Here is a 144,179-nt window from a genome sequence, read left to right as displayed (position 1 = left end):
GACTGCATATTTTCACAAAACTAATAGTTTTTAAACATACAGTGCCCATTCAAAATCTAACACATTTTTTATTTGTACAGTTTTTCCAAAACAGATTCAGAATCAGACTTTGTTTTGCTTATTAAATATGCATTTTTGAAAGCAGTTAAAGGAAACTAGATTAATATTTTGTGAAAAGAAAGATCTATATTTTTTTCCCTCTGACTTTAGACAAAGAGCATTTTCGTATCCAAAGTTTGTTTACTTTGGTCCAAAGCAGTCAATGAGTTTGTTAACTTGTACCTTTTTCCGCTAGTTTGGTTTCTTTTCACACAGAGAAAAAACTCTAAGCAAACCGAAACTACAAGTCAGAGCATTCAGTTTGTTTCTTGGTCGGATTTGTCTGGGGCGGTAGAACCAAGTGTAAAAACAGGAAGTAGATGCTGTGATCCGAGCTAGTAGAAAACACAGATAATGGAATCCTCTTATTGTATTTTTCTGGGTACGATTTTAAGAAATATTTTTTGAGAACAATACCGAATTGATTCAAGACCAAGTGGTGAGCTACAATGTATCCACAACTGCCCTGGGGCACACTGACACAAGTGCTATACAAAGGCGCCACCGAGCCCTCTGACCACCATCAGCAGGCAAGTCAGGTGAAGTGTCTTGCCCGAGGACACAACGACTGAGTTGGACAGAGCGGGGGTTCGAACCGGTAACCCACCGGTTACAGAACGAACTCCCACCTGAGCAACACCCGCCCCAAGCATGAAACCTAAACTTTCCTATTCAAACAGGTGACTCCAACTCCCCATTGATTGCATAAAAGCAACAGAGTGCATGTTCAAGGCAACAGAATAAGCTATATTTTTTTTCTGGTGCTTGTGCAACTCCCTTTTTATGCTGCCCTGGGCAACTGCCCACATGGCCTATATTAAAAACTGCCACTCAAATCAAAGATAATGATTTTATTGTGGTAATCTTTGCCGTTTATGTTAAAAATCCATCTTTTGGGGTGCTTATGATTCCTATGCTAAAGATACTGACCAGATTGTAATTTGTGATGCTTCATCAAACATCAGTACGACAAGCATGTTCTTATTGATTCGCAGCTAAGCTTCTGGATGAGTTGTTTTACCTCAGTTTGACATGAATCTTCACTAATCTACTAGTGAGTTAATATTTTCAAAACACACTTAGATCCATGTAAATAAATTGCAATCCCTAAAACATCCAGTTTTAGTAGTTTGCACTGATTTATTTATAAAGATACTTGAAAGTTCAGTTTTGTCATTGGGTGACGTGTTTATTCGCCTCACTTCAACTCTTTCATGTTTGCTTTTGGAGCTGTCCTCGGGTCTCTGTTTACACAGCCGTCTCTGACAGAACGCACAATGTACTGTAGGTGGGGAAAACGCAGACATAATGAGAAGTCGGTGACTGATCCTCATTCGTGCTGCTTGAAACACAAAACATTCGTGAAAAAACACAAAGGGCAAATTACTCTGCAGTTGCTAATCACGCTGACCTGTGACAAGTCATTTCCTCACTATCCATGAATGTGACGTGACATTCACCAAGATGAGGGAGAACAGAACCAGAACTTGTTTTGGATCTGTGTCTAGAAATGTAGAGGATTTGATATCTGAGATGTTGCCCCAAAGGTTTCTAAACATTTATTCATTCATTCATCAGATCAAACCTGCGTTAAAATCTCTCCATTGGCTCCCTGTTATGTATCGTATTCAGTTTAAAATTTTAGTGCTAACATTTCGAGCCCTACATGGACAGGCTCCTGCCTACATTTGTGACCTAATTAAGCCTTACAGCTCGACTCGTAGTCTGAGGTCATCTGGACAGAACCTGTTAATGGTTCCACGAACCTTCTTTAAAACAAGGGGTGACCGTTCTTTTAAAGCTACTGCTCCTCGACTCTGGAATAAACTTTCTCTTAAGGTGTGCTCTCTGGACTCAGCAGATGTGTTCAAAAAGCTCCTTAAAACATTTTTGTTTAGACGAACATTCCAATTTTAACTGACCCAATGTTGCCACTTTGTATTGTATGTTTAGATTACTGTGAAGCACTTTGTGACTCTGTGTCTGTGAAAAGCGTTATAGAAATAAAGTTTACTTACTTACTCATGTTCGATACCGCTTATTCCATAGTGGGTCACAGGGAAGCTGGTGCCTATCTCCAGCAGTCTACGGGCGAGAGGCGGGGTACACCCTGGACAGGTCGCCAGTCCATTTCAGGGACACAGAGACTTACAGGAAAAACAACCATGCACACACTCATTCACACTTAAGGGCAATTAAAGAGACCAATTAACCTAACGGGGAGAACATGCAAACTCCATGCAGAAAGACCCCCAACCGGGAGTTAAACCCAGGACCTTCTTGCTGCAAGGCAACAGTGCTACCAACTGCTCCACCTGGTTTCTAAACATTTCTGAATTAATTTAGCTCACCAAATTAGATGAGTCATGATTAGGACTGCTTTTAAACTCTAAAGTTTTAATATAGTAGAGCCATAAAATATATTACATTTCAAATCTAACGTTTGAGTGCATAGATAATTTTGTCCAGATTGATAGCATGCATTTTCTTATGTTTATTTCCAGAATGATCAAGCAGATCTTTATTTAAATTTAAATGCATTTGTGTGCAAGCCTTATCAGTCTCTAGTGCAGATGAGTCCCTTTCCAAAAGTCAATAATGATCAAACCTATATGATTTCTGACTTGACCTAATACTTAATACATGAGGTGCTTTTCTGCATATTCATCTATTGTTTCATGCAGAAAAGCTCAATATTTCATCTGACCAAAGCCGTTAAAGCACTATACCAGTTATCAAACTCCATATGTGTACATGTTTTTTTTGTTTTTAAAGTTTTTTGATTAATGCTTTGACTTTAAATTTTGTCACTTTTTGCCGATGAGCTACTTTTTTTAGATATTTTCAGACTTTTGAAGTTCAACACAGCTTTTATACTTGAATAATTTTTTTTTTTTTTTTTTGCTTTTCCCATTTTTGAAGAGAGGCTAATAGAAATGGGCCTCTATTTCATACCTTAATCAGTCATGGATTAGGAGCCCTGTAATTAACGTAAAAAGGTGAATTGTAATATGTTAAATTGTTACAATTACACATAATTGATACACGTAATTTGTGAGGGGTGCAGATAAAATCAAGTTTTATACTTAAACCTCCTGCTCTCTCCCTTTTCTCCAGCAGAGGACGACATTCGCCAGGCCCCCTTTCTGCCGCTTCCCTCCTACCCCTCCCGTCGAACCTCTCCTAATCCCTCCGAGTCTTGTTGCTGTGGAGACGGCTCAGACGAGCAGGTGATGCATTGACAGGGAGCAGATGGTTCCCTGTGGAGGTAAGCACAGCTAAACAATGCTTCCATATTCATCATAAAGTCTCGCTGACTCCCTTCAACTGTGTGTACATGCAGAACTTCAAAGCTGAATCACACACACACACACACACACACACACACACAGATGTTTGTTGAGTTGATGGTTCTGTGAATACAGCAGAGTTTGTGCAGCCTGAGTGAGGATGTGGGAGATCATTGGACTCAACCTGATGAATAGAACCCCGTCCATTCAGTAGTGATAGTTTAAAGTATTTTGGTTGGAGACAAACAGAGTTCCTCCCCTCAGCCTCTACGTGCTTGTCTTCTGCAGGTGTTCTTGAGCTTTTCGCTGCGGTAACTCACTCCTCTAAAGAAGCTCCGTCTTTAGCTGCTGTCTCCCTTGGAGATAAAGTACAGACACCCCTCTCTCCCTGCCTCTTTTATTCAGCTAACTCCTGAATAATCCAGCAACAATGCACGGCTCTGAGGCAGTGTTCAGCGATTCCACCAAAAGCCTCGTGACTTGTTTCGGGGGGTGAGAATGGGCATCATGGAGATCAGCTAATGCATGTAAAACACAGTCTTTTTTTTTTTCTTTGAGTAAGTGGTGAAGGAAAAAGTGCATGGCACAATAGAAGCTGTGAAGCGCTATGCTTAACCCACCACACCTGGAGCACACAACCGGGGGTGAAAGTGGCAAGCCACCTCTCCTCCCCCCCAGCTTCACCCATCATCACTAGCACCTATCAAAACTGGCTGTAGGAAGCTTGGTTGGGCTGCAGGAGGAGGGGGGCCTGCCGCATTCATGGCCTGACTATGATAAAGACGCACAGTGAGGAGCCATTCAAGAGCTCTGTGCCCATAATGGAGTCACTAATAGGTGCCTATTCAGCGAGGAAAGTGTTTGCTGGAGGAGAGAAAAAAAGTTTCAGGGAAGCAACAATCACTTTGTCTGGGGCCTTGTGTATGTAAAATTTATGCATCGCTCCGCCCTTCCCCGACTCTTTCTGCTGTCCTTTCATTTAAAGAGCGTCACCACTGAATAGGCGACATACATAGTTTGGAGTCTTTCTTTAGTTCTTACTTGAAAATAAACTGAATGGTCTGCTCTCAAGTGAGTCCAGAGCTTGTTCTCAGAAAACTTATGCTGTACATCTGCAAACATGGTCTTTACACAAAAATGTCTTTACTGCTGGTAAAACTGGTGACTGGGTTCTTGGTTTTAAAATAAAATCTCTCAGAAGCAAGACAAGTTGCAGAAACACTTGAGTCTAAACAGTTTATATTCTAAAAGGCAATTTTAGAAACAGATTTTATGTTATTGTAAAAACGTCTTTCCACATTCTTTATTATTTCTTGTCACTTTTATATTTCTTGTCACTATCCACAGATGTTGGGTTTTGGTTTTTATTTGTCTTTCTGTTTAGATCACTTCTGAATTGTTTACTATTGCTCTTTAGGGTCTTGTTTTATTCTATATATTTCTCTGTTTTTATTAAGTGTCAGTTAGTTCTTGCTGTATTAGTTCATTTCTTTGTATTTTGTTTCTTAGTTTATTCCTGTGTTCTGTTCCCTGTGTATTCTAGGTTATTCCTCTCAGGTTAGTACACTGCTCAAAAAAATAAAGAAAACACTTAAACAACACAATATAACTCTAAGTAAATCAAACGTCTGTGAAATCAAACTGTCCACTTAGGAAGCAACACTGATTGACAATCAATTTCTCATGTTGTTCAAATGAAATAGACAACAGGGGGAAATCTTTGGTGATTAGCAAGACACTCGATAAAGGAGTGGTTCTGCAGGTGGGGACCACAGACCACTTCTCAGTACCTATGCTTTCTGGCTGATGTTTTGGTCACTTTTGAATGTTGGTGGTGCTTTCACACTCGTGGTAGCATGAGACGGACTCTACAACCCACACAAGTGGTTCAGGTAGTGCAGCTCATCCAGGATGGCACATCAATGCGAGCTGTGGCAAGAAGGTTTGCTGTGTCTGTCAGCGTAGTGTCCAGAGCCTGGAGGCGCTACCAGGAGACAGGCCAGTATACCAGGAGACGTGGAGGAGGCCGTAGGAGGGAGACAACCAAGCAGTAGGACCGCTACCTCCGCCTTTGTGCAAGGAGGAACAGGAGGAGCACTGCCAGATCCCTGCAAAATGACCTCCAGCAGGTCATAAATGTGCATGTGTCTGCACAAACGGTTAGAAACCGAGTCCATGAGGATGGTATGAGGGCCCGACGTCCACAAATGGAGGTTGTGCTCACAGCCCAACACCGTGCAGGACGCTTGGCATTTGCCAGAGAACACCAGGATTGGCAAATTCGCCACTGGTGCCCTGTGCTCTTCACAGATGAAAGCAGGTTCACAGTGAGCACATGTGACAGACGTGACAGAGTCTGGAGACACCGTGGAGAGCGATCTGCTGCCTGCAACATCCTTCAGCAAGACCAGTTTGGCAGTGGGTCAGTAATGGTGTGGGGTGACATTTCTGGAGGGCCAGTTCCTGCAAGATGAAAACATTGAAGCTATGGACTGGCCCGCCCGTTCCCCAGACCTGAATCCGATTGAGCACATCTGGGACATCATGTCTCGCTCCATCCACCAACGTCACGTTGCACCACAGACTGTCCAGGAGTTGGTGGATGCTTTAGTCCAGGTCTGGTAGGAGATCCCTCAGGAGACCATCCACCGTCTCATCAGGAGCCCAGGCGTTGTAGGGAGGTCATACAGACACGTGGAGGCCACACACAATACTGAGCCTCATTTTGACTTGTTTTAAGGACATTACATCAAAGTTGGATCAGCCTGTAGTGTGTTTTTCCACTTTAATTTTGTGTGTGACTCCAAATCCCGGCCCCCATTGGTTAATAAATTTGATTTCCATTGATGATTTTTGTGTGATTTTGTTGTCAGCACATTCAACTTTGTACAGAACAAAGTATTCAATGAGAATATTTCATTCATTCAGATCTAGGATGTGTTATTTGAGTGTTCCCTTTATTGTTTTGAGCAGCGTATATGTATTCCTCCCTGTTTAAGTGTTTCCTTACTTAGGTTCTCTGTGTTAATTAGTCTCCCTTTCACAGTCTCCCTGCTTACCTTCTGCCTCAGCTGCTCCACATATCCTCTTGATTGACACATCTGTATCCAATGTCATTCTCCACACCTCCCTCAGTACATACGCTCTGGTTCTCATTGCTCTCTGCTTGATTCTTCCATTCTACTTCCATGTACCCCATTACGATGCCTGTTTCTCCCATGTTGTTCTATCAATGCTCCATGTCCTGATCTGTACATGCTGTGCTGTACCTTTTTTTTTTTTTTTTAAGTTTTATCAAATTCTTGAACCTACTGTGCTGCTCCCACGTCCCTGCCTCTGCTTAGGTCCTACTCCTAAACCACAGAACCTGACAGCTTTTATTTGTATTGTGGCTGCATTTTTACACACTTTAGTCTAACACTTGTACTTAAGCATCACAGCATTTGTTTAAAAATGAAGAAAGGTGTCAAAAGAAGTAGTGGCCTTAAAAATCTTCTCCAGTTAATAATATCAGAAATAGGTCTTAATATGAAACAGCAAATACCTTACATAGGACCTGAGAGCTGCAGCATTCTCTAGTTAAAAAGCTCCTGTATGCTAGGTTTTCACCTTACACCTTTTTCGGGCATTACCTCTTTGATGCTAAAATCAGATTTTATATAATTAAAACAAAAGAAAATGTAGTTTGCATTAGTATTGCACCTTCTAAATCAATTCTACGTAGATTTAGCTACAATTACAGCAGCATGTCTCAAACAGAAGTTGATTGATATTGTTGACATGCTGACAAATTGGCCGATATTTGCCTGTTTGTACACTAACAAAAAGAAGAAGAAGTTTCTCCTTCAATCAGCTCACTTCAGCCTAATATGACACAGGTTTCATGTGAAAGAAAATGACAGAAATCTGATTACAGGTTAATAAAAAACATCTTATAAGCTAAATAGAATAAATAGTATTGACCTAAAATTTCTTAAATTTTCCACCCTGAATTTTAATGATCACTATCAGCAAAATAAAAACTGTATTGGTTGACGCCTTATCTTTACAATGTCTCTACAAGCTTCACACATCTAGAGACTAATTGTTTCCCTATTCTTCTTTGCAAAAAAGCTCTAACTCAGAGAGTATAAATGAACATGAGTTTTGGCACAGTTTCTGTGTTGTATTTAGATCTGGACTTTGACTTGGCCATTCTAACACATCAAAATGCTTTGATCTAAATCATTCTGGCTGGATGATTAGAGGTGTTTTCCTGCTGGGAGGTGAACCTCCACCCAAGTTTTAAGTCTTTTGTAGTCTCTATAGTTTTTTTTCCAGGATTCCTTTTTATTTAGCTACACCGATCTTCCTATCAACCCAACTTCAATGTCCCTCCTGAAGAAAAGCAGACCCACAGCATGATGCTGCCACCACTATGATTAATGGTGGTGGTGGTGGGTACAGGTAATGTGGTGAGTTGGTTTTCCCTCACATACAGCATTTTTCTTGCAGATCAGAAAGTTTTGGTAATACATTTGGTAATAATTTGTTCTCATCTGACCAGGGAACCTTCTTCCTCAGTTTGCTGTGCCCTCTCCATGGCTGTCACAAACTCTAAACTGGATTTTTTTTATGCCTTTCTTTTTCTACTCTTCAATAAATCCTGGTTTGGTGAAGTGTGTAACTAATATTTGTTGTGCCAACAAATTTTCCCACTTGAGCTGTGCATCTCTGCGGCTCCTCCAGAGTTACCCAGGGGCCTCTTGGCTGCTTCTCTGATGAATGCCGTTCCTGTTAGTGTAGGTACATGACTGTGTCTTGGTAGGTTTGTAGTTCTGCCATATTTTTTTCCATTTTCAGATGATGTATTTAAGTGATATACTTAAAGCTTGCAATATTCTTTTATGACCCAACTACGCTTTAAACCTCTCCACAACCTTCTCCCTGACCTGTCTGAATATGCAGACTTTTTCTTCAGTTGAATCTCTGATGGTCAAGGTGGGCTCCACAGACTCTTTCCATTGTGTGCTGGTCTATCGCCCTCCTGGCCATGCAGCTGTCTTTTAAAAGGATTTTAGTGACTTTTTATCCACAATAATTAAGTTGGGTAATGTTGTATTAATTGGTGCTTTTAATGTTCATGTTGATAATAGTACTTGTAGTGAAGCCTTGGAATTTTTAACATTGACTAAAACCTTTAATTTTGTGCAACATGTTTCTGGTCCCACCCACCAAAAAGGCCATATCCTTGATTTAGTTTTTTCACTTGGCCTAAATATCTCTCTGTGGAGGATGTCCTCATGAGTGATCATTGTTGTGTTTTATTTGATGTACTTTTTTCTCCGGATCCTAAGCCCGCTGAAATTAGGTCTCAGAGGCATACTATATCTCTGACAATATAGCTACTAGGTTTTCTTCTATATTTGATTCAACATTGTTTGTGGAATGTCATGATGTGGACAGTCTTCTTCTTAGCTTTAACAGTCATTGTGAGGCCATTTTGGACCAAGTTGCTCCTGTTAGATCTAATTTGGTGACTAGGAAGACCACACACCCTTGGATCAATGACACTATTTGTGAGCTAAATCATTTATGCCGTAGAACTGAGCGATCCACCAAACTTTGAGATTGCACCTTAAGGATCTCATGTCTTCTTTAAATGAAACTATTAAAAATCCCAGATCTGATTATTTTCGCCAGCTGATAATTCTGATTAAGAGGAGACCACAGGCCCTGTTTGATACCATCAGCTCTATTTTGTGTCCCACTGTTCCTGTTAGCCCTGTTTTTTGTAAAGCAGACAGCAATTAACTTTTAAAGTCTTTTGTCTGCACAAGTCAGGATATTAAGTTTTTACCTCCAATGCAATCTATGCTTAGCACTGCTGTTGTTGAGCCTGCTTGTCATAACTGGTCCTCTTTTAAGCCTGTATCTCAGGCTGATATCTTAGCCTTGGTAACCAAGATGAAGCCTTTTTCGTGACATCCAGATGCTCTCCCCTTCTGACTATTTTTAAAAGTATTTGATGTCATTGGCCCTTGGGTTACCAAGTTAATAAATTTGTCACTGTCTTCTGGTGTATTTCCCAGCTCTTTTAAGCATGCCTTTGAGGAACCTCTTCTCAAAAAATCTAATTTGGACCCTACTGTGTTAAGTAATTTTTGGCCTATTTCAAAACTTTCCAAAGTTTTAGAGAAATGGTTTCCGAACAATTAATAGTGTTCTTAGAAAATTCTGACATTTTTGACCATTTTCAATCTGGTTTCCATAAGGATCATTCCACGGAAACTGCCACGAGTCAAGTGTCAAGTGACATTATGATGTCTGCGCATGTTGGGAAATGCACTATCTTGTTATTGCTGCACCTCTCTTCGCCATTTGTCGCTCATTAAATCCTGTTGAGGAGATTGCGTGATCTGGTTGGTCTGACAGGATCTGTACTAGCATAGTTCTCGTCATATTTGTCCGGTGGGAGTTTTAGTGTCTCGGCTAACCAGTTTATTTCCGACTTTGCAGATTTGTTGTGTGGAGTGCCCCAGGGTTCTGTGTTGGGACCTATTGTATTTTTGTTATATGTTCTTCCCCTGGGTAATATTATTCAGGAGTTTGCTGATGTCTCCTATCAACTTTTTGCAGATGATATCCAGCTGTATAGCTCCTTTAAGTCTACTGAGATTCATAAATTGGACTCTTTATAGAACTGCCTTGTGAAAATTAAACAATGGCTTGGTGCTAACGCTCTGCAGTTAAACTCCGATAGGACTGAGGTGCTGGTGGTTGCTCCTGACAATGTCATTGCTGGAATCAACCAGTATTTGGGTGACTTGAGCTCGTCTGCTAAATCAAGCAAGAAATCTGGGCGTGATTTTTGATAGGTAAGGTAAGGTAAGGTAAGGTAAGTTTATTTATATCGCGTTTTTCAGTAACGAGACACTCAAAGCGCCGTACATACAATTACAATACAATCACCAAGCAAATAAACACAGATACAGACACAGAAAAACAAATCAAATGATAAAATGAAACAACAGAGGTAATTTAAATAAAATAAAATAAAATGAAATAAAATAAAGAGAATAGAATGATGGACAAGAAAATGAAAGGAAAACTGGACTGAAAATGCAACTAATCATGCCTAAATGGCACAGTCAAAGGCCACTCTAAACAAATAAGTTTTTAATCTTGATTTAAAGCAACTTAGGGTTTCGGTGCTTTTACAGTTTTCTGGCAATTTATTCCAGATTAGTGGAGCATAAGAACTAAAAGCTGCTTCTCCGTGTCTGGTTCTGGTTCTGGGTATGTAGAGTAGATTTGAGCCAGAAGACCTGAGAGGTCTGGGTGGTTGATACACTGACAACAAGTCTGTAATGTATTTTGGTGCTAAGCCATTCAGTGATTTATAGACTAACAGAAGTATTTTAAAGTCTATTCTCTGCGCTACAGGGAGCCAGTGTAGGGACTTTAGAACCGGGGTGATGTGCTCCACTTTCTTAGTTCTAGTGAGGACGCGGGCAGCAGCGTTCTGGATCAACTGCAGCTGTCTGAGCGATTTTTTAGGCAGACCTATGAAAACACTGTTGCAGTAATCAATTCTACTAAAGATACATGAATTAGTTTTTCAAGGTCCTGCTGAGACATTAGTCCTTTATTCCTGGAGATGTTCTTCAGGTGATAGAAGGCCGACCTTGTTACTACCTTTATGTGCCTCTGAAGTTTCAGGTCTGAGTCCATCACTACACCCAGGTTTCGAGCCTGACTGGTGGTTTCTAGCTGTATTAACTGAAGCTGTGTGCTAAATTTGAAACGCTCTTCCTTTGGTCCAAAGATTATTACTTCAGTTTTGTTTTGATTCAGCTGAAGAAAATGTAGGCCCATCCATGCATTGATTTCTTCTAAGCATTTACCCAGCGCTTGAATGGGTTCATGGTCACCTGGTGACATCGTAACGTATAGCTGTGTGTCGTCTGCATAGTTATGATAACTTACGCTGTTGTTTATTAAAATCTGAGTTAGGGGGAGCACGTAGATATTGAATAGGAGGGGCCCTAAGATGGACCCTTGGGGAACGCCACATGTGATTTTTGTGCTCTCTGATGTAAAGTTACCTACTGACACAAAAAAGTCCCTGTCCTTCAAGTAGGATTTAAACCAGTTGAGTGCTTTACCAGAAAGGCTGACCCAGTTTTCCAGGCGTTCTAATAAAATGGAGTGATCAACAGTGACGAATGCTGCACTAAGGTCCAATAATACCAGCACTGTGGTTCTTCCACAGTCTGCATTTATACGGATGTCATTGAACACCTTGACAAGAGCAGTCTCTGTACTGTGGTGAGCAGGAAGCCTGACTGGAAGACATCGAAGCGGTTGGTCGTTGTTAGGAAGTTGTTTAACTGCTGAAACACAGCTTTTTCAATAATCTTACTGATGAAGGGGAGGTTTGATATAGGCCTGTAGTTCTGTAGTAGCAGCTTGTCCAAGTTGCTCTTTTTCAATAGAGGTTTGATAATTGCTGTTTTTAGGGCCTGGGAGAAAACACCTGACAAAAGGGACGTGTTTATTATTTGAGTTAAATCAGATGTTATTACGAGCAAAGCTTTCTTAAGGAAAGCTGTGGGTAAAACATTGAGACAGCAGGAAGAAGAGCTTAGTTGCTGTACGATTTCTTCTAAGATTTTGCAGTTTATTTGGTGAAATTGGGAAATTTTGTCAAAATCGGTTCTAGTTGGCGACAACATTGGTACTGGAGTTGATGTGGATGTGCTGACTGCCTCTCTGATATTTTGGGTTTTTTCAGTGAAGAATTTAGTAAATTCATTGCAGGCCCTGGTAGAGTGGAGTTCAGCTGCTACAGTTACAGGAGGGTTTGTTAACCTGTCGACCGTGGCAAATAATGCACGAGCATTGTTAATGTTTTTGCTGATAATCTCAGACAAGAAAGATTCTCTTGCATTTTTCAGTTGTAGGTTATATCTGTATAGTCTCTCTTTATAGATAATATAGTGAACCTAGAGTCCAGTCTTTCTCCACCTGCGTTCAGCTTTTCAACACTCCTTTTTTTCACTTCTGACTGGTGTAGCACTTCTCCTTGGAGACATTTTCTTCCCAGAAACGACTTTCACTTTAATTGGAGCTATTGAATCAATGATGTCCGAGATTTTAGAATGAAAGTTATCTACCAGCTCATCTACAGTGTTACAGGTCAAAGTGGAGGTAGAAGAGTAAATCTGGTTAAAGGTTTCAGCAGCACTGTCCTTAAAGATGCGTTTTCTTATAATGTCTCTTTGGCAAACTGAGTCATTGCAGATGATGCTTTCAAAAATAACAGAAAAGTGGTCAGATAGGGCAACATCAGTTACAGACACCTTGGAAATGTTTAGACCCTTAGTGATGATCAAGTCCAAAATATGTCCCTGTTTGTGCGTTTGCTGTTTAACATGTTGAGTCAAACCAAAATTTCTAAGAGTGTCACATAGATCTATTGCACTTCTGTCTTCAGGATTGTCCATGTGAATGTTGAAGTCTCTTACAATAATTAAACAGTCATAATAAACACATATCACAGATAAAAGCTCATTAAAATCACTGAAAAAGTTTGTTTTGGACTTAGGAGGCCTGTAAATATTCAAGAACATGGTTCGGACCGGGCTCTTTACCCGGAGAGCCATTTATTCAAAAGAGTCAAATTTGCCCAAAAATACTTTTTTACACTTTAATAAATCTTTAAACAAAGTGGCCCCCCCTCCACCTTTTCTTTGCTGTCTGCTCTCAAAAAGAAAATTGTAGTTCAGAGGTGTCGACTCTATCAGAATGGGAGCTTCATTAAATTCATGTAACCATGTTTCTGTTAAAAACAGAACATCAAGATCGTGGTCAGTAATGAAGTAATTGATTAAAAATGATTTTCCTGACAGAGATCTAATGTTCAGTAAAGCCAGTTTATATGACTTAGTTGCTGATATTAACTCTGTGAGTGGTTGTACCTGACAGTTTATGGCTTTTGGTGATTGTTTATTACTGTCTCTTATCCTTTTGGCTTTGCTCTTTCTGTCACATATAAGCACAGAGATTTTACAACTATCTCCTATTAGGGGCCCAAGTTTTTCCTGGACATGCTCATTTCTGATAGAGTTACCACTGGGGCCCAGACTGTATAACAGAGAAGTGATTTGAAGGTCCTGATTAGGAGGAGATAGATTAGGAGGTGGTGGAGGTTTGCGGCATTTGAAAGATGTTGGTTTAGTAGCAGGGCCTCGGCCACGGGGGGTGTTGAATGGAAAAGATGTCAGAGCCATTTGGGTCCCGATTTTAAGAGCTCCTTTCATGTTATCAGAATCCAGTAAAGCAAAAAGCGAGCTCAGTGGGGAGATGGGAGAGTTCTGTGCGGTCTGGGTCGGGGTCTGGGGTGAGGCGGATTTACCGGGGGTGTCGGTCTGGGTCTGGGTTTGGGGGGAAGGGGGTATAATGGGGGGGGGGTCCACTTCTCTTGTGGATTTCGACGGGGAGACCTTTTGTGATGACCTCTCTTTCTCAGCCAACTGGCCGGTTGTCTCTGCTGGAGCTGTTGGAGGCAGCGTTATCATTGTTGTTGATACTCCATGTTCTCTGCTGAAGGTCAAAGCTGCTTGTGGATTATTTACTGAATAGAAGAGATTAGATGTGAGACGTCTGGCTCCTGGCTTGTTCAAACAGAAACCATCTTGCTTGAAGAGTTGTCTTTTTTCCTAAAAAATATTAAAGTTGTCGATGACGTTCACAGGTGTGGTGGCACATGTTTTTTTCAACCACTTATTAATCATCAGAAGTCTGGAAAAAACCTCATCTCCACAGAAAATCGTTGCAAAGGATCCGCTGAGAAACACCTTGATATTGAGACCTCCAACAATATTCAGAAGACGAGTGAAATCCTCCTTCAATCTTTCTGATTTTTTAGCCACGTCATCCATGGCTCCACAGTGTATAATAAGGTTTTCTAGAGACAGGCGCTTTCTGTGATTGCAAGAGTATTCTCTGAGATATCGGAGACCACGTTACTGGTACCAATCATAACTTCTGTGTTTTTCTTGTTGCAGAAGTTTTTAATCCCATCCACAGCTGTGTTGCCCCCTATTAGGGTTCTAGGTCCGGTGGGGTACTTTTTCTCTGGCAGCTTAAGAGAAGACTGTTTAGAATGAAGGTTGTTCTCAAATCTTTTATTGTTCTCAGAAGATGGATCATTTTCCTGGTTTTCATTCTGTATTGGGACAAATCTGTTTTGGAGGAGAACTCCATTATTTCCAGCTGTCTCACTCCTATCAGTTGTTGTGACAGCAGCTTGCTGTCGAAGTCTCCTTTTTCCAGGAGAAACGGGGGCATTTTTTTGTAATTTTGGCCATTCTAATTTATTTAATTGCTGAGATCTTCCAGTGAGTCGTCCACCTTGATTTGTTGGGTATGCCCCTAAAACATGCCAGTGGGGTCTGCCGGTAGGTTTATTCTCAGTGTTCTGATTGCCGACTGAGTCGTTGAGCTAGCTGTCACTGTTTGGGATCACAGGCAGAGTTGAATCATTGTTGTACCCCATATTCACCTCCACATTCACTTCTAGTCGGTGGATTTTCATCTCCAAAACAGCCAATTTCTGTAAAAGTTTGTCGAAGTCCTCTGTGGTGAAGGGAGGCATTTTGTGCTGATTAGCTGGCTTCAACTTGTCCTGCTTTCGAGTTCGATTATAAAAACTTCAAACTCCTATAAAAAAAAAAATAAAAACATAAAATAATAATAATAATCCTTGGGAGTCGCTGGTAAGAAGATGTTTTAGTCCAATATTTCCGTAATTTTGGCTAAGAGATAAAAACTTAGGAGTAAAAGAATACAAGCAGGCAGGGAGCTTAGGAGAAAAGTGTTTGAGCAGGCAGAGAGGCGGAAGGGTATAGAGAGATGTCACTTGAGCATCATTCAAAGCAGCTCACTAGGAACTGTTTTTTCCTGCTCAGGAATATTTCGAAACTTGGAAGATTTGTTTCCAAAGATGATCTAGAGTTGGTCATTCATGCTTTTGTGTCTTCTCGTTTAGACTATTGTAACAGTCTTTTTTCTTGTCTTAACAAAAAGGAGCTGTCTCATCTACAGCAGGTCCAAAATGCGGGGGCTAGGGTGCTGACCTGCACCAACAGAAGGGCTCATATTACCCCAATTTTAAAATCTCCCCTTGGCTCCCAGTTTTTTTTCGCTTTAATTTAAAAACCCTGGTTCAGACTTTTAAAGCTCTATTACATTTTATTTTTTTCCTTTGATGTTTCTAGTGTTTTATCTTATTGTATAATTGTGCACTTTTGTAAAGCACTTTGTGACCTTCAATGTCTGTGAAAGGTGCAATTTAAATAAACTTTTACTTACTTACTTACTGTCTGCCATGTTCCTCGGTCTCCACAATGCTGTTGTTTACTAATGTTTTCTAACAAAGAGAGATTAAATTACATGCATGTGGACCCAGGTAATGAATTAAGTGACTTCTAAAGGAAATTGATTGCACTAATTTTTTGGATATAAAAGAGTAGAGGGGCTGAGGACAAATGCATGCCATTTTCCAGATTAGTATGTGTAAAATATCATGAAAATCATTCAACCAAATATCCTTCTTCTGCTTCTTTGGTATGCACTACAGTAGGTTGGTCTGTGACATAAAATCCCAAAAAGATAGGTTGAAGTTAGTTTTTTTAACATAGCAGAGTGGGGAAAAAGGTCAAAAAGTATGTAAACGTTTAAGGTGCACAGAAAAATACTTAAGATGCATAAAATATTAAGGTGCTTGGTAGCAATGATAAGAAGACAATCCAGTGTGTAAGTATTTTATTTTATTCTTGTTTCTAGTTATTTTAAAGAACAAAAGTTGAATTATGGGGAGAAACTTGTGCCATCAGAAACTGAATTTGAATTGCTCTGACTGAATTTGTATTTTTTAAATTTGAAATTAAATGCATGGTTTGAAAATAAATTTCACTAAACTAAAAATGAATTTTATGGTTTAAACTGAATTCCTTTGCTTTTAAAATGTATTTCGTTGTATTGAAAATTCAATTTCAGTTCCAAAATTCAGTTTTTTGTGTCACACATCCGGGTCCTTGAGGATAGCCACAGATTAATCAAACACAGATTCATTGATTTACGTTTCACATCAGGTTAAACTTCCTTTATGGCATGTTGAGCTGGAGCAGTGCAGCTACAGACCTTCTCAAAATATTAGCATATTGTGATAAAGTTCATTATTTTCCATAATGTCATGATGAAAATTTAACATTCATATATTTTAGATTCATTGCACACTAACTGAAATATTTCAGGTCTTTTATTGTCTTAATACGGATGATTTTGGCATACAGCTCATGAAAACCCAAAATTCCTATCTCACAAAATTAGCATATTTCATCCGACCAATAAAAGAAAAGTGTTTTTAATACAAAAAACGTCAACCTTCAAATAATCATGTACAGTTATGCACTCAATACTTGGTCGGGAATCCTTTTGCAGAAATTACTGCTTCAATGCGGCGTGGCATGGAGGTAATCAGCCTGTGGCACTGCTGAGGTCTTATGGAGGCCCAGGATGCTTCAATAGCGGCCTTTAGCTCATCCAGAGTGTTGGGTCTTGAGTCTCTCAACGTTCTCTTCACAATATCCCACAGATTCTCTATGGGGTTCAGGTCAGGAGAGTTGGCAGGCCAATTGAGCACAGTGATACCATGGTCAGTAAACCATTTACCAGTGGTTTTGGCACTGTGAGGAGGTGCCAGGTCGTGCTGAAAAATGAAATCTTCATCTCCATAAAGCTTTTCAGCAGATGGAAGCATGAAGTGCTCCAAAATCTCCTGATAGCTAGCTGCATTGACCCTGTCCTTGATAAAACACAGTGGACCAACACCAGCAGCTGACACGGTACCCCAGACCATCACTGACTGTGGGTACTTGACACTGGACTTCTGGCATTTTGGCATTTCCTTCTCCCCAGTCTTCCTCCAGACTCTGGCACCTTGATTTCTGAATGACATGCAGAATTTGCTTTCATCCGAAAAAAGTACTTTGGACCACTGAGCAACAGTCCAGTGCTGCTTCTCTGTAGCCCAGGTCTGGGGAATGCGGCACCTGTAGCCCATTTCCTGCACACACCTGTGCACGGTGGCTCTGGATGTTTCTACTCCACACTCAGTCCACTGCTTCCGCAGGTCCCCCAAGGTCTGGAATCGGCCCTTCTCCACAATCTTCCTCAGGGTCCGGTCACCTCTTCTCGTTGTGCAGCGTTTTCTGCCACACTTTTTCCTTCCCGCAGACTTCCCACTGAGGTGCCTTGATACAGCACTCTGGGAACAGCCTATTCGTTCAGAAATTTCTTTCTGTGTCTTACCCTCTTGCTTGAGGGTGTCAATAGTGGCCTTCTGGACAGCAGTCAGGTCGGCAGTCTTACCCATGATTGGGGTTTTGAGTGATGAACCAGGCTGGGAGTTTTAAAGGCCTCAGGAATCTTTTGCAGGTGTTTAGAGTTAACTCGTTGATTCAGATGATTAGGTTCATAGCTCGTTTAGAGACCCTTTTAATGATATGCTAATTTTGTGAGATAGGAATTTTGGGTTTTCATGAGCTGTATGCCAAAATCATCCGTATTAAGACAATAAAAGACCTGAAATATTTCAGTTAGTGTGCAATGTATCTAAAATATATGAATGTTAAATTTTCATCATGACATTATGGAAAATAATTAACTTTATCACAATATGCTAATATTTTGAGAAGGACCAGTATATAAATGTTAAATTTTCATCATGACATTATGGAAAGTAATGAACTTTATCACAATATGCTAATATTTTGAGAAGGACCTGTACATGAGCTTGGCGGATGTCAATCACCAAGTCAAATGAACGTCTATAAGAAGTCATGTAAACAAATGATGGTCAAACAGTAACACTTATTCTACCTGTAGCTATTAGCTAAACATGCCAGATTAGCATAGTGTGCCACCTGTGTTTCTCAGCGTAACTTCTGTTGCCTAGCAACCGTGTTGTGAAGCGCAGAGTTGTGAAGCCGAACAAATGGAGCCTGAAGGTTAATAACGCTGTCTCTACTGTAAATAACTACACGGTTTTTATTTACCCTTTTACATATTGCTGATGGCTTATAATGCTGTTTTGTTTTAAAATATTGTTTTATGATCTTGTTCATTATTCAGCCATTTAAAATGTTGAAAATATTTTTTGTGTTCATAGATATAAAAATCTAACACTAGATAAAACACATTGATGACAAATACCATTTGTTTAATTTATTTGTAAAGCTTTCAACAACTTAAACACTAACATTAACTTTAGGAACAAAGTTTAAATTAGTTTATTTGCAGAGTATAATAATAATAATGATTATTATTATAAATAAACCAAACATTAATATTAGATTTCATCTGACTGAATTATATCTGTTTAACTTCCACCCATTGGGGAAACCCAGCGAGATTTTGAAAACAATGTGCCGGGAGTCAGCTGTTCTCTCTGGGTTTAGCGCACCTCAACCACCCGGTCAGCTGACAGCTGGCGAGGCGAGCGGCTGCTGGGGCAGCGGAGGAACACATCGGCGCATTTGTGTAATTAAGCGATATCATAATAAACTGATAAAATATTTTAGGTTTACACAACTACATTCTCGTCTAAAAACATTGTAAAAGTTTAGTTGTTTCACAAAATGCGCAATATATCCAATTTTATTCACAGCTTTTCTCTCCTCCAGCCTTTGCTACTTCCGTTTGAACAATCTACTTCGATCCGCAATGAATCATGGGATAGGGTGGGACACGGAACCCATCCTTCAAATCTGGGGATAAGAAGGACGCATTTGTTGGAATCTTGGAGACTGGACAGCATTCGTCGTCTCATCCAGGACGTTATCGGCCTTCAAATGCGTCCTTCAAAGGATGCAGTCCTGAATTTGGACACAGCAACAGTGAATGACATCCGTGAATCAGTAAATCTGTGTTCGATTAATCTGTGGCTTCAAGGACCTGGAAATGGGACACAAAAAACTGAATTTTGGAACTGAAATTGAATTTCTGACCTGAAAGTGAAAATAATCAAACTGAATTTCCAATACAAAGCAAAGCAATTTTCAAAGCAAACAAATTCAGTTTTAAACCATTATATTCAGTTTTAGTTTAGTGACATTCACTTTCAAACCAGTGCATTTGATTTCAAATTACACAAATACAGATTCAGTCTGAGCAATTCAAATTTAGTTTCTGATGGCACAAGTTTCTTCCCATATCAAATAATTACTACTGAGTGCAGTGTTTTTTTTTTTTTTTACACAGATTTATATTAAAATGGCATGTTTATATTTGATTTTTACCCGTTGATTTTAACTTTTTACACATCAGTATTTAGGTTTTGACTAACTGAATGTACATATACTCATTCAAAAATATGAAAGGCTCATTTCACTACTTGTTACAACTCTACCTGTGGTTCTCAAATTGGGTCTAAAATACCAAACAAAGCACTAAAACCGGTTTTATGTGGAATCTTCTAAACAAAATAAGGCTACGAAAGTTCAAAAACTTGTTTAAAGAGTTTCCATTTAGTCTGGGAGACTTAATTCCTCATTAGATTTTGAAACGGAGCTGATCTAAGCTAACCTTGATGCCACAAAAGCAGCGAAATGGCCCCTAACCACAGTCAAAAAAACAGGAACAAAATTTCTGTCCTTTTATTTGTTTAACCAAGTAATATAATAATAGTTTCCAGGATATGAAAGAGGCTTCAGAAAAATATCTGGAAATGTAAGTTTGAAATAGTATTTAATTTTATACATTTTATCATGAAAATGTGTAGAAACCCTGGATACAAACCAAAAATAAATGGATAGAGGGTATAAAAAACAAGAAATTATTCAGAATTAAATTAAATGTAAGACTTAAGTGCTTTTATTAATTTTGGTCATTAATCAAAATAGTGAACTACTGGAAGAATAAACCTGTATGCGGTAACTAAATGTTTGCAAACTGGTTTGTCAACTGATTCGAAATTAAAGTAGGAAGAGATGAAACGCCGATAATTAGGTACGAAATGGGGGTACGGATTGGTGTTGTTGGTCTCCATGAGCCTGGCTCTGGATCATCTCTGCAAGGGTCGATGCTGAGATAGTACCAGTTCATCTGTTTCAGAGTTGGTGCTTTTTGTAGAAAACAACCACAAACACCAGATTAGCACTGGGGCCAGTGCGATGGTACCCACCCCCTCACACCCTAATGTTGCAGTATCTTAAAGTCCCCTGCAACTACTCATCACTGTGGGTCTCGAGGCACCAGGGGACCTGCCCTCGTGGGTGAGCTGACTAATCTAGAAATGCTGAAACCTTAATGAAAGCGAGGGCACGGATTGAATAAAATACGGCAGCCATATTGTGCTTTGTGTCAAACAGCTTCCTTGACAGATTGATGAGATGGGAACATAACGGGACTAACCAGGGGGCGAGAGAAGGGAGTGTAGTGGAGGCTCACAGCATGGCATGGTAACCGGGGTTTGCTGCCCACAGCAGCCGGTGCAGGTCACAGCTCTTTGATTGTCGGTCCTGCTTGTGACAAAAGGCAGCGTGTGGTTGGCAGAGCTGCTGTCCGTAAAACAGCATGGTAGCCCTTGTAATTGTATTTTTATGTCTCTTGTGGAAAGCTGTGTCAGCTTTTGCGTGCTGATGTATGTGTTTGTTGGCGTTAGTATGTCTATACTGCCCAGAGCCTGTGTTCAAAATCATCGGTTTGATTTATTTACAGTGCCTTGCGAAAGTTTTCGGCCCCCTTGAATTTTTCAACCTCTTGCCACATTTCAGGCTTCAAACATAAAATTATAAAATTCAAATTTTTTGTGAAGAATCAACAACAAGTGGGACACAATCGTGAAGTGGAATGAAATTTATTGGATGTGTCAAACTTGTTTAACAAATAAAAAACTGAAAAGTGGGGCGTGCAATATTATTCGGCCCCCTTGCGTTAATACTTTGTAGCGCCACCCTTTGCTGCAATTACAGCTACAAGTCTCTTGGGGTTTGTCTCTATCAGTTTTCACATCGAGAGACTGAAATTCTTGCCCATTCTTCCTTGAAAAACAGCTGGAGCTCAGTGAGGTTGGATGGAGAGCGTTCATGAACAGCAGTCTTCAGCTCTTTCCACAGATTCTCGATTGGATTCAGGTCTGGACTTTGACTTGGCCATTCCAACACCTGGATACGTTTATTTGTGAACCATTCCATTGTAGATTTGGCTTTATGTTTTGGATCATTGTCTTGTTGGAAGATAAATCTCCATCCCAGTCTCAGGTCTCTTGCAGACTCCAACAGGTTTTCTTCCAGAATGGTCCTGTATTTGGACCCATCCATCTTCCCATCAATTTTGACCATCTTCCCTATCCCTGCTGACAAAAAGCAGGCCCAAACCATGATGCTGCCGCCACCATGTTTGACAGTGGGGATGGTGTGTTCAGGGTGATGAGCTGTGTTGCTTTTATGCCAAACATATCGTTTTGCATTGTGGCCAAACAGTTCGATTTTGGTTTCATCTGACCAGAGCACCTTCTTCCACATGTTTGCTGTGTCTCCCAGGTGGCTTGTGGCAAACTTTAAACAATATTTTTTATGGATATCTTTGAGAAATGGCTTTCTTCTTGCCACTCTTCCATAAAGGCCAGATTTGTGCAGTGTATGACTGATTGTTGTCCTATGGACAGACTCTCCCACCTCAGCTGTGTCACGGAGTGATATTTTTGGACTTTGTTTGTGACTTTGTGTTTGTTTACCTTTTGCTTAGATGTTTCTATTTTGGTTTTTGTATCATGTTTTTCTTTTCTCCCTCTTCCACCTCCTAGTGTTTATGACTTAAGTTATTTTATGGTTGTTTTCTTATTACTTTGTATGGTTTATTATTATTATTATTATTGCAATTATTATAGTTCATGGTCTTCCCTGGATTCTCTAGTTTTATTTCTCTTTAGTATCTTTCTGTTTTATTATTTGTTCCTTTGCACTCTTCTTGTTTACTAGTTTATTTTCTGTTTCTTTTCCAGTTAATTCAGTCAGTGTCATTAGGTTTGTTTACTTTTGTATTCAGGTTTTCTTTATGGGTTCTTTGTTTGTTCTCAGGTTGTTATTGTTGTTCCTATGTTCCCTCTAGTTTTTTTGTTTACTTTAGTCATGATTATTCTAGTTTTCTTATTCCCCATTTGATTATTTATCATTGTCTATAGGTTTGCTTGGTCTGTATTTCTGTTTATTAGTTACTTTGCCCATCCTCAGCCTTTGTATTTGTTTCACCTGTTATTATAATTATTGGTTTGATAAAAATCTATTTTTGATGTGTTTTGAGCTGGTTGGTGAAAGTGCTCATCCTTATCATGTATGGAAAATTACATCACAGGGAGACAAATCTGTGTTAGCCTGAGGTGTGTCAAGGGTTTGTTATTGTATATTCTTTTATTGTGAACATACACCAGGCATCTGCTACTCCACTCCTCGAGCGCCACTGTCATGCAACTATTGAATGGATCCCTGCTCCAACACACCTGGATCAAATGAATAGTTAATGGCCGGGTCTTTTCAAAACTGGCTGACATGCCATGGAGGTAATTCAGCCTTTTGATTTAGGTGTGTTGCAGGAGAGATGCATCCAGACCCCTGGCATACAAGAAAACTGTTTTGTTGTTTTTTTCTCGTTCTTCTGCTTGCTGGTTAGTATTTTCTTAGAAATATCCCAAAATGTTGTGCTGTCAAGTTTCGTTGGAACACTAAAGGACAGTGGGTGTGCACATGAAGTAGTTAAGCTGTTATATTCATATTTTATTAGTAAAGAATTTATTTATTCTTTGTATTTATTTTAATAGCTTTGTCTTATGACTCGACTGGCACCACTGTTTTTAGTTTTACTATTTAGGAGCTTATATCCAGAGCAAATAAAACCCTGCTAATTTATATTGTTAAAGGGACCTGCTGCATCCCTGCAGTTATTTTCCCTTGAATTACCTCAAATATCATAAGGTTTAATGCAGAGTTGTCCTGAGCAGGATTTTGGTTCCTGATGCCAGTTTTGGTCACTGGATTATATGCAGATTGGACAGTAGATAACAAAAGTACATCAGTTATTTTTAGCAGTACACACACTCACTGGCCACTATATTAGGTACAACGGCTCGTTAACGCAAATTTCTAATCAGCCAATCCCATGGCAGCAACTCAATGCATTTAGGCTTTCAGACATGGTCAAGATGATCTGCTGCAGTTCAAACCGAGCATCAGAATGGGGAAGAAAGGTGATTTAAGTGACTTTGAACATGGCATGGTTGTTGGTGCCAGACAGGCTGGTCTGAGTATTTCAGAAACTGCTGACCTACTGGGATTTTCATGCACTACCATCTCTAGGGTTTACAGAGAATGGTCAAAAAAGGGAAAATATCTAGTGAGCGGCAGTTCTGTGGGCGCAAAAGCCTTGTTGATGCCAGAGGTCAGAGGAGAATGGCCAGACTGGTTCGAGCTGATAGAAAGGCAACAGTAACTCAAATAACCACTCGTTACAACCACGGCATGCAGAAGAACTCACAACACGTCGAACCTTGAGGCGGATGGGCTACAGCAGCAGAAGACTACACCGGGTGCCACTCCTGTCAGCTAAGAACAGGAAACTGAGGCTACAATTCGCACAGGCTCACCAAAATTGGACAATAGAAGATTGGAAAAACGTTGCCTGGTCTGACGAGTCTCGACTTCTGCTGCAACATTCGGATGGTAGGGTCAGAATATGGCGTCAACAACATGAAAGCATGGATCCATCCTGCCTCGTATCAACAGTTCAAGCTGGTGGTGGTGGTGTAATGGTGTGGGGGATATTTTCTTGGCACACTTTGGGCCCCTTAGTACCAATTGAGCATTGTGTCAACGCCACAGCCTACCTGAGTATTGTTGCTGACCATGTCCATCCCTTTATGACCACAGTGTACCCATCTTCTGATGGTTACTTCCAGCAGGATAATGCGCCATGTCATAAAGCACGAATCATCTCAGACTGGTTTCTTGAACATGACAATGAGTTCACTGAACTCAAATGGCCTCCACAGTCACCAGATCTCAATCCAATAGACCACCTTTGGGATGTGGTGGAACGGGAGATTCGCATCATGGATGTACAGCTGACAAATCTGCAGCATTTGTGTGATGGTATCATGTCAATATGGACCAAACCCTCTGAGGATTGTTTCTAGCACCTTGTTGAATCTATGCCACAAAGGATTAAGGCAGTTCTGAAGGCAAAAGGGGGGTCCAACCCGGTACTAGCAAGGTGTACCTAATAAAGTGGTCAGTGAGTGTATTATGACTGCCTCAGCCTCTGCCAATGGGCCTTGTTGTGCTTGAGGTGTCTGCTTTTCAGCCGTTCTCCTCACGTTTTGCATTTGAAAAGTGTATCTCAAGCAACGATTTTCTATTATGTATCATGTGGTGCAGAATAGTTTTCCACCACATTCATGCAAAACCTTGGGAAACTGCTATTAGAGACTACACATTCTTATGATTTCACTTGTACCCAGGTCAGGGACTTACATGTTACTTTTTGCCACCTACAGGTTAATCTGCTGGATCCTACATTTTTTTGGGCTGTGTCATGTGTTGACTTATATCAGGGGACTTTCTGAAACTTGCAGGATACTTTATTGGAACCCACTTTCTAGAACTTACATAGAACTCTCCTATAAGATACAAGGTGCTGTTGTGAGCAGGGTTGTATCATGAGGTGAGTTTTAACAGAATACTTTATGGATCTTGCATGTACTTCTCTGAACTTACATGGTACTTTTTGTAACTTACAGGGTATTCTTCTATAACCTACAGGGTACTTTTGTGGGACAGGCTGTATTATAATTGACATGTAAAAAGATACTTTTTGGAACTTATTGTCATGAAGCGACATCTTTGGTCTTTGTTGTGGTCTTGTGTTTTCGACCTTTCATTTACTTTGGGTTTTGTCTAAGTTCCTTTAGTGGTTTCATTTCTATTACTTGTTATGGTTTTCTTATGACTATTATTATATTCGTTGTTATTCTAGCTCCTTTGTCTTCCTTGTAGTTTCTAGTTTAGTTTCCCATTTAGTATATCTGTGTTTATTTATGTTTTGTATTTGTTCACCTGCGCTCTTTGTTTACTAGTTTATTTTCTCTGTTCCTCCTCGTCCTGGTTCCCTTTCTGTGGTTTAGGTTTTGTTTATTTACGGTCTGGGTTTCTTTATGGGTTCTTTGTTAATTATTAGGTTTTGGTGTTTCTTCTATTCCCTCTAGTTTCTCAGTTTACTTTAGTTAAAGATTATTCTAGGTTCTTATGTCTCTTTTGGTTTATTATCTTCGTCTATAGTTTTGCTTAGTTCTGTTTTGTTATTTATAGTTTTGTTTTTGTAGTCAGGTTCCTTTGGTTATGTTATTGCCTAGCTTCCCTCATGTTCCCTTTGTATTCTAGTTCGGTCGCCTTAGCAACCATCCATATTCCCTCAGTTCGCTATAGCCTGGTCCACATCCGATTTCCATTCTCATCTGATTACCTGCCTCAGTATCTCATTGGTCCATACTCCACTTCCCTCTGTTCATAAGCTCTCTGTTTTTGTATGTTCTTCGCTGGTTCCTTGGTTCGTTCACCTATCCTCGTCTAAAGCTTTGACTACTATGTTCCTGCAGAGTAAATTCTGTAGGTTTTGGAGTTTCAACTTGTGTTTTTGTACCTGCAGTGATTTTTGCTACGTTCTTGCTACGTTTGGAAAACCTTTTGAACTTATCTTTGAATAAAAGAAGAAGACTCCTTTAAACATGCAGCTGCCGAGCTCTTCTCTGTGCTTTGGTCACCCTAAACCACAGAACGCGACACTTATGGTGTTTTTATGCATCTTGCAATGTACGTAACCGGTCCCTTTGACGGTATTTCTTGGACTGTCTAGAACTGTACTTTCTAGAACTTATAAGGTGGTTTCTGCAACTTAAAGGTTACCCTCTTGGGACATCAATGGTACTATATATTATTAAGTGGCTTGTAATTGGATATGTTCCAGAACATAAAGGGTGCTTTATGCAACTTATAGGGTATTCTCCTAGAAACTAAAGTTTACTTTCGTGGACCAGGCTGTAGCATGAAGTTATCTGTAACTTTATAAGTTCCAGAACTTGCAGAGTACTTTATAAAGCATACATTGTATTCCCCTGGAACTTAGAGGGTACTTTAGAGGAGCAGACTGTATTATAAAGTAACTTGTAGCGGGGTTGTTTCCTGAACCTGCTGGCTGTTTTCTATACCTCAGGGTACTCACCAGGAACCTACAGGGTACTTTCGAGAACTTACATAAAAGTTCATCCATAACTAGTACATAAGAAGATGGTGGATAAAAAGTGCATTACAGTTGTATGCCAAGGCATTCTTCACTATGTGACATGATGGGATTTGAAAGTGTACCAAAAAATAAACAGATTGTTACATTGCTTAAAAAATATTTTCCAGAATCTGTCCCTGCCAGATATTATGCATGTGCATTGATTGCAAATAATAAATAATGTTTTTAAAAATTAAAAAACGACAATGATATCATGTTAGTAAAAAATAACTAATCATTTGCATGTTTAGATTTGAAGATAGATAATAAAAACTTTCCAGCTTTCTTGTTGCATACGTTTTTTGCGGTCTCTTAGCAACTGGTCTTCTGGCATCTGGATTATCCTGACCTGCTCTGCAGAGCCCCCACTGGGTTGAACAGAGAGAGATCTCAGGCGGAGACAGCTTTATGGAGGGAGATGTTAAAGAGAGGTCTTGATCTAACATTGTCCAAAAAAGGTTGTGCATAATTACTTATTTTCTTTAGAAAGAAATACATAAAGCTTTTATTTTGATAGTTAGTGTGTGACTACCCATGATCTTTTCAGCATAAGTACATTTTTATTTAAGTGTAAGTGTCTTGTCGGTTACCATAGAAAGCCTGCTTGGTCCACATTCTTCTTGTTAATATTAAACCAAGAACGTACTTACTAGAATTTTCCTGCACTGCAAACGTGAAGGAGCAGAGCGTCCCACCCGAGACACACTCTACATAATGAGCTCAGATTGCAGATTCAGATATAGACCTTTTCAGGGAACACCCACAGACAGACTTTGGTTGCCTCTGATTTGTGGAATTGATAGGGTCCATTGTTATCACAAAGCTTGCCACTATGCGCCTCTAATGTAATTAAGGCGAGGAGATTTATGCTGTTGTATGGCAGCCCAGAACCTGATCCGTGTTGCGTCTGGAGTCAGGTTGAAAAGCTCTCTTTCTCTCCAGCTGGTCCTGATTTCTGCTCTGGACTCTGTCACTCTGGGCTACAGTGCTGTTCAATGTTTAATTGAAAATGCTGTTTGGTTGTAAACCTTGATTCTTGTGTAAATGTGAAGGAAACACAGGGCTGAAGTTTGTCTTCCTGAATATTTGTGCTAAAATACTAAAGTTAGAGGCTCAACTTCTGTTATTTAGTGTTCAGGGAAACATGCTTGAGATAGTCGCACTAGTTTGGCTGGATGGTAATTATTAACAGCATAAGTTATTTCAAAAAGGTCTGCATTTTTGGCCTCCCACAGAGAGAGCTTACTCTTCTCCTCCTGTGAGTGCATATTTGTTGAAAAATTCCAGTCGATTCACAACTAAAATGTTCATATTGAGAAGGATAAAAATTTAAACTTAAGGACTACAACTCCTTGGACATGTCTTCTTTTGAAAGAAGAGGAGCTCTGGATTTTCTCTTGGAAAACAGGCGGTCTAGAAATCAGGATTTCAAGCATCCGAGGAGGCTTCTGTCTTTACCCGGGCGTCCTATCAGGACGAGCACCTGGCGCCCTGACTGCTCAGACTCTGGACACTACAGGCGGCACAGGGTGAGTTCCTCCATGCCCACCCAGGTCTTCCTAAATCCACAGCTGAGTGCCTTGATGTCGCCACCGACCACAATTCCAGTGTCCTGAATAAAAGACACGTCAAATGCTGCTGAATGAGCCCCATGTCGAGAACATGAGAGAGAAGGTCCGTAAGGCTGAGAGCATCTGTCCACCTCTCTGACGCTAATGAATGTTAAGTAGGTTAGTAGCTGGTGTGCCAGTGTCTCACAGGTCATTGTGGCAGCAGAGCTGTGCTTTTGTCAGGGTGCGCCAGCCCCCTGTGAGACATCTTAAATGGCTGGACTGCTTTCTCCTGCACACAATACCACCACCAATAGTCACCATATTGATCCTCTTGCTTGCAGATTAAAGCATAAAAGGAGCTCTGTCCTATCAGCAGGGTTCCCCACTGACTCCCTGAGCTCATTTCAGGGTCACAGAGTCCTTGCAGCCCCCTGACCCGCACCCCAACGTGTACACACAGAACCGCCAGTGTGAGGAAGGGCAGAAAACTTTCCAGGGATGAACCCCATTAAAAAGGATTGGTAGGATGCACACATTCAAGGCTCATTATAGTTGACCCCAGGCTTTCTCTCTCTCAATTTTGTCCTTTTCTACTTTGTCTCTGGCTGCAACCTGGACTAAGCCATGCTGAGGTGTTCTCCCAGGCCTTTTCTTCGCATTGACAAGTCAGCAGTTCCATCAGTTGACTCTAAATGGGATCACCCCATAAGTTCTGTTGCGATGCTTTGTTACTGTGCTTTGTTTTGTCCATCCTGTGGAGAGTGTGTCATCTCTTTGGGCCCGATTTCTGTATTGTGACCTCATGCAGTCCAAGTTATTCGCTCATGCTTTCTGATAGATGAGTCTTCTGTGTGCAAACATGAAATAAATTCTGTCTGAGCTGTGTAGAAATAATGAAATAAAACAAATTCTTACTAACAATATTGGAAATGTCAAGATACTGGTACTGATACAAAGGTCTTTTTAATTTTAGGTCTCTAGTGATGTATCTGAGCAACTACAGTGACTTTTAGAAACAAAAAATAGATGCACTAGTTAGTGTTAAATAATTTTCTGTATACACACAGGTTCGAAATGATAAATGCAAGATCACCTACACTTATACATCCTTTAATTAATTGCATAAACACCTGATTTTTCTTGTAGTAGCTCTGCAAATTCTCCCAAAAACAAATCATCCAGGAGGAATTTTCAGAAGCTTGTTGAAAGCTACAAAAAACAGGTAGTCAAGGGGCAACTTGCTAAGGAACATTTGTATAAGTGTAAATGTGTGTACATATTTGAGCCTGCATACCAAAGAGCTTGTGTGGATTAAAGAAAATCCACAATAATTTACAACTTCTGCACCCAATTCTTGTCTATAAAACAAATTAAAGTTGTATGTTGTATCATCCTTCCACAGTGAAAAAAGAAATGTTAATCTAAATTGCTAATGATGCATTGATAATACGAAGAAGGTCCTGGGTTCGAATCTCGGCCAGGGATCTTTCTGCATGGAGTTTGTGTGTTTTCCCCGTTCGTTTGTGGGTTCTCAGGGTACTCCGGCTTCCTCCCACAATCCAGAAACATGTTATGTTAATTCTTTATAGAGTGTATCCAGCCTCTCCCCCAATGACCTCTGGAGATAGGCACCAGCCCCGCCATGACTCTGCATTACTAAACTTATAAAAACTAATAGAAAAAGTTGTTCTCCTGCTTGAGTGCTTCCCTTTGAATGGCAGCATTTTAATAACTAATATGCTATGCTGCTCTTGTTGTCTTCTTCATGCGGACTATGTGCTGCTTGGAGGAGTCCTGCAGCTGAGCACACAGGAACACAACAGATTCTTGGATTTTTGCGAAAACCCAAATTTAATGAAATAATGTACATGACCTATAACACAGTTTTTCAACCTGTGCAAACAAAAATACACAGTGATTTTTAAGAAACTGGCCATGCAACAAACACGGACGGACCTGTGACTGAGGGAAGTGCTTGACTGTTTTCAGTGTAAGTGAGGTGTTTAAAGGGGAAGTCAGGCTAAGCATAAAGATAACAGAAGCTTTTTAAAAATAAATGGAATTTTCTTTATCTTGAGACTTCTGGTAATTTATTTGGACTGTGAGAGAGACTAAGACTGTGAATAGATAACAGGAAGGTTGTATGGGGCACAACAGTGTTGCTCTTTTATCCTCTTCTATCTCTGTCAAAGAATATGCTGGATTTGGAAACATTAAGTTACTGTAAGGATTTAAAATTTATAGGGAAACACACATGGAAATATAAATAAATGAATCTAGAATGTTGCACAGTATGATATATAAAGGCTCAAATTTTTAGGATGGATATCAGTACAACAATATACCATAAAAGCAGAAAGATGCTAATGAAGTTTGCACTTGTTTCACCTTAATGACTGAGGCATATCACCTGGAATCATGTACATATTATGTGTCCTTACAGCTGACCTCACCAGGATGCAGCTCAGTATTCCATCTTGGTCATCCATGCTTGCTACCTTAATTAAACATTGATTAAATGCCTATTAATGTGCGCCGACTCACAGACAGGGTGTAATCAGGTGAAACGGACTTAATAAAACATCCAGTGTGGTGCTCAGGGGGAAAAGGAAGGTCTCCCTTGAGGAAGACAGACAGATGGCGGCAGCAATCACCACAGAGGACAAAGCAGAGTGGATAAAGCAGAACCCATTCACCACTTTGGTGATTACTTCTAAATTGGTAATTTGATCTGCCCCTTTTCCACCTACTCATTATTGATAAGGCACCATATTTCCCCTCCGCTGCCAGCTTAACCTGACAACGCTGAACTTCCTGTCAAGCCTGCCCACACCGCACTGTGTTCCATAGATCAGACAGGAAGTGTACTACAAGGTGAAGTCTTGGTGGGAAAAGCGGGGATGCATACTGCCGACACATGCACAGAGGAAATCCCATCTGCCAGAAATCTCCTTAATCTCATCATCTGAATTAAGCAGGAAAAAGAGGAGCGGCAATCACTTTAGGCGAACCCTCTGTGGGATTATGTCTTCTATTTGTGATGAAGGGTCAATTGAGTACCTCAAAGGAAGCGCAAGACCATTGATTGATGCATTTTTGGTAAAGCTGATGAGATGGATTTGTTTTTACACTAACAAAATGTAGACTTTTTTAAAAACAAAAAAGTGGATGCATGAATGTTATACAGTCAGTCGTTTGAAAATCCTCAGGCCACTGAAGGCTGATTTCCAGTGATCTGACTCAGTGTACTTAGAGCGAGAACAGAGGAGCATCATTTGATGAACCACATTACGGTGATCCCAGTGTGTTTTCGCTTTAAATCTGACAGCAAGCTGGTGTGAATGACCTGTCATAACTACATTATACCCTCAACCTGCAAAACCAAGAGCTTGCCTCTCTTGGCGGCTCAAAGGCATAACAGTGGCGGGTTGACTTCAACCCGCTTGCAGCCTCGACCCTTTCAGAAACTGCACAGAGACGAGTGGACGGCGTCTACGTCAATGCTTGCACTGTTTTCTGAAAGGGCTGGAGTTAACAAAAAGAAAAACTCCTTTTTAAACACTGTGAAGGTAGATTAAAATTTAAGATAACGGTACCATAAAAAATTCTGAAAAAAAGATTTTCTGTCTTTCTGTCCTTGTCCTGACTTTTACAATATGAACATGCATTAGCAATATCTGAAACTATGTCTTAAAAGAATCTAGACCCAAATATTTTCTGTATGCCAGGTTTTAATCCATCTTGCTGAAGCTAAAATCCATCAATCGAGGTGTGTTATCATTGGGATATTTTAATAGCTTTAACTGAAAAAATGGGGCCAGATTGTGACAGGCCACTGATAATAAAATGCCTAAAGATACATCTATTTATTTATCTATTTAGCCATTTTCTTTGATGATTCTCTTCTAAAAATGAGTGGAAAAAGCAGCCAAAAAACTTCAAAAAGCCTGGAGAATGACAGATCAATACCACATTAAAAGACAAGAAAGTTGTCAAAATATGGCAAAAAAAATGTATACAATCAATGGATGTTTAGCTTTAGCATTTAAAAAACAAAGTTTTACCTCGCATCCAATTTTTGACAAGAACATTGTTAAAAATGTAATTCTATACATTGTTTACACAATATATTTCTTTTCCTCAGCTCTTTGAGGAAAGGTTGACCCTTACATTCACCATATAAAGAGCGATTGAAGGTCACTGCTGTTGTGTGTTATCATTATTCACCTTCAATTAAGGCGGCTTTTAGGGCAGAAAAACTTTGAGTAATACATGAAATAGGCTACTACAAGAATGGTCTAATTAAAGCCTGGACACAATGACAAAGACAAAGATGGTCACACCTGACGCTGCCCTCCAGTCTTTATTTGTGGAGCTTGCAGGGTTTGGCCTGTGCTAACCTGACAGAGATTCACACCAGCACACTTCGGAGTAAACGCCAACAAAGTCCATTGTCCTCAACCTCATGAGCTCCTCTTGCCCCCTGTCACCATCTCTGTTCCGGGGTTACAGCCCATGAATGAAGGGTGAGTTATGGGAGGATCTGTTTGGTAGCTCCCTGCAGTGGTTGAGCTGACTCTATGTTTCTATGAGCTGCAAAGAGAGACGGATGAGTTTTTGGGCACCGGTTTGGGATGTGTCCATCTTGATGGATGAGTTAACACATTGCATCCAGCCCCACAGGTTGCATCGGTCATAACACCACCATACTGTCCTGAGGAAGCGCCACGTTAAATAAAGAGGGGGAACAGACATTCAGCAGATGTTAGAAAGGACTGTGTGGGAGAGCGCACTTCATCCTTGCGTCCTCCATGTCTAATGTACAATCTAAAGACACTACAGGTGCTTACATATTAGGCTGTTTAATATTTGTTCTAGCATTAAGTCTACAGAAAAAAGCCCAACCTCTTGAAATTATTGTCTCCTTTTGATCCATTTTTATTTGGCCTAATTTCTTCCTTCTTTTTCCAGAGACCGATGTATGTCTCTTTTGTCACCAAGGCCATTCTGTGGGATAGAGGAGGCAGCCACCACACTGTAAGTGCACCAATACAGTGACACCAACACAACAAAATATATAAGCTTAGTCGCAAGAAGAAATCAAATAAACCAGCTTATAGCATGAAGTTTAACCTTTAATATTAATATGAACTCTGATGAAGATCCCTGTTCTATTGTTTTTTCCTTTTAACCTGAGCTGAATTATGAGCGACAAGTAAAAATTAGTTTCTTTAGAAATTATTTTATTTAATATGGGGTGTTTTTTTCTGTTCATTAAATATTGCTTGTTTGTATGTTTAATTGGATGTTTTTATCTTTATTTATGTCTTTTTATTTTTTTTAAAATGTCTTGTTTGTATTTATTTGTTTTTTATATTTAATTCATTAAAATGTAGCAGCATTACAGCAATCAAACCCTTGGTATATTTGCTAACCAACTTTTTGCATGTTTCCACTGGTATTTTGACAAATTGTTTTTGGTTATGAGCTCTACAGGGGTTGGACAATGAAACTGAAACACCTGGTTTTAGACCACAATAATTTATTAGTATGGTGTAGGGCCTCCTTTTGCAGCCAATACAGCATCAATTCATCTTGGGAATGACATATACAAGTCCTGCACAGTGGTCAGAGGGATTTTAAGCCATTCTTCTTGCAGGATAGTGGCCAGGTCACTACGTGATACTGGTGGAGGAAAACGTTTCCTGACTCACTCCTCCAAAACACCACAAAGTGGGTCAATAATATTTAGATCTGGTGACTGTGCAGGCCATGGGAGATGTTCAACTTCACTTTCATGTTCATCAAACCAATCTTTCACCAGTCTTCTATGTATTGGTGCACCGCCTTCAGGATACAATGTTTGAACCATTGGATGCACATGGTCCTCAAGAATGGTTTGGTAGTCCTTGGCAGAAACGCGCCCATCTAGCACAAGTATTGGGCCAAGGGAATGCCATGATATGGCAGCCCAAACCATCACTGATCCACCCCCATGCTTCACTCTGGGCATGCAACAGTCTGGGCGGTACGCTTCTTTGGGGCTTCTCCACACCGTAACTCTCCCGGATGTGGGGAAAACAGTAAAGGTGGACTCATCAGAGAACAATACATGTTTCACATTGTCCACAGCCCACGATTTGTGCTCCTTGCACCATTGAAACCGACGTTTGGCATTGGCATGAGTGACCAAAGGTTTGGCTATAGCAGCCCGGCCGTGTATATTGACCCTGTGGAGCTCCTGATGGACAGTTCTGGTGGAAACAGGAGAGTTGAGGTGCACATTTAATTCTGCCGTGATTTGGGCAGCTGTGGTTTTATGTTTTTTGGATACAATCCGGGTTAGCACCCGAACATCCCTTTCAGACAGCTTCCTCTGGCGTCCACAGTTAATCCTGTTGGATGTGGTTCGTCCTTCTTGGTGGTATGCTGACATTACCCTGGATACCGTGGCTCTTGATACATCACAAAGACTTGCTGTCTTGGTCACAGATGCGCCAGCAAGACGTGCACCAACAAATTGTCTTCTTTTGAACTCTGGTATGTCATCCATAATGTTGTGTGCATTTCAATATTTTGAGCAAAACTGTGCTCTTACCCTGCTAATTGAACCTTCACACTCTGCTCTTACTGGTGCAATGTGCAATCAATGAAGACTAGCTACCAGGCTGGTCCAATTTAGCCATGAAACCTCCCACACTAAAATGACAGGTGTTTCAGTTTCATTGTCCAACCCCTGTAAGTCTTTGAGATTGGAAGACCTCATTTCCATCACCCTAATCTTTAGCTCCTTCTAAAGATTCTCTATCAGATCCAAGTTGCCTGGGCCACTTCAAAATTTGAATATTATTGGCAGTCAGAAAAAAACCATGTTGGTAAACTTAGAAGATTACTCTATACATAAATTAGCCAGGGGTCTGAATACTTTTTGCCTTAACTGAACATCCTTATCAGTAGTTTGCATGTGTATCAAACTGTGTCCATTGTTCTGGGTGCTTAACTTGGTGTGCATTTTGTTTTCTTTTTTTCGCTTTTAAGGGGACGGAAAAGCAAGGGGTCAAACATAGATCCTTGAGGTACACCATTACTATGCAAAAAACACATTGTTTTTGTGTTCAAATACAAGAAATGTATCTATACGATTTCACAAGCTTACAAGGTAAACCTTCTTTAATTTGGAAATTAATTTCCTGTAGTTGGTTGCATGAAATATATTTTGTGCCTAAAACCTGGTACACTGTTCTTCACATTGGAGAATTGCACTTATTATATATAAATAAATGTAACAAACGTTTAAAAAAGTGCTCCAGTTGATGGACGTAGTGGTTTTAAATTTAGGGAAAATTAACAGGATTCTAAGATTGACCCCATTTGTGCTTCAAAACATGTGACCCTATCCTTGATATCACTTTATTAAACTCAGAACAAAATGGATGAAAAAACATCCAGCTGCATGTGACAGACTGAAAAACTAAATTTTTAGTTTTAACGCATTTAAGTAAGCAAATATTTAGTATTTTATATTCTAATCCATTGTTAGATCACCTCTTTATATGGAAATTAAGAAGAAAATATCTTGTATAAAGGCTTGTTTGTTTGTTCTGGTTAAATAACTTACATGTCAAATATTTTAAAACTTTTTATTATTACAGCCACTAACAACAAATAGTGATGCTAATAATCCCTTATTTTTTTCTTTCCTGTGCTCGTATTGACGACACAAAAGACGCACACACACAAACAGGCTCAAATCCCAGTCTCCACCTCTCCCATTTGCTAAAAGGAGGCTGGGAGTGGATGCACCATCATTAACAGTGAGGTTTCCATGGGGACATCAGAGCCGCGTGGGCCGCCTTCCTGTCTTGGCCTCTGGTTAAGCAAACAAAGTTGGCAGACAAAGCGTCCCGCTTGCTCTTACAGCCTCATTTACATCCTGAACTGCTTTCTGCATCCAGAAACTCCCGTTGGCCCTGATATTGCGTCTGTCTTTCTACTGCTTTGCTCTGCTCCAGCTATATCTCCTAAATCAGGATGAGCATTGTGATGGTAAAACCATTCCTGTCATTTTGTCACACAAATTTTACTATAAGGGTGTCGATGTCAAAATAGGCAGGAGGCCAACAAGAGGCTGTTGATCCAGCAGACTGTTTTATACTGGCAGCTGAACACCTGTAGGGTCACCTGGGACTTGAGCAGCAATGCAACAATGCAGGTCAGAATATGCAGGTATCCAAACAATGCAAGAGTTAACAGGTTTTAACCAACAACGTGACATGGCAACACATGTTTCTCTGCCCAGATCAAGCTTTCATAGCTAAGCATGACTCAAAACCCAACCTAAAATCTGGGTTTTCAGCATATCTTCTAGTGATCAGGTGCCAAACCAGAAGCCTCACAGCTAAAGGACATCAAACTCAGGATAGAAGACACAAACGAGGGCTGCAGCTCACTGATTACCTTTTATTGTGCAGACATAGAGGCACACTAAAACTTTTACAATGATCTTTTGCAGCAGTATCTTTAGTATTTGTCTGCTGCATGACTGCATGACTTCTCACTCTGAGAGAATTGACTCAATAATTTTTTTTACAGCATAGCTTTATTTCATCGAGGTTTGGCACATCTCTCTTAAGGTCCCCTCACAGCATTTAAATCAAAACGAGGTCCCATGATTCTCTTCCTTTTTAGCCATTCTGTTGTAGATTTACTGTTGTATTCAACAAATGTGTGACTCTGCATTATAATCAAACATCTCTACATCTCTGCTGGCCAATCTGTCCAAAGGACCCCATTCTAGAAGTCAGGTGGTTCATTTGAAGGCAGCTTTTCAGAAGTTGTATTCTTTTTAGAAAGAAATGTCTCTTTCCACATGAATGACATCACAGGGCAGGAAGGCTAGAAAGAAATATTTTGAAAATCATTTGGAAATCGTCCACAAATTTCAGATGGTTGCATCTCCATGTATGTCTGTGGTGTTTTCTTGTTGTTATTAAAGATTTCCAGGAGCTTCTGGGCCCCCTGTGGATAAGATTGCTTGTAAAGCAAGGACATTGTCTTACAATTGAAAGTAGAAAGTTGCTCTGAATGCTAAGCTGCATCTGAGCCTGGCTTCTGACACGAGCTGATAATCAGATTTACTCCCCTGAATCCGCCGGAGTCCACAATGCGCCCCACTGTGGTCGGCCCCCACATTGCCTCTCACCAGCACTCCCCTCCATCCCTGCAGCAAAGCCAATTACACCCCACTGAAACACAAATCTCCGTGTTTTAAAAAGTCACTCTTTTTCAGGGGTTTAACCTTGTTAGGCCGTAAGCCTGGCTTTCTTGTGCATCAGCTCTGTGAGGAATTCTCTGTTCCTGCAGACTCTGGGACATAGACACACTTCTGTCTTTGCTCTAGTCGTCCGCCTGTCAGACGGTTCACTCGGAGGCAGCGTAATTAAGTGTGTGCATGCGCGTGTGTGTGTCCCTGCTTATCGATGCTTATGTGTTCGGAGGTGGGTGGATGGGTGAGGGGGGTGAGGGCTGCACACGCAAGGCTGTCCTCTGCAGGCCATCTGGGACTCTGACTAACTAATAGACTTCCTACATTCATCGAGCAGCACCACTTGTACATCTCAATCAGGGAGCTGTTGAGCACAAACAGGCCCATAATGACATTAGCCAGTTCTGGCTGTGTGAGAACAGCGTGTGGGTTGCCTGACGCCAGGAGGTCAGCCCGTTTCCTGGGGGCCTGCAAGCACCCAGAGGAGCCCACACGACTGTAACGGGTGTCTGCAGAAAATGTGGTCCAATATACTGTCACTGCTGGAAATGCCTTTCTCTGGAAGAGCTCACGTCAAACTTTCTTTCATTTTGCTGCTGACTGACAGGTGTTGCCTCCACTACTGCTGCAAGTTGTAGAGCCAAAAGTAGGTTCTGTTACTCATGAAGTAACAGAACTTTAAGAAATAGGAGGCTTTACATTTCTTATACCTTTTTAGTCAATGGTGACAGAGCTGAATCGTCTAACATTGTTTTCTTTGCCGTATGGATTGATTCTGGAAAAGTTTGTAATTTAATATAGAAAATATTGCAAGTTATTGGTAAGCATTTAAGCATCTATGGTTTCTTATCCATCTGATTATCCATCCATTCGTTTCTTCATTCATCTCCCTGCTATCATCCATCTGTCCATCCTATTATTTGTTTATCCTTCTATCAATCCATACATCCATCTGTCCCTTTTTCCATTCGTCCTTCCGTCCATCTCTTCATCCTTCCACGTACATGGACTAAATTGCAATTCTTATAACACAATATATGTTGAAACAGTTTATGTCAGCCAAAGCACTTCAATATTTTAATATTACGTTTTTCTTTTTTCTGTGGTTCTTTTTATTACTGTTCAAATACAACATTTTGTAAGAACGCAGCCAATCAATTATTCATCATGCATAATGATAAATGATTGTCTAAAAAATAGCTCAGTTCTGTTTCACCTTTTTTTTCAATTTTTGATTAAACTTTGAAAAACCTTTACACATGTGTACATTTGGTATAAAATAATGCTCAGACCTGCTGTGCACAAGGCCAGTGAAACTGGCCACATCTATCCTCACAAAACCTTCTTCTTTACTTCTCCCTCTTTACATCACAAGTATGCAAATCTTGAAAGCCTCCACATCTGAAAAAAGGATGGTGGAGAGATTTAAAAGCTGATCCCCTCTGTGTAAGTCAGACGGTCACCCCACCTTCCCCTGTTCTTCCCTTCATTTGAAAGATTTAGACGCATTTTGGATGTTTGTGTTTTCAGCTTTTTTTACTGTGCGATAAAAGGGAGAGGAGCTGAACTTTGTTTTAGATGAAGCTTAAATCCAAGACAAATAATAGCCCTGCGTCTGTGTGCCATTTATTACAACTGTTTGCTCTCTGAGGGCCTCAGATGCTGAATGAGTCACTGGCACCAAAGCTGTGGGACAGAGTGGTTTTCACTGCTTGGGGTGCTTCAGGCAGCTGTCCACATTTCAATATTTACCAGCTTTTATTTCCCTTGTGTCCCTCGCAGTTGTCTCTGAAGTTTTATCACCTTGAAGATAATTTTCTGTATCTTTGTTTTACTCAGAGGAGGCAAGTTTTCATTGAGAAAGGCATTTTTTGATTGTAATAACTTATATTAACACAAGGGGGCAGTGGTGGTAGTGTGCATTATTTAAAATTTTGTGCACAGGCAAGACTCATGATTTTTCTAGTGGTGTCAACTTCTTGAGGACTAATTGCAATAAGTGATTTAGTGATTTAGCTTTGCATATTAGTTAGCATGACTTTCATCTGGTAAGAAATGGTTTAATTGCTTGTTTTATTTTTACATTAATTGCTTTAAAAAGAGCTTCAATCTATTCTTTTCAGTTTTTCTATATTTATTTAATTATTGCTTTGAATTCCTTTTAGCATTTACTTAAGCAAAAAACTTTCATTTAGGAATTTCTATTTATTTTCTGTAGCTCTGTCTCTCTTTAATGCTCTTTAAATATGTACCCAAATAGTTACTTTTTTCCTATTCATTTTTATAGTATTTTGGATTTTTTTAATCAATTGAAATAAAATCTTTAATAAAATCTTTAATTCTTTTGATTATTGAATTTTGCTTTTAACTTGTGTGCTGTTTGTGTTCTCTTCATTTAATTACAGTAGTTTTATTTTAAGTCAGTTCCTTCTTTGTGGTGCGGGCTAAGTCCACATGTCCTTGTTATGGGGGACCCAGGACGATTCCCGGTTGGGTCAGTAAGAGCATCTGGCGTAAAAACTCTGCCAAGTTTTTGCTGTGTCAATAAGGGAGCAGCTGAAAGACTCCTTCTACAGTTTTGTTTTAAGTCCCTTTTTTTTCACAATCATATTTTTTCTATTGAGTTTACATTTTTTATTTAAATTGTAATGAATAAAAAAAACAAACCAATTGTGCAATCAAAATATAGAAAAACAAATTGGATTATGAATAAAAGTTATGATGTGTATTAGTATTTTATAAATGTATTCATACAGTTATTCTTTGTTTTATAATTTTTCAATCTTTTCAATTCTTACAAATTAAATAAGCGAGATTAAGAAGGAAAAGCTCACAAAGTTTCAATTTTACAATTTTATTCATTATAAAATATGTTTATTTATGCCACAGGTCCATGATCATCTGGTTCCTCACCCACCATCTGTGTGTCCACGGTTTTTGTCCCACATGAAAGCTCATCCTGAGGACTTCCACTCTTTTTGTTACCTTAACAATAAGTACCAACAGCAGCTTCCATCTCAGGGGAAGATGCAGAGTTTTAACCTTCCTCCAGCCACAGAGACCCAATTTCTTGAGGGTAAGTTAATAAAACCATCTGGTGCTTTGACACCACCAGAGCTTCAGCAAATCCAAAGATCCTCTCATTTTACCGTAATTTCTTTGCCCTTTGTTCTCTTCTGAGCAGTCAACACATAGGCCACCTAGCTTGTCATTGGATCTTAATCCCTAGTTTGGTGAAGTTTAAATCTTGCTCATGCATTCCAGGGAGGAAGCGCTCACAGCGCCGCCCTCCTGGTGGTCTACTGATGGAGCTCTCTATTGAAATCTTTGTGCAGGGAGACCTGCCGCTCCTTTCAAATGCCTCCGTCAGATGTGAAGGCATTTTTATGCGTTTACACCTCAGCTCCACAGTAGGACACTGCTTTCACTCAGCTGTCCTGTGTGAAAATGTGTGTGCGTGTGTGTGTGTGTGTGTGTGTGTGTGTGTGTGTGAGTGTGTGAGTGTGTGTATGTGGAGCAGATGAGGGGAGCATTTCTCAGCTCTGAGGTCTAATACTAATTATTCTGCCATATGGTAGTCGGCTCCCTCACAATCATCCTTAAACCCTCCTCCCCAAAGAAACGTGCTGCGCCCAACGCCAAGGCTTTGCACTCTGACACATGTCATTCATATGCGCATTAGTACACACACCAGTTCACATTCAGTTGTGTGTGTGAGTATAACAGATGGGAATGGCAGGGTATTGTAAAAGTGAGTACAGAAATGTGGCATTCCCCACATTGACTCCTCTGAGTGACAGACCGCCAGGACACAAGAGAAGATTGTTTGATACCTTTAACCCTCCAGCACACGCTCAGAGTTGTCAACAAAAGGTTAGGAAACTTGAGAGGAAATGGGTGTAGCTGCTTGGATGGAAAGTCGGTAGAATAGATCAAGAGTATGATGACAGGAGTGGGTAGGACTGTGCTTATGGCAAATAAGGAATAGGTCATCATTTATGTTTGTTGAAAACATAAATAAAAACATAAATTCAAATTGTCAGATGTTATCTGACATAGCATTTTCAATGTCGCAAGTAGGTAAATTACTTGTATTATTTTCCAGGATAGGCAAGAACATCCATCCATCCATCCATCCAGTGGTTTTTTAATGTTTCATCGAAAATTGAATAAAAAATCTCAAAACAATAGAAAAGAATATAATTTTGACATAAATATGTAGGAACTCTGAAGCAAACATTGACAACTCTGTAACCTTTTCAGTTAAACTCTGTGTGTATTACATAGAGATCATTTTATTTCTAGTTGTATTTGGTCTGTATAGTCAATTGTATCTCTTTTTTTTTTTTTTACCAAAAAAAGCCTATTGGATTTAATGCACTTTAGCTAATACTTACACTATGATTTTACTCATAATTTGTCTAAATATAAATTAGAAGTATGAAAATTCCAGCCTTGGGAAGATTGGAAGTTTGGAAATGTAATGTTTCCCAAACCTGTGTTGCCACACACGTTTTTTCTGGTAGGTAAAGTTTTAATATCAGCACGGTCTGGTGCCCTTCAGGTCTGATTACTCTTGAGAATATGTAGTTGAGAAAATGGCAGCTGGTTCAGTGAGGCGATTTTTCACTGCTTTTGTTAGGAGGCCGACCCACTCAGCAGGGAAACAATGTGTGTTTTGTACGACTGGGGAAAAGTGTGAATGAATATGTCCACAGTGCACTGCTGTATATCACAACCAGTCACTCTGCATGCCTTCTTTGAACAGTTTTCTTATATACTTATATATATTTATTGATTGTGATTAAATAACATATTTCTCCTTAAAAACATTTTGTCTTTAAGGGCATCCCAACACTGGCGGAGGACTGGGTGGTGCTCAAAGTGTTGATTTAATCAAGAAAAGACACTATGCTGCTGTTCTTCCCCGTCTCCAGATCCCTGCTACACCACCTCTATCTCCATCCAGCTTTGATCCAAATCCTCTCCAACACAACACACCTCATCTTGACCCCAAAGGACAAGAAAGCAATTTACGCATTATTCCAGCTACTGAAATACATCCTCCTCCTGGTCCTCCCGTTTCTCCACATGCTTCCCCACAACCTGAAGAAAATGTGGTTTCTGAAAGGGAAACTGTGTTTCAACCTGTTTCAAAGGAGCCAGACTGGGATCTTAACCTCAGGTCTTCCGGATCATCACATTCAGCATCACCTACATCCCTCTCTATGGGATCTCATTCACGTTTAAGTCGTCCATCTTCCAGTTTGTTCAGTCGGAGCACTGACCTCTTCAGTGGCAGAAGCAGCATCCTGAGTGATCTAACTGCTGGTAAACCTTGATAGTCGATCAGTGTGTTAATGCTAATGCTCATTTTGGGCTCTGGGGCTCTAATCCATGATTGGCTGTTTTGAATGACAGTGTCTTCATGTTTTATGTAGTTTTTGTAAAGCAGATCAGCTGCAGTTATTTTCTGTCAAGTATAAATAGTAGGAAACGTCAGGTCTCTAATAGATGCCATCACTGGATCAATTTTCTTCTTTATAGCATATCTTCTACATCCTGCTCAAATGGCAGAATGTTAACATGGCTGGCACAGTTACGGTGCTTTTTAACTGTACATAGTAGGTTTGTCAAAATATTTAATATTTCGATATAATTGATACAAAAAAATGTATTATTCAAAGGTACTCTGTCAAAATCGATACAAACGGACCCATTCTTATGTTCCCAAACTGTTGTGGCAGCAGCACTGCGATATCCAATAGGTATCTCTTGTCTTGAAACACAATTTATTTTAGTAAAGGATAATCCTTCATTTGTCTCTCAGTAGTAAAATACATTTGTATCAACAACAAATTGGAAAATGGAAGCAAACAGTGGCACACTGAAAATAAGCAATTACAAAAAAACAATTATACGACTGAATTTAAAGGTACTTCCATATCAAATATTAATAGTTATACTAAATGTTATCTAACCTTAAAATTATAGTTTTTCTTCAATGAGGACTGACTTGTCCCCTGCTTATTGATTTTGCCGTAATTAAGGAATATTATTGTCAGCTTCCCAAGTTGAAACCTAATATGTCTGCTGTTTGTGGAAAATGTATCAAAAGATGAAGCCTTTTATTTGCATTTCTGATGGTTTGTGTCTAATTGGATAAGTGATGCACAGTACTAAGCAAAATCTGATAACATATTCCTTAGGTTTTTGAATGTGTAAGCAGGTAGAAACACAGTGGTATTGGTATGTCTTGCTAACAGTTAGCCTGGTCGCTCAGCTAATCATCATTGTTTTGACTTCTTGCTGAAAACGTCTAAGTTGAGCGTGTCATCATTCCCATATTTTTGAAAATAAGGCCGAAATTAGGTCCCTATATTTAATATCCGGAAAATTCGGGAAGCAAAAGCCATTTTGCTTTGAAATTGCTATTATTTAGTATTGTAATTTGGTGTTCTCATTAGCCACTGAATAATTGAGATAAGTTAACCGTGTACTAAACCAGGGAGAATATCTGATGCATAAGTAAAGCAGAATGAAAATAAATAAGACTAGAGCTGACTTTTGTCTCCAATTTTGTTGGTCCTTTAACTGGAGACGTACAGGTCCTTCTCAAAATATTAGCATATTGTGATAAAGTTCATTATTTTCCATAATGTCATGATAAAAATTTAACATTCATATATTTTAGATTCATTGCACACTAACTGAAATATTTCAGGTCTTTTATTGTCTTAATACGGATGATTTTGGCATACAGCTCATGAAAACCCAAAATTCCTATCTCACAAAATTAGCATATCATTAAAAGGGTCTCTAAACGAGCTATGAACCTAATCATCTGAATCAACGAGTTAACTCTAAACACCTGCAAAAGATTCCTGAGGCCTTTAAAACTCCCAGCCTGGTTCATCACTCAAAACCCCAATCATGGGTAAGACTGCCGACCTGACTGGTGTCCAGAAGGCCACTATTGACACCCTCAAGCAAGAGGGTAAGACACAGAAAGACATTTCTGAACAAATAGGCTGTTCCCAGAGTGCTGTATCAAGGCACCTCAGTGGGAAGTCTGTGGGAAGGAAAAAGTGTGGCAGAAAACGCTGCACAACGAGAAGAGGTGACCGGACCCTGAGAAAGATTGTGGAGAAGGGCCGATTCCAGACCTTGGGGGACCTGCGGAAGCAGTGGACTGAGTCTGGAGTAGAAACATCCAGAGCCACCGTGCACAGGCGTGTGCAGGAAATGGGCTACAGGTGCCGCATTCCCCAGGTCAAGCCACTTTTGAACCAGAAACAGCAGCAGAAGCGCCTGACCTGGGCTACAGAGAAGCAGCACTGGACTGTTGCTCAGTGGTCCAAAGTACTTTTTTCAGATGAAAGCAAATTCTGCATGTCATTCGGAAATCAAGATGCCAGAGTCTGGAGGAAGACTGGGGAGAAGGAAATGCCAAAATGCCAGAAGTCCAGTGTCAAGTACCCACAGTCAGTGATGGTCTGGGGTGCCGTGTCAGCTGCTGGTGTTGGTCAACTGTGTTTTATCAAGGGCAGGGTCAACGCAGCTAGCTATCAGGAGATTTTGGAGCACTTCATGCTTCCATTTGCTGAAAAGCTTTATGGAGATGAAGATTTCATTTTTCAGCACGACCTGGCACCTGCTCACAGTGCCAAAACCACTGGTAAATGGTTTACTGACCATGGTATCACTGTGCTCAATTGGCCTGCCAACTCTCCTGACCTGAACCCCATAGAGAATCTGTGGGATATTGTGAAGAAAACGTTGAGAGACTCAAGACCCAACACTCTGGATGAGCTAAAGGCCGCTATCGACGCATCCTGGGCCTCCATAAGACCTCAGCAGTGCCACAGGCTGATTGCCTCCATGCCACGCCGCATTGAAGCAGTCATTTCTGCAAAAGGATTCCCGACCAAGTATTGAGTGCATAACTGTACATGATTATTTGAAGGTTGACGATTTTGTATTAAAAACACTTTTCTTTTATTGGTCCGATAAAATATGCTAATTTTGTGAGATAGGAATTTTGGGTTTTCATGAGCTGTATGCCAAAATCATCTGTATTAAGACAATAAAAGACCTGAAATATTTCAGTTAGTGTGCAATGAATCTAAAATACATGAATGTTAAATTTTATCACAATATGCTAATATTTTGAGAAGGACCTGTATTTTATTCTGCATCTAAACAGACGTACCTTAGCCCACTGCTATGAAAGAGTGGTTAGAACTGTTTTAAATAAATTCATGAAGACATACGTTGTGTATCTTTACTTTTTGTTCTGCCTCATATTTTTGAAGTTCCTTATGATTTTCTTAAATGTTCTTCTTTATTTGCAGCAGATACTCTGGACTCCTATCCTGAGAAGAACGTTGGTGCCTCCCCATCAGAGCTTTCTCCAGTGATGCAGTCACCAGTCACCTCTTTCACTCCAACAGAATTAACCCTGCAACAACCTTTGAAGAACAGCACCTGTAAATCTGTATCTTCACTCCCTGAGCAACTCTCTGATGAATTTCGCCAAGCATGCTCACCTGTTTCTGCACCAGGTGCTAAATCTACATCAGATAAACCTCAAAGCAGGAAACGAATGACAAAAACTACAGGAAGCATCAACCTAGACACGTCTACAGAGTGTGTCAACAATTTGAGCCTTTCTGCTGATGAAGAGACGAATAAACGTGTGTATCCATGTAGAAGTCCACTCGGGACCATTCCAGGTCTACAATCGGGAGCAAAGCTGACCCCATCTCCTCCACCATTTCGGCTGGATTCGCATCGCTGGCCTGTGCTGCCTCCCATCTCCCCCAACAGAGGTGAGAAATGAGCTTGATTATCTTGAACGTCAGTTTGGGACAAAGCTTGAATCCATAAAGAGGCGTTTAGGAACTCCTGCCCCCATCAACACATTTTCCTCCCACCTCTGTAAAAATAGCACTGCTTTTCTTTTTCCTCCATGTCAGGGATAGAAAAGATGAAAAGCTGCTACCATTTGATTTTTTGTTTAAAGGCATGAGCCCCCAACGGTTGAAGTCAGGGGTGTCTCCCGCTCAGCTTCGGTTCCCCAATGCTCCATTCTCTAATCCCTGAGAGGGAGACGTGTTGCCGATGGTCATAAATCCACACTGACCGCTGCACATCACTGAGGCAAACCGCCACAATAGAATACCTCGGTGGCTTTCCTGCGGCTGCTAATTTACCGCTCCCAATGGGGATAAAGGACAAGGCCAGTGACATCTGACTTCTCTGGGAACTTTATGAAAGAAAGCAAACAATGTGGAAATTGTGTGGGGATTTTCTCCTTTCTGTCAGAGACGTCTACTGTTCTCTGTGTGGTGCTGTACTGCAGGGGGGCCCACGCTGTATCGCTGCATGCTGTTCTCTTCACAGCAGACACAGGGTGAGTGTCACCAGTTCATTTATTTCACTGCAGATGGAGGCAAATGAAGTTCAGCGAGCTCTCGTCGTCTAAAGCTTAAAAGATCATTTCAGTTTATGTAGAGTTCGGTTGCTATAAACATTAGTTTCAACAGCTATTAAGCATAAAGACTTCACCACTTTGTCTATTTCTGAGCTGTTCTTACAGCTGCACAATACATCGGATCAATATCATTTTTGCAGTGTCAATGTTTGCAATATCATAATTGCAATGAACTGCTTAGATGCAATATTTGGGAGCACATTTTATTTTAGAAATACCATTCCTTCACACTCTGCAGTCCAATAATCTGTCTGTCCATCCATCCATCCTATCAGTTGAATGGTTTCTACTGCCGGTATGAAAAGCAGCAGATCACACCTCAACCCAACTCCTCCACATCCCATTCAGACAAAAATTCTTGCCATACACGAACTATCCCCCTGCCTGCACTTAGGATCTCCGAGGAAGATGTAAAAAGGATCTTTCAGCACCTGAAAACCAAGAAGGCCTCAGGACCTGATAATGTCTCCCTATCATCCCTGAAAAGCCTGCACTGACCAACTGGCGCCCATCTTCACTGAGCTCTTCAACAAGTCACTGGAGCTGTGTGAGGTTCCCTTCTGCTTCAAATGCTCCACCATCATCCCAGTACCCAAAAAACCCACCATCACAGAATTAAATGACTACAGGCCTGTAGCCCTGACGTCTGTGGTCATGAAATCCTTTGTGCTATTGGTGTTGAAGCACCTGAAGGACATCACAGGCCCCCTGCTGGACCCTCTGCAGTGTGCCTACCGGGCAAACAGGTTGGCAGATGATGCAGTCAACATGGAACTACACTTCATCCTGCAACACCTCGACCAACCAGGGACGTACGCCAGGATCCTGTCTGTAGACTTCAACTCAGCCTTCAGCACTATCAACCCAAACATCCTCCACCAGAAGCTCATCCAGCTCAAAGTCCCGGCCTCCACCTGTAAGTGGATCACCAGCTTCCTGAAAGACCAGCAACAGCAGGTGAGGCTGGAGGGCATCTTCTCCCACACAAGAACCATCAGCACCGGCGTCCCTCAGGGGTGTTTTCTCTCCCCACTCCTCTTCGCCCTCTACACAAATGACTGCACTTCAGCAGACCAGTCTGTGAAACTCCTGAAGCTTGCAGATGACACCACTGTTATTGGACTGATCCAGGACAGTGATCAGTCTGCATTCAGACAGGAGGTGGATCGGCTGGTACGCTGGTGTGGTCAGAACCACCTGGAACTTAACCCACTCAAGACTATGGAGATGATGGTGGATTTTTGGAGAACACCCCTCCCACACATCCCCCCTCACCATCCTCAACAACATCTTCAACAACACTGTGTCTGCTGTGGACCATTTCCGGTTCCTAGGAACCACCATTTCTCGAAACCTGAGATGGTCCTCACAAACAGACGATGTTCGGAAGAAGGCCCAGCAGAGACTGTACTTCCTGAGGCAACTCAAGAAGTACAACCATTCACAGAAGCTGCTGGTCATCTTCTACACTGCCATCATTCAGTCTGTCCTGTCTTTGTCCATCTCAGTGTGGTTTGGCTCATCCACAAAACAGGACCGGTCCAGACTGCAATGAACAATCAGGGCTGCAGAGAGAATCATCAGGGCTGACCTTCCCTCTATCCAGGACTTATACAGGTCTAGGGTCAGGAAAAGGGCAGCTAAAATCTCTGCAGACCCCACACACCCTGCAAACAAACTTTTACCTTCAGGTCAGCGCTACAGAGCATTGTTCACTAAAACCAGCCGCCACAGGGACAGTTTCTTCCCCCAGTCTGTTTCTCTGATGAACACTTGACAGTCAGAGTCCCAGAACAACACTTGGACTGATTTCACATTATATTCTATTGTAAGTCAATTGTGTATATATGTACGATCAAAAAGATATTCTTTATTTTTGAGAGCAAAGTGTACCGGAGCCAAATTTCTTGTTTGTCTGTACAAACTTGGCAATAAAGCTGATGCTGATTCTCATCCATCCATCCATACATCCATTTTGCATTTTTTAATAATAAAATATTAAAATGTTGATTGTGGGTTATTTTATAGGTTAGGTGAACAAAGTAATTGGAATTCTGTTTAGACAGTCTTTGAGGAAAAAAAACACGTATTCTGTGTGGTTTTCTCGGATTTCTCAGACCGTCTTATCCCGACCCCAAACTGACCTGTTTTGAACACCAGCCTCCAGAGTTTGACTTTCTCTAACAATGAACCCGGGTACTGTCCTGGCATGGCCCGGCCTCTCCGCCCGGCCTTTGAGCCTGGCAAAGAGAGGTCTACAGGCATACAGAGGAAGCGTTGTCCTTCAAACCAACCCCCTTAACCTCGCCGAAAAACTCACCCTGACTCATTTCAACCCTCGTTGCCTGAGAGTGACAGCCCAGTTGACAACTGCAATATGCTTTGAAGTGCCAAGTCAAGTCCTTCCATTGTCTATCTGAGTGGAGCGCCAAGTCGCTCGAGAGCACAGCAGTGCATGGGTGCGTGTGCAACGCCGTTCGCTTGCTCCACTAGGTAAAGCAGGCTTCATGTGCACGTTGTAGTTGTCCATGCGGGCAGACCCAAAGGAGCAGGGTTTGTCTTTCCTTTCAGAAACTCTGTATATATTATCCTTTTGTCCAGAGCAAGCTGTGCTGCATATCTAATGTGTGAAAAGCCCCAACAAGTCCCTTTCAGTGCAACACAACACACACCTCCCAGTGATACTGTTTCGCAAACTAATCCTCTGATTTCAAAACCAGACAGGGAGAGAATAGCTTGAAAAGTTTTTAATTTTCCATTGAGTCAGATGTAAAGTTATGAGGCCTGAAAGGCTGATTTTCTCACATAGCCTTAACCATGAGGCTATTTTGTTTTTAAGGCAAGATTATACTTCCGACTTCACACATTTACATCTCGCCAGAGGGAAATTAGGATTGTGTTAAGTAGTTGTGAACAGTCAGTGTTTTCCATTCATGCCTCCATTTTTCCCATTTTTGCTTAATTCCTTCCTGTCTCTGATTTTAGTTGGGAACCGATATCAAATGTTGATCAGTTCTCTCTAAAATATCCTTTTACAGTAACAATATCACGCACTCTGTCTTCGCAGGTTTCTCAGCAGCATCCGGCTGCTCTGAGATCAGCTGCAGTCAGTCTCAGATGTTTGATGAGCTGGAAGTCATCGCTCCTCTTTCAGCCTCCTCTTTGTCTCTGGATCGGCCATCAGACTCATCAGACTCGCCCCGTTCATCTCTCACAGGTAACGCATGGATTAGGAGCAGCACCGAACAGTTTTTAATTCGTTTTATATGTAAGGTCATACCAGGGCATGCTAATGAAGCATTTTGGTTTTGTTGAAGTGCTACCGACATAAGTAAACTACCTCGAAATTAATCTGTTTTTTTATTGCAGTGGCACAATCTCACCTTAAATGATATAGATAAGTCCACATTTTAATTTGAGTGCTTTTCTTTTGTAGATAAAGGTTTAGAACTAATAGTTTTTGCCCAAATTAGCAAAGCCACACTTATCGGTTCCCCTTACAAAAATATAATGGAAGCACTTAAGCTACGTTTAAGCTTAGAAATAGTAATAAAAGACACAGGACCCACATTTATCTCATTTAGTCTTCATAATGGGAAAGAGAGCTGTGTGTTGATCTGCATAAATCAGTAAATGACTAAAAGAAAATAAGTCATCATGCAACAAAGACTTGAGGCGTGGGGATCACAAAGTCTCATTATCTTTGACAAAATATGATTAATAAACGAGAACTAGTTCGTTTTGGAGCTGTGGACCTAGTTAAAAATGTTGATGAAATATGAACATGAATGAATCGATGACTGAACTAGTTCTTGTTAAGGTTGAACTGGCACAACACTTGATTGTGTCATACGTAGAGTTTAAAACCAGACAGGAAAACTGGTGAACTTTTTTATCCCCAGAACTAGATTCAAAACTAATTCGTCTGTGTTCAACAACAGCTCTGTTTTCCCTTAAATACAGATTGCATTATAACATGTTCACAAGTTATCAGTGTTTTTACTGCAAATTCTGGTGAATTTTGTTGTCTCTCTTTTTTTCATTATTATGTAACACAAGTTTGAGTGTAAAGTATGTCAGCCTTTTTTCAGTTTTATGTGGGTCCTACTAACGTCTACATTCTCTAATCTCTCCTTCCTCTGTGATCTGCACCTCTTTGCAGGCAGAGATGCGTTTATCTGATCTCTTACTCTGTTGGCTCATTGTATCTACCCAACAAAGGTAGCGTCAATGTAATGTGTAAGTGTTTCTGTCTGCATTAGATAGCCTGCGTGTGTGTGTCCTGGAGGTGCTGGATTCAGCTGCAGGGAAAGATATTAGCCAATGAAAACTTCCTCCACCTTCTTCAGAGCCTGCTAATCCTTGACAAGGTGTTTAACCTGCTCGCTTGACCTGAACCTCTGCATAACCCTGAAGACCTTTGGCCCCGAGGAGGTGGAAGGATCAGGGAGGCCACACCAACCAAAGAGATAAAAATCTGCTCTAGGTTGTGGCCAAAAGCTCTTCTAAATGCGAGTTAATGCTCAGATTTTTATCACATTGATGTGAAGCTCAATTTAAATTGCTATAGCATTTGGTGGTTTTGCAGCTTTAGTGAGCGAGTGGCTGTTGTATTATTAGGCTAAATCTTCAGTGCTGAAATTTTGAAAAGAATTTAGTCTGGTGGTCCAGTTGGTGAGGTAAAGAAACGGGAATAAGCTCTCTTTGGTAAAGGCCATTGGAAACAAGCGTGTGTGAGTTTTAGCCTTTCTACATTAATAATTTTACGTCAAAGTTTGTGTTTTGTAAAGGTATTGATGCTTCTTGAACTTTCCACATTTAACCTCATTACAACCACAAAATCTGCATATTTTAGTGAGATTTTATTTGATAAACCATCAAAAAGTGTTACATTTTTGTAAAATTGTAGGGAAATGGCACATGCTTTTTCTTTTTTTCTTATTAAAGTGTTGTGTGCATACTCTTCTCCCTTTACCCCCTATGCCATGATACCCCAAAATAAAATCCACTTATGCCAACTACCTTCAGAAGTCACCTAGTTAGTGAACAGAGTTCACTTGTGCATGTGTCTTTTCTAAGTATAGATCCAGCTGTTCTGTGTAGACTTTAGAACTTTTTTCATAAATATTAGTGAACACCAGCATCATCATGATGAAGGAACGCCACAAACAGGCCAGGGAGACGGTTGTGGAAAAATAAGCAGTTGCAGTGCATCCATGAATGGATTCCTGGGCGAACTCCTTCTTCTGCCACCACGCAACTAATCACAATGCAGGAAATCATCAAAAGTTTTTGGGGAGGATAAACTGCAGTATAGCCCTAGGTAAAACATGTAAATTGTCCAATTATTCTAAAATCAAGCATGGGATGCCAGTTTTCCATTCTATGCATTGGATGGTTCCCCATCCACTGCCCAATGCAGCCCCGGGCAACTGCCCATCTAGACTGTATCAAAAACTACTGAAAGAGAGGTTGGGTTATAAAACTATGTGTTAAGGGAAACATTTCCAATCACCTTGAGCATGGCATCTCCACTGTGAAACATGGTGGTGGCATCATTATGCAGTGGGGATCATTTTTTTTCAGCATGGACAGAAAAGCTGGTTTGAGTTGATGGGAAGATGGATGGGTCTAAATACAACCAGAGCTGCGATGTAATGGTTTAGATTAAACTATAATCTAATAATAATAATTATGTTAGAACAGCCTAGTCAAAGTCTAGACCTAAATACAATTGAGATTTTGGGGCAAGCTTTGGCGAATGATGTTCACGGATGCTCTCCAATGGAGCTAAATTGGGGCCATAAGGTTTGTTCAAAAGAAAACAATTTGAACCTGAAAAATGTTTTTGAACCTCCCCCAAAAAAATTAGAAATGTGGAAAAACGTTTTGCAACTGAAAAAACAGATGTGAAACTTGAAAAAGAAAAAGTTCAAAACTACTTTTCAGATTCAAGTATTTTTTTCACACTTGGTTTTGAAAGATAACATGCTTCACCAATAGAAGCAGCTTACGTGAATACACAACGCAAATCTCAGAGGCGAAAATATGATCTTGACAGATTTGCACAGAATTTTAAGTCCATGTTGGAGATTTCCCATGCTCTCAACGTAAAGCAGATCCAGACTGAGCAGCGGCAGCATTCGACCTGAGCTCTAGTCGCTATGGCCTTGTGTTCATCTGCGGGCGCTAGCAGTGATCAGGTAATAATAAAAAGGCTGGTTGTCATTTTATTGCACAGGGAAACACATACATATATAAACATATACACTGCTCCAAAAAATAAAGGGAACACTCAAATAACACATCCTATATCTGGATGAATGAAATATACTCATTGAATACTTTGTTCTGTACAAAGTTGAATGTGCTGACAACAAAATCACACAAAAATCATCAATGGAAATCAAATTTATTAACCAATGGAGGCCTGGATTTGGAGTCACACACAAAATTAAAGTGGAAAAACACACTACAGGCTGATCCATCTTTGATGTAATGTCCTTAAAACAAGTCAGAATGAGGCTCAGTATTGTGTGTGACCTCCACGTGCCTGTATGACCTCCCTACAACGCCCGGGCATGCTCCTGATGAGACGATGGATGGTCTCCTGAGGGATCTCCTCCCAGACCTGGACTAAAGCATCCGCCAACTCCTGGACAGTCTGTGGTGCAACGTGACGTTGGTGGATGGAGCGAGACTTGATGTCCCAGATGTACTCAATCGGATTCAGGTCTGGGGAACGGGCGGGCCAGTCCATAGCTTCAATGTCTTCATCTTGCAGGAACTGCTGACACACTCCAGCCACATTGTCCTGCATTAGGAGGAACCCACGGCCAACCGCACCAGCATATGGTCTCACAAGGGGTCTGAGGATCTCATCTCGGTACCTAATGGCAGTCAGGCTACCTCTGGCGAGCACAAGAAATGCCACACCATTACTGACCCACTGCCAAACCGGTCATGCTGAAGGATGTTGCAGGCAGCAGATCGCTCTCCATGGTGTCTCCAAACTCTGTCACGTCTGTCACATGTGCTCAGTGTGAACCTGCTTTCATCTGTGAAGAACACAGGGCGCCAGTGGCGAATTTGCCAATCCTGGTGTTCTCTGGCAAATACCACAAATACCAAACATCCTGCACGGTGTTGGGCTGTGAGAGGGAGGGAGGGAGGGAGGGAGGGAGGGAGGGAGAGAGAGAGAGAGAGAAAAACAAAATTACATACAACAGAGCCATATCATTCTATTAAACTACTAAACTACTATAAACTATACTATACTATACTATAAACTACTACACTACCATAAAATCAGGAATTACTTGGTTTAAATGCATCTGTAAATATTTCTATGGGCGTCGAACCATCTAAAACATGAAGTTAAATTTAAACATCCATAGTTTTTATTCAGAAAATCCAACATATCGCAGTGACACGGTCCATGTCATGCTGTTTCTGTAAACAGCTCAGGTATCAACAGTAAATGTGTCTGTTTTCTCTCTCTCTCTCTCTTTCTCTCTCTCTCTCTCTATATATATATATATGTGTAAGATAGTGACATAAATGTTCCAACAGATGGTGCTGTTGTTCTGTGGGTGTTCTCTGGAAATGCAGCAGTTCTGGGATGTTTGTCCTAGTAGGGACAGCGTAGCTCTGAGGTTTTGCCGCGAAAGCTGCCATATCCCGCATAGTTTACTTTTACTGCCTGTAAGGTGTAAGAAGAGCAACTGGATTGAATAAATGCTCCAAGGTCTCGCCACAATGCAGAATCCTGTGTGTGGTGCCTCTGTTTCCACATGGAACACACCTCACCTACATCCAAAACACAACGCAGAGTTCACGGTGTGTCCTCCACAAGCCACGGACGCACAAAGGGATAGACTGGGTTACATCTTGGTGCCGTGACCCGGATTGTGGTTCAAAGAGGCCAACAAATCGAAGGGGCTTCTGGTTATCCAGTAGAGTGACATTATGGCTGTACACTGGAACTTCATTCTAAATGTGGATGCAACATGCTCATGTTTTCCATCTTATCCTTTGAAGATCTCAGTGAAATGTCATGTTGATGCTGTGTTTTGTGACTCTAAGGCCTCAGGTGTAAATATTGTTTTGGGCTTACTATTTAAAGAAACTATAGTGATCGAGTATTGAGACATACTTTTAGCTGTAGCTGGTGGACCTTAATCTTTTGTCTTTGAGATGTGCACCAAGCAGTGAGTTTAATTTAATTTATTTTTGGTTTTGTTCACACTATAGGGAACATTCTGTTCATTCTATTAAACTCATTAAACTCATAATTCCATCAAAGAGCGAATGAGAAAAAGAAACATGTGGCATAATTACCCAGCTGATCCACTGAACCCAGAACATCTAACGGGGACCCAACTGAGTGACCATGTTGCCACCTCAGGTGACACACCACACCAGACATGGACCCACGAAGGACAAGGTACCCCTTCACCCCCTCTTCTGTCTGTCTATACTGACCAATTCCCTATCCCAACGTCATCAGCCTGCACTGCCCCGGAAAGCCACTCCAATGTTACTCACAATGGAACACAATATGCACAACAGGCAAGCACACTCCTTCCTGCTCCTATTAACCAAACTGGCCAGCTGCTGGGACCAAGCCCCCAGACCTACCCAGGCCACCCATATTCCACTCCTCTGTCCCAACTTCTTCAGGGAGGTTTCATAATTCCATCTGCAACCAATTATTTATCCTCTTTGCCTCACTCCAGGGCAAGAAATTTCAAATCAGCCCAGAGCCATGCACCGGTTCTCAAATTCCACCATGGTTAAAAATGAGTAACTCTGTTCCTGCTGGGCAGACCATGGCAGGCTTAGAGCACAAACCCACCTTTCCGTGTTCCCAGCCTACTACACAGAACTATCAGAGCCCCGCTCAGGGGGAGACGCCATCACAAAACATAACTGCTGTCCCCACATGGGCCCCAAACCTGACTGTCCCGTTTTCTCAGGTTGCCTCACATGCAGCCCCCGACCAGATTGGTAGTGGATTGCAGCATCTGAAACCACCCCTACCTGCTGCTATGGTCTCGCGTCTATACCTCCCTGACCCTCTGTTAGATGTCTGTGGAAAAGCCATCCACAGCCAATGCCCCACACACGCAGCATATGATGGTTTGATGTGGACTCATCAGGTGAAGAATGTGCAAGTGTTCAGTGGTAATTCAGACAGTAAGATTCTGGTGGAGGACTGGATTTGTGATATGCAGTACCTTCTAGACCCTATAGATCTCCCTGCCCATCTTCTTTTTTCCACAGTAGTACGACACCTCAGTGGTGAAGCCAGGAAGCTAATCCTGAACCTTCCACCTGGTGAACAATCCCCAGAGAGGGCATTTGAGGAACTGAGGGCCGAGTATGGTGATGCACAGGGCTCTTTAGACCCGCTAGCTGATTTTTATGAGCGAAGTCAGAGGCCATGTGAGTCTGCCTGCTCCTATGCCATAGCACTAGAGGCAACTTTACGAGCAGTGGAAGAAAGCCAGGAAGGGGGTAGGCCATTTCCAAATCGAGACAGTAAATTGACTCGACAGTTCCTAAGAGGGCTGGTGGATGGAGATGTATATACACAAATCGCACCCATGAAGCCCCTATTGCAAAGCTTTAGAGAGCTTCAGTCTGAGCTTCAAAGCATTGCTAGGGAAACAAAGAAGTTTCAGCCCGAACAAAAAGTAAAGAAGATGTTTGCTCAGGTGCATGTGACATCAGAGAACATAAACACAAGGGCTGAGGGGAGAAAATGCACTTCAGAACTCACTGAACTGACTGAGATGGTCAAGAAATTGGCCCTCAGCCAAGAGGCACAAATGGCGAGACTGTCCATACTGGAATCAAGCATAAAATCCCCCAGTGTCTCGCCAAATGCAGCCCCGCCAACAGCACGAATAACAAATCAGAATCTGTTGTCGTATGTCATCAATGTGGAAAACAAGGGCACATTGCCAGATTTTGACGAGCAGTCCTTCCTGATTTCAACTTGACCAGGACTCACCACTCTCAGCCACCAACCTCGGCAGAAGGAAGCAGCATGCCCCCATCCCAGTCTTTAAATGCCTGAAGCCCATGGTAGCAGGGGAAACCATGGGCAAGCCCCACACTCAGAGTGCATAGATACTGCAAACAGAAAGGAGGGAACTCCACTGCTGGTGAGCCCTAGAAATGAGGGTGAAGTGGAGATAAATGGCAAGAAATGTAGAGCTCTCATTGACTCTGGATCCCAAATTACAAGCATCACCCATAGTTTCTGGCACACCCACCCAGAGCTCCAGAACCAGAAGCCGCAGTCATCCAACATAATGATAGAGGGGGCAGCAGCACAAAATGTGCCCTATTATGGGGTCTTGAATATCATACTTAAGGTTTTTGGAGAAGACTGTATGACTGTCCCCACTTTTGTTGTCCCTGACTCTGAATATCGGTCATCTGTGCCTCTGCTCATTGAAACAAATGTCATTCGTGCATCAAAAAGCCACTTGCAAGCAGCCCATGGCACTGAATTCCTCCACCTGATAAAAGAGAACCACCCAGAGTGGTATTCTGCTGTGGTGGACGTTGAGAGCACCGAAAAAAGTAAAACCCAGGACACAGTAGGTCCTGCGATTTTCACCGGCCGAACTATCTGTATCCCTGGTGGCAAAGAGATGGATTTAAAATGTAAGATTAAATCAGGCCCACAAAGACAAACCTATACAGCCCTGATAGAAGGCCGCCCTTCACTCCACCTCCCACAAGACCTCCTTGTGGCCAGAATTCTCACAGACGTAAAAAAAAGGGTATGCCCCAGTCAGAGTTATGAACCTCTCTCAGAGAAACTTCACTATTAAACCAAACACCCAACTAACCGCAGCATTCTTGGTGGACCAAGTTGTGGAGCGCTCTGACAAAGATGGAGGTGAACACCACAGTAGAGTGAAAGAAGGGGTGTGTCTCAGTCTCGGTCAGGTGGCGGCAAGCTATGAAGTGGACCTCAGTGGAGCAGCAGTGGAGAATGAAAACCAGCGTACTCTCATCAGGGACCTGGTAGAGAAAAATCTGAATGTATTCTCACAGCATCCTATGGATTATGGACACACAAACACTGTTCAACATGAAATTCCTCTGGTGGATTCAAAGCCATTTCGACTCCCATATTGTAAGATCCCCCCTTCTCAGTGGCAGGATGTAAGGCGCCTACTGACAGAGATGGAAACTGCAGGAGTTATCCGACCTAGTAAGAGCCCGCATGCATCACCAGTGGTGGTGGTTACCAAGAAAGATGGATCATTAAGGCTCTGTATTGACTACAAGAAACTCAACTCCTGTAGCACATGAGATGCATTCCCTCTTCCACGAATTGAGGAGGCATTGGAGGCCCTGGGGCAAGCCAAATACTTTTCAACAGATGCCCTGCCTGCTATGACGACACAGGAGATCCGTGCAGAACAGACGCAGGATCCCATAATTGGCCTCATCCTGTATTTTAAAAACACAAATATACCTCCCCACACTGTGAGGAGTGGACTAGGAAGGCCCGGGAGCCTTCTTATAAAGGAATGTCGGAAGTTGTTCCAAAATGGCGTCCTGTACAGACGCATCATAGATGGTCAAAGAGGAGTCATGGAGCAACTCATTTTGCCAGAGAAGCTGAGAGTGGGCGTCAAAACTACTCTGCATGATGATTCAGGACATTTGGGATTTGAAAGAGATTCTACTGGCCTGATATGGCCCAGGAAATCAAAGCTTGGTGTGAGCAGTGTGAGAGATGCTGTCTTAGGAAGACACCCTCAAGCAAGGTTGGAGCTCCGCTCATGAGCATTCATAGCAGTGACTCATGGAGCTTGTGTGTGTTGACTTCCTCTGCCTGGAAAAGTCAAAGTGGGGCATTGAAAATGTTCTGGTTGTTACAGATCATTTCTCTCATTATGCTCAAGCCTACCCCACCAAAGACCAAAAAGCAGGTACAGTAGCCAAGGTTCTGTGGAAGAACTACTTTTGTCGGTTTGGTTTTTCAGCAAAATTGCCTGCTCACACAGTGCATGTTTATCCCGGTAGAGGAGGTCAGTGGAGTGACAGCTGGGAAAGAAGAGTTACATTTCGCCCTAAGTGAGACAAGTTCAGAAGAAGATCTGCACCAGGTCTCGGATCTGGAGGGCACAGAGGAAACCGGAGTAGTTATGCAGCTGGGAGAAAGCAGTCAAGAAACACAAGCAGAGACAGTGATGGATGAGCCAGCGGGACGAAGGGCGGGAAGAAATGCACCTGCATTTCTTGATGGTGCAGCTTCACCGCAGGAAGATGAACTTCCAAGAAGAAATCCACCCAGGAACAGACATCCTCCAAAGAGGCTATCATTTGAATCACGAGTCACAAAAAAGGAACAGGAGTGTCAGAAAATAGAAAGAGGATGGCTGTTGTGGCAGAGGGAAAAGGCAAAGAGAGTCTCAAAACATACATAAAACAAATCCAGCCACATACACACATTCATAACAACTCTGAGCAATTTCCTTTATTGCTAATTTTTAGACTATTTAGTTCTTTTTCAGCAAGTGTGTGTTTTCTGTTTACTTTGATGGCTGGGACGCCATCAAAAAGAAGGGGTAGATGTAAGATAGTGACATAAATATTCCAACAGATAATGCTGTTGTTCTGTGGGTGTTCTTTGGAAATGCAGCAGTTCTGGGATGTTTGTCCTAACAGGGACACCGTAGCTCTGAGGTTTTGCCGTGAAAGCTGCCATATCCCACATAGTTTGCTTTTACTGCCTGTAAGGTGTAAGAAGAGCGACTGGATGGAATAAATACTCCAAGGTCTCGCCACAACGCAGAATCCTGTGTCTGGTGCCTCTGTTTCCACATGGAACACACCTCACCTACATCCAAAACACAATGCAGAGTTCACGGGGTGTCCTCCACAAGCCACGGACACACAGAGGGATAGACTGGGTTACATATATATATACAGGGGTTGGACAATGAAACTGAAACACCTGACATTTTAGTGTGGGAGGTTTCATGGCTAAATTGGACCAGCCTGGTAGCCAGTCTTCAATGATTGCACATTGCACCAGTAAGAGCAGTGTGAAGGTTCAATTAAGAGGGTAAGAGCACAGTTTTGCTCAAAATATGGAAATACACACAACATTATGGGTGAACCAGAGTTCAAAAGAGGACAAATTGTTGGTGCACTTCTTGCTGGCGCATCTGTGACCAAGACAAGTCTTTGTGATGTTTCAAGAGCCACGGTATCCAGGGTAATGTCAGCATACCACCACATATATATATATGTTTATATATGTATGTATTTCCCTGTGCAATAAAATGACAACCAGCCTTTTTATCATTACCTGATCACTGCTAGCGCCCGCAGATGAAGACGAGGCCATAGCGACTAGAGCTCAGGTCGAATACTGCCGGCGCTCAGTCTGGATCGGCTTTACGTTGAGAGCATGGGAAATCTCCAACACGGATTTAAAATTCTGTGCAAAACTGTCAAGATCATATTTTCTCCTCTGAGATTTGCGTTGTGTATTCACGTAAGCTGCTTCTATTGGTGAAGCATGTTATCTTTCAAAACCAATCACATACATATAGTTTATCAATGATGCGTTACAGATAATTCCAGGTCCTTCGGTCCCTGAATGCAACAGCAGGGAATATGTTGTTCAGTCACTGTGTTGAGCTGTCAGTCATGATTCCACACCCCAATGATCTGAAGCCCCGCCCCCCATGCCAAAATGGGGCCAGAGGTTTGAAACCGAAAAAAAAAAATGTGCAAGTGCGAAAACGTTTTTTTATCTGAAAAGTAGTTTTGAACTTTTTTTTTTTCCAGTTTCACATCTTTTTTTTTGCAGTTACAAAACTTTTTTCCTTGTACTCAACGTCTTCCGCTTTATCCGGGACCGGGTCGCGGGGGCAGCAGACTCAGCAGAGACGCCCAGACGTCCCTCTCCCCAGACACCTCCTCCAGCTCCTCCGGGGGGAGCCCAAGGCGTTCCCAGGCCAGCCGAGAGACATAGTCCCTCCAGCGTGTCCTGGGTCGTCCCCTGGGCCTCCTCCCGGTGGGACGTGCCTGGAACACCTCCCGAGGAAGGCGTCCAGGAGGCATCCGGTATAGATGCCTGAGCCACCTCAACTGGCTCCTCTCGATGTGGAGGAGCAGCGGCTCTACTCCGAGCCCCTCCTGGATGGCCGAGCTCCTCACCCTATCTCTAAGGGAGTGCCCGGCCACCCTATGGAGGAAGCTCATTTCAGCCGCTTGATCTCGTGCTTTCGGTCATGACCCAAAGTTCATGGCCATAGGTGAGGGTAGGAACATAGACCGACCGGTAAATCGAGAGCTGCACAGCGCCCCCATTACTGTGGCAGCCGCACCGATCCGTCTGTTGATCTCCCGCTCCATTCTTCCCTCACTCGTGAACAAGACCCCGAGATACTTAAACTCCTCCACTTGAGGCAGGAACTCCCCTCCAACCTGAAGACGACAAGCCACCCTTTTCCGGTCGAGAACCATGGCCTCGGAGGAGCTGATCTTCATCCCAGCCGCTTCACACTCGGCTGCGAACCGCCCCAGTGCATGCTGTAGGTCTTGGCTAGAGGGGGCCAGCAGGACCAGGTCATCTGCAAAAAGAAGAGACGAAATCCTCTGGTCCCCAAACCAGACCCCCTCCGGCCCTTGGCTGTGCCTAGAAATCCTGTCCATAAAAGTTATGAACAGGATCGGTGACAAAGGACAAATTTTCAACATTTTTTGGGGGAGGTTCAAAATGATTTTTCAGGTTCAAATTTTTTTCTTTTGAACAAACTTTATGGCCCCAGTTTAGCTCCATCCAATCAGACTGAGCTAGAGCTATTTTCTGAAGGAGAATTTGCAAAAATGTGAGTCTCTAGTTGTGGAAAAACTGAGAGAGACATACCAAAGAAGACTATCAAGTAAAACCTCAATGAAATATGCTGAAGTTTGTAGTTGTACAAACTTCAGCATGAATACTTTTGCAAGGCCCGGTGATTGGCATTGTGTTAAAACTGAGTGTGAACACTGCCAGATTGCAAAGAAATCTCCTGAAAGGGCTTCAAAAAGTATGAAGAGTTTTTGATGATAATCATTTTAAAAGTGTAATGGAAAGTCTGGCTTTTTGAACGGAAATTATACAGAAATGAGGGATGACTCAAGACTTTTGCACAGTCTCATTGAACCTAAGTGGGTGGTAGCACATGTATGCAATACCTAAATACAGGATTACGTATTGATCTGTTAAAGTGTTGGGTAATTGTTTTCCTATCTTGTGGTTTGGTTAGGTTAATGCCCAGCCTAACTGAAAGTGCGTCGCACCACATTATGTTACAGCCAGAGTTATCCCTGGGATTTCCTCCCAACGACTCCTTCATTTATCAGCAGAAGCAGCAGTTCCTTTTCCTTACCTGAGGGATTACTTTACATGTTTGACTTCCCAACTGAAAACACCCAACCCCGAATGTGTGTGTGAATGAGCGACAAATCTTGCAGACCCCAGTCAGGACAAACTATAAAATGTTCCTCCTTTGATGTGGAAGATTTTCTTGGATGTTCCAGGAAGGTGTGTGTGTGTTTGCATAGCGGGGGTACTTTCACCGGAGCGTCTTCTGTGAAATCCCCTCAGATTGCAAGGGCAGCTCTACACCCAGCCAGCGTGGACCTGGGATTTGCATGGGCAAGGTACCACAGTGTCACTGATCCTCTTTTAATTGGGTGTGACGGCTAGAACTTTGGAGCCTCAGGGGTTCACTCTGCACTGAGGGAGTTTGCAGTTCTGTTGGATATAACACTGATTTCATAATTTGGCCGAAGTCATTCAGACTGGTTTTTAATCATTTAAAAGAGGGGTGGTGCAGTATTTATACACAGAATCAACAAAAATGTTGCATTAATAACTCCAATAAAGCTACTAAAACATCTCCCTGATCATAGTAGTTTGCTAGAACAAGTTCTAACTTTAAGATAATTAAGTTAGATGTGACATCATCCTGAGATCATCATTTTTTTCTTCAAATTTGATTTCCTCCAAGTTCAAAATGTGTTGCTGTTTGATCTGCAGGTTTGCTTCACTTGTTGCTGTTGACATGTTTTTACTCAATAAAATGTAGTTTATCCATCCATCCATCCATCCGTGCATCCATCCATCCGTGCATCCATCCATCTGTGCATCCATCCATCCGTGCATCCATCCATCTGTGCATCCATCCATCCATCCATCCATCCATCCATCCATCCATCCATCCATCCGTTCATCCATCTGTGCATCCATCCATCCATCCATCCATCCGTCCATCCATCTGTGCATCCATCTGTGCATCCATCCATCCATCTGTGCATCCATCCATCTGTGCATCCATCCATCCATCTGTGCATCCATCCATCTGTGCATCCATCCATCCATCCATCTTCTCCATCTCTTTCCAGTACTGACATCTTTGGGAGATTAAGTATAGAAAGCTATGAACAAAATGTAGAATTCAGAAATGTAAAGAAATGTGTGGGATTAATATGGGAATTCAGCTTCTGTTTTTTTGTCTTTTAACTACCTAGTTTTCTGTCACACTCAAAATGTGTGTTTTTCAATTTCAATACTTATTTTCTCCTCATGTAGAGCTGTCTTCTGGCCTCGCAGCTCTCACTGTGGGTTGTGACTCTGGTAATCTAGGCTCCTTATCCCGGGTCCAGCTGCTTCTCCTGGACCGCCCAGTGCCAGAGATGAATTTAGAGGAGGCATTCTCTCCAGTCCAAGAATGGTCTGACCTGATGTCGCCGTACGACGACCCCGAGTGGATTTCAGTAGGTAAATATTAGCAGGACAAGGAAGTTTATTCTGATATCTCCTAGCAATGAGTGAAAGAATGAAACAAAAACAAAACAGTGTGAGGGCAGGAATAAATGTAATTCTGCAATAACATTCAGTACCATCTGAAAATTGAGCCTTTCCAGCTTTAGAGGTGTCAGTTTTAACTGTTAAAACAGGATCATTTAGTTGAATTTCAGTTGCAGTGGAATTTTCCTATTCTGACTATACTTTCTGACAGTTTGAAATAGATCGTTTGATAAGTGAAAACCCTAACTGACAAAGCTGGAAGCCATCAGAAAGGTGTGTCTGTGTGTAAATGTGTTGGAGAAAACACATTTGACCTTGAATAACAGGGGAAAAACATGATAGTGTGTTCTCTGCAGCTGGCTTTGAGAGCAAATTATGCTTTTATGATACTGAGCGGGTAATCCTTTTAAGAAGCGCCAGTACAGACTCTCAATCTGCTCCCAGACACGCTTCTGGGAGCTCTTAACTACCTCTGTCCCGAAGGTGTGGCCGCTAAGAGGACAGCTTTACAGGGATATCAGAATGTACCATATTAATAAAGATCAAACCGCTGGAGTGGATCATTAACTGGGGAACTCCGACCCAGATAGCAGAAGACACAACAACCAATCACAGCTCACATAACAATGGATAAGAGACTTAGAGTGTGCAGATCACTCAATTAGTTCATCGTCTGTTGTTTAAAGGCTGATAAGGCAGCGGAGAGACAAACACAGCAGATGTTTGAAGGTTCACTTCAGCTAAATTAAAAATGAATCCCTTAAATCAATCAGAGAAAAGGATTTCATGTTTTTAGATTGTTTTAAATATCTAAGCCAATAAAATGAAGACAAGTCTAGTCTAATCGATCTGAATCTATATCCTTTTTCTTTAGATTTACAAACAACAGTCTAAAACAACCCTGTTTGGAGTAAAAGTTATTTTAAAAAATTCAGCTTCTCAGCTGTTCAGCATCTCCATTTCTACAAATTGCCAGATATTTTTCAGTTAGAACCTGATAAATGCTGCTGGCTCTGGTCTCCCTGGATTCGCATAAAATTCTCAGATCTCATCCATGGCTCAGCGCTTACAGGTTTACATGTTATGTGAAAGGTCTTTCACAGTTATGATAATAGTGTATTTTACTCCAGTGCTCCTCTGTCATGTGGGGTGCCACAGGGCTTCATTCTTGGTCCTCTTTGTTCCTTTTATCTGCTTCTATTCGGAGCAATTATAACTCAGCATTACCTGTTTCGACTGGCTCGATTTGGCCCTACTCGGCTCCATTTGGCTCGATCTTGCGAACGTTTCGATTACAGTTTTTTCCGTAATGGTACCCACTTTTTTGGTCCCTGCTCCTGAGCAGGTCTGACCCAGGCTGAGTCGAGACTACATCTGATGTCCACAGACTGCTGTTTACTGATTGGCCTTGGGACCAGGAGAAGGGTTTTGTTGAGGTAGTGCAGGGAAAAGTTAATAAAACTCACGTGACTATAACAATGTTAAGGACCACAATGGCCGGAGTGCGTCAAACAGAAATATAATTTTACTATTTACAAATCATAAACATGCCTGAAAGCTGAAAGAAAAAAAAAAAGACACATCAGCTTTCTAAATTATGTGCCGGCAGGGTGCTGCATTTAATAACATCCTAAACCAGCTGATCACACATAAAATCAGCTGTTCAGACACACATGCATTTTCCCAAACCCCACAAAACAATCCCACCATGAAACAACGTATTTTGTTCGGAAATTTATTGACGGTCCTTATGGGAACCAGGGTCTGCAGGAGGAGGGAGCAGGCAGAGTGTTATGATTTGTGGGTGTTTTGGGGTTTTGTTGGTCTTATTTAACAGTTGAAGTTTTGAATCATGTTTCTGTTTATTTTTCTGGTCATGTTTTTGTTCATGTTTTGTCAAGTTTGGTTTTTGGATCTGGTTATGCTTTCGTTTCATGTTTTTCTAGTTATGTTTCTATTAGTTTGTATTCTTGAATTCCTGTTTTGCTCAGTCACGTTTGTTCTCTCCTGTCAATTAAGTTTATTCGGTTCACCTGCACCTAGTTAATCTGTCTCCTTGCTTCACCTGGTTCACACTCCATATATACACCTCCGTTCTGTTTATTCCTTGCGGAAACATTTTCAAATCATGCTCAAGTCTTGTTCTCAGATCATGCTCATGTCTTGTTGTTCGGATCATGCCATGCCTGTCTTGCCAGCCCGTTTATTGTTTTGTTCCTGCCTCTTCTTGTGAGAGAGTTTTTGTTAATTAAAGTTTCCTCACTTACCGTCATGCTGCCTGCTTGTCTGCATTCTGGGGTCCTCCATTGCTCAAGTCATAACACAAAGAGCAACTGCCCATTATCAGACTGCCTGCATCGGGTCAAACGGGAGGAAGTCTCCGCTGAATCCACGGAGCACGAATATCCAATATCTAACCTAAAACTAACTTCACCATGGTCAAATGTCTGCGGTTTTGCGCTTTAACATCCTTGTGGGTGTTGTTGCCATGACTGAGTCTGCATTCTGGGGTCCTCCATTGCTCAAGTCATAACAGAATGTTTCCGCCAACCACGGACCCTGCGGACAAGCAGAAGGCAGACATCTTGGATCGCTGGGTTCAGCGTCAGAAGGAGGAGGCTATGAGGAATCTGCCGACCGACCTGGAGGTTCTGCCCTCTCCACTGCTGCTGGAGGAGATGGAGCATGAGGCAGTTCAGCGCCGTTCTCCACCTGCTCCCCTGGCTGCGCACTCTGGTCCGGCAGTGAAGCCCTCACCCTCCACCCGCCGCAAGAAACGTCGGCGCGGAGCACCTTCCTGTGGTTCGGCTGGCGAGGAGGTGGTCTCCCTGCCAGCCGACGTGAGGGCTGTGGCAAGAAAGCCCGCATCTTCGTCTGCCACAGCACTGTCTCCCAAGCTCGCTGCAGCGAGTAATCCCGTATCCTCGTCTGCCATAGCACTGTCTGCCAGGCTCGCTGCAGTGAGTAATCCCGTATCCTCGTCTGCCACAGCACTGTCTGCCAGGCTCGCTGCACCTCCGCCCATGCCGTTTTCGCTCGCTCCAGTCCGGTGTTCTGAGGCAACACTTGATGAGCTGGAGCAGCGTTTAAGGTTCTATGCACGCCAAATCAAGAGCTTCAGGACGATCAACCTCATGTATTCCTCTCCTCAGCTGATGGAGAGGGATGGCAGTAAGTCAGTTTTACTACCGTGCTCCTTCACCCACACCAAGCCACATGAGCGGTGCTGCAGCTCAGTCCACGTCATGTCTCCAGAACGGTGCTACTGCAGAGCAGCCCACGCCATGTCTCCAGAGCGCCGCTGCAGAGCAGCCCACGCCATGTCTCCAGAGCGCTGCTGCAGAGCAGCCCACGTCAGGTCTCCAGAGCGCTGCTGCAGAGCAGACCACGCCAGGTCTCCAGAGCACTGCTGCAGAGCAGCCCGCGCCATGTCTCCAGAGCACCGCTGCAGAGCAGCCCACGTCAGGTCTCCAGAGCACCGCTGCAGAGCAGCCCACGTCAGGTCTCCAGAGCGCAGCTGCAGAGCAGCCCACGTCAGGTCTCCAGAGCGCTGCTGCAGAGCAGCCCACGTCAGGTGTCCAGAGCGCTGCTGCAGAGCAGACCACGCCAGGTCCACAGCCTGACACACCGTCACACGCCACTGAGGATCTCAGCAACACCTCAGCCTCTGCCCACGCCACTGAGGGTCTCGGCGACGCCCCAGCCTCTGCCCACGCCATTGAGGGTCTCGGCGACGCCTCAGCCTCTGCCCACGCCACTGAGGGTCTCGGTGATGCCTCAGCATCTGCGCACACCACTGAGGGTCTCGGCGACGCCTCAGCCCCTGCTCACGCCACTGAGGGTCCGGATTATGCCTCAGCTCCTGCTCACACTACTGAGGGTCCGGGCAACGCCTCAGCTTCTGCCCACGCCACTGAGGGTCCGGGCGACACCTCAGCTTCTGCCCACGCCAATGAGGGTCTCGGCGACGACTCAGCTTCTGTTCACGCCACTGAGAGTTTTGTCTCCGTTCTGGTTTCTGAACCCAGAGACGAGGGGTCCGAGGAGGAAGCGCCGTCGAACCCTGTTCCTGAGGGGTTCAAGGAACAGTTTGTCCTCGTTCCGGCCTCTGAACCCAGAGACGAGGGGTTCGAGGAGGAAGCGTCGTCGAACCCTGTTCCTGAGGGGTTCAAGGAACAGTTTGTCCTCGTTCTGGCCTGTGAACCCAGAGATGAGGGTTCGCCAGGCACCGCTTCTGCCTCTGAGGGTTTGCCAGGCGCTGCCTCTGCCTCTGAGGGTTCGCCATTCGCTGCCTCTGCGGGTTCACCAGGCACCGCCTCTGCCTCCAAGGTTCCGCCAGGTCTTGTTGTCTCGTTGGCCGCCTAGGTCTCTACGTCTCTGCCGGTCTCCAGGTCCTCGCCGCCATCGCTGGCTGATCAGGTTTCTGAGTAGCGGGTCCTGGACTCGTCCTAAACTTTATGCTTCTTCGGGACGACCTCCTGGTCGCCCGCCTAAACTCGGTGCCTTTTCGGGACGACCTCCTGGTCGCCCACTTGAACTCTGTGTTTTGCTCAGTCACGTTTGTTCTCTCCTGTCAATTAAGTTTATTCGGTTCACCTGCACCTAGTTAATCTGTCTCCTTGCTTCACCTGGTTCACACTCCATATATACACCTCCGTTCTGTTTATTCCTTGCGGAAACATTTTCAAATCATGCTCAAGTCTTGTTCTCAGATCATGCTCATGTCTTGTTGTTCGGATCATGCCATGCCTGTCTTGCCAGCCCGTTTATTGTTTTGTTCCTGCCTCTTCTTGTGAGAGAGTTTTTGTTAATTAAAGTTTCCTCACTTACCGTCATGCTGCCTGCTCAGAATCAGAATCAGAATCAGAAAAGCTTTATTGCCAAGTACGTTTTTGGACATACAAGGAATTTGTTTTGGCGTAGTCGGTGCAATACAGTACTGAACCCAGCGATCCAAGCTCGTCTGCATTCTGGGGTCCTCCATTGCTCAAGTCATAACACAGAAAGCAACTGCCCATTATCAGACTGCCTGCATCGGGTCAAACGGGAGGAAGTCTCCGCTGAATCCACGGAGCACAAATATCCAATATCTAACCTAAAACTAACTTCACCATGGTCAAATGTCTGCGGTTTTGCGCTTTAACATCCTTGTGGGTGTTGTTGCCACGACTGAGTTAAAACTTCCTCATAAAGCCCAAAACTTTAACTTTTTCAGGCAAACTCTGCAGCCTTACCTGTCCAGACAGCAGCGCCTCTTATCTCTGCTTCTCCTGCCACAACCCCACTCACATCAGAACCCCTGAGCCTTTTTCTGTTCTGGCTGGGCTGTGGCCCAGATAATTATCCCAGTGGATTATTTTATATATGAAAAAACATATATAAGACATTCTTGCAAATACATTAATACAAACATTATTAGTATTTAGTTTATTGATGTTTTTATTTACTATTTAATTGTTTATTTTTTACTGTGTAACACAGTAATATTAATAGCAACACAGCTCACTGCACTGACGCCTGGAGGTGGGACTTCAGCCGCTGTACCTTCAGTCATCAGTGGGTCTTTGGAAACACAACTGGTACCATACCGAGTGGAGCGAAACCGAGTGGAGTGGAGCCACACTGGCTAAAACGAGCCGGTGGCAAAGGGGTATTAGTCGCCCTTCAATAGGCTTCAATTGGTCCAAAATGCAGCTGCACATCGTTTAACTGACACCTCCAGACGCGAGCACGTGACCCCGGTTTTATCTTCCCTTCGCTGGCTGCCTGTCCGTTTTAGAATTGATTTTAAACTTTTATTACTTCTTCATGAATGTTCTGAGAACTGAATATTATGAACATTGGGGGGACTGGGCATTCTCAGTGGCGGCACACAGACTCTGGAACCAGCTCCTTCTGGATCTGCTTAGTCACTGACGTGGTCCTTTTAAACCCAAAGTTTAGACCTTTTGATGGTGGAAGGCTTTTAATACTCAGTAGCACAGGGACATTTTATTACAGATTTCTAGTTTTTATTTATTCTTTTGTCTGTTATTGAATTATTGTTTTTATTTTAAAGCACTTTGGCTGTCTGGTTGGCTGTTTTAAATGGCTATATGAAAAAATAAATGAAATCAAAAACAATTTCTTACTGAGCAGTTTTTTTTTTCTTAAACAGTAATCTTTAAAAGCAACAGCCCAGTTGTGACAAAATAAATTTCCTTAAATTGTTTTTGATTGCATGTTTGGAATTAAGGTAATTTCTGTGTTTATTTTTCTCATTTAGACAGTCAAAATAGTATAAACACTCTGAAATAAATTTGTTGCAGTGGCATTATCGCACCCTTTAATTATTCATTGGGAAATCTCATGTTTAGAAATATACAATAGGTTTACTATAGACATTTTTTATTTGATTACAGTGTCAAGGAACTTCTAATTAATATTTCATGACGGCTTTGTATGCTGAGGTATAAATGATGATGTAACTCTGAGGCCCCTAGTTAGTAATCCTCATAGGTCAGGAAATGCCTAAAAGAAAACAGCCTTTTGTCTAAATATAAAATTTAAAAATTTAAAACAGCTGGAATATTGATAAATAAGACTGAATGAGGATCAGTTTATTTTGCAACCATGCACAGCATTGTGAGGAAAGTCAAATATTCTCCAAAGCCTAATGCTGGATTACTGCAGCATAGCATGGCATGATGGGGGTCACCAGGTCTTCGGTTCTGTTCTTTGAGAGACATCGTTCTCCAAATTTTGAGCCTGTTTCTGATCCAACACATGAAGCAAATGGCTGAATTGTCTCCTCAGCATGTCGTCAAAATCTGTAGAGGCCTGTTAAGGAGATCTTCAGGAGACCCCAGCATTAGATGCTATCTACATTTCAACCAGTTGTTATTGTGACATCACAAGAAAAGGTCCTATTGTCACAAACGTAATTTTCTAAACTCTGTTGGGACCTTAACTATGTGCTTTGTTCAGATGAGAATAAGATTGAGTCTTTCTCCAACACTCCAGGTGGGTTTGGAGGAGAACAAAGCAAACATTTATGGAAAAGTACCTCATGCTCACGGTTAGCTACGGCGGAGGAGGTATGATGTTGTGGGCATGTTTCTATTCCAAAGGTCGTGGGATTCTTGTGAGAGGACACGGTATTGTGATCTCTTTGAAATACCTTGATGTTTTGAAGAAATCATTTGGTGGCTTCTGACAGAGAACTGTGAACGGGTCGTCGCTGTGTCTTTCAGCAGGATAATGATCCAAAACGTCTGGTCAAATCAACACAGAAAGGAATAATTAGACACCAAATCAAAAATGGATTATAGGGCTCTTTTACACATCTTAACCAGAGGTGCCAGTTATTGTGGAGCGAGCTGTAAATCACCATGAACAAAAACATTATATACTAATCTGGCCAGGTACATTTTTGGGAGTTTGGCTACTTTTTGATTTGTTCTCTGTCCAAGCCTAAGACCATGACAAAACATCATGTAGTGAGTAAACAAAAGGATGGAGGCTGAAGGCCTGAGAAAGGACCTGAGAGAATCCTCCTCCTTCAACGGGACATCAAAGTGCTAAAACAAAAATCATACTACTACTATACTACCTTTCCACATTTTGTCATAGCACAACTACATTAATGCATTTTACTCCCAGATATTGTTACCCGTTCTTTGCAAAGTGACTCAAACTCAGTCAGATAAAAATGTTGTATTTCTTGTTTTGTTTTGATCGAGAATATGAAATTTAAACAAATGCATGAAAGTTTGTAAGGTGACATAATGTGGCGAAGATGAAAAGGTTATTAATACTTTTGCAAGGCGCTGTTCTACATCCCAAATTTTCAGCTAATCACCCTCTCTGAATCACTTTTTTGAAGCCAAAATTCAGTTTTCTGTCTGTCTTTTTGTTCCTGGAAAAACACTCCTTTTGAAAATGGACTAAAAATCAGTATAAAAATGACCTTTAGAAAAACTGAAGAACTATTGATTATGAAACTTTTGCACACACAACAACAAAAAACCTTGCCTAATTAAAGTAAACACTGACTAAATAATGTTGGAAATTCTGGGTGAATCACATTCTCTTGCAGAAATATTCTCCATAAAATAAAAAAGCCGTAAAAGATGAACAGTCAACAAAGTTGGCGAGTGAAGTGTTTTTTTTGTTACTTGGAGGCTCTGAAAGTATACTGTATATAGATTGGCCATTGTTGTTGTTTTTTCAAGCATACGTGAATATTTACAGTGCGACTAAATGTGTCTGATTTTACTGGAAACTCATTTTTCCTCTCAGTGTCCAGAACAATGTCTGCAGCTGGCATGCCTCTGAAGACAGGTGCTCCTCTGTTGCTGCCATTATTTGCTCAGAGATTAACAGCCATAATTGGGTGTACTACACAACATTACTCATATCTGAGCACACACACTCAAGTACAAAAGACAAAATGCACCTAAGTGTGTGTGTGTGTGTGTGTGTGTGTGTGTGTGTTCCTGTCTTGGCATCACAGTGAGAACCATTTTCCCGATTTCACCATCTAATTGAGGACCGTTTGTACCAAAGTGAGGACATTTTGCTGGTCCTCACGACCTATTTTGCTAACGGTTAGGTTTAGGACTAATGTATGAATTGACTTTAGGTTAAGGTTAGGGTGAGGCATGCACTGGTAATAGTTAGGTTTAGGGTTTTTGTCAGGGTTAGGGCATAGACAGGGTTGAAAATGACTGAAAATCAATGGAAGTCAATGGGAGTCAACACATGGTCCTCACTACATATAGCAAAACAATAGTGTGTGTGTGTGTGTGTGTGTGTGTGTGTGTGTGTGTGTGTGTGTGTGTGTGTGTGTGTGTGATGGAGGCTGCCACTTGAATGCCCCGTGGCCTTCAGCACAACTGCATCCTCCGTCCTGATGATGATGTTTTTTCAGGTCATTCAAGGGTCCTCACAGCTGGCAGCTATTCTGAAAGGTGCAACTCTGCAGGGAAACTCCAGGAACATAAATTGGTGAGTGCCTCTGCCTCTTTAGAAACAGTAGTTTTCCTCCTGCTTTGTTCATTTCTTAAAGTTTATCCAAAACACTTCAGGTATCAACTCCTGTCATGTTATAACTCCAATACATGCATATCCATCTTTCACAGACTGGTGCATATTTGCAGACGTTAATGTGGTCAGGCGAGCCAAGGTGTTGTTTATGACTGAGACAATAATAACGAAGGGAACACGGCATGCAGCAGGTGTGTGGTTAATCAGTCACAGGTTGCAGGAAGGGAAAGACCCTGTTTTAAACACAGTGTCCCTGCGTGGTGGGATTCTTTCAGAGGATGCACTATCATTAGGATCAGGAGGGGCCAGTCACTGCTGGAATGGTTGCAGGTGCTCCACATGGTTTAATATTAATCTCCTCTTTATGACAGATGAGAGAGAGCCTCTGAAAGCATGAATGAGACTGGTAAAGCCCCCACAATGAAGCAACGGCACAACGAGTATCTGCAGGGCTCAGGAAGGATTCATACATTTTTGCATAATTCGCCTCAGAGGAGCGAGAGTCCACGTGCCAGATTATTTCGAATGAAGAGAAACCAGGAAGCTCCTCAACACTTTTAATAAAACTTGTGGAAATGTAAAACATAAGCACAGAATGGGTTATTTACAAATAATCACAATGTTTAATGTCATGAAAAAACTTTTTTCACACTGTAATGACGTAGTATTATTGAGGGTAAACCATAGTAGTGACGTGACTTTAACCCAGCACATTAAAAGTCAAATAAAATCTACATTTTTAAGTAGTTGCTTCAAAATATTAGTACCCAATCTGAAATATTTACCAACCAGAGTCATGTATTTTTAGGCATGCCCACGATGAAACAATTTAAAGACATAAATAATGAAATGGGAGAAATACTTGGATATAATTTGATTTTGAATTTCTCGTTTGATTCCATGTACATGGGAAAGATACATATCTGGCCAAAAGGGGCTTACAAGACAGAAATAACAAGTCACCAAGCCAACTGACAACATATATTAAGATGCAGAAGACTCAAATGGGTGGAAATGGACTGAAGGACAATGTTTTAAGACATCTTTTAGATCCAATTAACAGCATCTCCTCCGAATGACCCTAAGATTTACACATTACCTGTTAAATTTAATAATAAGGATAAATTTAAGGATAAGCGTAAATACAGTAAGATTGTTATTCATGCTGGCGGTAATGACACCCGGATACGTCAATCGGAGGTCACCAAAGTTAGTGTTGCTTCAGTGTGTATGTTTGCAAAAACAATGTTGGACTCCGTAATGTTTTCTGGTCCCCTCCCAGATCTGACCAGTGACGACATGTTTAGCCACATGCTGTCATTCAACCGCTGGCTGTCTAGGTGGTGTCCAGAAAACAATGTGGGCTACATTGATAATTGTCGAACATTTTGGGAAAAACCTGGTCTGATCTGGAGAGACGGCATCCATCCCACTTTGGATGGAGCAGCTCTTCTTTCTAGGAATCTGGCCGAATTTATTAGTTCTCCAAAACTCTGACAAACCAGGGTTCAGACCAGGAAGCAGTTTGTTGTTTTGTACCGTCCACCAGGCCCTTACTCTCAATTTTTAGATCAGTTTTCAGACTTTTTAGCTGATTTAGTGTTAAATACAGGTCAGGTTATAATAGTGGGGGATTTTAACATTCATGTTGACACTGAAAATGATTGCTTAAATATAGCCTTTAATGCTATCTTAGACTCAATTGGCTTTGCTCAAAATATTAACAAACCTACCCACCTTTGTCTTCATTTTCTGGACCTTGTTCTGACATATGGCATTGAGTGTAAAGACATAACAATATTTTCTCATAACCCTGTCCTGTCTGACCATTTTTTAATAACCTTTGAGTTTAATTTAAATGAGTACTCCACACCTGAAAGAAAATTTCATTATAGTAGATCATTATCAGACAATGCTGTAACAACTTTTAAAGAATCTGTTCCACTTTTGATTTCCTCATTATCACAGAAAAACACAGTGGAGGGCAATAATTTTGTTTCTTCCCCTTCACAAATTGATTCTTTTGTTCATAGTGTTACTTCATCATTTCCTGGTGCATTAGACAATGCAGCCCCCTTGAAAATTAAGGTAATTATTCATAGGAGGCTAGCTCCATGGTTTAATTCAGAGCTGCGTACTTTAAAGCACAATGTTAGAAAATTGGAGAGAAAATGGTGCTCTGCACACCTAGAGGATTCCTACTTAATCTGGAAAAATAGTCTACTGTTGTATAAAAAGACACTTCGCCAAGCTAGAACAGCTTATTTCCCATCATTAATAGAAGAGAAAAAGAATAATCCTAGGTTTCTCTTTAGTACAGTTGCTAAACTTACACAGTGTCATAGCTCTGTTGAGCCATCCATTCCCTCAGCTCTCAGCAGTCATGACTTTATGGGATTTTTCCAAAATAAAAATTGATTCTATTAAAAATGAAATCTTTGACCTACTCCCTATAAGGGATGGGTTAAATGCAGAGGACAAATTTTGTTGTAATGTACATGTGCAATGACCAATAAAGATGATGATTATTATTATTATTATTATTATTATTATTATTATTATTATTATTATTACTTCATCCTCAGCAAGTGAGACAACATTGGAAGTAACTGCAGAACCTGATTTGTGTTTGGACTGTTTTGATCCTGTGGAGCTTCCTGAGTTACCAGAAATATTAGCTTCATCTAAACCTTCAACTTGTATTTTAGACCCAATCCCAACCAAATTATTTAAGGAAGTGTTCCCTCTGATTACCAGCCCCGTTTTAGATATGATTAATTTATCCTTAGTAAATGGATATGTACCACAGGCTTTTAAGGTAGATGTAATTAAACCTTTACTCAAGAAACCTTTGCATGATCGAGATGATTTGAAAAATTACAGACCTATATCCAATCTTCCATTCTTCTCTAAAATTCTTGAGAAAATAGTTGCTAATCAAATGTGTGAACATTTATACAGCAATGACCTGTTTTAAGAGTTTCAGTCAAGCTTCAGAACTCATCATAGCACTGAAACAGCTCTGCTGAAAGTCACTAATGATATTCTTATGGCCTCAGATAATGGACTTGTGTCTGTTCTGGTTCTGTTAGATCTCAGTGCTGCATTTGATACAGTCGATCACAATATTCTCTTAGAAAGGCTGGAATATGCTGTAGGGATCAGGGGAACTGCGCTAGGCTGGTTTAAATCTTATCTGTCTGACAGATTCCAGTTTGTTCATGTAAATGATAAATCATCTTTAAACTCCAGGGTTAATTGTGGAGTACCACAGGGGCCAATTCTCTTTACTATATATGCTTTCAATTGGTCAAATTATCAGGCAGCATAGGATAAATTTTCACTGTTACGCTGATGACACTCAGCTTTACTTATCCATAAATCCTGATGAGCCCAACCAGTTAGATAGACTACAAGCATGTCTTGAAGACATAAAAACTTGGATGACTTTAAATTTTCTGCTTCTAAATTCAGACAAGACACAAGTTGTCGTTTTTGGACCGGAGTCTTTAAAAAAGAAACTGCTTAGTCAATCATTTAACCTGGATGGCATTAAATTGACCTCCTTTAATAAAGTAAAAAACCTTGGTGTTATTTTTGACCAGGATGTGTCATTTAAATCCCATATTAAACAGGTTTCTAGGATTTCCTTCTTTCATCTCCCGAACATCGCCAAAATTAGAAATATCCTATCCAGGAGTGACGCTGAAAAACGAGTCCACGTATTTGTTACTTCAAGGCTGGACTATTGTAATTCTTTACTATCAGGATGTCCACAAAATGCAGTTAAAAGCCTTCAGCTGATTCAAAATGCTGCAGCAAGAGTTCTGATGAAAATTAAAAAGAGAGATCATATTTCTTCTACTTTAGCTTCCCTTCATTGGCTCCCTGTTAAATCCAGAATAGAATTTAAAATTCTCCTCCTCACATATAAAGCCCTTAAAGATCTAGCTCCATCATACATCAGAGATCTGATTGGTCCATATGTTCCTAACAGAGCACTTTGTTCTCAGACTGCAGGTTTACTGGTGGTTCCTAGAGTCTCTAGAAGTAGAATGGGAGGCAGATCCTTTAGTTATCAGGCTCTTCTCCTGTGGAACCAGCTCCCAGTTTTGGTCCGTGAGGCAGACACCCTGTCTACTTTTAAGGCTATGCTTAAAACTTTCCTTTTTGATAAAGCTTATAGTTAGTGGCTTAGGTTATCCTGAGCTATCTCTGTAGTTATGCTGCTATAGGCTTAGGCTGCTGGAGGACATAATGACCACTTTCACCTTCTTCGCTACATTCTAACATTGCTAACACAAGAAAAAATGTATCGGGTATTTAGTTTGTCTGTAATATCAGCTTTCACCACGTCGCCTCTGCTTATGATATGACTGCTGAATGTAATTTGGTGGATCTGTGCAAAACATTTTTTAACTAATGAAGGACTGTGCATTGAATTACTTCTCATCTGATTACTCTGCATAATAACCTAAAACCACCAAAGATTAAGGTGCAAACCTTGCAAAGCACATTTCTATCACTGTCAAAACCTTCCGACATTACTGTATAATTTCATTTTATTTATCTGTGTCTGGAGAACCTCCAGTTATGATTCATCGAGATACAGAAATACCAGATCAACCATTGAATATGCTACAGATTACATTTGCCTGACAGAATGTGTAGAAAATAAAGCTGATGCTACTCGGGTACAGAAGTCTGACTACATTTTCTCCCCCTTTTTTTTTTTCCAGAACTGGTCTGAAGGAGGTTCTGGGTCTCCGTCTTCCTGGATCATTGACCCGAGTCCCTCACTTGAAAAACTTGGATCCTCTAATTCTTCCCTCCAGTCCAACCACAGTAGGTTTTTTTCTATTATTTTATCCTGAAAACACATTTGTCACCATGTCGCCTTAGTGCTGAGGCCGCCACTGCAGAGCTTAACAACAATACTTAATCAATGCAAGATCCCATCTTCACTATTAGGGTTTGATCCGATAAAAGCCCAGTGAGTCCCGGTCAGCTCCGCTTTACTAGGAGCCATTGTCTCCTCACTGTCAGCGCTGTGTTTGGTGTTCCCTTGCCTCCGGTACACTTAAGCCCGCTAATCCTTGCCAAGGCCAGCTGGCTTGTTGAGTTGCATTTCACCTGTATGGCCCCCTAGTGTAGATTCATGAGCGATGGGTCTGAAGCAGCATTTACAATATGAGCCACAAACTCTGGAAATCTCCTGCTATCATTCAGCCACATCCATCTGACCATTACCACTTGCTTTTTATTTTCCTGCTGCTTGACCAGGATCAGTCATTCTGCCATGTCTCTAATGATGCATAGCTTGCTGTATTTCTGCATCCATCATGCTTGAAGTAAATGTTTGTTATGGTCACTCTGCAGCTGAACAGTTAGATCAGGGCAGCAGTGATGCAGAAAATGCCCTGATTTTTCTCTGCAGCATGGAGCACAGTACTGCTAAAAGACAAGGTCACATATATTTCTAAAGCATTTCTAAAAGTAGTAAAGTAGTAAAGGATAACAAAACTAAATATAAAAACGGTAAACATTATACTGTAGTAAAAAAAAGAGAAGAGGAGGGCTTGGGTGACAACCCTGAATTTTTTGTTTTAGGTCTTTGAGGAAGAAATATATTGGAACAACCTCAGAGAGATAATGCTGCTTTTCCTCAAAGAAAAGTGGTCAAATATCACCTTATTTATCACCGCGAAGAGCACAACACAGTTGGGCAGTGGCAGGATCATGATGTTCGGATATTTTGCTCAAGGAGGGACTGGTGCACTTCACAAAATATATGGCATCATGAGGACATTTTGAAGCAACATCTCAAGACAATAACCCTTTAATAAGTTGTGCTTATATAGACATGAAAAGATCTTGCCGACCCTTGGGCAAAAGTTGCATCAATATACCTGACAATGACCATGAAGGTTTATTCATTTTTGCTCTTCCAACATACTGGTGAAAAACAACACTAAGTGATTCAGTGAGAGCCTTTAATTCAGATAATCAGATCGGCTCATGAACTTAAAAGATTTCATAGAACTGCATTACTTTGTTTTACAGACTCAAACTATGTTCATCTCTACAAAAAACACAAATATTATGCTGTAATTCACCTGTCATTAGTATGTTGTTAAAATAATCATAAAATGTATATTTCTAAATCATTTTAACACCTGTTAAAACTTTCATTTTCAAAATCACATCATAATCTGGATTTATGTTCTTAACGTTTCAAGCTTTTAAACTAGGATTAAAAGGTTTGAGTGCCATCTAGAACTTATTACCAATACATGTCGCTCAATATGCTGATTCTAGCGATCTTTGCTCCTTTTGGTGCAGTTGAAAAGAATGGATCAGATTTTATGGCTTTAGGAATATAACCAAAATTTGATGTAAATTCAGTATACATTCCCTCCTCAGCATAATTACGTTTCACTGCAGGAAGGTGGAGCTTATGTAGGATTGCTGGTTTTAGAAACTTACAGAAACACCTTTAATTTATATATTTTATATTTAAAATTAGATTTACACTTTAAGACTAGTGATAGTGCAGCACTTTTCTTTACCTCCTGTTTGACAGGGTACAATGATTGCACCAGTTTAGGGCAGTTTGAGTGCATCTCCTGTAGAGAGTGATTGATGGTCTTGTTGAAAGTGTACAATTTAAACCTATTATCCAACAACACAATGAGTGGATTCCTCTTTAGCTTTAAACCACAGCCTTTTGGTCGGTGACAGAATTTTAAAACATGTAATTGCTGGTTTCACTACCCTGTAGAAATTATGCAAACCTGGAGAAAGAGACATCACCCAAAGGACCCTGGTGGCTGCTTCTGAGCACTGACCTTTTAGAGGCCAAAGGCATGGTCACCCTCTGGGGGAGGGGGTCATCGGCAGGGCGTGGGGAGGTCACTCTTGAGGTCATGCTGCCTCTGAAAGATGCCCAGTGCTTGGCTTGTCTTTGTGTGGAAAGGCGAGGTTTGTTCGCTCAGGAGGTGTGAGCAGTTCAGCATCTCAATAATGCTACTGAGTAATGCAGGGAGTGACCCCATCATGACTGCTTTCAATAATCAGTCAAAAACAACCAGAAATGCTCATTTACAATTAGACCTTCGTCCCTAAGACTGCTGGAGTTAGGCATCGGTCTCCCTGCAAGGACACCAGCCTGCAAGGATAATGCCCATCTTTCATTTAAAATGATTATTTACATGACTTTGGTTCTTTTTTACTATTAGTATTTAAATATGAAGATTCATATTTTTTAGAAAAAGAATTGAGAATAAACTCTTGAAACAGGATGCATAGCAGCTTGTTTAGAAGAATAAGCAAAACTTTTTTTATCAACTATTTTGAAAAAGTAAAATGTTTTTCTTTTTTTCCTGAATGTCTTTTGCTGGCGTGAGTTGCCCACCTCTTTGGATCGATAGAAACAGTTTGAGTGATTGGGAGACTAAAGCAGAACCAGAAACCAGCTGCGATAAGTTGCTCCTGCTCCCCAGCCAACCCCACGATAACAGCTTTGTCCATGTTTGCTCATCAGCCATTCATAGCTGGAATAATCCCTCCCCTCATATTTGTTTCACGGTTGTTAGTCTTCAACTTAGTCACTCCCTGCTCGGCCCGCGGTTTAGCATTCAGCTGCTTACTAAAGATGTTAGCGTCCAGATGAATGTAGCGATGTGCGGGGCCACTAATCTGAAATGACCCTGCTGAATTGTTGCAGGGAAGCTGAGGAAGCTACGGGACAGATTAGGCTGTTAAAAGACAGAGATGATTCTTGCAGAGATTAGTCATGTAGTGAGCAATGATCGTTTCCCCCCCTAGAGGACCACACACTGACAGTGTAGCCGTGTCACTATTGTCTCTAAGCCACCACCACGGCTATTGTCTCAGAAATCCTTCAACATTTCCCAAAAATCCTGGACTCAAGGCCTATGATTGGCACTTGTCAGGGCTGATGGAGAGGGTGAGGTGTTGGGAAAAGGCATCAATGAAGAAGGCCTGAAAGGAAAATCCCCTACCCATGAATAATAATTTGCAGGATTTTCCCTTTTACTCCTCCTTCTTTCTGTTCTGCCATTAAGGTTCAGGGAGGCTTCATTGAAAAGCCTCAACATGCCGATTGTCTCGCTGATGCTCATCCTTTTCTCAAACATGCAAAGAAAAAGATACAAGTCCAACCGTCTTGCCTCTGCCTGGTGTGCTGGATGTTAAGGGTTGGGCAGTTTGTGGTGTGTGTGTCTGTGTGTGTGTGTGTGTGTGTGTGTGTGTGTGTGTGTGTGTGTGTGTGTGTGTGTGTGTGTGTGTGTGTGTGTTTGTGTTTTATGTCCCTGGTGGCCTTTCTGGGATCAGTGAGGGGATTTGAATCGGCCGCTTGCAACCAAATCCAGATATCTGCTGTACTCAGATGCTGCTGTTGGTATGGTAACCTGCTCACTGTGGTTTTAGATGAGCTCTTGTTTCCAGCTTGACCTGACCAACAATCACTGCTGTACATTCATGGATTAGACCATTTTGGAGGTTTGGGAAGAAGGGCTTTGAAAGAAATGTTTTAAATCCTGAATAATTTTAGTTAGAGCTGAAATCAGTAGATTGGTTTTTGTTAATGTTAATCATCAGCCTACTTCATTTAAACATCCTCCAGTTCCACTTTTTACAAAAACAATGATTTTCTGCTTCTTTTTTATAAAGTTATACACAGCGCCTTTTAATAATCTCACACTGATATCTGCATGGAGGAAACAACTCAAATATTGTTTTTTAAAAAAACATTTGTGCATCAGAGGGGCAGCAAAAAAATTTTTATTTGTTTAGCATTAATATATCCAGGAAATATCTCACTAAAAGCATAAAATAAACAAATAAAGAAAATATGATTTAAAAAATTGTACAAATGGATTACTAAAAACAAATGCATGAAATAGAATTGTCATCAAATGCTTATAATTTGGCACATCAGCTGTCATTTTCTAGTCAATCTGCTGTTTTTTCTATTTAAAAGCAGCAGAATGGACAAAAGGCCTTTTACCAACTTCAGTTCCGGCAAAAACAAATATTTATCGGATTGAAAAGAGTAATGATTAATCCTTCGAAGGATTATCGGGCAGAAGACCTAAAATTTTTGTGATTTGTCAGGTGTTGGAAAATATTCATGCTATGCTTATAGGATTGGTATGGCTATGCTTAAGTATGTTTAATAATGTGTGAAATAAAATGTATTGTGTAATTTAGGGGAGGTCTGCTAACAGGCTCCTGTGTGTGTTTGACTTAGGTAACTTCTGCCCAGTGACAACAGATATTTTTATATTTCTACATATGTAAATAAAGGTCAAAAGTAGAAAAACAGGAAGTGTCGAAAAGTCAGCTGAATGAGTGTTAGACAGCTCCAGATATGAAATCAGACAGTCGATTAAAATGTATGTTTTTTCATGTACAAGTATACGCCTGGCTTTTGAATAAAGACTGCTGTTCTTGGGGAAGTAATCAGAAGTTTCGGAAGTTTCAGAAGGATTCGGACGATCTTCTCCCTGTACAGGCATCTAAAGACTGCAGTCTCCGTGTTTCTTTTATTACTTTGTTTTTTATTAATAACAGTATAGGAGGTCTTAGCTTTACCAAACAAATGAGCATGCAGGAGTTTAGGGATAACTCCAACACAGGCTTATAACTTGTAATGAACCTCAGTGAAGCATGGTAAGCAGAGTCCACCATACGAGGACGCTGAGCCAGAAAAAAGCTTTCCTACCATACCATCACAAACATAAACGTGCTGAGTTTACTAAACACTACTGGGACATACTAGAGGTATTTGCTTTCGTTAGAAAGGGCCATGTTTTAGCTTTTCAGCCACAAACACCTCAAATGGCTCTGGTGTGGAACAAATGGTGAATATACCTCAGCCCTACTGTGAAATGTGGCCAAAGACAATAGGAACATTGTTAGACTTCATGGTATCATGAGAATATTTGAAATATCAGGACATTTGACATTTAACAATATCTCCAATTGACACCAAAAACATGTCAGCGTTTTATCTAGAGTGAAATAGCTTAGACAGAAAATCTTCTCCATCGGCCATTTTCGTCCTCAGACCTAAATCCTCTAGATCTCTTGACGATCTACAGAGATTGAGCAAGGATTAAAGATCCATGATCCCTCTCTCGGGTTGCTCCAACCTGGTGAAATGTGATGGAAGAAGACTTGTGTTGTCATGTTGGCGCAGAGAGGTTGTACAAACTAAATAAGACGTTTATAACCACAGAGATCACAAATATTGTAATTTGAAACAGTAATTTGAAAATGTTCTCCATTTTCGTGATGATTCATGTCTAGGACTGTAAAGTTTGTGAGATTAATTTCTTTGAGAATTTTATTTACATTTTACAAGATAAATGAACAAAATATCCTAGAAATATTCACGTTTTACTGTACAGAGGTATCTCAATAATTTAGAAAATCATTGAAAAGATAATACATTTAGCTAATTAAGTTCAAAAAGTGAAACTGTACCTTATCGCTGGAGATAGACACACTTCTGGTGTCTCACCTTGAAGCTTCCAGCTGTAGTTCTTGCCTTGTGAATGTCCCCCAAATTCTTGAGTTATTCATCTGGCTTGTGAACCTTTTTCTACCACATTTTTTCCTTCCCCAAAACGTTTTAATATTCTTGAATATAGCACTCTGTGAACGTCCAGGTTCTTTAGTGATGACTTTCGTCTTCTCCATGACTGTGAAGGCCATAGCATAACATTTCTGAATTAAAAATATTTCTTATTCAAAATTTTTACAAATAAATGCTTGTTTCACTTTTTGAATTGGAAATTGACCTTCAGAATTATTCTAATTTATTGAGATGCACCTGTATGTAACTGGTTCAAGGAAAGTTTTTGGCTTTTGAAAATTAATATCTTCATTTGTCATTCATCACCATGTCAGGAAGATGTTTTGTGTTGCACAGGACAAGGAATGATGAATGTTATGCTGTAAAGATGAATAAATCCCCACTCCCATCGTCCGTTTTGGTGACACTGGAGCTGCAGCAGGACATGGAGCCGTGTGATTGTGTGCAGCGTGGTGGAAGACGTTCCTGTCAAATGAGACATGGCTCCATCAATCTGAGCCACTGACCTTTGCACGCTCACTGCCGGGATAAATGAATTCCCTCCACCATGTTAGAGAAGCTCAATGAATCCAAACTATGGCTGCTTCTCAACTGGTCATACTAATGAATGCAAACATCTTCAACTGCATCACATTTAGTATTACTGCACATGCGCAGGTACAATAACAGTAGTTTTAGAAAGAAAAAACTTGCTGTAGAAGACAATGCATCCCTTCTTTAGTCTCGAGTCTGCATTGGTGGAGTTCTTTGTCTCCACACTTCTGCACCAAGAAGTGTATTCTGTGGAGGTTGAATTGGGAGATAATGGGCCTCTTAATTGGCTGGGCTTTTAAAAAATGGATGGCTGTTTAAGTTTCAAGGGCAGAGCTTCTCTATAGAGTGGCTTTGAAAGGGCTGAATGGAAATGTAACTCTTGCATCTGAGAGAACAATGAGATGAGAAAAGAAATGGGCTCTAGTGGCTACTTACATGCAGAAGATCATGAATACAAATGTGTTTTTCTTGCTTTGGATTTTGTTCGTTGTTGGGCTTAATTTAAAAATAGCAACCTTAAATGGCTTTCAGATAGGGCACACAATGTCCTGCATTCCTTAGAATTTTAGTAACAAGAAGCCCACCACTACAGTTTAAGTTTGAAAGGTTTATTAAAGAGAATATCAGATGTTGTAGGAGAAGGAGAAGAGGTTTAGTAGATTTTCACAGAATCTGCTGGAGTATTTAGAGATGGAGACTCAGCGGGGGAGGTTCTGTCTCTGGAAGTTGATTAAGGTCCTCCAAGATGCTACACAGAGCAGGGAATAACAAATTATTCAAGAGGATGAAAATATATCAGAGGGTGAGGATGATGAAGGAAGAAGTAGGTTGGGATGATGGGTGATGGTGGAAGAGATGGAGGATGAATGATGAGGTATGATAAAGGTAGGGGGAACAAGGAACGAAGAAGGTGAAGATAACTGAAATGATGAATGAAAGTGATTAGGGTTGAAGAAGAGAATGATGAGGAATCTAGGGGTTAGGGATGAGGGACAAGCTATGTGGGATAAACGATGTAAGAAGGAGGGAGCTATAGGATGAGGAGTAAAGGAGGAGAAGTCAGGCATGAGGGATAAAGGGGTTAGGTATAATTCAGTTTCAATTCAGTTTATTCATATAGCGCCAATTCACAACACATGTCGTCTCAAGGGACTTCACAAAAGTCAGATACATACATTCCAATTAATCCTAATCAATGAACAGTGCAGTCAGATTCAGTTATTTATTCAAATTGGATAATCTAATTGGATAATTCTATCTAAAGAAACCCAGCAGATTGCATCCAGTCAGTGACTTGCAGCATTCACTCCTCCTGGATGAGCATGTAAAGACAGTGGACAGTCACTGGTATTGACTTTGCAGCAGTCCCTCATACTGAGCATGCATGTAGCGACAGTGGAGAGGAAAAACTCCCTTTTAACAGGAAGAAACCTCCAGCAGAACCAGGCTCAGTGTGAGCGACTATCTGCCACGACTGACTGGGGGTTAGAGAGAACAGAGCAGAGACACAAAGAGAACAAAGAAGCACTGATCCAGGAGTACTTTCTATGGGAAGGAGAAGTAAATGTTAATGGATGTAGCTCCTTTAGTCGTTTCACCTAGAAAGAAAGAACAGATAAACTCTGAGCCAGTTTTCAAGGTTAGAGTCTGAAAGAGAGCACATAGAGTTAGTCACAGTAGAAGCTCAGTCAATTGCCATGTCTAGGAGAGAGATAAAGGTTGTATGGATGAGGGTTCGGAGTAAAAAAGTAAGGAGCAGGAATCAGTAAGGAAGGAGGTTACGATAGAAGATGAAGGGTGTATGGATGAGGGAATTGGGAGAAGAGGTGATGAAGGCAGAGATGAGGAATGTGGGGGTGGGCAAAATTACAGTATTAGATCCTGAAGTATAACAGAGTGCTGACGAGCTGCCAAAGTAATGAGATCGTTTGATATTGTTAAATGTAGGAATGAGGGAAGATGGAGGTGGAGATGAGGGAGGAATAAGCTAGGTATGCATGGGGTACAAGGAATGAAGCAGGTAGGGATGACGGACAAGGTTTGAGGCATGAATGAGGTAGGATGATGGATCAGAAACAGTAGAGGTAGGGGTGAGGAATGAAGGTTGTAGAGATGGGAGGGTGAAAGATGTTAGGATAAGGGATTAAGGACAATACAAATGGGGAATAAAGGATGTAGGCATTAGAGATGATTGATTTAAGGATGAGGGTTAAGTCATCATGGCTGAAGAATGAAGGAGGTTGGGAAAATAAATCAGAGAGGTGTAGGGATGAGAGATTGGGGAGCTATGGATAAGGGATGAAGCAGGTAAGGATAAAAGAAAAATGACATATGATGGAGTTAGGGAAGAAGGACAAGGGATGGAGTAGGTCGGAATGAAGGGTGAAGGAGGAAGGTAGTAGTAGGTATATTAAGAAAAATAAATTAAAGATGTATTCAGACTTTCTCTCTCTAAATTCATGGGAGAAATCACCATAAACCTGTATATAAGAAATGCCTTTATTATTAATCAAACAAATGATTTCATTATACTAAAGAAACTAACAAAGATTGAAGCAGACACCAACGTTAATTCTAACTTAAAATCTATTACTAAAGGTTAAAAGGACAAGTTTTATGAAGTGAGGATTGAACAAAATAGCTGATGTAATGTCTTATATATATCAAGGGTTTATCATCTCTCAGGAGATTATAGATGCCAATACCTACACTAATCTAATAGAACGCCATAAAGGAAAGAGGAATTCAAAGTCTTTAAGCACCAGAACCACCAAGCTTGAACAGAGAAAAAGAGCGTCTTACTGTGGTCCGATATCAAGCTTTTTACTTTAAAGGATCACTCCAGGTGTTCAGTGCCCAGTCTCATTTCAGCCTTCAGACAGTGAAATCTTGGCACAAAAAGCTGTCGTTCTGACCCGAAGGTCACTTAGACTTGAAGATTTGTTTGATGTCTTGATTGTTACATGCTTTGCATCCAGAACTTGGTCGGATGCGAAGATCATATAACTTTTTTTTAAATTCAAGATTGCAAACATGTAATCATTCTTTTAAATAAAAGGACAAGTTCAAATTAAAGGTTTAATGTACCCACGCAGACAATGAGAACCCTGCTGAGGAGGAAACCCATCATCCAGAGAGGAACAGCCATGTTCTGTGTTCGGATGGAGAACGAATTGAGGAGAGCGACCAGGGGATGGAGGAGAGGAAAACCAAGGCATTGAGCATGCTCTCCAAACTACAGGACAACACTCCTCGTGAGAATAAAAGCAGCAGGAGCCATTCCAACTTTGAGGACTGTGAGTTTATTATAATAATTTAAGCATTTCTAATACAAATTGGACCTTAACAATAAAGCAAAGTCCAAAGATTTAATCAAACACACCTTAGTACTAGCTTAAAGCTAGTAAATGGGACCTTTTAAGGTCCAGTACAATTAAAGTCCTTCCTTCCTAGCTTCCTTATTAATGCTTTTCCTCCCATTTCTTTTCTTTTTGTGTCCTGCCTCCGTTCTTTGTCATTCTTTCTTTTCTTTCTTGTCTTCCTTCCCCTACTGTGTCCTGCCTTTTTTCCTTCCTTCTCCTTTTCTTTCATTTCCTTTCTTTCTTCCTTCCATGTGTGTTTCTTTATGTTCCTTGATTGTATCCTCCTTTCTTGTCCTTCATTTCTTTGCCTTTTTGTGTCCTTCCTGCTTTCTTCCTAGTGTTGTTTTATCCTATCCTGTGACTTTCTTTCCTTTCCGATACTGGGAACACATATATACATGCTTATTAAATGCTGGAGTACCGTGTTTCACCAACCTGTATTCTCAGATTTCTTATCCCTATTAGATCTTATGTTTAATATAAGCACACATTCTTCATTTAGGAATGCACATAAAATCCAATGTCAAATTCTACAACATTTTCATCAGATTTTTATACATTTTAATAGAGAAAGACCACTTAGTTTGACAATGTCAATATTCCTAACTGGTTGCAATAAGCATTGTTGAAATGTTACGTCTTCCTGTCAAGCCCTGTCATTACCTTCTGTATAAACAATTCATAAAAAAACACGCCAATGTGTTCACCACTCGACCCAGTAAACGTACCCTTAATTACACCACTCCATTTTCAGAATAGCCTTTATTTCCACAAATAGCAATTTTGTCCAGGAGGTCTCTAGTTTCCTTCAAGTGCCTAATTTCTGGCATCCTGGCCTGTGTGAGAGCGCCGGGCCTGAATAATCATCAACACCAAAGATCACGTCTGAAGAGGCCGGCTCGCTGTATGGGTCGGTAAGGTCAGCGTTACGTGATGAATGGGACTGATTGCGCAGATTTTTACTCGGATTATAAGGGGGATGGAGATCTCTGCAGCTGGCGTCAGTATTTTAAAGCAAAATGTTGTGTTTTTCTGAGTACAGATTTAAATGTGGCCATTTTTTTTCTTTGTGAAAATCAGATTAACAGTAAGGCAGTTTATCTACCTGGTGAGCATGCTTAAAGCCAGGTTAGCACAGGGATTTGCTCACACTAGAGTTGAAAAAAAAAAAATAAAGTTCAAACTGTTTAGTTCTCCTTTTAAAGCTTATGTGAAACAAGTTTTCTGAGAACCTAAATAGCAAATAATTACGGCATGTGTGGCTTTATGCTTTTTTAGTGCTGATTAGTGGCCTTTATTCAGTGTTTTAGACAAGCAAGGGGTAGAGAGAAATGGGGAAAAGGCATGCAGAAAAGATCCTGAGGTTGGGAATCGAACCCCAGACTAATAGTCTCCATATACGGGCGCCCACTCTTCTTCTACACACACGAGGGCGCCCTGATTGTTTTTGTGCTTGTTAATGAAGAACGAAGAAACGTATGTGAAATTTATCTCTAATGTGCATTTAAAGATTTATATCGACAAATAAATCTCTTTGATTTAGGCTCTTATGCACGTAAATAATACTATATAGTATAAAGTAGTTAAAAATAACTTTAAAAAGCATAATAATCTTCAAACAACCTTGAAGTATACTGATAATTAGTCAGGCTGTAAATATGCTTAAGTATATTTCGCCGTGGTACAACATGAATAAATTGTATTGCTAAATACATAATAATCAGAGTATAATCTGAAACACTGATGTATTTTCTATACTAAGTGAATATGTCAGGCATGTGACTGGTCTTACATCTGAGCTCTGTTATTTATACCTAGCTATTTTTTCCTTTTTTCATACTTTTCCCCTGTAATTTCACGTTGGAAGATTAGCAGCTTTATGTCTGGATTTTTATTGAAGCATTTTTGTAGGTTTTCCGGCCTGTGCTAAAATTCAACAATTAGAAACAAAGACTATGTAGAGTTTCAGAAACTCTGCCTGAATACTTTGATAACACACCTTTAAATCATTGAAATTTTGTCTCCCTTATTAAAAAACTAAAAATGTTCGAGTTCTGCCTTAAAATTGTTGAACGTTTTGATTTGTTTCCCTAAAAATTTGAGTTTGACACCATCAACCATGCTGCAGCTTGACAAACCTGTCTTACTAAAGTTACATGTAAGGATATACAGTTGAATAAGTTAGTAAGTATACTGAGGTTGTTTTTGGGAACTTGTGTGCATCTTAAATTTTAATTATAATGTTTTTAAAGCATATTCAGATGGAACGTTCTGCAGAAACCCTGTTAGTGGAAGTTTAGTCAACAATGTTTCATTGTAGCAAAATAAAAACCACAATTGTGAGACAAAAGCATGGGGATTGCTTACTGGCATCTTGCAGACAGTCGTTGATGCCATCCATAAGGAGGGAAAGCCACAGAAAGTCACAGCTAAAGAAGCTGGCTGTTCACAGAGTGCATTACTGCCGCATTTTAATAGAAAGTTGAGTGGAAGAAGAAAGATTATTTCACAGACCTATCCTGGACTATTTTACCCTGGTTAAAAAGGATTGAGGGCACTGCACTTGTAGAGTCATAGATGGACTAGATGCTGCGGCTGTAGCTGGTAATAGAAAATTACTGAGGCAGTCTTGCACACTGATGGGAGCTGCTTCTAAATCTGCACAGCTTTGGCTATTTTTCACTAACATACCATCAAATAGACAAATAGTGAAGGTTTTGTGTATTATTGCCAAGAGATATGGACTCTCTTTGTTAGTTCTTGTGTTTATTTGACTTTCGATATTTATAAAGCTAGTAATTACACAACCTGTAGTTTATTTTTGCCTCTGGTTTCACCAGGGTCCTTTTTTGTCCTCATGCTTGGCTTGTGGGTTCATTAAAGTGCTTCTGTCTTTCAATCCACCGTCTGCCACCCATCCAGACTCTTGTGGCCCCTCATTAGGCTCTGAAAAGGTCCAATGGGTTTTAATTGGTCTTGTTTCATCCAACACTGACTGCCTGCCAGTGGATTCCCAAAAATCTCTCCCCCTGTGTACACCCACACGCCAGTAACTTCCTGTACTCGGCCACCCATCTTCCATTCAGCCCAGTGACCTTCCAGGTCAGCATCAGTTAGTAGGAGCTGCCATGTGTCTCGTGTTTGAAGTCAATAGTCATTCATGTAGGAAAGAGAGAGTAAAGTGAGTATGTACACAAGGACAAAGAGCAGATTGAATCATTTTCTCATTACGAGGTGGCTCAAAGCTGCTGCCTTCATGAAGAAACGGTGACCCATGATTGAGCTGGTCTTCAGTTCCACTTCAGTGACCCTCCAGTGACTTGTGGTATCTTCAGTGATTTTCAAGCTAAAATAATGATCCGTCCGTCCGTCCATACGTGCAATGGGATCTGTTGTTGTTGAACCACTGAAACGAATACTTAGTGAAAATTGTGAAATATGTCAAATGCACATTTTTAATCACAATTTTAGCCAGATGGCGAAAACACTCATCCGTACCATTTATGGAAAATAAGCTGTTGGAGGACAAAACCTGCTTTGCTGTTGTAGTTTTATGCGTGAAAGGGTTGAGATTTTTTTTTATTGCTTGTTTGTTTGTTTTTTGGAAATTTGCCACATCTGATGCCAAAGCTGCTCCACTTCCAATGTCGATTCAGGTTTTCGCTCCGAGGTGCACCAGAAATGTATGTTATGCAGTTAAAGGTGCTGTAAGCATACCTACAGGGTACAATACCTTCTGTCTTATTGTAATAAATAACAGAGGATAATGATCATCCTCAGCCCGTTCCTGTTAGATTTGTAGTTATAAAGACAGAGTTTAGGAGCATGCTTTGAATACCAACCCAGCTTCTGTGTCTTTACATTAGCCTGTGTCGAAGAGAAGCTCTACGTTCTGTAATGTCTAAAATCAATTCAATGAGCATCTCGGGAACATAGTATGGAGCCAAGCCATTTAAAACTTGAAAATTAAGTATTTTTAAATCAATTCTTTGCTCAGATTGAAGCCAGTGGAAATATTTCTAGATTGGAGTGATGTATTTAACCCTTTTGGTTTTGGTTATTAGCCTGGCAGTAGCATTCTGAATCAGTTTAAGTTTTAGTGATTGTTTTGATAATCCAGAAAAATCTGTAGATGTAGATGGGCAGTAATCTTCCCATCTGCTGGAAAGTCAGGATGTGTTAGGAAGGATCTTTCTAGACAGAAGAAAGGCTCAGATTTCTGAAAAATTAAGGTCACAATCAAGAATCACAACGATGTTTTATGGGTTTCTTTATGGGTGTTTCAGATAATGGGGACCTACTAGAAAAAACTCTTTTCTCATTAAACTCTTTGACAACGAGCATTTTGATATCAGGGAAGCAGGTAACGTTTTAAAGTTAGCAACAACATCGATTCTATTAGTTTAAAAATTACCAGTTGAAGCAGAAATGAAGACAGGCGTGCCTACTTCTACTTCTCAGTCTTGAGTAAGAGTATATCTTCATGAGCCATTTTATGCAGTTGCAAATTAAGTGGCTATTTAAAAAACAGCAACATGTGAAAAATACTTAATGAAGAACTTTTTCTGACTGACTGGCAAATTTTGAATTTCAGTTGTGTTCAATGATGGACATTTGTTCTTGAATGGGCCCTGAATTGATGGACCATTTCTCAAGACTGAGATTACTCTGACTGCTATCTGCTGGTTGTAAAATACTGACTGCGCTGCACAACTCCACCAGACAAAAAACATTTATTCAAAATTGCTCATTACAACAGAATAAAGCTAAAAATATGGTTTGTGTGAATGCTTCCCCTGTATTTAAAATCTTTCTGTACTCTGATAGAATCTCGAGGCCATTTATTAATTTCTCTCTAAAATACAGGAAACAAGCCATGCTGAGACCAAAAAAAATACAGACATCTTGAAGATGTGGTTTCCTTTGTGGTTCGTCAGGACAGAGCTTGTTGGACAGCGCCCGGCTGCGGTGTGAGGGACTCTGTGGATCAAGGTTTGATAATGAATGTCATTGTTGATATGGGACACCTGTCGGCTTTGAGCGAACTCCACTATGACCCACCTATCAGCACCAGCAGCGTAGATCGGGGTGAACTGTTGTTTCCAAGCAGTGAAACACAAAAATAAACAACAAACCACAAACCCCTGTCGATTAGGGAGAGATGGGAGGAGGTTGTAGTAATAGAACATCCTCCTGAACACAAACACCTCTCACTGAGTTTGTTCAGGTACAGTGCCTTTATGTAACTCCTGTTTGCTCAGCCTTTGGTCTGGAATTATGTGTTTACCATCAGTCCAGAATAACTGGGCAAACAAACAGCTCGTCATTGATGAGAGGCAGTGCTGAATATGCCCGCTGCTTTCAGAGAGAGCGAGCAGAGTAAATCTGTCAAAGAGTCTATTATGTGGTGTCTAAACAGAGAGCACCCTTCACAATGGCTTTATTACTGGGACAAAGTAAAGGAGCGGTGGAGCAATAATAGCAGATGATTTTTCTTTGTGAGGTTATCTCTGGAGATCTGCTCTTGCATTAAAGCAGATGCTTTGGCCTCTGGGAGTCATCAGCGAGGACCTGAGCTGATTGGTTTAATGTGTGTACGTGTGTGTGCAGAAATCGTAAGCTGTGGTTTGTGGTGAGGTGGATGGCATGCAGCCAGAGACAGGAGTGTGGCTGCTACGTGTGTCTTTGTTTGTTTTGCTAGCAGAGCCTTAACCCGCCTCAGCACACACATACACACACACACACACACACACACACACACACTCGCTGCTCGGTGTTTTTGGAGAAAATGCAAAGGGGTGGGTTGGAGAGTTTTGTGTTTGTTTCAGAAAACAGTGCGTGCAGGAGAATGCGGCCAAACACAGTTGTTCCCTTTTATTTGGTGCCGACTCAGGATTAATCTGCCAAATTCTGCTCTGATTAGATTTCTCCGCTACACCAAACAGGACTGATAACCACCGTTCTACACCTCAGACCTTGATTCACTGCATTCAGCAACTACACAACATGAAGAAGCATAATTTGCTTCTCAAACTCATCTGAACATTCCTCAAAGATCAATATTAAAAACTAAAGCATTCTGTAGACTTCATGGTCAGAATGAAGAAGCATTTTTTTCACGATTTTAATTTTACCTTTCTCCAACACACCTTTTTCCTTCCACTAAACTTTCCAAAAAATGTTTGAACACAGCATTCTATGACCAGCCAGCTTCTTTAGGGATGATCTTTTGTAGCTTACCATCTTTGTGGAGGTTCTCAGTGACTGTATGTTGAACAGCTCTTCAGTCAGCAGTTTGTGTTGGCCAAAACATAAAATTTGTGCATTAAAAATTATTTTTGATTAGACTTAAGTAGTATTGAATTTTCTGAAAACTGAATTTCTGGTTGTCATTAGCTGCAAGACATAATAATCTAATTTAACTAAACTTGATTGCCTAAATAAATCAATGCTGGAAATGTATCACTATGTATGAATCTATGTATTTTAATGAAATTATCAAAATAAATGATCATTTCAATGATCTCTGTTTGTACTTTAAAAATGATTGTCTTGATTTAACATTAATGCACTAATTTAAACCTAATCTTTTAACCTTCACTGGCTAAATTAAATGACTGCAGAATATATATTGTTACTACTCCCTACCTGTTTTTAGTCTTGTGTTTAATGCTTTTTCACTGTTTTACAAGCAGTATTATAGTTCCATCCATAGTCAGACCTTTGTTGCCATGATTTTCACTCTGTAAACCTGCAGAGACTCTTCCACTGCTCCTCCTGCTGGCCTCATCCAGTGTTTTTTCCACTTACATTTAGCTTTATGAGATTAAGACTGCGCAGTAGCACCTCATTCTAAACTACTGTGAAAGGATACAATTGGCCTAATTAAAGGTGTGCATCTGTACTTACCTTTTTCACTGCATTAAAGCAGTAAATTCACAGGATAATCACATTAATAATGAGTAATACATAGAACATTCCATAAACATATCTCTCATAGATTTTATACTTCTGGAAATCAGTTTAGACTCTTAATCTTTCTGTATGGGAATGTATTTTGTTAATGTTAATCACATGTTGTATGCCTGTGGATGTGGGCCATGATCTCCATTATTCTTCAGCTGTTAAAAAAACGAGGTCACCTCCTCTCTACTGCTCAATGCGATCTTTGTTAAAGGAATTATGGGAAGTTATGTTCATCTGTAGAGATTTCAATATTGACCTATTAAATCTAAATAAACACAATGAAGAGTTTATAAGTCTAACGCACAGCAGAGGACTATGTCTGAAAATTACTAGAACTAGCAGGATTATGGCTCACAGTGCAACATTAATAAATACACTGCTCAAAAAAATAAAGGGAACACTCAAATAACATCCTAGATCTGAAGGAATTAAATATTCTCATTGAATACTTTGTTCTGTACAAAGTTGAATGTGCTGACAATAAAATCACACAAAAATCATCAATGGAAATTAAATTTATTAACCAATGGAGGCCTGGATTTGGAGTCACACACAAAATTAAAGTGAAAAACACACTACAGGCTGATCCATCTTTGATGTAATGTCCTTAAAACAAGTCACAATGAGGCTCAGTATTGTGTGTGACCTCCATGTGACTGTATGACCTCCCTACAACGCCTGGAGATGCTCCTGATGAGACGGGGGATGGTCTCCTGAGGGATCTCCTCCCAGACCTGGACTAAAGCATCCGCCAACTCCTGGACAGTCTGGTGCAACGTGATGTTGGTGGATGGAGCGAGACATGATGTCCCAGATGTGCTCAATCGGATTCAGGTCTGGGAAACGGGCGGGCCAGTCCATAGCTTCAATGTCTTCATCTTGCAGGAACTGCTGACACACTCCAGCCACATGAGGTCTAGCATTGTCCTGCATTAGGAGGGTGCCGGTGGCGAATTTGCCAACCCTGGTGTTCTCTGGCAAATGCCAAGCGTCCTGCACGGTGTTGGGCTGATAAGCCCAGTTAATGCAAAAATAAGTTTTGACATTTTTTCATTTGTGCTGTTGTGAACTCTAACTGAAGGTGTGAATTTTCTCATTTTACCAATCCCTGAACCGGACCAGCAGTCAGAATGCAACCTAAGACTTTCAGATAGCAGCAAACTAAAGTGAGAGCCATAATACACAGCTGGAGAAAACAGCAGCAGTGAACCCTTCCAGGAGTGGCTGGTCGATCAAAATTACTCCAAGAGCCCATCGACGATTCAACCAGGAGGTACAACATCTAAAGCACTGCAGGCCTCACTAGTCTCGGTTAAGGTCAAAGTTAATAATTTAACAATAAGAAGGAGAAACTGGGCCAAATAGCCTTCATGTGAGAGTTTGAAGGCCAAACCACTGCTGACTAAAAATAACCCAAAGGTCCATTTCATTTTGGCAAAAAACATTCTGATGATCCTCCAAGACTGAAAAATATTCTTCTTCTGACAAAAGTGGAGCTTTTTGGACGGTGTGGGTCATGTTACATCTGACCTAAAACTAACAGCATTTCAGAAACAGACCATCATTCTGACGGCCAAACATGCTGGTGGTAGTGTGAGGGGCGTGGGACAGTTTTGCTTCCTCAAGACCTGGACGACTTTCTAAAATTGATGGAGTCATGAATTTTACTCTCTACCAGAAAACCCTGCAGTAGATTGTCCAGCCATCAGTACAGGACCTTAAGACCAAACACACTTTGGTTCTGCAGCAGGACAATGATCCAGCTTACAATGGCAAGGCTACCTTGGAATGACTCAAAAAAGATGAGTGGCCTGGTATCGACTCAAATACAATTCAGCTTTTTATATGACCTTAAACAGGCCTTTCATACTCAAAAACGCTCAACTTAATTTCAAAGGAGAGTGGGACAAAATTCCTCAGTGAAGATATTAAAGGCTCACTACCAGTTATCCCAAACTCTTGATGTCAGTTTTTGGAGTTAGTGGCACAACTAGTTAGTCAGGTCAAGGGGAAACTACTTTTTCACATGAATCCAGGTTGGCTTTGATTGCTCTTTGTTCCCTTAATAAATGAAAACCGCCTTTTGTATTTACTCAGGTTATCTTTATCCTATATTAAAATTACATTGATGATCTGAAACACTTAAATGTGGCAAAAAGCAGACACAGAAGTAGGATGGGGCAAATACTTTTTTCACAGCACTATATGCTGTAAGTAAAAGTTAAAAATGTAATACGATTTCTGGAAATAGTATGAAGACCTTAACTAAATACACTGCTCAAAAAAATAAAGGGAACACTCAAATAACACATCCTAGACCTGAATGAATGAAATATTCTCATTGAATACTTTGTTCTGTACAAAGTTGAATGTGCTGACAACAAAATCAGACAAAAATCATCAATGGAAATTAAATTTATTAACCAATGGAGGCCTGGATTTGGAGTCACACACAAAATTAAAGTGGAAAAACACAATACAGGCTGATCCAACTTTGATGTAATGTCCTTAAAACAAGTCAAAATGAGGCTCAGCATTGTGTGTGGCCTCCACGTGGCTGTATGACCTCCCTACAACACCTGGGCATGCTCCTGATGAGATGGGGGATGGTCTCCTGAGGGATCTCCTCCCAGACCTGGACTAAAGCATCCGCCAACTCCTGGACAGTCTGTGGTGCAACGTGACGTTGGTGGATGGAGCGAGACATGATGTCCCAGATGTGCTCAATCGGATTCAGGTCTGGGGAACGGGCGGGCCAGTCCATAGCTTCAATGTCTTCATCTTGCAGGAACTGCTGACACACTCCAGCCACATGAGGTCTAGCATTGTCCTGCATTAGGGGGAACCCAGGGCCAACCGCACCAGCATATGGTCTCACAAGGGGTCTGAGGATCTCATCTCGGTACCTAATGGCTGTCAGGCTACCTCTGGCGAGCACATGGAGGGCCATGCGTCCCTCCAAAGAAATGTCACCCCACACCATTACCGACCCACTGCCAAACTGGTCATGCTGAAGGAAGTTGCAGGCAGCAGATCGCTCTCCACGGTGTCTCCAGACTCTGTCACGTCTGTCACATGTGCTCAGTGTGAACCTGCTTTCATCTGTGAAGAGCACAGGGCGCCAGTGGCGAATTTGCCAATCCTGGTGTTCTCTGGCAAATGCCAAGCGTCCTGCACGGTGTTGGGCTGTGAACACAACCCCCATTTGTGGACGTCGGGCCCTCATACCATCCTCATGGACTTGGTTTCTAACCGTTTGTGACACATGCACATTTGTGGCCTGCTGGAGGTCATTTTGCAGGGCTCTGGCAGTGCTCCTCCTGTTCCTCCTTTCACAAAGGCGGAGGTAGTGGTCCTGCTGCTGGGTTGTTGCCCTCCTACGGCCTCCTCCACGTCTCCTGGTGTACTGGTCTGTCTCCTGGTAGCACTTCCAGGCTCTGGACACTACGCTGACAGACACAGCAAACCTTCTTGCCACAGTTCACATTGATGTGCCATCCTGGATGAGCTGCACTACCTGAGCCACTTGTGTGGGTTGTGGAGTCCGTCTCATTCTACCACGAGTGTGAAAGCACCACCAACATTCAAAAGTGACCAAAACATCAGCCAGAAAGCATAGGTACTGAGAAGTGGTCTGTGGTCCCCACCTGCAGAACCACTTCTTTATTGAGTGTGTCTTGCTAATCGCCAAAGATTTCCCCCTGTTGTCTATTTCATTTGCACAACAGCTGTGAAATTGATTGTCGATCAGTGTTGCTTCCTAAGTGGACAGTTTGATTTCACAGAAGTTTGATTTACTTGGAGTTATATTGTGTTGTTTAAGTCAGTCAGTCAGTCAGTAATTTTCTACCGCTTATTCCATAGTGGGTCGCGGGGGAGCTGGTGCCTATCTCCAGCAGTCTATGGGCGAGAGGCAGGGTACACCCTGGACAGGTCGCCAGTCCATCGCAGGGCAACACACAAACAACCATGCACACACTCATTCATACACCTAAGGTCAATTTAGAGAGACCAATTAACCTAACAGGCATGTCTTTGGACTGTGGGAGGAAGCCGGAGTACCCGGTGAGAACCCACGCATGCACAGGGAGAACATGCAAACTCCATGCAGAAAGACCCCCGGTCGGGAATCAAACCCAGGACCTTCTTGCTGCAAGGCAACAGTGCTACCAACTGCACCACCGTGCAGCCTGTTGTTTAAGTGTTCTCTTTATTTTTTTTTGAGCAGTGTAGTTTTTCTAACCCGATACTAGAGGGTCCATAGATTTAGCCATTTTTCAGTTGTTTGTCAAAACATGGCATGAATGGCCCTGCCCATAAGAAATGAAAATATGACTCATAATCAGAAGAGTGGCCTTGTCAGGTGAGCAGTTAGGTGTTTTTCATCCGTCAGCTGCAGTTTTGAAAACGAGCTCCAAGTGTGCGTTAAATGAGTTGTGACCTGTGGCTGTTTGCAGGCGGTAGATAGATGCAGGAGGAGCAAGTCTGAGCAAACAGGAACAAAACATAAAAACAAACGCCTAGTGAAAGCATGAACCTCCCTGCTCATCATCATCATCATCATTGCCCTATTCTTCCTCTCTCAATCGCAACTGAATCGCCTCGGTCTTTTTACAGATTACAGCCTCAGCAGAGTGACTCTCCTCTTTCTCTCGCCTTTTTCCACACAGTCCCTTTCTTGATTAACATTTTCTGCTAGGCTTCACACCAAAGGCCCAACCTGTGTGCTTTAAAGGCAGGTTGAAAAAAAAAGCCATCAAGCGCTGGAGTGGAATCAGATAAGGCTATCAGGCAGGAGGCTTTGCTGCCTCGGCTTTGTCCTGCTCCTCCACCCACCGTCGCTTCCTCCACCAGTCTTTCACTCCACTGAACCTTTTGTCTGTCTGATTCCCTGACGGAGCGCTTCCCTGAGCCTGAGACCACCTCCAGCACCTCTTTGCTGGGTGTGAGGGTCTTCCACAGCAGCAGAGGGTGCAGAAAAGGCCAGAGTCAGGGCTGATGTTGAGAGCAGATCCTAATTCAACATTATTGAAGCTGAGCAAAAAGCATACAAAGTGCAGTTCTTTATATGGCCTACATTTTGGTAAAAACTGAGTACTCAACATAATTTCCTCCTAAATCTCCTATTTGCTATTCACTATTTGATAAAAATCACAGAAAAACTTACAGGTAGGCATGAGAAGAATTAAAACATGGAGTCTGGGCAAAAAAACACAGGCATGAATAAGGGTAGGTTTGGCAGGAACAGAGCAGACATGGCATGAAACAAGCAGTATAAACCAGCAAGAAGAAAACAGTATGGAGGAGTATACAGGTGAGACTGATGAACATGGTGCAGGTGGACTGAATGAAACTGATTATGAACTGACTGTGGCAGGGAGTGGTAACAAGAACATGAATGAGCTGAACAAAGGTGCAAGAAAGCAATCTAACCAAAGGAAGTTCTTACAGAATATAAACTAAATGCATCATGAACAAAATACAAGAATTATTAAGGAACTAAACATGAGGAATGAACTAAAGCACCATCTGGAATACATAATCAAGATCAGAAAAAACCAAAAACAAATCTCAAACGCTTTCAAATCATGACAAAGTCACTGCATTATGGCTGTCTAAAGTCACTTCTAACATTGAAAAAAACAATCACTTCATGTTTTAAATCTAAAATGTTTAGCTTTTTGCTACGTTATAAAGAAGCAGCGAAATCATCAGCACTTGTGTGTTTCACGAAACATGAGAATTTATTGAGCCAATTATTGTAATCCCAGTGTTTTATATCCTGTTTCGCACTGTGTGTGAGTGCAGATTTCATTCGTTCCAACTGGCAGTTCTTGTGTCAAGAAGGGCGTTTCTGTCGCAGAAAAACACCAAGGACAGACTAAAATTCAGCTGGAAAAACAACAATGGACATTAGAAGACCTGGTGCATATTTCTTCTCTGTGATGAATCCTCTCTAAAGAAGAAAAGATGACTGCTACCATCCAACAGTGAAGCATTCTGATCCAATTCAAGGCAGTGGGCTTCCTCCCAGTTCTTCCTAAGAACCCTGCCATGCATAAAGAGTGGAATCAAAACGTTGGTGTTGTAAGGCTAATGACATGACTGAAACATCATCACTGTGAAATTTTAGACTTGTGGCAAGGACGCAGTTTAAACCCCCAGAGAACCTGTTGACGGTTCTCAGAAAGCAGGTGGAAAATCAGAAGCCAAACCCATCAGACAGGATTTGGCCCAGAAGTTTACATTGCAGCAATATATATAATGGTCAAAACTATTGATGTCACAGCAGAAACCTCTCCTATTACTGTAGTACGTTTTGGATTTTGTACATGCATTTTGGTAGCTACAAATGTTATCTTTTGTGTCACATGATTAATATGTAATATGCTTAATAATGTATGTAAAACGTCTTTGAAATATAAAATTCAGTAAAATGGAATTCTTTAAAAACATTGATTGATGGGAAATTGAAAGGTTTGGAGTTTGTATGTTAAGATTTTATTAAAGAGGTCCATATTTTTGTGTTTGACTGCTAAAACTCACCACAGGTCAGCTGCTGACACTCTTTCAGATGTTTAGTGAACTACAGCTCTATAATGTCAAAAAAGAGGAGGATCTATTCACTGCCTCAAACAAGGCCCAGTTCACTCCGACAGACTGACCACTGATCCGGCCACCAGGGAGGAGTCAGGACTTTAAATCCCTGCGTGTTCACATGCAGGCTGCACTGCGGCTGCATGTTTGCCTCATCCTGCCAGCTTCGTCTCATCTTGGATATTTGCAAACAGATGCTATAAAGACACCCTGCTGATTTTTTGATCAATCAAGCTTTAACAAGTCAAGTTGACTGGCTGCGAATGTAACATTTTGCATGTGAAAGGATAAGGCCTGGATTTGATTAGGCCTGAGCTGATGAAAGGCAGATTCAAACAGGCACCCCAGCTATTGCAGAGAAACCCCAGAGGTCCAGAGGTTTAAGTCCAGACTGATATCAACTCTGTTGCTCCTCTTTCTTCAGCAATCCCATGAATAGATCCATTATTCAGCAGATTCATTCTCATCTCCTAAATTGAAGTGGCAGCAGCTTAAAAGCTCCTTTTAAAGCGGCCGGTTTTTTCCTCCCTCCCAAATTTGCCTAATGAAATATTCATGGTTTGTCTCAGTTTGCGCTCCTCTGGTTATCTCTGCTTTTATTTTATTTTCAAGACCTTTTGTAGGGAGAAAATGAAATACATGAGTAATTTTACAAGCATTTAACATAATTCACATTGTTGTAGAGACATTTCTGGACAATTATAGAGCTTCATTATGTTTTCCTCTGACCATTAATATCCATTTTCCCAGAACCTGATGATTTTCTAAGGCATTTAACTGAGTATTAAAGTCTTTATTACTTTATTACTTCTAATAATACGTTGTGGTTTTTATTGTTTGTTTTTATTCAATTCACTTCAATTCAGTTTTATTTATATAGCGCCAATTCACAACACATGTTGTCTCAAGGCACTTCACAAAGTCAGGTACATACATTCCAATTAGTCCTAACCATTGAACAGTGCAGTCAAAGTTAGTTATTTATTCAAATTGGATAAAAAGTTTTTCTGTCTAAGGAAACCCAGCAGATTGCATCCAGTCAGTGACTTGCAGCATTCACTCCTCCTGGATGAGCATGTAGAGACATTGGACAGTCACTGGTGTTGACGTTACAGCCAATAGTGCTGAAAACAAAGCAAACCAGTAGGCTTGGCCAATTTTGGTACTGAGAGACCAAATCATTTGACAGTACAAAAATTGTATAATTTAGTGAGGTGGTGCTTGCTACTCAGAACCAATAGACTGATTATTTTAAGTGGTTCTGCAGGTTCAAGAATGTCCTTATGCCAGACTGCTGCTGGTAGTTTCTCTTCACAGCATACACATTATTTTTATAAGAAATGTAGATGTGTCACCACTTGGTCAAGGTCTAGGAGAAGACTCACAATGTCCTCAAATTAGTGAGTGTGTTCAATAATAACCCAGCAGCCACCATGGCTTAAGTCTGCCATGAACTAGAAACTGCTGAGACACCAGTGTCGCAATTAAGATGGTTCAGACCAAGAAAATAGCTCCTGCTCCAAAATCTACACCTTCAAACTAAACTAGATATGCTACTGTCCACCTGGACAACCCAAATGCCTTCTAGAACAAAATATGTTTGTGATCAGATGAGGTAAAGATTGAGCTCAATGTCAAGAAGTATTTTTGGGGGTTTTATAGCAAGTCTTTTAAAATTAAGAACACATTACCACCTTCCAAGCATGGTGGTGGCAGCATCAAGCTGTGGGCTAGAACAATGAATAAGAATTACTACCGTAAAATTATTCAACTTCACCTAATATCAACACCTAGATGGTTACATTGTGGATAGAGTTAGATGTTTTAGCACTAAAAGTATCCCAAGCACACATCAGACTTGTAGAATGAATAAAGCAACCAAACTCAACCCCATTATATCCCTTGTATTAACCAGTAAGCCAACCAATTAATACCAAACAGAGGGGTCAAACTTTCAGCCACAATGCTAGCAGAAGCTTGTAGATGGCTTGCTAAGGGACATTTAACTCAGTGTATGTATATATTTGAGCCACAATTTGTAATTTAAACTATGTGTGGATGAGAGGAGAAAAAAACAATAAATTCAAACATTTGCACCAACTTCTTGTCTTTATAAAATCATCGCTCTTATTCCACCCTGGAAAAACCAAAGTTTAAATGGATCATCAAAACTCTAATAAGAGTTTCATGGCCATTATGAGTAGATGTAAACTTCTGATTTAAACTGTGGGAACAAGTGCTTACATTTCACCTAAATAAATGATGTGGCTGCAAACCTAAGTGGATAAAACAAAACATTATCGTTTGTGAAATGTGTTCCTTTTCTAAAAGAAAAACGAAAATTTTTTCATCTCACATTTTGTTTTTGTAACAGAACCTAGCAGCCAAGTGCGACCCACCCCCATGCACTTTAGATTCCCTGTCCAAATGGACTCCTTTTGTGTGTCCCCCCACCCCGACCCCACAGTCACACACACTGAGAGACTTAATGTTGTTATTGAAGGTGCATATCTAATTTTAAATGGGACAAAACACACTTGACTGCATATAATAAATATAATAATGTGTACATTAAAAAGGGTTTCTTCACACTATGACCTCATGTTGTTTTCTTCTGTCTTTTCCAGTTGACTTTTTGGCAAAGTACTGCATTTTCAGTCAGGAGAAGTTGGCTGAGTATAAAAGGGCTTTTGAGGCAGTAAGTGAAGGGCGATTTAAACCCTTTTTCTTCTTTCTCTTTCAGGAGATTCTGTTTCACTCAGCGGTATGTGTTGCTCTCTCAGTCGGTGAGAAGGTGTGGAGTCTGCAGGCTTAAGCCGTGCATACAGATTGAACCTTTTCACTTTTTGTCACGTTACAAAAACACAATCCTCAGTGTTATTTACTGGGATTTTATGTGATGGACCAAGGCAAGGTAGTGCATAATGTTGAAGTGGAAAAAAAATGATGTATAAAATTCACTAAAATATTATACCAAAAAAATCTGAAAGGTGTGGCATGTCTTTTTTTTATTTACCCCCTTTTTAATCTGATACCTTTAAATACAATTTTGTAAAACCAATTAGTAAGTAGATTCAACCTGTCTGTAATTTAATCTCAGTATTAATCCAGCCATTCTGTAAAGGCCTTAGGGGTTGGTTAGAGAACAATAGTTACCAAACAGCATCATGAAGACCAGGGATCACAGCAGACAGGTCAGGGATGAAGTTGTGGAGAAGTTTAAAGTATGCGTTAGATTTTAAAATAATACCCCAAGCTTTGAACATCTCACAGAGCCTGGTTCAGTCCATCATCTGACAATGGAAAGAGTTATAACACAACTGCAAACCTACTACTTGAACTTGCAGCTAAGAAGAGCATTGATCAGAGTAGCAGCCAAGAGTAACTCTGAAGGAGTTGCAGAGATCCACAGCTCAGGTGGGAGAATCTCTCGGCAGGAAAGCTTTTAGCCGAGGACCGCACAAATGTGGCTTTCTTTTTGCTATTGTTCAAAGAAAGCCATAAGAAGTTCGTCTTAAAGTCTACCACAAGCCAGAATTTAGGGGACACAGCAAACATGTGGAAGAAGGAGCTCTGGTCAGATGAGATGACACTGTCTACCTAACCTGGCCAAGCTTGAGCCATTTTGCAGAGAAGAATGAGCAAAACTTTCAGTGTCTAATTGTATAAAGCTGGTAGAGACATACCTCAAGATATCTGCAAATATAACTGTAGCAAAAGGTGTGTGGGGGAGGGACATAAATGCAAGGCATACTTTCCAGAATATTGAAAAGAAAAATCATTTTCTTTCCACCTAACAGTTATTCACTACCTAGTGTTGGTCTGCCACATGAAATCTCTCTAAACTATATCAGTTTGTTTTTGTAAGAAAATGTGAAAAAAGGTATATGAATACTTTTGAAATGCTATATATTAACTTTAAAGTGGAAGAACAAAACATTTTTGGCACAGAAATTGTCACCAGTTGTCAAATTAGATAGACTTTTATTAAATTTCGGAAGCGTAGGAAGTAATTAACATTCAGATTTTCATCATCTTTTGTTAGAAATAGAAATTTTTCATTCTTTAACTCTTGTAGCGCCTCCAAATAAAGCCAAGAGATTAATGAGGATCTTGGTGTCTGTTTGCAGGAGGACATTGACGGCGACGGCTACATCTCCTGCCTGCAGGTTCTCCTCGCTCTCAAAACCATCATTCCTCCTGAGCTGCTGTCTGAAAACGAAGAGATCTACGTCTACAGGGTAGATCTGAGCCACAATCACACGCAGGCCAGCAGCCGTTCACACCCTGCTGTAACATGAACATCCTGTTTCAGATCCTGGAGACCGTGGACTTCAGGGTGACAGATGGCATCGTGGACCTTAGGCTGTTCGCTGTGATTGCGAGCCTGGCACAGAAAATAGCCTCCATGGAGTAAGTGAAAAGGCGGACACACTCCTCAATAAAGCTGGAGAAGGAGTCACTGACCTGCCATAAATAAGAATGGGAGTGTGTATGCAAGTTTGTTCCACTGATTTTAGCATCGTGTGTGGGACTCTTTGATTCCTTTTGATTTTCTTTATGATGTTCGAGGTCCAAGCTTTGAGTTTCCTTGTAATTGTGGCGTAGTCTGCTACATTTCAATTTCAGGACAGAACTCACTGAAACATTATTTCACGATTTAGACATATTAAGGCCAAAGAATGTTAATTATTGTTGAAAAACAACAAAGAATTTCTAATAACTCAAGTTTCAGTGTAAGCTGGTGTGAATTTAATCAATTTGACCTCAATGAGTGAAAATGCAAGAAACATTAGGCGCGATGCTTTAAATTTATTGCATAATCAAGGTAAAAGCCTTTTTGTAGTCAAAACTAACTTCAGGCAAAGTCAAACCTGGTTAAACCATCCTAAACCTTCAAGATTTTACATTTTGAAACAGAAAACCTTTGTTTTTTTTGGACATCGATTGTGGAAAGCCACACTTTCCACAATCCTTGCTGTTAATATATTGTGAACCCATTTTACCAATAGGGCAGCAATCAGCCTATCACATTTCACACAGTTGGAGCATCCAGAGAAAGGGATCGCTTTACACAACCTGTCTAGAGTTGTAGGTCTTCTCTTATGCTCTGTTCTCTTCAGGTCTTCTGTAGGATTCATGGCTGGGGACTGAGATGACCATTGAGGAAGGCTGATTTTTATCTGAGGAACCATTTCTGTGTTAATTTGGACATATGTTTTGGATCATTATCCTCCTGAAAGACCCAATGACGACTCATTTTCAGTTGTGTGGCAGAAACCAGAATTCATGATGTCATACACTCTGCCATAGCCTATGGAAGAGAAACAGGCCCACATCCTGTGCCGCGCTTAAAAGCAGGCATGGAGGCCTATCCCACATATTAATCTCTTTTTTTATTTTTACATAGGATCCATTTGGAGTGTTTATTGTCAAAAAGTTAAATCTCAGCCTCATGTGACTAAAACACACAATTCCAGTTAAAGTCCCAGTAGAGTATAGCAAACTCATCATGTTTTCATGTTGTCAGATGGAAAATCCTTTTTCCTGAAATTTCTCTTGTCTTTTCCCATTTTAAAGAGGGGCTATGAAAAAGGGGCATCAGAACTACATTATATATTATTCTGGGAAACAGGAAGCCATGTAAATTGTTCGGCGTAGCATTAATTGTGATATCAGTGATGTTGTTAAAACATATCTCGGAGCCCCTCAGTTAAACATGTTTGAATCAAAGGTTGTATTTTTTTTTTATATATATATATTTATTCAGTGCTACAGCAGTAAAAAATGTATACATTTTTTATACAACAAATTTTATTTAAAGTCATTTTCAGTTTTAACAAAAAGCAAAACCCCGACTCAACCACCCTAGAATAGATCTGAGTAAATAAATAAAAGCCACAAGTGCAGGTGTGACAGTAAATATAGATATAATTACTTAAACTTGAACTCAAAAATATACCTGAGTAGCACCAGCTGACTTGGATTTGCGGGTTCTGTGGAACATGTTAAATTATAATAAAGTAATGCGTGAAATATTTGTCATGGCCGAGCAGCTGCAAACCTTACATCACGAAGTGCAATTCAAAGTATCAGCTGGATTCTGGAGCAGTGGAGACATGTTCTCTGGAGTGATGAATCATGTCTCTCTGTCTGGAAATCCAATGAATGAGTCTGGGTTTGGCAGTTGCCAGGAGAACAACACTTGCCTGGCTGCACTGTGTCAAGTGTAAAGTTTGGTGGAGGGAGGATTATGGTGTTAGGCTGTTTTTCAGGAGTAGGGCTCAGTCTCTTATTTCCAATGGAAGAAGCTCTTAATGCTTTGAACTTCTTGAGTTGCCTCAGGAAGTACAGTCTCTGCTGGGCCTTGTGTCTGTGAAGACAGATGAGGGAATAATTTTGGCCATGTATTTTATTTTATATCAGCCTAACCATTTTAATTTTGAAAATGTTCATCGCTGCAGCGAAAGGAGAACAAACAAACTGTCTTTTTCAAAAGGCAGCAAAGCCTGAATACATTGAAAAATAATAAAAGTTCACCCATGACTGATATTTTTATTCCAATTATAATAGTTTTTAGATGAAAAAAAACGGTGCTGCTTCCAGTTTAAAACATATGAGAAAATGTCTGAGTTTTTAGATGCTACTGGGACAGACTGTTTCTCTGATATTTTATGAAAAATACTTCCAGTGAATCAGTTGTGAAAAGGCTGAACTTTGCTGGGGCAAACTTTGGCCTCAGCGTCTCTGTGTCCCAACGTTATGCTCCATATGCCCCAGATTCCCACACACGGCGTTTTGTTTTTTCTTGTCTTTGCCCCGGGGTCTAAGGCTTCCTACAGACTGGAGCAAGTGGAGCCAAGCTCACTCTGGAGGTCCCCAGGGGTCAAGGCCTGCACCCAAAGCCTTCACCCCGGACTGAGAGCTCCCTCTCAGCAAGGATGGGGCCAGGGTCACGGGTCCCCTGATTTACGGCCAGCGCTTTGTGGTGTGCATTGGAGGAGCCTGTAGCCTAACTGCTGCGCTGGCACAAAAAACCAGGGTGTCTGCTCTGTGTGGAGGCAATTATCGTAATGATAATGAATGTCCGTATTAAACCTCTTTACACAAAACTCCTCTTTGCAATTTCAGTAATAAGAAGGGAGCTGATCAGTGTTTATAATGCCACCTCCCCAACATGCAGAAAACAAAAGCATCCCTCTGTCATCTCATCCATGCTGAACTGAACTGATCCTCTTACCTGTTTCACTTAATCCTGTTGTCTCTAATCCTGCTTTAGAAATGAGCCGCTACAGTAGTTACACAATCAGCCTTTCTGATCATGTGGAGATCTGAGGAGGTGTGTCCCTGTTTTTCATGTTTCTTGCAATTTCGACCCTCCTTCCCCTTTCTGTCTCCTCCTTTCTTCCCAGCTTTACCTGTCGCATGTCTTTCATCTACTCCTTCTTCTTGCTGCCTCCTTGTCACCCTCTGCGCTGTGCTGCTTTAGGCCCATCTGTCCCCGCGTTGCATTGTGCTCCTCACGCAGCGTCACATTCCCTCAGGGCGCATAACATGGTTTGGCAGGAAAGCATGTTGCCAAATAGCATCAATGGAGCCATGCCAGTCGTTGTGTGGGGTTACTGCAAGTCTTCTTAATGCTAGACTGAATGAGTCAGCGAGCGTTCGTGTGGAATCAACATGCCTCCAGCGGATAAACTGTGAAAAAGATCCCATCCCTGTGTTGGGGTTAGGGTTTTAATACTTTCTAACAATGGCTTGATGATCAAATAATGTTTGACCTTTTGTAGGTACTAACCAAAAACTGCCAGAATAGAATATGTTCTCTCTCACTTCTGGAAACCGTATTTTTAGAGGGTTCAATCATCCCATATGCAACAGTGTGCTTTGGAATTAGTTTGAAATTTTATTTCACTAAATTCAAACTAGAATTTAATGGTTTGAAACTGAATTTATTTGCTTTGAAAATGTATTTTGTTGTATTGAAAATTCAGTTTCACTACTTTCACTTTCAGTTTTATGATTCAGTTTAAATTACAAAATTCCGTTATGTGGTGTCACACATCCGGGTCCTTGAGGAAAGCCTCAGTGTAATCAAACACATCAGGTTAAACGTTCTTTATGGCATTTTGAGCTGGCAGTGCAGATGTGTGCTCTGGAGTGACGACTCATGCCTTTCTGTTTGACTATCTAATGAGTGATTCTGTTTTCCCTGACTGCATTGTGTCAAGTGTAAAGTTTGGTAGAGGGAAGATTATGGTGTGGGGCTCCTTTTCAAGAATTGTAATCTGCCTTTTAGTTTGACCACACACCCATGCACAAAGCAAGGTCCACAAAGACATGGACGAATGAGTTTGGTGGGGAAAAACCTGCCTGACCTAGACCCACTAAAACAAGATTAGGATGAATTAGAGCGGAGACAGTGAATCAGGCCTTTTCGTCCAACCTCAGTGTCTGACTTTACAAATGCACTTCAGGAAGTGTGGTCAAGCCTTGTGGAAAACCCTCTCAGAACAGTTGAAGGCTGACATCGCATTCAAACCATTGGATGAAGAACAGGACGTCACCAGTTTTTGAGTGAAGGCACTTGAGAAAATACTTAAGGCAAAACAGTGTAATCCATCCATCCATCCATTCATTGATGATGTGGATAATATGTTGGAACCCTATTAATGAGATAAATATCCTGCACAATTAAAATGAAAAATATAACCAGTGTGGGAAGTGGGTGGGTGATTGTGTAAAAAACAAGAGTTTCAGTAACTGGGTTGCACAATTGACCGTAGCCTTAACCTAATTCACTGAAACTAACTATTTTGATTGAATTTTAGCTTCTGGTCTTCTTCGGTAGTAGAGCTTCACAGTACAGCGATTCGCCATCCCATTACTTAATGATGGTAATACCGCGGTTACAAAGGACTAATTGGATGCAGCTTTTCCAATAATTTATTTCTCATTGGCATGAACTTTTGTTTTTTTAAGTTAACGCCTGATATAAATCTTAGTGGTCAAAATGCTAAAACTCTCGAATAGTTATGGGGTCATTCTGATGATAGAAAGAAGAAGAGTGAGGAAATTATGGGTAATGTGTTGTCATGGCAATATTCAAGAATATAATCATGTTTTCCTTAAAAGGTCAAGACATTTCCTTAAAATGTCTTTCAGACTCATATATTAGACTCATATCTTGACTTTAGCTTGCAAAGGTTCACCAAAATCTAAAGGATTGTGGCATAAACTCCAGTTCTCTCTGAACAAAAGTAACCCCAGAGCATGATGCTGCCACCACCATGTTCTTCTGTCGGTAGAATTTGTTAGTGATGCTTTTTGGAATTGTGGCCGAAAATTTTTATTTTGGTTTCATTCGATCACAACACATTCTCCCACAATCATTTGGGACATTCGTCAGTCAGAGGCTTCTTCAGATCTGCTGTAAGACAAACTGCTAAAGGAGATCCTTCTTGCCCACAGCCATCAGCATCTACAGCTCTTTGGGGAAACCTGCATAATATGAGCTACAACAACATGACAGGTGTAAACTCAAGAAATTAATTCACAAGCTGTTTTAACAAAGTGTTAGTTTGGACCTGATAATCTTTATTTTTAGTGTTTTACGTTTTAATTGTAAGAATTGGCACATTAAAAGTAAAAAACTAAAAGTAAAAGAAAGTTAAAAAAACATATTAAAGTCACATTTTTTGTCTCCCAGAAACCTGGCATTGTAACAGGGTTTGTGTGCAGTTTTTAGCACCACTGTAGAACCACACAACATTTTTCATCTAATAGCTCTTTGGGAATTATCCTCAGTCAAGCGGACTAACAATACAAAAACATATCCTGTGACAATGGTTGAAACAGTAGCAAAACAAACTAAAGAAAAAGTTCAGAAATCCAGTTGATGAAGCTGATTTATCTCTTGTGTACAGGTAAGGATTGATCCTGGCTGGAATCCAAACTGAAGTTAGTAGTTGGTTTTAAAATCGGTCAAGGTGTCAGGTGCGATAAAAATGTCCAAAATGTGGTGTGGAAGTTTTTACACAATAGGAGCCCATACTGTTTCAACCGGCCCGCTTAAAATATCGCCAAACAACTCTGAGCTTTGTTGGATCAAACTGGGTCAAAATCTGTTTGCGTCACCGTCTGCAGGCTCTCCACTGAGGAGGCCGCCAAAATGTTGGGCTCTACGTAAGTGAGAAGTCTTCTGTGTTGGCCACAGCGGGGATTCGACAAAAGAAAATGGGTTAGGCTGTTATTATCCTCGCAGCAGTCCATGGCCGTTGCCTCCCCCATACTCTGCCTGGTTGTCTTTGCCATTAACTCGCCGGTGCGCTTGTGCACCATCATTTGGACTCTTTTACTGCAAATGAAGTGCAATTAATGATCATTAGCTGCCCTGTCCTGCCTCATCCTCATCAAAGCCCAGACTGCTTCGTAGTTTGGAGGGCAAGGTCCAGTTGCAGTGCTGTGAGCACTCAGGCATGCACTGCACTCAATGGCCTAGTGCCTGACCATTCTTTGCTCTAACAGGTCATTGAGCGCTCGGCGAGGAGGGGCTCATTAACACCAGGCGCTCGTTAGAGACAGGATGACCATTGCTGTGCCACACGCTGGACTGGAGAAGTCCATCCCAGCACAATTGCTCCACTCTGCCTCTTATTATCCTGGTGGACCCAGATTTTGTCGGCCTCCAAGTGGTCACATTGCACCAACGTGTGCTCCGACCGCTCATTCCCCTCCACACAAATCCTGCTCATCCCACTGCCACCCCACCCCCCCCCCCCCCACCCCCCTCTACGCCCTCTGTCCCCCAAATCAGTTTTATCCGTTAATGTGGCGGGATGTCTCCGTGTGCCGACGCATTGTTTGTCTGCAAGGCTGCTGTGAGCAACCACAATGGACTCAAAACACTTTAGCATCATGGGTTGGCAACAACAGGGTGGCTCGGGACAAAGGCGCCAAAAATGACCAACCATGACGTGACTCATATTTACAAACACTCGACTTAAAGGAGTTGATTTGTTCCCTTTATGCGTTGATTTTACACAAAATACCCTCTGTGTTTTGATGGAAGGTTACCAAAAATCAAGAGAGCTATTCCACAAACATCGCTTTGCAAAATGTTTTCACACCACTTAAACTTTTTCCATTTAGTCACATTTCATCTACAAGCTTCAGTGTATTTACTTTAATTGTATGTGCTAGACTATAACAAAACTGAGAATAGTGTATGGGGGGGGTGGAAAATGATGCAAGGTTTTCATAATGTTTCACAAATAAAATTCAGATTTAATTTGTTTTCAGCCCCATTTAGTCTAACACTCCTAAACAACTAATTGCATTCAAAAGTCAACGAATTCATAATTAGAGTCTGTGTGTAATTTGACTACGTGGTACAGGAACCACAGTTGGTACGTTGTCTGCTTACATTATAGGATCAGGTATTTGTGAGTGAAATTTAAATTAACTGTGGGGCAGAATTAAAAAAAACACCAGCCGCCAAGCAATAAGTTCCTCAAGTTCATTCATCATTGCTTCATCAGAAACTTCTCAAACCAGGATTGTGTGTCTAAACTAAAGCAGTGGTTCTCAACCCTGGTCAGGGCCCCCTGTCCTTCATGTTTTCGGTGTTTTCCCTGTTGAAGCACTACTAACTTAAACGAATGAATGATTAACAGGCTTATCCAGCCCTTGATGCTATGCTGAGGAGGTAATCTGACCATTTCAGTGAGGTTTGCTCCAGCAGGGATGCATCTAATACATAAAGGGCCCTGGGCACCAGGGTAGGGAAACACTGAACTAAAGCATAGGTTAGTGAACCAGGTGAAACTGGATCCGACTTAACTGTGGTCCGGTGGGATGCTAATCATGCAGTGTCGATGGATAAGATGTTTTTCCTTCTTTTTGTTGTTCTTAGATAACACAATAGATTATAAAATATCTGTTATGGTGGGATTTGAAAACTCAATATTCTCAAAAATGTTTAAAAACAACTGGATTAGATCAAAGCATCTTCATGGCCCAGTCAAAGTCCTGATGTAATTCCAATTGAGAATCTGTTGTATAACCTTCCTGCTCATGTCTTACTTGCATCCTCATCCTTTTTAAAATGTTATTTGACTAAATTAGTTTTTTTTCTTTTTTTCTCTCCTCCAGTGAGTTTATGCGTTCACTCATCAGCAACATGGACTTCCGCTCCCTTGAAGTGCGTCTCTTTAAAGCGAAGGTAACGCCACCCTTAAACCCCTCCGCACCACATGTTTGTGCTCTTGAATTTGATTACACAAGGCACTCTTGATTGCCTCGATGTAACATCAGATTAACTCTTATGCCCCAAACATCTCCTCCTGGTTCGCCTCCGCCTCTCTTCCGTGGCTCTGCAGGTATAATTGCAATGAAACAAACGGGCCGACTTTTTGTAGAGCGATCTGAAAGCGTGTTTCTGGAGAGCCACTCAGCCCTCATGCATGGAAATGAGGGAAGCAAGCTGGAGAAAGGGAGAGGGGCGCTTTTCCTTTTTCATAGATTAGCACAGCCTTAATCTCATTAAAGGGCCCAGCAGTGGACATGCCGTCCACTCCGCCCCAGCCTGTAATCAGCCCGAGACACACGGCTCATCTCGGAAGGACTGGGACGAGCCAATACCAGCTGGCTACAAGAGAGCAAGGAAATGACTGGCGACTGAAAGGCCGGCGGCACATGAAAGCCTGTGGGTGGGGAAAACTGAGCCCCTGGCCAGGTAGGGGAGGCCTTGTAATTACAGAGCTGTTAGGGATAGGGTTGTTAACTGGAGAGGCTGCTGGGGGAGGCTGCGGGCTAATTGCTATTCTCCTGCCCCTCCCTCTTCTCAACAATTATTACCTAGACTGCATTAACTGTGCAAACAGGTGCGCCAAACAGGACTGTGGTAATCTGAGGCTGCACCACACAATAACATGAACATTTTCCCATAGACAAACTGAGAGCGAATTAGGAGCTAGTTTTTCATGTTTTAGGTCCCTTAACCCCAGATGGGAAAACTGGGATCAAAAGTCCAACCAGTCCAGGAGCTTTAGTGGTTTCCAAACTGGACTCAATCTAAAACCATTATCCTGACCTCTGCAGCAACTGTTCCTGTTCCTCCTGGAGGACCAGCAAGACATCTCTGGAGCTCAGCGGGGCTTCATCAGCGGTGAGCAGCTGCTTCTGGAGCTGAGGGCTGGCGGCATTCATCTGGAGCAGGAGGCAGCCATCAGGCTTGAGCTGCATCGCATTCCCCCACTGGACCTACTGGACTTCCTGGCCTACCTGCCGCTCTTCATGCTCATCCACAAGTCAGTGATCTCCAATCCGCTCGATGACTCCAGCCACATTTGAGCTCTGCAGCTGCACTTCCTGGTTCAGGTGTCAGCAGCAACACCTTCACCGTTCAGAGACGATTGGCACATTCCTAACAAAAAACGTTAAAGGGAGTTTGTGTTACTGGTCTGTAGTGATCCTAAAATTGTATGTTGTTATAAAGAATCTGTAGCAGACTTGGACCAGTCAAGTGAAACTACTAGAGTAAAGTAGGAAGAATAGGACTTTCCCCTTACAGAAATACCCAGAATTATAGGACTACAATAATACCTTTAGAATAAGCATCACTGGAAAATGAGAAGATTACTAACAACAGAACAGTGCACCCAACTAGGTCCCAGTTCTTTTTAATGTTGTGCTAATGGCACGAAAACATAATACAAAGTGTTAAATGTTGAAAATGAACGGTCGTTTTAATCTGAGACTCATTTGGACCGACTTTATCCTCTTTAAGTGGTAGAAATCACTGATATTTCATAAGTAACATGTCATAAGTAAGTAGTCATTGAGACATTCAGCCCATTGCAACTCTCTGATCATCATGCATTTGTGTAACTGAAGATCCATTTCTCCATTGGTGATATTTTTCCTCCCATGAAAAGGTGCGTGAGCATCTGTTAGCATTATAAAGAGCATTCACAAACTGTCTGTTAATAAAGGACTGTTTTCGTCTCTATTCATCCATATATAGTCCATCCATCTTTGTATCCATCCATCAGTCCATTCATTTTTGATTTAGTTTTTCATCCATCCATTTTTCTGTCTATCTATCCAATGTCCATCTATTTTTTGATCAATCCATTGTCTGTCTGTCAATACATCAGTTCTCAATCTGTCTATGCATCTATTTGTATTCCATCCATCCATCAATCCCTATATCCATCACCCTATTGTCTGTCCATCCATGCATTATCAGTCCATTGTCTATTCATCCATCCATTCATCCATTGTCCATCTATGTTATCCATCCATTCATAAATTGCACATCCATCAATCACCAATCAATCCATCCATTGTCTGTCAATACATCAATTCTCCATTTGTCTAAGCATCCATCCATCCATCCATCCATCCATCCATCCATCCATCCATTCATCCATCCATCCATTATTGCATTGTCTGTCCATCCATGCATTGATAAATCCATTATCCATTCTTCCATCCATCCATCCATCCATCCATCCATCCATCCATCCATTATTGCATTGTCTGTCCATCCATGCATTGATAAATCCATTATCCATTCTTCCATCCATCCATCCATCCATCCATCCATCCATCCATTATTGCATTGTCTGTCCATCCATGCATTGATAAATCCATTATCCATTCTTCCATCCATCCATCCATCCATCCATCCATCAATTGTACATCTATCAATCATCAGTAAATCCATCAATTATCCTTTTGCCCATCTATCCATCCATGCATCCATTGTCAGTCTACCTTCTATCCATCTACTCATTGTCCATCTATTTATCAATTGCCGATCACTCCAATGTCATTTGTCCATCCACTCTTCTGTTGTCCATCTATCTTTCCATCTATTCATTGTCCATCCATCCATTTGTCCATCCAGCTATTGTCTATTAATGTATCCTCCTCTTGCAGTCTCTGTTTTTCTAGGTTACATATTTGGAAATAACTGCTATAAGGTCATGGTGAATTTATACTAAAAGGGCAAAAAATAGGATGAAGAACTCTGAGAATTAAATTCTGTAAAATTATGAAATCTTGATGTGAACGTAAGAATCCTGAAGATAAAATATTTACCGTTGGAGGTGTTTTAATTGATCTAAAAACATGGTTCTGAGCCTTCTCTATTTATACCAAAAATAAAACCCTTATTTGCTGTTTATTTGATAAAACCATCAGTTATAGTTGGGAATTTGCTAGTTGTTATTGGGAGAACATGTGAGCAGGGAGAACAAGAAACAGGTTTAAAAAACAGCAGACAGAGCAGGTTGTGTTTACAACACGATGACTGCATGTGTCATGATCAAATAACTTTCTGTCAGAGGAGTTTGTCTGCTGGTTGTTTTACAAAATGACACAAAATGCTACAAAAACTTGATTAATTGACATTAATGATTAACTGAACAATAGTTAACTGAACAAAGGCAATGTACCTGGTGAAGATGCTGGCTGGAGCTGATTAGAAGGTGTTGTTATCCACAGTGAAACAAGTCATGTTCAGATATGGACTTAAAGCCCATTCAATGATTAAAAAAAAGCACTACTACAAAAGCCACCTAAAAAGTTAGGTTACAGTTTGGAAATGTACTCAGGTACAAAGGCCTTAACCTTTAGAGACGTCTCATGTGGTTCAATGCAACTAAAATTTAAGTGTTTGAACATAATGGCTGCCATTATATTTGGAGTGAATAAGATCTTTAAGAATACCATCCCTACGGTGAAGTACAGGGGTGACAGCATCATGTGTTGGGGGTTTTATTTCGCTCCAGAAGAGACTTGTGTACTTCACAAAATGGATGGCATTTTGAGAAAAGAACATTATGTGGAAGCAACATCTCAAGACATCAGCCAGGAGGTTAAATGGGGTCTTCCAAATGGAGAGTCCAGGACCCAGGACTCTGGACTCTCCAGAGAAATTGTCCAAACCGGAGTACTTAGACTCATCTCTGCATGCTCCAAACTTCTTACAGGAGAAGACTAAAAGCTGTTCTACTGCCCAAAGAGCATTGTACAAGTTTACATGTAAAATGTTCCTGGCATGGGACTTTTTAGCAGTGAATAAATGTACTCCAATTAAAGCTTTCTTTCTTTTTTTTTTACTTTTTTTTTTTTCCATGCGAAATTATGCTGCTGCCATAAAAGATAATACATCTTATCAGAAAACTTGAATTGTTCGCGTTTTATTCAAGGCACAACACAGTAAGTAGAAAAGCAGCCTGTGCCTCTCAGACACACAGAAGCCTTTTTCATCTGTGTGTTCAGCGGCTATAGCTCCTGCTGTCAGGAGGCACACGCCGTCAGTCAGTTCAGCTCCGTGTCTCCACTCGACCACCATCCTGAGCCTATTCACTCATCACAGCGGACACGCGTCCTGGCTGCAGCCTCCGCCCTACCTGTCAAACTCGGTTGTCCCAAAACGCACAGACCACCTTACAAACTGCTGCTTTCCCCGCTCACACCGCCTCCATCTGTCGATTTAATACCGCATTCTTTCCCTCGTTTTGCGTTTGTTGTCGGAGTTCAGCCAGAATTTGAACTTATAAATTCAGGATGTTGCATCGTTGGATGAAATCCACCTGAAGTTTGATTTTTGGGTTAAACGAGCCGTTTTTACACCGATTTAAGCTGCTTAAATTACTCAACAGAGTAAATAATAATAATAATGTTTATGGGCTATTTTGTGAAGATGTTTTTCAAAATACCTAATCACATCCTGATGTGCAATAGATAAAAATATTAACAAAAGGGCTTTTAAAATGCTTCGATGCTCATTGTTTTTGTTTTTGCTGTGTGTAATACAAGCAGATAATAGGATTTTTTCAAGAAAGAGCTAAAAAAGAATGTTTTTAATAATGTAAAAGAAAATGTGCGTAATTGTATTTTTTAACTAATAGTGCTAGTAAAGCTTTTGCTTTTGGACCTACATAGGATATTTTATTTCCCTTCACGTGTCTTGAAGTTACTCACTGATCCATTAAAGCAAAACCTGTAACCCGTTTCGGACCCACCCTCCATAAACACTTAAAAACCGTTCTCAAAAGGTGCAAAGTTGTGCGTAAAAATCCATTCCTTTACAAATAAACGTTCCAGTGCTTATCCATTTGAACCTAAAATAGACTTTGTTTTCTTTTAGCTACTCACCTACTGATCCCTTAATTGCTCAAGCTTGGACCATTTCTTCCCCGCCCATAAAATCTTAATAATTGTGTGTAAAATGTATGTTACCGTGTGTAAAAGTTAGTTTCTTCTCAAATAAAAGCTCCAGGGCCGGTCCTTTTGTAGTGGATCTCTTGTTTCACTACTTTTCTTTTTGTTACTCACTTACTGATGGCCTCCGTTGCTAAAACTTTCTATCCAAACCCAAGAAAACTAAGAAATTGTGCTTAAAATGTGTGTAACTGTGCGTAAAAGTTAGTTCGCCTATAAAGAACCCTTGTTCTATTGTCTTTACCCTGGATTTAGTTTATCTTCACTTTCCTTTCACTCACCCACTCATCCATTAAGAGTTAAAACTGTTTCTTTTTTATCCACCTACCAAAAGTCATATAATGTGATTTAAAGTAAGATTTCTTTCTAATAAAACATCAAATGATAGTCCCTTTTGTAATTATTGTGACTCCTTTATTTCCCCTCTTTGTTTTTATTGTACTTAATTATTGATCACATAACAGCTAAAACTGCCCTTTCCAACCCCACTCTTCAAAGCAAATATCAAAAAACAAAAGACATGGAAAGAAATTCAGTAAATCTCTTTATTTTTGGACTATATTGTAGAAAATATGGTTATAAGAAGTATTTAACATCTGCTTGTGAATAGAAGATAAAGAGCTGGCAGTATAAAGACAATGCATGGCTATTGCACTCTTTTTTTGGGACAATAGCTGCATAAGTTTGATCATCGTGACATGATATAATGCATTAACATGGTTCTGCTATTAAATAAGACACATTGGTGCTATATAATAAAAACTTCGGAGTGTCAAACCCCTGCTGGAAACCTCGTGAACAGAAGAGCCAGAGAATAATAGACTACACGTCTACGTTGGCAGGAGGTATTAGAAATAACTTCGCGATATATAGACAAAATATATACAAAAGGAATGTGTACAAAACATCTATAAAACTCTTACATACAAAAATATCATAATATATTTCCAAAAAGCGTCTGATATAGAATTTATTAGAATAAATCCGCAACTTGGAAGCATTTGAACTGAATTCAGCTTCTGAGAGGTTTACCAAAACGTGTTGGTGTGATTGGATTAGCATAGATGAAGAGCGGCATATTAAATAATGTTTTGTTTTCTGAAGAGCATGAATTCACGTCAGGGTCTTTTGTTTTAGAAGATGCACAGGAGCGAGTTTTCCCACACTGTCTCCGTTAATCCTTTGGCGCTGATCTCCGCAAAGTTCTCAGGACTTTGCGGACTTTTCAGTTGGTCAGTCTTTAAGGGCGCAGGATTAAAACAGCGCATCTTGTTCTCCTCCGGGACCATCCCAATCGCCGGACAACAGTAAGAAGAATTGATCCGTACTTCTGTGAGATAAACAACGAGAAGAGAAACAGTTAGGCCAGCATTCAATTAAAGCGTCAAATGTTTCAGAAAAACCGGTCTAATCTTACCTTAGAGATGCTCAGAACCAGTTGGTGAAGTCCAGCAGTTCCTGTTCTTCTGGACTGAGGGGGTCGTACGAGCCCTCGTCCGATGAGTAGGAGGACACAGGTGAGCCCGCCATGGAGTTCATGTCCGCGGAGTATCCCTGCGACATGCTGGGCGACAGGACGCCGGACTGGAACGCCGCGCTCACGGCGTCGTGCTCGTCCAGCAGCTGCTGCAGGGCGCGGATGTACTCCACCGCTGAGCGCAGCGTCTCCACTTTGCTCATCTTCTTGTTGGCGGCGCCGTTGGGGACGTGCTCCCGCAGGGTAGCGAAGCCGTTGTTGACCAGCTTCACCCTATTGCGCTCCCTCTCGTTCCTGCGCGCCACCGCGTGGGGCTGCTGCTGCGGGAGCGTGTAGCCGAATCCCGCGAAGTTCAGCCGCCGCTTGCAGCGCAGCAGCTCCGGCGAGGAGGAGCGCTGCCGCTTCGGCTGCTTGGACTTCCCGCTGCACTGGCTGCTGCTGCTGCTGGGGCTCAGCTGGATGCTCTGCGCGGAAAAGTAGCAGGCGGCCGGAATCAGCTGCTGCTGGCTGACGTTAATTTCCATTTTGGCTGTAATGTCCATCTCCAGAAGGTAAGGTAATCGGTCAAACTTTTAAGTCTCCAGGCGGCGCGTCCCGCTCGTGCCGTTCACGTGGTTCGAGCGCACTTGTTCCGGTGGGGGCAGTCGGCCTCTCAGAGCTGAAATGTGTCCTGGAAGACAGACTCCACCGCTTTTCAATGCGTTTGGATGAGGGCTGGCCACGCCCACTGGTCGCGTGGATACACCTTGGACTCCTGCATCGGGTACCGGTGCGTTGCGCACGCCGGACGCGTGCCACTTGGAGCATTAAACAAACGGTGAGCGGAGATGTTTGTTTCCAGGCAGGAGGTGAGCGGAAGGAAACCTTTTCCCAATAATTATAGTTTGTGTTTAGAATGTGAGACGAAAGGAAGACGTTTCCAAGTGAATGTCACAATTAAAAAGTTTTATTATGTTAATCAATTATTTCAGCTGTTTTATAGATTAATTACAGACTGAGTGATATATCTGAAGCAATTACCTCTATTAATGCTGACAGTTATGGCTTACAGCTAATTTGCCTTTTGAATTTGACCAAAATCTAAATTTCCAGAACATTAGAATTTTACATAACACAAATAAAGAAGCATCACAGAGTGCTGTATCCAAGCATCCACGCATTAATAAAAGGTTGTGTGGAAGAAAAAAAGCGCATAAGCAAAAGGGATGACTGCAACACTTAGAGGAAAGCCTGTTTGGGGAGTTCTGAAGTTTGGGTTTGGGTTTTCTGGAGTTCACAGTCAACCCGGCCATCTACCAGGTCATTTTATAGCACTTTATGCTTCCTTCTGCTGACAAGCTTTATGGAGATGCTGATTTCATTTTCCAGTAGGACTTGTCACCTGCCCACTCTCCTGAAGGTACCAAAAGTGGTTCAGTGATCAGCCATCTTGACAGTCCTCTATGGAGAATCTGTGGAATATTGTCAAGAGGATGAGGAGAGAAACCAGATCTAACAATGAAGTCGAGGTACCAAAAAGTCCCTTTTGTATTGGTCAAATGTAAAACCCTAATTTTCTCAGAAACTGAATTTTGGTGTAAGACATAATTGTCAAAATTAACAGAAATAAATGAAATAAATTAATCAGTTATATAACTTTTTGTGAAATGTATCTGTATATTATATGATTTTCACTTTTTTTAAACAGCCCCTGCAGCCACTAAAGTCTTAGAATTTGGACATAATTTGCACACCTTGATTTAACTCATCTAGTGAGCTAGGAATAAATTCCTTAAATTAGCTGTTTAACCAAATGTGATAAGTGACTTGCATTGATTAACTGCACTGCGCAACACTTTAAAAGAGAAACATGGATGATTTGAAATGTTCTGCTTACATGCAAGCATGAAAAATTGAAAATGGAATCCCTAGATGTTTTTTGTAAACTCTAACTTTGTGTAAAAAAAGAAAACGAAAACCATCAATATATGCCAGTTCAATGAAATCTCAGTTAAATGTAAGAGTTTTCTGTTTGTTGTTTTCTCTAACAAATGTACACTGTTGATCAAAACACATGAATATCTACTATTCACAAACTACTTCCATTTCTGTTTTTTTTTTAAGCAATTTTTTCCTTAAATCCATGTGCTGATCTCAGATCCAGCTCAAATGTTTTTGTGCTATTTTTAAGAATGCAACTAAAACATCTGAAAGGGAATTTGGATTAAAAACAAGTTTAGAGGGGAAAAAAATACAACATTATATCAAAACAAATTGAATAAAATGGGCCATGAGATGTTCTACAGATGTGACAAGCTTTAACCAAACTGGTTTGCATCAAAATTATTTGCAAATTTTGATGCCAATAAGAGTTTCTATTCTAACACTTAGAGTTGACAGACATAAAACCAATGAATTAATCTGGAGAAACTGAGTTTTGAGTCAAATAAAAGCTTTCTTTTTATCCTGGGACTGTGGCAACCACCTTTTCTCTCATCGTTTAAAGTCCATTAATGTTACATTTCTGGCTTTGTAACAGAGTGGACTGAACAGAGATGTGTGATGATGAACTGGTCTGTCCACGAAGAAGTCGCTCCACCTTGCTCATCTTCATTTTATGTTGCAGAGAACTATAGCCTGCATTACTAATACAGTGACTTCAGTTATCTTAAATATTAAATCAGTTAAAGTGTATTTTTAATCATTTATTCATAGCGTTAAACTTAATTAGATTAGACTTTTATTTGAATATGAATTAAACTTCTGAGTTGTCAAGTTGACTCACTCTTAATGAACTTGATTACAACGAGGTCATTCTCTGGAGGAATTGAAGCTTTCTCCCCGGCCCTCTGCTGGCTGTCTAGGGGCCTTAAAGAGCAACTTAGTTCGCTTATGCATGGGGTCGGCTCTGAATTATTTCTTCTTTTTTTTTTTCTTCCAGGTTTTGTGTTTTTAAAACAGAGCTCACCTTCATGCTCCAGTTTATCTGAGAGCAGCTGCTTCAGAATCAGCACATCTACTTTTTATTGTTCCCAGATGCGGCTCATTTGAGGACCTATTGTGCATCAGAGGCCCAATTTTCCACTTTGACTGGAGCGCATCATAATCGGTTGCACAAGCGGAACAACGAGGCGCAAATCTGCGGGGAGGCGCAGAGAATCCGAAGTTTTGTGGCTGATTTGACACACCCGATGCGGTTACAGTGGAGGGTCCGTGCTAATTATTGTTGCTCTGAGACGTGGGGAGTGGTGAAACGGCGATGAAGAAAATAAAACAGAGAAACCAGCTAGTTTTTACGCACAACCCCCCCCCCCCTCCTCCTGAAATAAGGTGCGTCTGTGTGTGCGCCCCTTCTCCCATTTTGTTGCTTTATGCTACCTTTGCGTGCATGTGCTTGTGCACGCACGCCTTGTTGAGTGGGATTGTAAAATTGCGCACATTTTCTGTTGGCAGTGGCATTCAGGATCAATTGAGCGACCCCCACTCCTGTATGCACCCCACTTATATACTTTCTTTTATTTCCTCGCCCCCTCACTCTTCTCCTCCTCCCCCTTTTGGCCCAGCAAGAGAGTTTTGAGAAAGAGGCGTGGGTTCTATTCAGCGTCTCCGACTCCTCTCCCCACACCCTTCCCCATCACCAGGCTTTCTGAAACCTATCCATGCCCCCTTGTCAGCCTGCTTCCAGGGTCCAATTAGCGCTTTGTGCGGACTTTGTGGGTCTTCCAGAGGCTGGGAGGGCGCTCGCTTCACTTGGATGAACTTTCTAGTCAAAGTTAAGTGTAATAATTATTATGACATCTGGGCGCCCAAGTTCCCATTTTTCTATTTTCCGTGTTTTTCTGCTTTTGTTTGAGGTTTACTGTCCGGGAGGATAATAAAAACAACAAAAGTTATAAGCACCAAAACTAATTTGTGAGAGATGGAAGGATTACTTTCCAATTTGTTTCTCATCAAAAACAGCTTTCCCCCCAACAAACACTGTGGAAAGCAGTAAACATTATATTTTCTAACAGTCTTTTTATTTTTTTTAAAACCAAAAACATCTAATTATCACCCCTCATTACTTATTTTCACTATTTTATACATATTTGTATATGGACAAAATAAATACATACAATACAGAAATGCATAATGACGTTTTAGGCAACAAGTTGTGCTGTTTGTCTTGCAGCTAGAAAAACTTGTTTTCTGCTGGACAGGATCAATTGTAATAGAATACCGCCCTCTAGCGGACAACGGTACTGCGACTCGGGTGAGACGTCATATGTATCAAAATAGAATCAGAATCAGCTTTATTGGCCAAGACATACAAGAAATGGGACTTCGGTTTCAACTGATCAAAACATACAGACATTTAGTATAAATCTATAAACTTTAGAGTAAATAAAGTAAGGATAAAAGGAACTGTAAACATGTATGTGTAAGTACAGCCAGAATCAGAATCAGCTTTATTGCCAAGTTCGTACATACAAACAAGGAATTTGACTCCGGTACACTTTGCTCTTTTGTTCTGTTTTTGCATTACAGAATATACATATATACAATATACAAATATACACATATATAAATAAAAAGGTGCATTTGCAACATCTGTATGCTGTTGTTTTGTACTCTATTGAATGTTCATCAGAGAAACAGCCTGGGGGAAGAAACTGTCTCTGTGGCGGCTGGTTTTAGTAAACAGTGCTCTGTAGCGGCGGCCTGAAGGTAAAACTCTGAACAGTTTATGTGCAGGGTGTGTGGGGTCTGCAGAGATTTTAGCAGCTCTTTTCCTGACCCTAGACCTGTATAAGTTCTGGATGGAGGGAAGGTCAGCCCTGATTATTCTCTCTGCAGTCCTGATTATTCGTTGCAGTCTGGACCTGTCCTGTTTTGTGGATGAGATAAACCACACTGAGATGGATGAAGACAGGACAGACTGAACGATGGCAGTGTAGAAGATGACCAACAGCTCCTGTGGAAGGTTGAACTTCTTGAGTTGCTTCAGGAAGTACAGTCTCTGCTGGGCCTTCTTTCGAACAGTGTCTATGTGTGAAGACCATCTCAGGTCCTCAGAGATGGTGGTTCCTAAGAATCTGAAGTGGTCCACGGGCAATACAGTGTTGTTGAGGATGGTGAGGGGGGTGTATGGGGGTGGTGTCCTCCGAAAGTCCACCACCATTTCCACAGTCTTGAGTGGGTTCAGTTCAAGGTAGTTCTGACCGCACCAGTGTACCAGCCGATCCACCTCCTGTCTGTATGCAGACTCATCATCGTCCTGGATCAGTCCAATGACAGTGGTGTCGTCTGCAAACTTGAGGAGTTTCACGGACGAGTCCGATGAGGTGCAGTCATTTGTGTACAGGGAGAAGAGGAGTGGGGATAGAACACACCCCTGGGGGGCACCAGTACTTATTGATCTGGATCGGGAGAAGATGCTCCCCAGTCTCACCTGCTGCTGTCACTCCTTCAGGAAGCTGTTGATCCACTGACAGGTGGAGGCTGGGATGTTGAGCTGTGTGATCTTCTGGTGGAGGATGTCTGGTATGATGGAGTTGAAGGCCGAGCTGAAGTCTACAAACAGGATCCTGGCGTACGTCCCTGGATGGTCGAGGTGTTGCAGGATGAAGTGTAGACCTAAGTTAACAGCATCATCTGCCGACCTGTTTGCTCGGTAAGCAAACTGCAGGGGGTCCAGCAGGGGGCCTGTGATGTCTTTCAGGTGCTTCAACACCAGCCGCTCAAAGGATTTCATGACCACAGACATCAGGGCTACAGGCCTGTAGTAATTTAATCCTACGATGGAGGGTTTCTTGGGAACCGGGATGATGGTGGATCGTTTGAGGCAGGAGGGGACCTCACATTTCTCCAGTGACTTGTTGAAGATCCTTGTGAAGATCGGAGCAAGTTGATGTGCGCAGGCTTTCAGGCATGATGGGGAGATGTTATCAGGTCCTCCAGCTTTCTTTGTTTTCATGTGCTGAAAGAGCCTGTTTACCTCTTCCTCGGAGATCTTTAGTGCAGGCAGAGGATCTGTTGGTGGGGGGTTGGTTGCTTTATGGGAGGAATTTATATTATTATAATATATACAAAATAATAAAAGATAAAGAAAATAATTAAAATAAAGGCTGTTTGTGGAAGTGCAAATATGTTTTTTGTTTCACAGCAGAGTTGCCAACTGTTTTGGCTGTACTGTGATTCACTGGAGTCCCAGGGCCTTAGAAATGGATTCATAAACTTTTCCAGACTTATTGAATGTCCTTCGATCGGGGCATGATTATTTCTAAGATCCTTTTCTAATGCTGTTTAAGAGATTTCTCCATTCTACAGATTTGATAGTAATAAAGGATGGATGGATGGATGGATGGATGGATGGATAGCTAAAAATAAGAAAAACATAAATCAAAAAACAAAAACGTGTAATGCCTTTTGCGTCCTGTGACCACTAGATGTCATCATTTCACCTTCAAATACTATTAAGAAGTTGAGCTGTCGCCTTGGAAAGGACGAAATTACACTTAGACGAAGTTTTGGCTGTAAATAAATATATTTATTGTATTTCTTAGAAAAATATGCAATACTTTGAACACCGAAGTTAGTCTGCGAATGTGATTTTTGTCTTTTCAGAGCTTCCGTTGGATTTAGGTCACGTGGTTTTGTTTACTAGGAAGTGCAGCTACCGTTGGATGAGTTTGCTGCTGTACCTGATTTAGCTTGAGAATAAGTAAAGTTTTCCACATGGTTGCTTGCAGATTTCAACCCAGCAGTCATGCGGTCGTTGAACTTTGTGCAGCGTGTCAGTTTGGACTTTACAGGAACCATATTTCCTCACGCCATCTGTCTGGGAGACGCAGACAACGACTCGGTAATGAGCCTCTTCTTATATTATCTTTATATCAAATATTCCTACTATTAGACGTTATTTACGCTCAGTACTGACACCAAACAGGAAAGATCATTTCCTTTTCATTCTTAAAGTTTTATTAAATCTACAAAACATAATTTACAAAACCCTGACTTCTCATCTGCTGTAGAGAAGATCAATTCTAGTACTATGTGGTTAGGACTAGTCTATTAATTATTTTAAAAATAAAGATTTTGCAAATATTGTTTTTAGTTTGTATTCTTCTTGTGCATTTTATATTACAAGTATTATCCTAAACTCATACTGAGCTATATTTAAACGTACACAGTGATTATTTTGCATTTACCCTCAATTTTGGTTCATTAAAAACTGAAAAGTGTGAAACATCATGTCTTCTTTTTATTACCCTAGTTGGACAAAATCTGAATTAAATGTAACCTATTAACTGAAGTAAATGTCATATTTAAAAAAAAAAATGATTTGTAAGAATTGTTCTTGCTGCTGCAGGATAAAAAAAAAAAAGCTTTGTGCCTCTGTCTCTGCAGCTGAACGAGCTGATTGTTGGAGACACAAGTGGAAAGCTACTTGTTTACAAGAATGATGAATCCAAGCCCTGGATCACAAGAATCTGTGTGGGAATGGTTGGTATCAAACTGGAAAACTGTGGAGAGGGTACTGGCTGCAGAACCTTGGCCGGAGGTGATACGGTTTCAACCCCACCCACCCTGCCAACGGTCAGGGTGGGTGGGATTGAAGGTGGAAATCCACCTAACTCTAACCCTGAACCCTGCCTAAACCTCAACGTTGATGAGGTGGGCGGGGTTGAAGTTGAGTCTGCAGCAAGCACCACTTGGGGAAAAAAGTATGATCTTAACGTGTTTTGGTTTTCCAGCTGACCTGTGTCGCAGTCGGAGATGTCTGCAACAAGGGAAAGGTGAGCCGATTAAAATCAGAAGCAACTGGATGCTGAAATGTTTGGGATTGATCTGACTAAGTTTCCTGGATCTTTTCCAGAATCTCGTTGTAGCTGTGGGCGCAGAAGGATGGTTCCATCTCTTTGATCTGACGGGCGTGAGCAAATCAGACTCCTCCAGCCAGCATGAAGTCCTATGTCCTGACGATCAGAGACCCTTCTTCACCCAACATATTCCTGCTAACACTAAAGTCATCCTCATCAGTGATATTGGTACAATCCTTGCTTTATATTTTTCTGCATTGAATGTATGTCATGCAAAATGTGATAACAGTGTGGCTTTCTCCATGTGTGCAGATGGAGATGGGCGCTGTGAGTTGGTGGTGGGGTACACAGACCGAGTGGTTCGAGCATTCCGCTGGGAGGAGCCCTCAGACAGCTCGGATGGGGGATCCGGTCAGCTGGTTCTCCTAAAGAAGTGGCTACTGGAGGGACAGGTCTACATGGCAGTGTTTAAACATTGTTTATGGCACAAAAGTATCCATACTTAACTTATAAGTTTCAGTCACCTAGTTGTTGTGCTGAACTTTGTAAGTTGTAAGTATTCATCTACACATATGTGTATATGTGTACCGCATGCTTTTTGTAGTTATCAACAGTCTTATGGTATAATTCTGGCTGGATATTTGAGCAATCTTCATTTCATAATTAGAACATTTAAAGTGGTGTAGAACACAAATTTATTTTTTATTTGCTTGTAAACCTTACACCCAGAACTGTATGGTTTCTGAATTTAATTAAGCCTTAACGAGTTGTGGTGTTTGCTGTGCAGGTGGACAGTCTGTCTGTGAACCCGGGTCCTGAAGGTTTACCCGAGCTCATGGTGTCCCAGCCGGGCTGCGGCTACGCCATCCTGCTCTGCACCTGGACACAACAGGACTCCACCGAGTCTGAGGATGACGCCCCTGCCACGCCCAGCAGGTAAACCCAGTCAGACTAAAATTACAAGTTCAGCCTTTAAAGAAAGGTCAGCTGCATGTTGTCTGTTCACAGCGAGGGGCCTTCCAGAGATGTAGTTCTCTACCTGACCAGCGGACGGATACACAACAAGAACGTTTCTACTCATCTTGTCGGCAGCATAAGCAAAGGTAACAAGCAGATTAAATTATTTACCAACTGATTAGTTATAGTATTTTTTCACAGCTAGTTTGGTTTATAATAAGTCATCTCTTCTATTTTTTTTGTTTAACTGTCATTGTTGGTTACTGTCCTAGTCAAAGTGCATCACTTGTTTTGAGTCCAGGTTGTTGTGAATGATTACCTAAATAAAATGAGAATGCACATCACATAAAGAAAAAATATAGAAGAAAAGGATTTAGAACTTTTGATTTAAAAAAAATCTCTGCTTCTATACAGATAAATAATGACCCTCTTGTTTGTGATTCATATTTTGTTCCAGTTCCTACAAAAAAATCAAACGTTGTCTCAAAAGCCAGTCAAAACTCTGTAAATTTTTGGTTTAAATTGCTGTAACTTATGTTTTTTTTTTCTTTCTTTTCCCAGGTTCAAAAGAGGAATCCTCTAAACGTGGACTGTTTGCACTTTGTACTTTAGATGGTGAGACAGCAATTTGTGTCTTTTCTTGTGTCCTTTTTGACAAAACAAACAGTTTTTTAGAACACAGTGGACTAATAAAACAATATAAAGTGTTAAATACTCTAATAACTGCTTAGTGTAGAGCAGGCGTCTCGAGCTCCAGTCCTCGAGAGCTATTGTCCGACAGTACAACACACCTGAATTAAATGAATGGCTTGTTAGCAGGCCTCTGCACAGCTTGGTGACATGCTGATGAGGTGAAGTTAGCGATTTCGTTCAGGTGTGTTTGAACATTGATGCATTTCAAAACAAATTAAAGGCAGAGTTTCTTGTATTAAACAATTGTGGATGAAAGTTAAATCTCACTTGTGTTTCATGTCCTTTTTTGCCCTCGTCTGTCCTCAGGGACCCTGAAGCTGATGGACAGCTCAGAGCAGCTCTTGTGGTCATTTCAGGTCGATCATCAGCTGTTTGCTCTGCAGAAACTCGATGTCACTGTAAGTCGATTTGTGATGGTGTAAAACCACTGGTTGGTTTTACACCAATCTAGCTGCTGGGTGGGTTATTCCTGTGGTCTTCTGAAGGCTTCCAGTTATTTTGTCGAAGTTCCATTAGTATCTAGTCGATATACTACACTTTCAGGCACACACTCTGCATAGTTTCATGGGATTTGAAGGGTTAAGTAGCACCCCTGCACTGTTGATTGAATGTACGTGATTAGTTGATCACCATCACTGGGATCATGTCTATACAAGCAGGAGTTTTAGCAGTTTCCTTCTCTGGAGCACAGATGTTTAACACAATGCCAAGCTGGAAAGACATCAGTTCATTTCCAAAATATTCAAAGTCCATCATTCTACCGAGAGACATTATTCTCTAGTGGAAAAGCTTTAAGACAGCAACATCCATGAATAATGTGGCTTCATGACTTAGGTTTGCTAATTAGCATCTGATTTAACCACAAGACTTCTTTTGTTTAGACAGATGAGTCTAAAACTAAGATGTTTTTCTGTAAAGCACAGCACCATGTTTGGAGAAAACCAAGTGCAGCATGTCACCACAGACATCTCATACCCACTGTTAAGCATGGTGGTGGAGGGTTAATGGTTTGGGCTTGTTTGACACCCACAAGACCTGGGTACACGTTGCAGTCACTGCATTGAGCATGAACTCCTCTGTGTATCAGAGTGAGGTCATCTGTCTGACAGCGGAGGGTTGAAACACAAACTGGATCAACAGGACGATTCTAAACACTCTTTAACAGAATGACTGAAGAAGCTGGAAATCCAACAACTATTCATGCTAGTTACAGAACAGACATGGAGCTACGTCTCCAGGTTGAATGCAGCCTTTCGTCATTTGTGCTTCTTCTTAACCTTACAAGAAATAAACTCTCAAACTGCAGAGGCATCCATTTGTGTTAAAATTGCATAGATTTTCTGTAAAAAAAAAAAAAAACTTAAATTGCATAAGTAAACAAAATGCTTAGTAATGTCAAAGAAGTGAAATAAGGTGACAAAAATAATAAAAAATGTAAAATATTAAAGTGTTGTGGAGTATTTGTAACTGTGAAAATTTACCTGCAAAATCAATCAATGTATAATCTCCCTCCCAGGTAGTAAAATATAGTTGTTGGAATCTTATGAAGTTAACTAAGACATCAAATTAGATGTTCAGTGCTAATTTTGAAAATTTGTTTGCGTGGGTGTTTAATTCTAGGGAGATGGTAGAGAGGAGGTGGTGGCCTGCGCCTGGGATGGTCAGACCTACATTATTGACCACAACAGGACTGTGGTGCGGTTCCAGTTTGACGAGAACGTCAACGCCTTCTGTGCAGGTACCAAAACATCTTCACCAGTGGGTTGAATTTTATTAAATGAGCTTCCTTTATGTTTCAATTAGTTTGCTGTCACCAACGTTTCAGGTTCATATGCTTTTGTGAATCTTTGTATCTTAGCAAACACCCAGTAAGAACACACTGGTTTTGATCTTACTTGGTAGACCGAGATGGCTTTGTGCTATTTGCCATTTATAAATGTGAGCAAATAAAAATCATTGATGGGGTTCCACAAGGGTCTGTTCTCGGGCCACTTCTATTCAGTATCTATATGCTTCCCCTTGCTCACCTTATAGGGTATTACATAATTTGTTACTATATCTATGCTGCTGACCCAATTTAATATTTCCATGTCCCCACATGACAGCAGTCACTGAGAGAGTGTCTTCATAATACCAGTGGGTGGAGGGGATATAATGCCCCCCAGCGTAATACAGATAAAACAGAAGTTATTGATTTTGGTCCCAAGATCAGAGATCAGGAATCAGCAGAACCTTCAGGAGGAAATGTCAAAACTCGTTTTTTTTTTTTAAAGGGCTCAGTTTAAGTTTCTCAGGAGACAACCGTGTTTACTTCAAAGTTTTATTTTTAGCTAATGTTTTATTTTATCAGGAAGGGAACATAAAAAACAATTGTACCTTAAATAAAGTAACCTTTTCCCAGACATCATAAGCTCGTTTTCAGACCTGGTCTCAGGTTTGGCTTTTAAAACAACGACACAATAAATTGTTGGAATTTATAATTATTTTAAATAAGCAGTTAAGCAAAAACTTACTCACATACATAAAATTAACACTAAAAGGACCAATCATTTATTGGGAAAGCAGCATCAGAGTCAGTGACCCAAAAAAGCTGAACAAGCTGATAAAGAAGGCTGGTTCTGTTCTGTTCTGTTCTGTTCTGTTCGGGGGACTCTCTATAACCTCTGGATATAATTGTACAAAGAAGGATCCTTCATAAAATAAAGAACATTACAGTCATACTGACCTCTACAGGAGGTCATTCCTGCCCACAGCCATCAGCATCTGCAACAGGAAAAGTATTGGCCAGTACCAACCTCTACAGGCTGCTGTACGTTACTTACTGATGGCAAAGATCTTTAAACAAAAAGTGAAATTGTCCAAACATTGTTTTGTTTGTTATCAAATGTAGTATTTTAAAATAATTTAAGTATTTCTGGACATCTGGACCCAATACATTAAACCTTTTTTAAATTCAGTTTTAAAAAGTAAATATCTGTTAAGCTATTAAAGCTCAGGATGAACAAAGAGAATAAAGAAATAATAAATAAATAAATAAACAATGCAAGAGCTGTAAAAAATGTATTCGCCCCTTGACATATTTTTTGCTTTTTCTGCTTTTTTGTCGCATTATTTCAGATCATCAAATAGATTTTAATATCAGACAAACATAACCTGTAAGAATACATATACAATAGTTATCAATCATTTATTGAGCGGAAAAGCAAACCAACTCTAATATGGACAATGTAATTGCTGGCCTTGTTAAATCAAACTCTGATTGACTACATTTGTTTTTCAAATTGTAAGGGAGTAAATACTTTTTCACAGCAAAGTAAAATTGGGTTTAAGAATTTAGTTTATATTAAAAATCCTGAAACCACATTTAGAAAGAGATAAGGTTGCTCAGAATATAAATACAGCAACTCTCTCATATCAATTTATATAAAACACCAGCGCTCATTTGGTTCTAGTCCACAAAGACGAAACAAACAGCTTGGGTTTATTTGTGTAAGGCTTCCATCTGTAAACTATGAACCTTCTTACCCAACTAAGCTCATCTGGTTTGGATCACTTTAATCTCTGTCATCAATGAAACTCTTCTCAGAGAGGTGCAGGAAAAGCTGCTGAGCAGACATTCCCATCTGAAAAAAACAATTTTACTGTCATTTTATGCCCAGTTCTTAATAATAATTATAATAAAGTTGCTCTGTAGCTTCTAGCAGTGTTTCTAAGCAGCTGCTTACAATCAGTCGTGGTATTACTCCCAAATGGCTAATCATATTAGTTTAGATGTGCTAAATCAGCTGAAATATTTAGAAGCAAGTATTGCGTTGAAATAATTAAAACCAGCTTTAAAATACCTAGCTTTTTGGATGGCCTTTGTCACATTTTGTAGCCTGGTTGTATCATTCATGGCCTAGGTGTAGAAAACATAATCGTCTATGAATTAGACGTACACCACTAGATGGCAGTGTTGTTCTTCAGTCTATGTTCTGTTTGATCAACCACTGTTCTTCTATGGGAAATTGACTGTTTTATTTATTCTAGGTTTATTACTTTGTTGACATGTAGATAAAAACACAGAAGTCCTCCTCTACTCTTGACTCTCGCTGCTCCATGTTCCTTTGGACCAGTCGTCAGCAGAGTGTTAAAGGTGTCTTGCAAAAGGTTTTAGATTTATACTAGTGAAAAATTTGAACACTATTTATTTTATTTTCACTTTTCGGTTAAGCACTACTTTATGTTGGTCTATCACAGAAAGTTCCCCCAAAACATTGAGAATGTTACTTGACAAAATGTCAAAACGATCAATGGCCCAAGAGGATTGTTTTAAAGAAATTTTAGGTTCAAAATGTGGCTTAAAACTATGTGATTTCAGGTCAGTACACGTGTAAGGAGGGTAAAAACAGCCCCTGCCTGGTCTACGTCAGCTTCAACCAGAAAATCTACATCTACTGGAAGGTGGAGCTGGAGCGGATGGAGTCCACCAACCTGCTGCGAGTGCTTGAGGAGAGGCCTGAATTTAAAAGCCAGTTGAAGGCTCTGGGAGTTGGTGAGTACACAAACAACTCAGGGGTGGTCTACAGGAAGCAGCTCAGATCAGAGTATCATTCATTAAATTTAACTAAGATTGCCTCAGTTGGAGGTTTTATTTGAACAGCAGACCAACTGTGACTGTTTGCAGCCAACAAATATTCAGTCCTTAGTTGGCACTCAGTCTCTGACATGAATGGTAATGAGGACAGAGAGTAAATCCTGATTCCCAACCAGGTTTGCTGCCCACTTTACTCACACACTTTCAGAACTGTGATTATTTGCTTTGATGAAGAGGCAAAACAGACCTGACACTTCTGCTTAATCTGTCTGTGAAATTCAAAGATCCAACCAGAAAATTCCTAATCTAAACCAGCTGCCCACGCATAATCTTTTAGAAGCCAGTAGCAGATTATAAGTGTTTAATTAAAGCTTCAACCTCTGGCTTTAAGCCACGGGTTGTGACTAATCATACATGGTATTTACGTATTGTTTTGTGGAGAATGTATGAGAACAAGTGCAACTGAAGGGCAACATGAATGTAAAGACAGAAATAAGACAAATTATCAGGTCAATAGATGTCTCATTTTATTATATTTTTGTGTAGACATGTAGGGGCACATTAGGATCATAATAATAATGGTAATAATAATCTTTATGTAAATAAGGGAGGAGGTACATAATTAAATATATATTCAAAAACACAATCGAGGGGAAACACACCCAGAACAAACACTAGATCCTCTAAAGTTGATCAAAATCTCCTTCAGCTTTGTTCAAACAACAACAGAATAACACAACACAGCGCTAGGATCAAGCTTTTAGTAAGTATCTACAGTCAGGGAGTTTTCATGTCCAAAAATAGAGACAACTAGATAAATTAGGTTAGAATTTATTTATTTGCATAGTTGGGCTTTTTGTTGAATGCTTAATTTTTACCAGGCAATCATCAATGAGCTGCTGGTTATTTAAATATTGGGTGCAGGTGATCATAAATTAGGCTACAATTACTCTGAAATGCACTAAATGACAGTTAATTTGTGTTAAACTGCAGAAATCCGCTGAGAAATATCTGGTGACCATAACTGGACGATTTTATTTTTAACTGATTGGCTATATCGGTGACTGGCTGGTCAGAAACTCAAACATTGGTTCTATTTCTGATCAGTTAATGGGCCATAACTACATGCCACCACATCGCAGTAACAACGCGTATTCAGTGGATGCTGTTACATAAAAATATCAACCTCCTCGGTTTGTATTCCTGGCATCTATCACAAACCTTTATTATATCGGGATTAAAAGTTTCAAAAATTTAAATCACAGGGTTGTTTTTTCCATTTTTGGAGTGTTAATGTGAAGCGAAGCTAACCAGATGCTGCTGCTGGATTATATTTAACAACTAATAAGAGAGTAACGGCAGTTCTATCATAAAACACTCATGCTGACTGAAAGCGGAGGTCAGCAGGGAAATTTATCCTGTCCAAATACAAGACAAATCTGCAGCCTGTCCATCAGCTCCAAAGCTCGTTCTCTCTGACTGCTTTACTTCTGCCCTCTTCCCGCTCCTCTGTATTAATCACAAACACAGCATTTACCTTCAGTCAGCACTTGGTTAATTATTCTGAATCCTCCATGGGTGTTTATTTCCTGTTCATTCCTTTTGTTAATTGCCTTTCATGGTGAAACATTAATCTCGCTGCTGTCTCAGTGATTTTGAGTCAGAAAGATTCAATCTAATTACAAACGACACATCGCATGTTTGACTGACCTGTCAGCTGCACCATGTGAGGAAGAGGAGATCAACCTTTAAAGAAAGAATACTTAAAAACTGTCACAGATTTCATTGAAAAGATACCAAATGGCTGCAACAAATGAAAGAACTATACAAATTGGAAAATTAAACTCCAAACTCTGTACTGTGGATGTTCAGAGTGTAAGCTTCCCTAATCTAGCCTAACAGAAATGTCAGCAGGAACCCCCAGCTTCTCCCCTGCTGTCCTTCTTTCTTTCGTCTTACTTTAATATATGCCCTTTGGCCAAACGTTGATTATTAAGAGCCTCTGGTTTTCTGTTGCAACTGGAAGAGGTTTCTAAATACTGCCATCTGCTCTTACATTTCTAATTTGTGATGGACCTCTGCTCGTTTCAACTCAAGGCAATAACTTGGTGCAGTGCTGAAGAGTTTTGTAATGAGAAAAGATAAGCTGGCTGATTTCTCTCCTCAAATTGAGGAGAGGGACGTTTTCCAGGAAGTTTGTCCGTGAATCAACAGAAGTGGACATCTGAGACAGATGTTGATAACTATCACACGCTCTAAGGTGAATGGCCAGACGTGCATTTCCTTTTTTAACAATAATAGTTATCCAAGATGATTGCTAACAATTTGCCTTGTAGGGATAGAAAAATTGACATTTCCATTGCATGATTTCACCAAAAATAAAAAACAGTTTAAAGACTTCACCATCAGATATTACTTTCATTTGACTAATAAAGGGGCAACAAGCTGCTATTTTATTGAGTTGTTTGGTGCGACGTCTCTCATCTCTCTTCTGTCAGGCCTGACACACACTTAAGGATCTCACAAATAATTACCAGCTCACGGGGGGGAAAGCTTGTTATGGAGTGGTCATGAGGCTTTTTATGTATGTATTAATCATATAGCATATTTAGTTTCATTTGAATTATTATGTAATTCTGTGTTGTTCTTTTCGTTCAACTGGATCTCGTTAAATTGCCCCAGTTCACACCAACAATAGTCTTTGAACTTCAGTGCTGTCCGTGATCAGACCTCTGCTGTCAACGCCCAAACTGAAACCTTATGAAAAAAGAAATGGATGAAACCAAAAGGGCTTATATGGAATATTTTTACTGTGAAACAGTGCTTGCTTTGAGTTTATTTTATAATTGGATTCAAGGCTGAAGAGAACGTGGGACTTTTTTAAGGCGTTGAGAAGTGGAGAGATGAAGAACCAGAGCAGCTTGTCTGTCTCTGGAGTACTAAATTAACTTCTATGATATTTTTTTTACAATAAATGTCCATATTTAGGAGATTTTCAGGCATTTTCAATGTCCTGTATGATACCTTATGTGGGGATTATAATTGGTTTACAGTCAATTTAAAAAGTATTTCCCGCCATATAGATTTCTTCTTTTTTTGCCACACTTAAATTAGATCTTACAACTAATTTTAATTTCAGACAAAGATAACCTGAGAGAATACAAAATGCAGTTTCTAAATGAAATAATGGGAAAAAAAGCTATCCATCCTGCCTGGCTCTGTGTGAAAATATAGTTTCTCTTCTTGTTCAATTATTAACTAACTGTAATTAAGCTTATTTTATAGGTTCAGATTCACCCACCACATCCAGGCCTGTAGAATCAAGAAATTACTTCAATATGACCATTGTGACAACCTGAAGTAGGCTTTAAGATAAGGAAGTTATTTGCATCTATCAGTCTTGAAATGGTAAATGACAATGACAGCCATTATCCACACATGGAGAAGTCATGGGACAGCGGGGAACCTTCCTGCAAGTCGCCAGGAAGTGCTGATTGAAATGAAATATATATTTAACTCATAGATTATTCTTTTCCAGATTCCTTAAAAATTAAAAGCAGTCCTAAAATGAATAAAGAAAGCCAAAGGGTTGTTAAGGATGATTTAGTTGACTATTGCTAACGGTAGGTTTTAAAATGCAATTAGTCCTTTACCGTCAGGTGTCCAAGATGAGCACTAAAAATCTGTCTTGTAGGGCGAAAACCTACCAGTCTGAGCAGAGCAAACTGAAAAGGTGAAGCAATGAAAAACCTCGCACAGCAGTGCAACTTTTGATGAAACGAGGGGTTTGTAGAACCACACTTTGCTGTGATTACAGCATCTTTTGGAGGATGTCTCTACCAGCTTTGCATGTTAACATTTTTTTGCCCATTCTGCTTTGGTTTAAACAGCTCTCAAAGCAGAAAACCTCTCAAAGGAACTCACTTGTAAAATTAAAGTTTGTGAATGAATGGACGCAAAACATCTCAAGCACAGTCAGATTGGATTGATGATTTTGATCATATATTTTTAAGTCTTAACACAGATTCTCAATTGGATTTAGTTTAGGACTTTGATTCATTTTAACAGATTAATATGCTTTGATCTAACACATTCCTATGTAGCTCTGGTTTTATGATTAGAGTTGTCGTCCTTCTAGAAGGTGAACCTCCGTGTCAGTCTCGGGCCTTTCGCAGCTTCTAACAGGTTTTCTTACAGGATTGCCTCATATTTAGCTCCATTAATCTTCCCATTAACTCTTGAGCAGCTTCCCTGTACCTGCTGATGAACGACATACCCATAGCATAATGTTGCCACCACCATGTTTCACTGCAGCCAAGGGCCGGAGGGGGTCTGGTTCGGGGACCAGTGGATTTCGTCTCTTCTTTTTGCAGATGATGTGATCCTGCTGGCCCCCTCTAGCCAAGACCTACAGCATGCACTGGGGCGGTTCGCAGCCGAGTGTGAAGCAGCTGGTATGAAGATCAGCTCCTCCAAGTCCGAAGCCATGGTTTTCGACCGGAAAAGGGTGGCTTGTCCTCTTCAGGTTGGAGGGGAGTTCCTGCCTCAAGTGGAGGAGTTTAAGTATCTCGGGGTCTTGTTCACGAGTGAGGGAAGAATGGACCGGGAGATCGACAGACGGATCGGTGCAGCTGCCGCAGTGATGCGGGCTCTGTATCGGTCCGTCGTGGTGAAGAAGGAGCTGAGTCGAAAAGCAAAGCTTTCAATTTACTGGTCGGTCTACGTTCCTACCCTCACCTATGGACATGAACTTTGGGTCATGACCGAAAGAACGAGATCCCGGATTCAAGCGGCTGAAATGAGCTTCCTCCGTTGGGTGGCCGGGCACTCCCTTAGAGATAGGGTGAGGAGCTCGGCTATCCGGGAGGGGCTCGGAGTAGAGCCGCTGCTCCTCCCCATTGAGAGGAGCCAGTTGAGGTGGCTCGGGCATCTATACCAGATGCCTCCTGGATGCCTTCCTTGGGAGGTGTTCCAGGCACGTCCCACTGGGAGGAGGCCCAGGGGACGACCCAGGACACGCTGGAGGGACTATGTCTCTCGGCTGGCCTGGGAACGCCTTGGGCTCCCCCTGGAGGAGCTGGAGGAGGTGTCTGGGGACGTCTGGGTGTCTCTGCTGAGTCTCCTGCCCCCGCGACCCAGTCCCGGATAAGCGGAAGACGACGAGTACGAGTACAACAGATTTTCCCATCTGATCTGTGGACCTTTGCAGCTCCTCCAGTTACTGCAGGTGTATTTATTTTGGTGGATAACCATGTGTCGATGATCAAAGCTTAGGATGTAAAAGCTTGTAACCAAATCCTGCTTCCAACCTCTTCAGCAGCCTTATTCTTGCTGTGTTGGTTGGTCTTCATGATGCGGATTGTTCGAGGACGTTCTCTAACAAACCTCTGAGGTTCTCACAGAACAGCTGGATTTATCCTGAGAATATATTACACACAGTTGGACTCTTAGGTGACTACTGAAAGGATTTTATTGCACTGGATTTTATTTTGGAGTATCAGAGAAAAGGGGACTGAATACAAATGCACACCACATCTTTGAAATGTGTAATTGTGAATAACTTTGAAAATCATAAATATTCCTCCGCTTCCCAATTATGTACTTCTTTACGTTCTATCTCAAAGAATCCAAATAAAACACACTAAAGTCTGAGGTTGTAAGGTAACAAAATCTGGAAAAGTTAATGGGATAGGACTACTTTTGGGAAGCCCTCATTTGTGTCTGGCTTCCAGTAATTTCCACATTTTGCTTTTTGTCTCCACAGACGCTGAGGATTCGTCTGCAGTGAGAGATCTGGTGGCGACTGTTCTCTACCAGGATGCACACACTTAGCACGGCGACAGATTTTCTATATTCTCTTCCCAATGTAAAAACTGTGCTGATAAAGACTGTGCCCCATGCTGCCGGTCTTTTTTGTGTGGTACCTGCAGCAGGACGTGTCAGGCTGGGTGTTTGAATAAGCTGCTGCTGGCCATAATCTCAGACTTCCACATTGCTGCTGTCATTTGTATTCTGTCTGCCCAGGTTGTTTCCTAGCAAGACAGGGGGAGGATGAAAGCGTGAGGCACATTGCAAGGGAAATGCTTCAGCTGTTCAACCCGCTGTTTTTACTGGAGTAAAAAAGATCAACACAGCCATTATGTTGCTGTCAAATCACCACTAACTCACTGCTGTAAAACATTTCCCCTCCTATTTTTCATCCTCTACAGGATCTTTTATCTAGTGAATTCTCTTAAATATATAAAGGCCTACAGATGTTACATAATACAGCATATGTTACATAATAAAACAGGCAGGAAGACGGCAGTGTTGTCTCACAGCTGAGCAGCAATGTCCTCGAAGGGTGTGATGCTGGGGGGGATCACCCACTGTTCCTCTGGGGAGGATCCTATAACCATAAATGTTGGCTGCCTCTGTCTTATGAAAAATAAATGATTTGTGTTTGGTTTAACTGAGGGAAGGTTCAGGTGTGTTGGGAGGCCACAACCTCTCATCTACCCTGTGTGTCTGCCCTTTAGAGACTCGCTCAACCCTACATCAAGAGTTTCACTGATTAGTTCAATTGTTCTGCAACCTTTGCTTTTTGTGAGGAAACTCCAAATTCTTATAATTTCACATTTGATTTCTGAGTATCGGATACAAAACCTTAGATAAATATAACCATACCTTTAGTTAAATTTCTCAGAAATACATGCATAGAAATTAGTTATCTCATTATATCAAAGATAAAAGATCCAGTTTTGCCATGAAATCAGTTAATTATCTCATATCTCAAGATATATTTTACTTGTTTTGACATAACATTTCATTATCTCAAGATACCAGAACTTGCTTGACAGCATGACAACAGTTTCGTCATCGCAACATCATCAAGATATCGGAGTTTGTTTTAACTTCCAAGTGTGGTCATTATTTCAAGATTACAGAAATCAATTTGTTGTAATTATTTACCTTCTCATTATTTTGAAATAAGAGTTTGTGTTTTCACATATATATCAGTATTTCAAGATGCAAGCTATTTCATTGTTGAAAATTAAAAAAAATGTGTCATAACTGATTAATTACCCAGTTATTTAAGAGAAAAGAGTTGATTTTGTAGTGAAAACGCATTCTTTTGAGGTAATGATGCTTGTTTTATTTTTTATCTTGAGATTATGGAACTCGTTTTGTCATGAAAACTTTGCAGTTACCTCTGATTGCTTGTTTTGCTCTTTAACTGTTAATTAATTCAGGTCATGATAACAGGAAAGCCATCTTATTATCTTAAGATAACAGTTTTTTTAACAGTAAATATGTCACATCAGGCATTGATATGACAAGAAAAGCATTATATGAGTTCAGTCTTTATCATCTCTGTTGCCTTTACAGATGTAGTTTTTATAAAGCAATATCATCCTTCAGTGGTTAGTTGGCTAATGTGTGTACTGAAAATTAAGAACGGATTGAGGGTTGATTGATAGATAATTGGATTTTAACCTTGTAGGGTATTATAATAATAATATTTGCCACTATAACAAAACACATCTGTGTTCAGCTGCAGCTTGCCCTTATAAGTGGTGAGCATTTCTGTTCTGTGATCTCATTGAGACTCATGACCTTTAATGGTCAAGCAGGACCAGGCTGTTGTTTTTAATATGGAGTCTGTCAGATGTACTCATGGCTTCATGAACATGGTCTTCTGGTACCGTTCTGATTTCCCAGAGAAAATGTCAGTTTAGTATGCAGAGAGATCTCTAGTTTGCGATGATAAATCCTGGGTGACTTTGACTTTTGCTCCAATATTTTGCCCAGACGTGAATTTTGTACATGAAACATGTCTCATATATCTGACTGTGTGACACGAGTGCACCAGGGGAACGGCCTTGTCGTCATAACTGACCTCATGAGTGCACCGGCGCTGAGATGAGGCTAGTTTAATCACTTTATGTTCAGCAAAGTATGTTTGACTAAACACAGATATTTCTGTAAAGCATCTGGTTTACATATTTATTAATGCACTCATTTCTTTAAAGGTTACTGTTTTACAGCAGTACGTTTTTTCAGGATAAGGCAGATGCTTTGGTTTGAAAATACAAGATTCAGCTGTTTTTTATAAGCTAAAAGTCCAAAGTGTTTCTGACTTTGAGTGTTATTTTAGTTTCTGCTACAAAATTCTTACTATCTTTCTTGGACGCCATACTGTTTTTCATCATCAGCCTTTTTTAAAAAGGAAAACTTTTTTTACGCTAGGTTTGGTGTTTATGTCTCAGCCGGGCCTTTTGTAAGCCCAGCAGTATATTTGTTTAACTAATTTCTGTGCTTTATTTTAGAATCTATTTTATACATCTATGCTTTCTTTATTGTTTTATTCTGGTAAAAAGGCTGTCTATCTAAATGATCTCACTAGACAATGAGGACAGACCCAAGATTGGCTTCCCCGCTAGCAGTAGTTTGCTTAGCTTAGGTTCATGCTAGCTTCATGTACTGATTGCTTCTCCTGACTATTTACTGTATGAGTGAGAAACGGACACAGTCTTCATTTAAGTTTAAAACTGTTGTAGGTGTTGAACTGTTGCAGCTAGTCTCAGGTCTGATTTTCTTCCAGGATTGACTTGTATTTATATTCATTCATCTTCCCGTCAGCAAGTATCCCCACAGCATAATGCTGCCACCACCATGCTGAGCTAGGGGTGCTAGTTTTCACCACACATTGTGTTTTATATGATCAGTTTAAGTCTCTTTTGGCCAGAGTTCCACCTTCATTTTAGATGACATCTTGAGGATCTCTCTTACTTGAACGGTGTGTTCCAGAACATGCTGCCTCACCACAGAAGACCTGATCCGATCAATATCCCAGTAATAGACCACACTCTGCGGGGTTCGGATTGTGAGTCATTCCCACTGTGTTACTGGAACCCACATGGATGTACTGTGTGTGTTTTAATCTCTTTAGCAGATGGTGGAAATATATAAATAAGGTGTTGCTATCGACAACAAATGAAGGGCAAATAGACATTCGAAACTATATGTGGTGGCAGGAAAAGTAAAATTCATCCATGACAGACTTGCATGGAGTGAGCAGCCTGTGATTAGGGCTTTCAGGAAGGATGTAGCTGTAAGCTTAAATCAGAGGTCTGAGATAGAGTTAAAGTCCTTCTGCCCACACTGACCTGTAAGTGTCCTTTAGTCATTCCAAGTGAGAATGTTAATATGCTGCTGAAACTACTTAAAATTTTACAGAAAGTTGTCATTTTAAGTGCTTCATCAGTAGAGTATTGAAGAACATTTTACTGATCAGACTGAATTAATGGTTAGAGTTGGATGTGATTATATGCACATACAGATGAGTAAATGATTTAGTTTAGGAGCTGGCATGGCTGGATAGCTTCCTTCCCTTAATAAATTAAATCATTATTTAAAAACAGCTTTTTGTATTTACGGTCATTTTGTCCGATAACATTTATTTAGCTGTTTAAACATTTCAATGTTCAAGCTCCGATGCGTAAAACTTAGTTATTGAATTTAGCAACTGCTCATTTTTGCTTCATAGTGAGTGGTTTTTGACACGTTGGCTCTTCAGCAGCTAGATCTCAAAAGCAGCAGTGCAGAGAGAAAACAGAACTGCACTGTGATTTATGAAAGAGTACCTGACTAACTGAACTTTCCAACCAGAGGTGTTATCGGCTGCACTGTTGGCAGGATGTGGGTGTATAAAATGACTCAAAACAATAGAGGGGGTGGATAAAAAAAAAAAAAAAGGGGGGGGGGGCTCTTCTCTTACAAGGTTTGTGTTCCTGTAATGTCCCCTCAACACCCCCCATTTCCTGGCTTGCTGCCATAGCCAGCTGTCACCTGAGCCTAACTGAAATAAAGCATCATTTGACAGCGCTGACAAGCTGAAAGCAGTTTGGATATTGTTAAGAAACTCTAGCATCAAAGGACCAATAAAATTACATCCTCCCCAGTAAGAAATTACTTGGTGTTTGACTCGCTTTAGCTTGCAGAATAGGCATGAATTGTGCCATGAATTTGAACCAATCTTGTTCTTCTTGGCCGACGGTGGCTCAGGTGGTAGTGGTAGGGGCTCATCCTGTAACCGGTGGATTGCCAGTTCGAGGGCCCGGCAAATTACCATTATCAGAGGCCCCGGTGGTGCTGATTGTATGGCAGCCCCACGTCTGTCAGTCTGCCCCAGGGCAGCTGTGGCTACAATGTAGCTCACCACTGTCAGTGTGTGAATGACTGTATGAATGGGTGGATGAATGGTTGTAGTCCTATAGAAGTGCAGGCTATTTACAATTTGTCACTCTCATTTCTTGCTCACTGAATAGGTTTACCAGTCGTTTAGTATATAGTGATATTTTAAAGAACCCAAAAAAAACACCATTGTCATGACTGATTCTAGTAAACAACAAGTAATCCTTGAACCCACAGATTAGGGAG

The 144,179-nt window shown here is 41.0% G+C and overlaps 3 protein-coding genes across 3 annotated transcripts; 2 read left to right on the top strand and 1 right to left on the bottom strand.

Moving 5' to 3' along the window:
• Positions 1 to 28,008: 28,008 nt before the first annotated feature.
• LOC124882629 lies at positions 28,009 to 115,045 on the top strand. Its single transcript, XM_047389066.1, has 15 exons — positions 28,009 to 28,294; positions 33,290 to 33,355; positions 40,473 to 40,659; positions 42,429 to 42,914; positions 45,938 to 46,414; positions 50,147 to 50,296; positions 63,707 to 63,895; positions 72,837 to 72,913; positions 77,692 to 77,797; positions 87,206 to 87,406; positions 103,663 to 103,733; positions 105,166 to 105,276; positions 105,351 to 105,448; positions 113,189 to 113,258; positions 114,137 to 115,045. Exons 1-15 carry the CDS (start codon positions 28,124 to 28,126, stop codon positions 114,386 to 114,388), a joined length of 2,712 nt encoding a protein of 903 aa, XP_047245022.1. The 5' UTR covers positions 28,009 to 28,123; the 3' UTR covers positions 114,389 to 115,045.
• Positions 115,046 to 118,804: 3,759 nt separating this feature from the next.
• On the bottom strand, positions 118,805 to 120,636 carry ascl1a (achaete-scute family bHLH transcription factor 1a). Its single transcript, XM_047390168.1, has 2 exons — positions 119,691 to 120,636; positions 118,805 to 119,603 (listed from the first exon to the last, which is right to left on the bottom strand). Exon 1 carries the CDS (start codon positions 120,290 to 120,292, stop codon positions 119,702 to 119,704), a length of 591 nt encoding a protein of 196 aa, XP_047246124.1. The 5' UTR covers positions 120,293 to 120,636; the 3' UTR covers positions 118,805 to 119,603; positions 119,691 to 119,701.
• A 5,685-nt stretch (positions 120,637 to 126,321) lies between these two features.
• itfg2 (integrin alpha FG-GAP repeat containing 2) lies at positions 126,322 to 140,814 on the top strand. Its single transcript, XM_047389290.1, has 12 exons — positions 126,322 to 126,573; positions 127,119 to 127,214; positions 127,466 to 127,507; positions 127,588 to 127,759; positions 127,844 to 127,983; positions 128,319 to 128,467; positions 128,540 to 128,634; positions 129,050 to 129,103; positions 129,488 to 129,579; positions 130,802 to 130,919; positions 133,542 to 133,715; positions 139,522 to 140,814. Exons 1-12 carry the CDS (start codon positions 126,478 to 126,480, stop codon positions 139,587 to 139,589), a joined length of 1,296 nt encoding a protein of 431 aa, XP_047245246.1. The 5' UTR covers positions 126,322 to 126,477; the 3' UTR covers positions 139,590 to 140,814.
• The last annotated feature ends 3,365 nt before the right edge of the window (positions 140,815 to 144,179 follow it).

Source organism: Girardinichthys multiradiatus, chromosome 17 (assembly GCF_021462225.1).
Source record: "Girardinichthys multiradiatus isolate DD_20200921_A chromosome 17, DD_fGirMul_XY1, whole genome shotgun sequence".
In the NCBI taxonomy this organism is placed as follows: domain Eukaryota; kingdom Metazoa; phylum Chordata; class Actinopteri; order Cyprinodontiformes; family Goodeidae; genus Girardinichthys; species Girardinichthys multiradiatus.
The sequence above is the reverse complement of the archived record's forward strand: the minus strand, read 5'-3'. Positions and strand labels throughout refer to the sequence as shown.

What these genes read in the sequence shown, in the direction of transcription:
- ascl1a (XM_047390168.1), bottom strand. Translation starts at nt 120,292, where the DNA reads ATGGACATTACAGCCAAAATGGAAATTAACGTCAGCCAGCAGCAGCTG.
- LOC124882629 (XM_047389066.1), top strand. Translation starts at nt 28,124, where the DNA reads ATGTCTTCTTTTGAAAGAAGAGGAGCTCTGGATTTTCTCTTGGAAAAC. An exon ending in GACACTACAGGCGGCACAGG is followed by an intron (nt 28,295 to 33,289) that starts GTGAGTTCCTCC and finishes TTCTTTTTCCAG; the next exon opens with AGACCGATGTATGTCTCTTT. An exon ending in CCCCGAGTGGATTTCAGTAG is followed by an intron (nt 63,896 to 72,836) that starts GTAAATATTAGC and finishes ATGTTTTTTCAG; the next exon opens with GTCATTCAAGGGTCCTCACA.
- itfg2 (XM_047389290.1), top strand. Translation starts at nt 126,478, where the DNA reads ATGCGGTCGTTGAACTTTGTGCAGCGTGTCAGTTTGGACTTTACAGGA. An exon ending in CAAGAATCTGTGTGGGAATG is followed by an intron (nt 127,215 to 127,465) that starts GTTGGTATCAAA and finishes TTGGTTTTCCAG; the next exon opens with CTGACCTGTGTCGCAGTCGG. An exon ending in GCCCCTGCCACGCCCAGCAG is followed by an intron (nt 128,468 to 128,539) that starts GTAAACCCAGTC and finishes GTCTGTTCACAG; the next exon opens with CGAGGGGCCTTCCAGAGATG.